This window comes from Oryctolagus cuniculus, chromosome 13 (genome assembly GCF_964237555.1).
Source record: "Oryctolagus cuniculus chromosome 13, mOryCun1.1, whole genome shotgun sequence".
NCBI lineage: Eukaryota > Metazoa > Chordata > Mammalia > Lagomorpha > Leporidae > Oryctolagus > Oryctolagus cuniculus.
The window spans coordinates 49,945,687-50,088,143 of record NC_091444.1 but is presented as its reverse complement, the minus strand read 5'-3'; the positions used below and the strand labels follow the sequence as shown (position 1 = coordinate 50,088,143).

Here is a 142,457-nt window from a genome sequence, read left to right as displayed (position 1 = left end):
AACCAACAGTTTGCAGATATGTCTGCTAGGTCTTTCAAAAATTAAATAAGGACCTGGTGCAGCAGGTTAAGCTGCAGCCTGCAACACCAGCAACCCATATCAGAGCACTGGTTTGAGTCCCAGCTGCCCTGCTTCCTATCCAGCTCCCTGCCAACACACCTGGGAAAGCAGCAGAAACTGTCTCAGGTGCTTGGGAGACCTGGATGGAGTTCCAGGCTCCTGGCTTTGGCCTGGTCCAGCCCTAGCCATTGCAGCCATTTGGGGAGTGAACCAGCAGATGGAAGATCTCTTTCTCTCTCTGTCTCTCCTTCTCTGTGTCTGTGTCACTCTGCCTTTCAAATACAATAAACAAATAAATAAATAATCTTCTTTTAGAGAGTTAAATAAGCATCTACCTTATTACACAGCAATTTCTTTCCTAAGTATTTTCCTAAAATAATGGAAACATAGTCTTAAAAAGGATCCTGATGAGGGGCCGGCGCCATGGCTCACTAGGTTAATCCTCCGCCTGTGGCTCCAGCATCCCATATGGGCACTGGGTTCTAATCCCGGTTGCTCCTCTTCCAGTCCAGCTCTCTGCTGTGGCCCGGGAGGGCAGTGGAGGATGGCCCAAGTGCTTGAGCCCCTGCACCCATATGGGAGACCGGGAAGAAGCACCTGGCTCCTGGCTTCGGATCGGCGCAGTGCCATCCGTAGCGGCCATTTGGAGAGTGAACCAACAGAAGGAAGACCTTTCTTTCTGTCTCTCTCTCTCTCTCACTGTCTATAACTCTGTCAAATAAATTTAAAAAAAAAGGGGGGGGGTCCTGATGAAAGGGTAGTAATTTTATCCCTAACTGCCAAAAACTGGAAAAAACCAAATGTCTATCAACAGGTAAGGGGATGGGTAAAGTGTGATACTTTCTTTATATGGACGAGAATTCAATAACAAAAAGGAATTAATTACTGATTCAAAAAGCAGTATACATGACTCTCAAAAGCTTATGTTGTACAAAAAAGGCAGACACAAAATGATACGTACTGTATGATTCTACTTTATGTGAGTCCAAAGACCAGCCAGAGCTAACACGTGGTGATTGGCATCAGAGCAGAGGTTACAACGGGTGCATGGGCATTGACTTGCAGGGCTACTGGGAGCTTCCTGGGTTATGGAAGTATTCTTTATTAGTTATGAGTGGTGGTCTTAGACATGGAAGCAAGGCAGAACTTAAGAAATGCATCATTTCAGGCCGGCGCCGTGGCTCACTAGGCTAATCCTCCGTCTTGCGGCACTGGCACACCGGGTTCTAGTCCCGGTCGGGGCGCCGGATTCTGTCCCGGTTGCCCCTCTTCCAGGCCAGCTCTCTGCTGTGGCCAGGGAGTGCAGTGGAGGATGGCCCAAGTGCTTGGGCCCTGCACCCCATGGGAGACCAGGATAAGTACCTGGCTCCTGCCTTTGGATCGGCGCGGTGCGCCGGCCATTTGAGGGGTGAACCAATGGCAAAGGAGGACCTTTCTCTCTGTCTCTCTCTCACTGTCCACCCTGCCTGTCAAAAAAAAATGCATCATTTCAGACATATGCATCTTTCTGTAAATAGACTGTAACTCCATTTTTGAAAAATCTGTTTTAAAAATGTTAACCAAGAAAATCTGGAGAATCCCTCTCCTCCCCACCTCTTTTCTTTCAGAAAGCCGTGTGAGCTAATGAAATAGAATATCATTTTCTAGCAAGGAAAACTTGTAACCTGTTACTTCATATGTTATTCAATAAATACAAGGCTTACCTAACAGAATTTTTGCCAGGATTAAGTAAGGTGAATACAATGGCTTGAATATGCTTTATCCCCTCCAAAGTCATGAAGAAGCTTCATCTCCAAAGTCATATGTTCATGGTAGTAAAAGAGTGGAAACTTGATCTGACAACAGGGTTTAGAGGTGGGGCTTAGATCAGGTCCCTTTAGGGTGCAGGCCCCACGAGTGTGACTCCGTGGCCTTGTAAAAAGAGGAACAGAGGCTGGCACCGTGGCTCAATAGGCTAATCCTCCGCCTTGCGGTGCCAGCATACCGGGTTCTAGTCCCAGTTGGGGCGCCGGATTCTGTCCCGGTTGCCCCTCTTCCAGGCCAGCTCTCTGCTGTGGCCCGGGAGTGCAGTGGAGGATGGCCCAAGTGCTTGGGCCCTGCACCCCATGGGAGACCAGGAGAAGCACCTGGCTCCTGCCTTCGGATCAGCGCGGTGCGCTGGCCATTTGAGGGGTGAACCAACGGCAAAGGAAGACCTTTCTCTCTGTCTCTTTCTCACTGTCCACTCTGTCTGTCAAAAAAAAAAAAGAGGAACAGAGACAGAGATCAGACACAGAGACCGATCGCAAGCCTGCCATTACCATGAGCCATGAGGTGTTGTTGAGGAGCATTTTCTCAGGCACTGGGGCAATGCTGCGTGGCCCTGCAGCAACCCCAAAACTGCGAGCGAAATACAGGTGGTTTTTTGTTTTTTTTTTTTTTTTGGTTTTTGTTTGTTTGTTTGGAAATTTAGCTGGCCTCGGGTATTTTGTTATAGTAACACAAAACTGACTGATATAATAAGGTATACGATCTGCTCAATATCCGGCACAAAATAAGTGTTTCATTAATGTTAATTCTCTGTCTTGCTATTATAGTAAAAGACAGTTTTAGATTTTGACTATCTCTTACACCCATTGGCACTTTTCTGCTCTTCAGTTATTATCAAAGTCATTCTATAAGACCACAGTGCTTTTGACCTTGAGCAAAGCAAAACTGGGTCAAATTGAATCAATGCAGGCAAAGGCAAAGTTAAAAAGCAGTTCTGAAATCTGTTCCCTGAACTTCAGAACTTTTATTTTTGAGTAGTGAATTATGGGAGTTACTCATTGGCAAAACCTCTAAGAAACTGTCATTTTAATTTTCAAGGTAAATGTCTGCTAAAGGTTATGAATTTGGTAGGCACTGTCACTCATTATCATAGAAAATGAAAGTAATTATCAGTTAATTTTGCATTATTGACCTGTGTAATGATTTCCATCACTCTAGACATGGCTGAGTTTGCTCCAGGGATTCTTTGTGATTGCTAGATCTTTCTTGTGCTGCCTGTAACTCATTTCCCTAAGGGACATCATGGCGCAGCCAGGTTGGCCAGTGTCAGTTCTAAGTCAAGCTGGGAGAGCAAGTCCTCCTGTCCTGCAGGAATTGCCATGGCTGACAGGGCTCTGGGGGGCGTGCCGGTCAGCCAGACTGCAGAACTTCAAGCCCGCATCTGAGCAGCTGAGGATGATACGAGGCAGGAGGGCCTGGTCCTCGCAGAATCTGAGACGTCCTGATTCCTTGGATTTTGAGGGTATAAGAGTGGCGACAAACACAATTCCATCCTCCAAGACTCCGATTCTCCCTACAGCTCTGCCCAGGAAGAGCTCATTCCTCGCGCCGAGAGTGGCTATCCATCTGGACAATGCACTAGCTCCCTCACATTTTCTCTGGGACCAGACTTCATCAGGGAATAGCCAGGCTGGGGATCAATTCTGGAACCTGTGAAAAGCATCTCAGGCTAACCTTCACCTGGTTCTATGATGTCTGCTTCGACCGCAGAGTCCCAGGAAACAACCAACCAAATTCTCAGGATCGGCCTTCTGCTGCCAGGTTTTCCTGGGGGCCTGGTATTGTGGGATCTTACTGGAATTAAAGAATAGGTATGGGATACTACTTTGTCTCCATTCCATCAAGGTCATGTGGGACACTTACAGATTAAGGTGAATATTTTAGAACCTTTGTGTAGCCTTGGGCAGGTTTTTCTTTCTAGGCCTTAACTCCCTCATCCATGAAAATGGGGGCTAATACCTACCTCATAGGGTTGTCCTGGGGATGAATTAAGAAACCAATGTAGTTCTTGGCACATTATTTTCAGAGTAAATGCTCAATGTAGGATAGCATTATGGTTCTAAATATTTTTATATTAACCTGCCACACAAGCTGGCTCTCTCCTATGGAGAGTTCCCATTAATATCTTTCCCAAGTGTCACCATAGCATTGGCCTCTCTCATCCATGCTGGCCCTCCCAGGAAGTTTTGCCCACTGGTCCTGGAGCCCACTCTATCACCAAAGCGCCCCCATTCTTAGATCTCATCTCCTCTCAAAGGGGATGGGCAAAAGGCCACAGCATTTAGGGAATTCTTAAATGCTGAAAAACCCGCATTTCTTCCCAGGACTCAGTTTCCTTGTATCACTAGCACACACGGATTGGCTTAAGACCTATCAATCTGGTGAGCAGAGATTTGGGAACTAACAGTTAATATCAGTAAAATCTTTCAAAGTCATGTGACAAAAACGTTCCAAGGTGGTACATGTGAGGTATGTCATGATTTCCCACTTTTGCATATGGTTAATTAGTACTGCAGCAGGATGAGAGCCCAAGGAATAAGCACAGACTGACAACTTAGAGCTAGAGGGGCCCACGGAGAACACCTAGTCTGCAGGGTGTTGGGAAGATATAATTAAGAGAAACAAAATCTCCCAACCCAGAAATCCTCTCCACATAGGTAATCAAGGCAGAAGGCAGTTTTATTATTAAACAAGCATTAAGCCAGATCAGGATGCACTGCACAGATAATGAATATGAAACAAAGGAAACTCATCCTGCTATGCAGCCAAGCAGGCACAATTTTTTCTTGCTTTTTTCTAAATTATATCATTATATCATTTATTGGAAAGGCAAGGAGACAGAGACATGGACAGAGAGATCTTCCATTTGCTGGTTCACTCCCCAAATGCCCACAATAGCCAGGGCTGGACCAGGCCGAAGCTGGGATCCAGGAGCACCATCAGGTCTTCTATGTGGGTGGCAGGAACCCAAGTACTTGAGCCATCACCTACTGCATCCCAGGGTGCACACTAGCAGAAAGCCAAAACAGAAGCAAAGCTGGGACTCCAACTCAGGGACTCCCATATGGGATGTGGGCAACCCGAGCAGTGATTTAACCACTGTGCCCAATGCCTGTTCTCACATGCAGATTTTCAAGATAAACAATGGCTACCCATCGAATAAGAGGATTTGGCAAAACTTTTTGTCAAGCTCCTTCTGACTCTACCGTGGTAATGGGAAGCCCACCTGTGTTGCCTTTGTCAAAGGACACAATTACAACAATTTAATGATCTCAACTGAATTTAGTTTCTATTCTAGAATTGAGCAACACTTCATTCCATAAAATAGGGTAAAAACTCGAACAAGCTGAACAGAAGAGTTGGTTTTTGGGTTTTTAAAAATATTTATTTATTTGAAAGGCAGAGTTACATAGAGAGAGGGAGGGAGTAGGGAGGGAGGAAGGGAAGGAGGCAGGGAGAGTGGAAAGATAGAGAGGGGCCGGCGCTGTAGCACAGCGGGTTAATGCCCTGGCCTGAAGCACTGGCATCCCATATGGGCACCGGTTCAAGACCCAGCTGCTCCACTTCTGATCCAGCTCTCTGCTATGGCCTGGGAAAGCAGCAGAAGATGGCCCAAGTCCTTGGGCCCCTGCACCCACATGGGAGACCTGGAAGAAGCTCCTGGCTCCTGGCTTCAGATCAGCGTAGCTCCAGCAGTTGCAGCCAACTGGGGAATGAACCATCAGATGGATGGACGACCTCTCTCTCTCTCTCTCTCTTTCTGCCTCTCCTCTCTCTGTGTAACCCTAACTTTCAAATTAATTAATTAATTAAAACAAGAAAGAGAGAGAGAGAGAATCGTGAGATCTTCCATCTTGTGGTTCACTCCCCAAATGGTTGCGACGACCAGGCCAAAGCCAGGAGCCAGGAGCTTCCCCTGGATCTCCCATGTTGGTACAGGGGCCCAAGGACTTGAGTGTTTTCTGCTGCTTTCCCAGGATCATTAGCAAGGAGCTGGATCAGAAGCACAGCAGCTAGGACTCCAACTGGCACCCATATAGGATGCTAGCATTGTAGGCATTGGCTTAACCCGTTATGCCACAACACCGGCCCCAAGGAGTTGGTTTTATAGATAAAAGCTAAAGGAAGCAAAAACAACAAGTTATTTTCTTTGCAATGTGAGGAAAGGAGACAGGATAATAGAAGGCATTGATTAGTTAGCCTCATATTATTGTATACTTCTTTTGTATAAAGATTAAAGCCAAGCGAAGTTTGTTTTAATGCTAATTGTCCTGTTTGGGAAATCAACTGTTCCTTTGGAAAATTCAGCTGCTAATCCTAATCTAGTCCTGATTTCTCAGAAGCTTATAGATACACAGCTTGGTTTGCACTGGGTGATGTGAAATGATAGTACGAGTGACTCCATTTTGATGTTTAGCCTGGTCTGTTGGGACCTGGCGCAGGAGCTTCATTCAAAACAGGGGCCTCTTTTCAATTTTTATTTAACAAAAAGAATAACTTTAGTATCAGCATGTTGTATATTTAAAATTTACAATTAAGCAGGCAACAATTTTTGGAGATAACAAAGTCAAAAGGCCAGGGACCTGAGCTGTAGCACACTGTTCTTGGGGTTCCCTTCTTTCTAACGAAGGCCTCACAGTTTGATGACAAAAGAATAATTATGACATGTTCTTAAGTTGATTAGGAGGGTTGCAGGACACAGAAAGGACCAGGTAAGGGTAAACCCTGGGAACAAAATCCCTAAGATACTGCTTCACATCCGTTGGAACCTCGATGTCAGTCCCACCATAGCTGACCACCAGGCTATCCAGCCCCATTACTGTATAAACTTTCCAGACTCTTAATGCCAACCAATCCCCAGAACCAACAATTATTTCTTGTGGACCACTCTCATTGCAAAGCTCCCCCTCCCCTTGGCGTTATCCTGGCCCTCTTACTACAGCCAGTGTAGTATCGGCATAGACAACTTACTGTGATACAAAAACTTTTAGCTCTAGGTCCAGTGGACATTCTTTCAACAGCCATGCAGAGTTGCTGCTAGAAGTTGTAGCAGCTTGTCCTAGGACCTGTACCCTTTTCTGGTTAGCATTCTATCACAGCCAAATAAACCCTTCTAATTTAAAGACCCCTTGGTCATAAGAGTTTTGTTTCAATGCAGGCTGGGATGAGCTCCCATGATATTTTGTAGTGAATTTAAAAAGAGTACTTCTTCCATAGGTAAAAACTGCAATTAGTAAATTATTTGTTTCTCAATAATAATTACCAAAATAAACTCAATCTATATAGATTTTTACAAATTAAATTACTGGACATAAAGTTATATAAAATGGAACTTTAATCACAATAATTAGAAACTCAATTAAAAATACAACAATAAGGCCGGCGCCGCGGCTCACTAGGCTAATGCTCCGCCTAGCGGCGCCGGCACACCGGGTTCTAGTCCCGGTCGGGGCGCCGGATTCTGTCCCGGTTGCCCCTCTTCCAGGCCAGCCCTCTGCTGTGGCCAGGGAGTGCAGTGGAGGATGGCCCAGGTGCTTGGGCCCTGCACCCCATGGGAGACCAGGAAAAGCACCTGGCTCCTGGCTCCTGCCATCGGATCAGCGCGGTGCGCCAGCCACAGCGCGCTGGCCGCGGCGGCCATTGGAGGGTGAACCAACGGCAAAGGAAGACCTTTCTCTCTGTCTCTCTCTCACTGTCCATTCTGCCTGTCAAAAAAAAAAAAAAAAAAAAAAAACAACAATAAGAAACTCAAGGTCACCGGACTATAAAAAATTATGCATCTGGGGCCAGTGTTGTGGTGAAGTGGGTTAATGCCCTGTCCTGAAGTGCCAGCATCCCATATTGGTGCCAGTTCGAGACCCGGCTGCTCCACTTCCCATCCAGCTCTCTGCTATGGCCTGGGAAAGTAGTAGAAGATGGCCCAAGTCCTTGGGCCCCTGTACCTGCGTGGGAGACCCGGAAGAAACTCCTGGCTCCTGGCTTCAGATCAGTGTAGTTCCAGCAGTTGCAGCCAACTGGGGAATGAACCAGCGGATGGAAGACCTCTCTCTCTCTCTCTCTCTCTCTCTCTCTCTCTGCCTCTCTTCTTTCTGTGTAACTCTCTCAAATAAATAAATCTTTTAAAAAATTATGCATCTTGCTTTCATGACAACAGCTTCATTGCTTGCTTGTCCCAATATCTCTGTTTTCTATAGAAATCATTGCTAGATTAGACTGTATTTTTTTTCTTTCTAACATTACAGGCCTGTTAAATAAAAATTATGGGAGGCCATTGTTTCAGTCTGGGCTCCTACATTAGGTCCCAACAGAAGAGGCTAAAAATCAAAATGAAGTTTCACGTCACCAGACCACTGCTTATCTGACCTTTCAATAAACCAGAAAGGAGCAGTAACAGGCCAGTGTCAATGGCATGATAATGAAGTTCCTTCTGCTTTAATCTTTACCAGAAAAGGCAACTGAGTAATCTGATGTTAGCCAATTAGTCACTTTTCCATTGCAGTGGACAAGACTAGCACACCATGCCTTAATCAAGTGATCAAATTACATCACCAAGGACCTGGATAAACTGAAACCCAAGGCCACATCTTAGCAGGCAGTGAGAAGAACAGAGTGTCTTGTCTGTGCTAGTCCTACCAGGGATGCAGAACCTGGATCTAATCATGAGGGGACAGGCAAACTCAGGCTAAGGAACATTCTAGAACCTAACTGTAATCTTCAAAAGCACCAAAGTTGTTAAGACACACAATGACTGAGGAGCTGTTCTAGACTGAAGGAGACTGAGACCAACAACTGCACCTACTGTGTGATGGGTTATCCAGACAACTGACAGAACATGGTCTGTGGTTAAATGGTAGCCATGTATGCATGTTTTTTTTTTTAAAGATTTATTTCATTTATAGAAAGATACAGTTACAGAGAGAGGTAGAGACAGAGAGAGGTCTTCCATCCATTGGTTCACTCTCCAGGTGGCCACAATGGCCGGAGCTGAGATGATCCGAAGCCAGGAGCCAGGAGCTTCTTCTGGGTCTCCCACATGGGTGCAGGGGCCCAAGGATTTGGGCCATCTGCTGCTGCTTTCCTGGGCCATAGCAGAGAGCTGGACTGGAAGAGGAGCAGCTGGGACTAGAACCAGTGCCCATATGGGATGCCGATGCTTCAGGCCAGAGCATTAACCTCTTGCACCACAGTGCCAGCCCCATGTATGCATGTTAATATCCTGATTTTGAGCCCGTATTGTGGTCCTGTGGAAGAAAATCCTCATTTGCAGGAAATATAGACTAAGTATTCAAGGGTAATGACATATCCAGGTTATCAACCAACTCTCAAATTGTTTAACTTTCTTATTATCTGGGTTTTAACTATTATAAAATAAAATATCAATAATATACAAGAGAAAGAGTACAGTGTTCTCCTATTTTATGTATCTTATTTTAATTTGTGGTGTCTTCCACGCACATTTGCAGCAGAATTGCTTTCTGGGCTCAAATTATTTTTTACTAGATTCACTCTTTGTGTTTTGTGGTATTGTAACTTAGAATTTGTAATACATATATAATATACATTATATATATTTGTAATACATATATAAAAGGGGTAGGTGTCATGGTGCAGTGAGGTAAGCTGCCGCTCGGGGTACCTGCATCCCATACCAGAGTATTCGTTCAAGTCCCAGGTACTCCATCATTGATCCAACTCCCTGCTAATGCACATGGGAAAGCAGCAGGTGATGGCTTAAATACTTGAGTTCCTGCTATCTATGAGAGTCCCAGATGGAGTTCCTGGCTCTTGGTTCAACCCAGTGCCGGCCATTGCAGCCATATGGAAAGTAAACCAGCAGATGGAAGATTTCTCTCGCTATCACTCTGCTTTCAAATAAATAAACTAATCTTTTTACAAAATAAAAGTAGGTAATTTATATACCAAAAAATCTCTATATCATTAAAAGTAATTACTATAATGGAATTAGTGCACTGTATTTGAGTAATTTCCAACTGAGGTATATAATACTATGTGGCTTACTAATAATAAATGAATATAACCTATTAAAATGATTTGAGCAGGGGCTGGCTCTGTGGCGTAGCAGGTAAAGCTGCCACCTGTAGTGCTAGCATCTACATGGGTGCTGTTTGGAGACCCAGCTGCTTCACTTCTGATCCATCTCTCTGCTATGGCCTAGGAAAGTAGTGGAAGATGGCCCAAGTCCTTGGGACTCTGCACTCACATGGGAGACGCAGAAGAAGATCCTGACTCCTGGCTTCTGATTGGATTAGCCCAACTCCGGCGGTAGCAGCCATCTGGGGAGTGAACTAGAGGATGGAAGACCTCTCTCTCTGCCTCTGCCTCTCTATAACTCTGCATTGAAATGAATAAATAAATTTTAAAAAATGATTTGTGCTATGTTGAAAAGAATTGTAGATTTAGATGGGGCACTAAAATTACAATACAGGTTTAGCAAATAAATAGCAGAATTTATGAACTGCAATTCAACTACAAAAGCTCAATTTTTGCCACAATGGCCAGGGCTGGGTCAGGTGAAAGCCAGGAGCCAGGAACTCTATCTGAGTCTCCCATGTGGGTGACAAGGGCCCAAGTATTTGAGCTATCATTTGCTGCATCCTAGGTATGCATTAGCAAGAAGCTGGAATCAGGAGCTCAACCAGGACTTGAATCCAGGCACTCCAAGAGGAATGTGGGCATCCCAAGTGCTATCTTAACTGCTGTGCCAAATGGTCACCCCTCCCAATGATTCCAAATGGGAAAATATATTAAAGATTATGTGACAACATAGAATCCTTAGCCACTTTACTAAGACAAACCAAAACACAGTGGAATGCTTAAATGCAAGTAAGATACCCTTGAAGAGACATAAAATGCTTAAAGTATTGCTTCTTGATCACCAATTAATACACTGCTAACCAACACTAGGTCTGTATTCCATAGCAGGTGGAGTTTGCATGCACCATTACGTTAGCAACACAGCATATCAAATAACACACAGCAATCAGCGAATCTACTAGAGAAAATGCATGTGAAGCTTACAATAAATTAAGACCGTTTTATATAATGCCACTCACTAAGTGGGGTAGACATTTGGAGCTGCCCAAACTTAAGAAGCCGCTGCTGCTGTAAGTGGAGCTCTGTGTACACTCTCGGCACTTCTGTGTGTAAATTTCTTTATATGGTGCTATCGAGGCATGAAACCATTCTGAAAAACAAGCCGTTTCATCCTGCGGCCTCATGTCAAGAGGAAGGACAGCACTGCTTACATTATTTTGAACCACTGGTGTCCAGGGGTTGATAAGATGCTCTTCCAGGTTTCCACTGAGGTGGAGATAATCCCCCAGCATGAGATTTTAGAGAGCTCTCTCAACCTCTTTTCCATTATCTCTTCCAAGCGCTCTCCCCTTGCAGGGGTCACAGCTTTGCCTGGGCATTACTGTCTCTTCAGAACGTTGTAAAACCAGCCACAACATTGGGTGCAGTCCTATATTAAAGAACTGGTTCTAGTCCTCGCTGCTCCACTTCTCAGCTAGCAACCAGTTAACGTGCCTGAGAAAGCAGCAGAAGATGGCCGAAGTGCTTGGGCCCCTGTCACCCACATGGGAGACTAGGATGGAGTTCCTGGCTCCTGGCTTCAGCCTGGCCCAGCCCTGGCTGCTGCAGCTATTTGGGGAGTGAACCAGTGAATGGAAGATCTGTCTCTTTCTCTCCGTGTGTCACTCTGCCTTTTGAACAAATAAAATAAATCTTAAAAAAAAAAAAAAAACCAGCTACAAATTGCAAGGTGAATTTTTTCTAGAACCATATTTTATTTATAGAAAAGCTGTTTTTTATGTCTTCTCAATGAAAGCAAAGTTTTCCTCTGCAACCTGAACCAGGTTTGGGAATGTTTTCCACGTAAACTAAAATCTTTGTATGAGAAATATGTCCATCCTACAAAAAATGGGTTTTAATTTTTTTTTTTTTGACAGGTAGAGTGGACAGTGAGAGAGAGAGAGACAGAGAGAAAGGTCTTCCTTTGCCGTTGGTTCACCCTCCAATGGCCGCCACGGCTGGCGCGCTGCGGCCGGCGCACTGCGCTGATCCGATGGCAGGAGCCAGGAGCCAGGTGCTTTTCCTGGTCTCCCATGGGGTGCAGGGCCCAAGCACCTGGACCATCCTCCACTGCACTCCCTGGCCACAGCAGAGGGCTGGCCTGGAAGAGGGGCAACCGGGACAGAATCCGGCGCCCCAACCGGGACTAGAACCCGGTGTGCCGGCGCCGCTAGGCAGAGGATTAGCCTAGTGAGCCGCGGCGCTGGCTGGGTTTTAATTTTTTAAAAAAGATTTGTTTACTTAATTGAATGGTAAAGTTACAGAGAGGGAATAAAGGAGGGAGTTGGGGAGGAGGCAGGGAGAGATGGAGAGAGAGAGATCTCCCATCTGTAGGTTTGCTCCCCAAATGGCCATAAAGTCCAGGACTGTGCTGGACTAAAGCCAGAAGCCAGGAGCATTTCCCAGGTCTCCCACATGAGTAGCAGGGATTCAAGTACTTGGATCATCTTCCACTGCTTTCCCAGGCACATTAGCAGCGCGGTGGATTGGAAGTGGAACAGCTGGGACTAGAGCCCACACTCATGTGGGATGGTTGTGTTGCAGGCTGCAGCTTAACTTGCTATGCTACAACACTGGCCCCAAAAGTTGAGTTTAAAATATATATATAGATAGATAGATAGATAGATCAGGGCCAGTAAAGCTGCTGCCTGCTGTGTTGGCATCCCATATGAGCACCAGTTCAAGTCCTGCCTGCTCCACTTCCCATCCAGCTCTCTGCTATGGCCTGGGTAGAAGATGGCCCAGGTCCTTGGGCCCCTGCACCCACGTGGGAGACCTGGAAGAAGCTCCTGGTTCCTGGCTTCAGAGCAGATCAGCTCTGGCCATTGTGGCCATTTGGGGAGTGAGCCAGTGGGTGGTTCACTCTCTCTCTCTCTGCCTCTGCCTTTCTGTAACTCTGCCTTTCAAATAATAAAAATAAATAAATCTTTTTTAAAAAATAAGGATCTACTGTGGAACCAATATTTGGAGTATTCCTGTGTGCTGGCCCTGCTGGAAGAGGCACTTTATTTCCACCTTTCAAAAAAATCACTATAGCATATTGACTTTAATAATAGTGATGATCATAATTAAGAAGACAGTTTTAGGCCATTTGTCAAAAACAGTTCCCAAGAAAATCAATCAATTACCCATCTTTGGAATCAAAAAGGTAATAATATTTAAAACATTTTTTTCAGAGTCATAAAGATGTCTGCCTAATTAAGGGCATTCCCCTAGTTGTGCAGCATCACACCTTTCATATCTGAATAATTGTTCCTGGCACCAGGAATCAGACTCATGGAATCCATTGGGCATTCTATTAAGAGAACACTGCATGTGGCAGATATTCCTGTAAGCGCTGACAACATGGCAGGATGCTGGCTGCAAAGCCCGCCCCCTTGATGACTTAAGGTATCCAAGTATCTTCCTAACCAGTCATTAACTCAATGGCAGTGTGCTATGGTCTGCATGTGTCCCCCTGAATTTCTTTATTGAACATTTAATCCCCAATGCTACAGTGTTGATAGGTGGGATTCCAGCTGGTCTCTTAATAGTTACAGGCTCTTGGGAAGGTTGTATGATTTCTCAACAAGACTTAGGGCACAGCTTAACATACTCACTCCATGAACTGCAGTGAGTATATGAGACAGTTATGGTCAGGTGCTCAACAGCCCTCACTTGAGTCAATCTTCATAGTAGCTATTGATATTGTGGTTATTGTCACTCATAATAGGGAATGCAGGGGGCCGGCATTGTGGCGTAGCAGGTTAAGCCTCTGCATGAGATGCTGGCATCCAATATGGGCATTGGTTTTAGACCTGCATGCTCCACTTCAGATCCAGCTCTTAGGTGTTGCACCTGAGAAAGAAGCAGAGGCTGGCCCAAGTACTCGGGCTCCTGCACCCACATGGGAGACCTGGAAGAAGCTCCTGGCTCCTGGCTTTGGCCTGGCCCAGGCCTGGCCATTGTGGCCATTAGGGGAGTGAACTAGAGACTGGAAGATCTCTCTATTTATCTATCTCTCCTCTTCTCTCTATAACTCTGCCTTTCAAATACATAAAAAATAAATCTTTTAAAAAATATAGAACTCAGAATATGAATCATATTATTACTCATAATGTGGAATGAAAGCCAATTTTCTATCCATGATTAGCTTGTTTTAGAATGAATTCTGTTCTGTGAAAAATGGTTCCACCAGTTGCCAGGGGGTTTCTTCAGAATCCCTTTCTGAAGTTTCAGGATCCTCCCTGGAGAAAAGTTTCCATGGGAGACAAATGGTGAAATGTTCTCTCTTCAAGGGAAGTGCAGGGATGGTTACTTTTGGTCATTAATAGTGCCTTGGACATAGAAGATACTCAGTAAAAGCCATTTGTTAGATATATTATGGATTCTGAATGAAGACTTTTATATCTAAAAAAAAAGCACACTGAGTTCAATAATATGTAATTAACCTCATCTCTGTTCAATGGAGCCAACAGCTTAATTAGGTTTGGACAACTGAGTAGAGCATGATTAAAAACAAACACCAACGAGATGCCCAAGCACTCATTTCCCCTTCCTGTTAATTTTCTAGTAGAACAAAAGAAAATCTCTGGGTAGGTTTCTGTTGCCACTGAACAGAAGGTGGCCAAATCACCAATTAGGAAGTTTTGGGCTTTGTTTTGATTATGGATGTATAGAATTATATGAAAGCACTGCTTCATCCCAAAGGATATTTCACTGTAAGGCTGGAAATATCAGTTTACCTACTAAGGTGTACAAAAATGTAATTTTAGCTTTTAAAATAAACTTCAGGGGCCTGAGCTATGGCACAGCATACTAAGTTGCACCTGCGACACTGGCATCCCATATCAGCACAAGTCTGAGTCCCACCTGCTCAGCTTCCAGCTCCCTGCTAATGCACCTGGAAAAGCAGTAGAAGATGGTCCAAGCACTTGAGTCTCTGCACCCACATGGGAGATCTGAATAGAGTTCTAGGGTCCTGGTTTTGGCCTCGCCCAGCTCTGGGCCATTGTGTCCATTTGAGGAATGAACCAGCAGATGGAATATCTCTCTCTCTCTCTCTCCCCCTTTCCCTCTCCCTCTCCCTCTCTCTCTTTTTCTGTGTGTGTGTGTGTGTGTATGTGTGTGTGTGGTGTAACTCTGCCTTTCAGATAAATAAAATAAATCTTATCTGAAAGGCAGAGTTACACACAGGCAGAGAGAGAGAGAGAGAGAAAGAGAATCTTCCATCCGCTGGTTTACTCCCCAGATGGATGCAATGGTCGGAGCTGGGCTGATCCGATCAGAAATCAGGAGCCAGGAGCTTCTTCTGAGGCTCTCACATGGGTTCAGGGATCCAAGGACTTGGGCCATCTTCCACTGCTTTCCCAGGTCATAGCAGAGAGCTGGATCAGAAGTGGAGCGGCCGGGACTCAAACTAGCGCCCATATGGGATGCCGGCACTTCAGGTGGTAGCTTTACCTGCTGTGTCACAGTGCTGGCCCCAATAATCTTTTAAAAAATAAAATAATCTCTAAATTTTTATTTTAAATGTAATTTTACCTGTTAAAGGCTAAATTGGATTCCCCTCAAATTCAGTTTTTGAAGCCCTAACTCCCAGTGTCTCAGAATATGACTGCATTGGGACGTAGGAGATTCATAAACAGCCCTCCTTTACCTTAAGTTTCTATTTCAGTCTGGCGGTTTTGAGTGGTGCTTGTGGGTCAGGGCAGGAGCTCACAACCCCATAAAACCAGTTCACTGTTCAGCTGTCTATGGTGCTAGCTACAGAATTAGCAGTCTCGGTACAAAATGAAGATATGGAACTCTTTGTTCAAAAGTAATGAAAAAAGTACTGTTAACAGAACTAAAATATTACTCTTTCCTTTCTTCCATGATCTCTCACTCAACTTATCAAGATATGTTGGGATTTTTTAAAGATTCATTTACTTATTGAAGGACAGAATAAGAGAGTGAGAGCGAGAGCGAGGCTGATCTATCCATCTGCTGGTTCTGTGCCTAAATGCCTTCAACAACCAGGGTTGGGAAAGGCCAAAGCTAGGAACCAGGAACTCTATGCAGGTCTCCCACAAAGTAACAGGAATCCAAGTACTTGGGCCACCATGCACTGTCTCCAGGTACATTTACAGGAAGTTGAGTGGGAAATTTGAAGTAGGCAGGACTCAAACCAGAAACTTCGTTATGGGATGTGAGTTTCCCGAATGGTGGCTTAACTTGTTGTACTATAATACCTACTCCTATAATGTTTTTATTTGCTATTTAAAGTAATTTTATATAAAAATACAAATTATTAATATGAATTTGACTGTTCACCTTTATATTGTGCAATGCCATTTTTTAATATTTCATACATGGATGCACTATAACTACACAATTCAGTTTTGCAGCTGGGACTGCCTATATGCTTTTTGTTCTTATCAGAATAGTGGAAACCCTGCACAAAACTACCTGAACACATTCTAACACTCACAAATTCTACTAACTCTCCTACTGCTGGCCGATGATGAGTAAAACTGGAAGGATGAGGAACCTCTCTCCTGTCTGTCCCTTTTCCTTTTGTGTTCCCATTGTCAGCATAAGTGGTTGGCTTACACAGGGAGGTACCATAGTCCCTTCTTAACCACAGTGTATACAGTCTAAGACTCCCAGTGGATGCCACAAATTGTAGACTAACAACAATAACTAATAATCACATCAACAATGATAACAGCCTACTGCTAGGGTTTCGGTATGGTTTGAGTGTCCTCCAAGGCTTCCTGTGTTAGCATTTAACTCCCATTGTGAGGTAGTAGGGCAGTAGAAACTTAATTCAACAATAGTGTTTAGAGGTGAGACCTTCGCTATGATTAGGAAGTCAGTAGTGGGGAGCCCTCATGCTGGACCTAGTACGAGAGAGGCTGGACAGACAGACACATAGACATGTAAGCAACCTGTCTCTTGCCATGGACTTATCTGTGCCAATTCAGAACCCAGCCACAAGAAAGCCATCACCTGATAAAGTCTCTAGACCTTGCACCGCTACAACAATGAGCCAAAATAAACCTCTTTTCTTTATATAAAGTATCCGGCCTCAGGTATTTCATTATAATAGTGAAAAGTGAACTAATATGCTAGGATAAAATTTATGTGAATGTGATATCTCTCTCCCTCTCTCTCTCTCTCTCTCCAAAATATTTTTCCTGTAGATCTTAGCAACCTCAGCATATGACTTTTTCTTGTCTTTCTTTGTTTAAATTAAATCATGAACTTTTCACTTAAAGGAAGCACTTTATAATAGCTTCTCTTTGATACATTTGATCTGGCAGCATCACTGCTCTTGAATTTGGGGGCTATAATTAAGTGTAATTCAGACTACTTGAACACAGACATTGCCATACAGTGACTGGCAAACTTATAGCCAAGATGGCTACTAAGTGACTAACAGGTAAAGACACTGAACAGAGAGATGAGTCACTCCTGGGCAGGAAGAAGCGGGAATGGAAGGGTGAAACCTTTGTGGTAGAAAAGCATTTTACTCAGGATGTTTCATGAATGATTCTGCACTAGCAAGATCTTATAAAATAGCTCAAGGTTGGCCATTCAATCCAGGGGGCTGGATCATTTTGTGAATTTCTGCACAAACCTACCCTCTTCAACAGCTCAGCGGGGTAGACCTGCACCTTTAGATACATACACATACACATATTAAATTTATTTATATATTTATGGACATATATATCTTTATATCTAAATTTGTTATTTTATTTATGGATATTAAATATAAATATTATTAAAAACCCTGATTTCTGGGGCCAGCTCTGTGGCGCAGTGGGTTAAAGCCCTGGCCTAAAGCGCTGGCATCCCATGTGGGCGCTGGTTCTGGTCCCAGCTGCTCCTCTTCCGATGGAGCTACGGCCTGGGAAAGCAGTGGAAGATGACCCAAGTCCTTGGGCCCCTGCACCCATGTGGGAGACCCGGAGGAAGTTCTTGGCTCCTGGCTTTGGATCAGACCAGCTCCGGCTGTTGCGGCCATCTGGGGAGTGGACCAGCGGATGGAAGACCTCTCTCTCTGTCTCTACCTCTCTTTGTAATTCTTTCAAATAAATAAAATATAAAAACACTGATTTTGCCCCTTACTTTGGCAAGATGGAACACATAGTATTACAGACACATGGCAGGGCAGGTGTCAGGTCACAGTAAGCTAAGCTGCTGCTTGGGATGTCCACATTTCATATTGGAATCTCTGGTTTGAGTCCTGGCTACTTCGAGCTTTTTTTTTTTTTTAAGATTTTATTTATTTATTTTAGAGGCAGAGTTACATATAGTGAGAGGGGGAGAGGGAGAGAAAGGTCTTCCATCCACTGCCTTACTCCCCTGTTGGCCGCAAAAGCCAGAACTGAGCTGATCTGAAGCCAGGAGCCAGGAGCCAGGAGCCTCCTCTGGGTCACCCACACGGGTGCAGGGGCCCAAGCACTTGGGCCCTCTTCTACTGAGCCACAGTGCTGGCCCTATACTTCAAGCTTTTAATCCAGCCTCTTACTAATGGAGCTTGGGAGGCAGTGAATCATGGCTCAAGTACCTGGGTCCCTGCTTACCCACACAGGAGACCTGAATGGAACTCATGACTCCTGGCTTTGGCCTGGTCTTCTCTGGCTGTTGCATGCATTTGGGCAGTGAATCAGCAGATGGAAAATCTCTCTTTGTCTCACCCCTTCTCTCTGTCACTCTGCCTTTCAAATACATGAACAAATCTTAAGGAACAAAGAAAACCCCACTCTGCAATTTCAATGTAACATTTTCTCTGGTCTTTGACTTCATTCAGTCTAGTAGCCCAGATTCTCAGGAAATGACCCAACTGATACATTCTAACTGCAGAATTATAGCAAGTGGGATAACATGTTGATCCATCTTGGGAGTTTCTTATTTCATTAATTTGAGAAGCAGAGAGACAGACAGGCAGAGATCTCCCATGTACTAGTTCAATGTCCAAATGCCCACAATGGCTGGGGCTGGGTCAGACCAAAGCTGGGAATCAGTATTTCAGTTAAGTTTCCCATGTGGGTGGCAACTATCTGAGTTAGCACCGGATGCCTCCAAGGGTGTACATTAGCAGGAAACTGAATAGGGAGTGAAGCCAAGACTTGAACCCAGACACTCTGATGGGGGATGCAGGTGTCCCAAGCAGTATCTTAACCACTACACCAACACCTGGCTCGCATTCTGGCAGCTTTTGATTATTATGAGAGGGCCAGTAACTTTAAGGCATTTCATATATTTCAGGTACCAGCAGAATACCTACTAGTGATATAATAACTGGTAATCATTATTGGTACAGAAATATTTCTCATGGTTCCTCTTTTTTAAAAAATATTTTATTTATTTATTTGATAGGTATAAGTGCTGACAGTGAGAGGGAGAGACAGAGAGAAAGGTCTTCCATCTGCTGGTTCACCCCCAAAACAGCCTCAATGGCTGGAGCCAGATAGATCCAGAGCCAGAAGCCAGGAGCTTCTTCTGGGTCTCCCATGTGGGTGCAGGGGCCCAAGAGCCTGGGCCATCTTCTACTGCTTTCCCAGGCCATAGCAGAGAGCTGGATCAGAAGTAGAGCAGCTGGGACTAGAACTGGTGCGTATATGGGATGCCAGTGCCTCAGTCAGAGAATTAACCTACTGTGCCACAGCGCCAGCCCTCTTGTGGTTCCTCTTAACATCCCTTCATTCCTCCTTCTGTGTCCGAGTAAATACTATGCTGTTTCAGATTTCTGAAAGAAATCTGGATGACATAGTAAACTGTGTATGACCCCTGCAGCTTAATTTGTCCCTGAACAACAGTGAATACTGATGGTTTGAAGAATGGATTATTTCCTGGGCAGAGCAAAGAGCTGAGACAGAACATGTGAGGTGTCCTTTCCACCCTGGGTATAAATAATTAAAGTCAGCAGTCTCCCCTCGTGCACAGCTCCTGTGGTTTAGGTACTGTGGATTGTCCCTAGATGGGACTGGAGTGGGAAGCAGGTGACAGCCAGAAAAGTACAACATGAGACCAGTCTGGAATTAGAATGCCTGAGGTTTTTTTTTTTTTTTTTTTTTTTTTTTTTTTTGACAGGCAGAGTGGACAGAGAGAGAGACAGAGAGAAAGGTCTTCCTTTGCCGTTGGTTCACCCTCCAATGGCCGCTGCGGCAGCGCTGTGGCTGGCGCACCGTGCTGATCCGATGGCAGGAGCCAGGTGCTTCTCCTGGTCTCCCATGGGGTGTAGGGCCCAAGCACTTGGGCCATCCTCCACTGCACTCCCTGGCCCCAGCAGAGAGCTGGCTGGAAGAGGGGCAACCGGGACAGAATCTGGCACCCCGACAGGGACTAGAACCCGGTGTGCTGGTGCCACAAGGCGGAGGATTAGCCTGGTGAGCCACAGTGCCGACCTCCATAAGTTTTGTCATCCACAAAATGGGGCTCCTGAGAACACTAATCTCACTGGGTCTGCTGTGAGGATTCAATTAGATACTCCACGTACACCATTCAGCACAGTTCCTAAAACACATAAAAGCTGGCTATCACTTTTATGGGAACTTGATTTTTAAGTCTTTTATAAAGAACTAAAAGGAGTTTATAAAATATAACCAGGCATTTGGAATGTTACAAGAAAGAGATATCTGTGTTGATTTATTAGAATGAAGTAGAAAATTCATTCTGTTTAAGTTGAAAATTTTCTAATCTTAGTAGTTAGCAATTCTGCTTTTGCAATTAGACTGAACATTAGAGACCAGCGCTTTTTTCTGATGGGAGAATTGCTCTTTATAACCAAGGGCATTATTAATTCCAACATTAATGCTTATAAAAAATGATCATACAGGAAGACAGAGAAGCGGTCAGAGGTTGCATGAAATTGGATGAAATCTGGTGAGTGTTTCTTCTTAGGGTTCTCTTCTCTTTCCCTTACAGTGAGGGTACACATGGCATTCTACCTAGGTGATGGTTCGAGTTTGCTACATGGTTCTTGTTGGCATATGGCTGTTCACCAACAAGCTTGTCAAAAATATCCTTTATCATTCCCACAGTAAGAAACCTGAAGGGCAGATGTTGCTTCAATACTAAGTCTGCAATAATTTCTCAATTCAGTATTTTAGGTAGAATTTGACCCTGAAGCTCCAAGTTATATCTTAAATTACATCTGTACTAACTACAGGTTTATGAATTCAGGAATGTTGACAAGGGCTCCTAGCTATCAGGCAGCATCTCTCCCTGCTTCTTCTATACTTACATATTTATTTTTGACTTATTTATTTTATTTATTTGAAAGGCAGAGTGATAAAGAGGAGGAGAAAGAAGGGGGGGAAAAAAGAGAGAGAGATCTTCTATCCACTAGTTCAACCCCTCAAATGGCCACAATAGCCAGGTGTGGGGCAGGCCAAAGCCAGGAGCCTGGAATTCCATCCAGGTCTCCCATGTGGATGGCAGGGGCCAAACACCTCCACTGCCTTCCCAGGTGCATTAGAAGGGTGCTAGACTGGAAGCAGAACAGCTAGGACTGGAAAAGCAGCCGGGACTGGAACTGACACTGTCATATGGGATGCCAGTATCACAGGCAGTATCTTAACTCACCATGGCACAACACTGGCCCCCTGATCCCTGGCTCTTAGAATACCGGAGATTCTGCCACTAAGCACTTGCTTCATTTGTAGGAAACACCAATCTCCTCCTGCAGTTTCTGCTGTAAGGGAAAAAGAACTTCAGGAGTAGCTGCTGACCAGATCCCTTCCTTTTGTCGGGGAACGAGTGGAGTGGGGGTTGAGAGTTTGAAGAGGAAAGCTGTCTCCAAGGGTGCCGGAGAGGACATACATGACAAATCCAGCAAACCCAGAGTCAGTACTGCCTCTCTAAATGATCCCATTACCTGAAAATGTGAAAATCTCACTTCTAATATGTATTTTTTCTTCATTCTAAACATCTCCTAGTGCTCACTTGTTGAAAAAAATTGATTTCAAACCCTACAGGAGAAGGTAGGTTGAAGCATTAATCAGGGTTGTTTGTGCTGCTCTGCAGGAGTCCGGCTGCCCTGAATTACTTCATGGACACATTAATTACCTAAGCAACTCAGGAGAGGAAAAAATATTCCTAGGACAGGAATCCTTTTTTAATATTCTTGAATCCTTTCCCAGAATTCTCACTTGCCTCCGTCACAGCAAAGATTCCAGGTCCATTATTCTTATCACTCTCTCCCCACATCAGATGCATGTGTCAAAATCCCACTTTGGCAAAACCCACACTCCTGTCAGCACTGCTCTGCTCCTGGCAATTGAATGTAGTGGGAGAAAGACACAACCATGATGGCATATTTCACATTAAATGCTTTTTTATAAAAAATTGTTTTATTTATTTGAAAGGAAGAATGACAAAGAGACAGAGGGAGAGACAGAGAGAGAGAAGAGGTCTTGCATCTGCTGTTTCACTCCCCAATTGATTGCAACCATCAGCGCCGGACCAGGCCAAAGCTAGGAGCCTAGAACTTCATTCTGGTCTCCCATGTGGGTGGCAGGGGTCCAAACACTTGGGCCATCATCCACTGCCTTCCCAGCTGCATTACCAGGAGCTGGATCAGAACCAGAGCAGCTAGGACTCAAAATGGCACTTCGATATGGGGTCAGTGTTGCAAGAAGTGGCTTAACCCATTGTACCACAATGCAGGCCCCTCACATTAAGTTAAATTCACAAATCCAAATATATTTCTGTAGTCAGCCAAGTCTCCCACACCCCTATTATGACTGTTACACACCATCTTTCTTCACAATCCTAGACCAGTGCTCATCAGCCGTGAATGTAACTTTTTTTTTTAAGATTTATTTATTTGAAAGGCAGAGTGACAGAAAGAAAAATAGGGAGAGGGAGAGAAGAGTGAGCAAGAGAGAGAATCTTCTATCTGCTGATTCATTCTCCAAATTCCTGCAAGAGTCAGAGCTGAATCAGGCTAAAGTCAGGAGTCTAGAACTCTATCTTTTTTTTTTTTATTTATTTTTTTTTTATTTTTTTTTTATTTTTATTTTTTATCTTTTATTTAATGAATATAAATTTCCAAAGTACGACTCATGGGTTACAATGGCTTCCCCCCCCATACCGTCCCTCCCACCAACAACCCTCCCCTTTCCCACTCCCTCTCCCCTTCCATTCACATCAAGATTCATTTTCGATTATCTTAATATACAGAAGATCAGCTTAGTATACCTTAAGTAAGTATTTCAACAGTTTGCTCCCACACAGAGACATAAAGTGAAAAATAATAGATGATTTTTTTAAAATGATGATGAAATCAGATCAGACCTATTGTCATGTTTAATCCCAGTGAGAGTCAAGTTGGGAATTGAAAATTTCTTTTTTTTTTTTTTTTTTTTTTTTTTTTTTACAGAAGATCAGTTTAGTGTACATTAAGTAAAGATTTCAGTCGTTTGCACCCCCATAGAAACACAAAGTGAAATATACTGTTTGAGTACTCGTTATAGCATTAAGCCTCAGTGTACAGCACGTTAAGGACCGAGATCCTACATGAGGAGTAAGTGCACAGTGACTCCTGTTGTTGACTTTACCAATTGACACTCCTGTTTATGGCATCAGTAATCTCCCTATGCACCAGTTATGAGTTTCCAAGGCTATGGAAGCCCCTTGAGTAGAACTCTATCTTGATCTCCCATGTGGGTGGGCAGGGACCCATTGCCTTCCGAGGCACATTAGCAGGAAGCTGGATCAGAAGCAGATTAGCTGGGACTCAAACTTGCACTGTGGTATGGGATACCAGCATTACAAGTCATAACCTTAACTCAGTGCACCACGATGCCTACCTGTTGAACCACCTGGACACCTGTAAAACACACCAATGCCTGGTCTTATCTTCAGAGAATCTGATTTAGTTGGGGTGGATATGAGTATGCTTTTGAAACTCTCTAGGCAATTCCAATGTACTGTCCGTGTTGGAAGTAGGAAACTTTGTCCACCTTCCCTAGGTACAGCTGATGACCTTGCTTCCGACTTCACAGAGAACATCGAATCGCTACATCTATGAACGTGCCTGCATGGGGTCTTTACTCCACTCCCTTCTGAGAGAAGACCAAACCTTCCACTCCACATTCAAGCAATGGCTCACCTGCCCTATGAGTCCCAGGTTAACAAGACAGGTTAACAAGAGAAAAGCTCAGAGATATACTTAATCAAAGTTTCAGGTGACACAGAGGAGACATTCTGCAAGACCTGTCTGTTCAAATTCTTCTTGGCGCTGTGGTGCAGTGGGTTAACACTCTGGCCTGAAGCACCGGCATCCCACATGGGCACCGGTTCGAGACCCGGCTGCTCCACTTCCGATCCAGCTCTCTGCTATGGCCTGGGAAAACAGTAGAAGATGGCCCAAGTCTATGGCCCCACGTGGGAGACCCAGAAAAAAGCTCCTGGCTCCTGGCTTTGGATTAGCACAGTTCTCGGCTCTCTATGCGGCATTTGTTTCTCCCAAGTGTGGATGTGGCTCTCTCTGGAGTAAGGATCTTAAGATCCACCACCAGACAAGTAACTCAAGAGAATTCCTTTATGGCCAACTCTTATACAGAAAGGTTTTATGTCTGTCTTTTGGGGAGAGGGGTTGTGGTTTCTATGACCCGGCTTGGGGTACAAGGGGGAACAGGAAAAAGAAAGGCAGGAGAATCTGCAGCCTGGACCTGGTGCTGGAACTCTGGGCTCATGTCTTCAGATGCATTAAAATCAAATGTCCTAAACTACGCTCTAGTTCTTCCTCCCTGATCCTGCTGCTCTTGTTGTAGATCAGGCAAAAAACTGTGGTCTCAGTCTCAACTCATCTCTTCCTCACTGCTCACGTTCAATGTCTTCACAAAAGCTGTGGATTCTGCCCTCAAGATATATTCTGATCTGACCAGTTCTCACCATATCAATCGCTGCCAGTGTGGTCCCAAACACCCACTTCTATGGGCTGGATTGAGGTAATTGTATCTGCTCTTGCTGATTCTGCTTTTCTTTGCTTCCCTCTATTTTCCATTAAGAGGCTAAACTGAGGCCCTTCAAATTCAAGTCAGGGGGCTAGCTTGTGGTGCAACAGGTTAAGCCACTGCCTGCAAAGCTGCCATCCTATGTCAAAGTGCCAGTTTGAGCCCAGCTGCTCTGCTTCTGATCCAGCTCCCTGCTAATGTGCCAGAGAAGGCAATGGAAGATGGCCTCTGCTGCGCATGTGGGAGTTCCAGCCTCCTGGCTTCTGCCTGGCCCAGCCTTGGCCTTTATAGCCAATTGGAGGGTGAATCAGCCGATGGAAGATTTTCTCTCTCTCCCCTCTCTCTCTTTCTCTCCCCGGCCTCCTGTAACTCTGCCTTTTAAATGAATAAAATAAATATTTTATAAAAACAAAAATAAATTCAAATCGGATCTCACTTCTCTAGAGCTCTAAGCTCTGCAGTGCTTGCTCATTTCCAACAAAATAAAATCCAAAGTCTTACAAAATTGAACACCCAACTTCCAGGGCAAGTATTAAACCTGGCAATCACGACAAATGCTTCCCACACTGGAGTGCCTCTGTTAAGTTCCTGGTTCTAGCACTTGATTCCAACTTCCTGTTAATGCAAACTGTGGGAGGCAGAGGTGATAGCTCAAGTGATTGGGTGTTGCCACGCATGTGGGAGACCTGCATTGAATTCCTGGCTCCCTGGTCCAGCCCTGGTAGTTGTAGGCATTCAGGGAGTGATCCGATGGATGGGCACTCTCATTCTCGCTCTCCCTCTCTGACTCTCAAATAAAATAAATAACACTCAAATCAAATTCTTCTCCAATTTCATCTGTAATTTTTCTCTCAGCCTCTGCAGCTTTAGCTTCATTGGCCTCCTTGGCGTTTATCAGGAACAGTGTGCTTCTGCCTGGGGCTATGGCACTTGCTCCCTTTTCCTGGAATGCACGTGACTTGTTCCTTGCTCTGGTGTGGGGACAGTTTGTCCCCAGGGCTTCGTGTGTTTAAGGCTTGGTCCTCAGGGTGGTGATGTTTGGAGGCAGTGAGACCTCAGTGGAAGGTTTCCATGTTATTTGGAACATGCCTCCTGTATCAGTTCTCAAGGGAGATTGTTACAAAAAGAACAAACCTGGCCATACCCCAGCCTCTTTGGCTTCCTGGTTGGTGATTGTGATCTCTTGCTCCTGCACTTGCTAGTACCAGGATGCCATCCACTATGAAGTTCTCATCAGAGAAAAGTTGATACCAGCATCACACACTTAAACCTCCAGAACTGTGAGTTAAATAAACCTCTTTGCTATAGCTATGCAGCTTCAAGTATTTCATTATAGTAATGGAGAACTGACTAATGTACTCTCCTAATCCATTTAAGATCTGACCAAATGCTACCCTAGCAGATTAAATTTCTCCCAACCAATTTATATAAACACACACATACAAATGCACACACACAACAATTACCACCATCACAATCACCATCAATCTCTGTCCCTCTATTTTTTAGCTCTTATCAATAACTGATGTATAGGGGCTGGCGCTGTGGCATAGTGGGTAAAGCTGCTGCCTGCAGTGCCGGTTCGAGTCTGGCTGCTCCACTTATGATCCAGCTCTTTTCTATGGCCTGAGAAAGCAGTAGAAGATGGCTCAAGTCCTTGGGCCCCTGCACCTGCATGGCAGACCTGGAAGAAGCTCCTGGCTCCTGGCTTCAGATTGGTCCAGCTCCAGATGTTGCAGCCACTTTTCTCTTTCTCTCTTTCTCTCTCTCTCTCTGCCTCTGCCTCTCTGTAACTCTGCCTTTCAAAAATAAATAAATCTTTAAAAAATAACTGACATATACACACTAATTGGTTTATTTATTTATTTATTTTGGTCTCTTCTCTCCCTATGCAGTAGAATGTGTGATGAAAGGAATCATTTCCATTCTTCTTTGATTTATTCCCAGTGCCTAGAAGAGGACCTGACATGTAATAAGTACTCAATACATATTTGATAAATTAGTGATTAAACTAATGAATCAGTTAATGGCAAAGTCATAGCATCCCAGTCACAAGAGGGATTTTTCCAGAGACTTTTCCTTAGTTTTGCCATTTTCTTTCTCTCTGCCTCTCTGCGCTGGGTCCTAGACAACTTCGCCATTTAAAAGCATGTGGGAAGGTTGGGTCCTCAGGTTCCTGAGTCAGACACAATTCCAAATGCCACCCTGTGTTCTGCAGATTTACCTCCAACCTCCTCCCTCACATGCTGGCCATGGTTTAGCAGCTACGTTCTTTTTCTTCCTCCCTCCTCTGAATTCTAGAACTTCTCCTTGGCTCTAGCCTCTGTCCTTTATGGCAAGAAGGCAGTGTGGGGAGAAGTAGCAGTTGGACTGACCCTACCTCTGCCCTCTCTATTCACAGTGACAGAGAGACACACAGCCTTCCCAAGCCTCATCTGTCCTGTGCAGCCAGGACATTCTCTGCCAACTTAGAATCTTTGTTCTCTTCTTTTTCCTGCAGCAGCCTGGCCATTTACAAAACCAAGTATCAGGCCGGCGCCGTGGCTCAATAGGCTAATCCTCCACCTTGCGGCGCCGGCACACCGGGTTCTAGTCCCGGTTGGGGCGCCGGATTCTGTCCCGGTTGCCCCTCTTCCAGGCCAGCTCTCTGCTATGGCCAGGGAGTGCAGTGGAGGATGGCCCAGGTGCTTGGGCCCTGCACCCCATGGGAGACCAGGAAAAGCACCTGGATCCTGGCTCCTGCCATCGGATCAGCCCGGTGCGCCGGCTGCAGCGGCGGCCATTGGAGGGTGAACCAACGGCAAAAGGAAGACCTTTCTCTCTCTGTCTCTCTCTCTCACTGTCCACTCTGCCTGTCAAAAATAAAAAAAAAAAAAAAAAAACAAAAAAAAAAACAAAAAAAAAAACCAAGTATCATAAAAGTACCCACAGGAAACAACATACTGTATTTGACTGATTCTAAGATGCCCCATCCCCTTTGTGTACATTTCACATCTCCAACATTAAGAATCATCTTACAGCAGGTATAAGTCCCTAAGCAGTAACCATAGCCTGAGCCCAGGCCAACTCAATTGCTATTCCTAGAGTGTGCCTGGCCTCATACACCCTTCAGCATGTCAGGCCACAGGCCTTCTAAGACCTGTTTGAATGGGGCCAGTGCTGTGGCATAGTGGATAAAGCCATCGCCTGCAGTGCCAGCATCCCACTGGGGCACCGGTTCAAGTCCTAGCTGCTCCACTTCCGATCCAGCTCTCTGCTATGGCCCGGGAAAGCAGTGGAAGATGGCCCAAAGTCCTTGGGCCCCTGCACCCATGTGGGAGACCTGGAAGAAGCTCTTGGCTCCTGCATTCAGACTGGCGCAGCTCCAGCTGTTGAGGCCATCTGGGGAGTGAACCAGTGGATAGAAGACCTCTCTTTCTCTCTCTGCTTCTGCCTCTCTGTAACTGCCTTTCAAATAAATAAATAAATTAATTAATTAAAAAAAACACTGGATATGATAAAACAAAATAAGCAAAATATCAGCATCAAACCATGCAGAGCGGGGGCCAGCAGTCTGGATGTTGGGGGAACACTTCTATAAGAAATGCAGTGGGGTGGGTGTCGTGGCACAGCAGGTTCAGTTGCTACTGAGACACCTGTATCCTCTATCAGAGGGCCTGGTTCGAGTCTTGGCTACTCAACAGTTCTGATGCAACTTACTGCTAACGTGCCTGGGAGGCAGCAGATGATGGTCTGATTCCCAAGTTCCTGTCACCCATGTGGAGGACCCTGATGGAGTTCCTGGCTCAAGGCTTGGGCCTGGCCTAGCTCTGGCCATTACAGCCATTTGGGGTGAACCAGCAGATGGAAGATCTCTCTCTCTCCCTCTGTCTCCCCCTGCCCATTACTGCCTTTTAAATACATAATATATAAATCTTTTTGAAAAAAGTAGCATCACACAGGCTCTGAGTGGCTCAGAGGAGCACATTGTGGAGAGAAACCTGAGAATCGACAACTCTTGAGTTAGAAAGTACGTAAGGCGGCTGGGGTTGTGGTGGAGTGGGCAGAGCCATTGCTGTGATGCCAGCATCCCATAGGGGCACAAGCTCATCTCCTGGCTGTTCCACTTCTGGCCCAGTTCCCTGCTAACTGACTGGGAAAAGCAGAGGAAGATGACCCAAGTGTTTGAGCCCTTGCACCCATGTGGGAGACCTGAATGAAGCTCTTGGCTCCTGGCTTCACCCTGGCTGAGTGCAGGTCATTGTGGCCATCTGGAGAGTGAACCAGTAGCTGGAAGGTACCTCTCTCTCTCTTTCATTCTCTCTCTCTGAAACTCTTGACTTTCAAATAAATAATTTTTTTTAAAAAACAGAAAGCAAATAAGGACAGCAAGAGTATTGTTTTCTCTTTCTCTCTCTCTCTCTTTCTCTCTTTTTAAGAGGTAGAAATTCAGAGTGAGAGAGAGACAGAGAGAGCTCCTATCCACTTGTTCACTCTTCAAATACTGGTAATGGTTTGGTCTTTGGGCTAGGACCCAAGACAAGAGCTGGGAAGATAATCCAGGTCTCCCACATGGGTGGCAGGAACCCAGTGACTGGAGTCATCTCCACGACCTTCCGGGAGCCAGAGGCTGGTATTAAACCCCAGTACTGCAATGTGAGGCATGGGTGCCTTAATAGGCATTTTAATCACTAGGATAAATGCCTGACCTATTTTTTCCCTCTTCTGATAGTGAGATTCTGAAATTTGGAAAAATTGAACCAGTTGCTTTAGTTGTTATCTATATTTATGCATTAAAGTGATACATGACAATTACCTATCCAAATAATTATCAAAGAGCTTTTAAAATAAACTCAAATAAAAATCAAAAGTGAATTTGTATCATAGTTTTCCCTGACATCCTTTTCTCTCTCAGTATTGTATCATAGCTTTCCCTGACATCCTTTTCTCTCTCAGTCATACACAAAACAATTGTGCACTATCACATGTAAGGAGGTTTAGAATCAATGAAAAATAGCTCCAGTTGGAGAAAAACACAATGGTTGGCTTAACAAAACCTAAGGAATCTACTACACAAGTGGATTGCTTTTACCACCTGGTGCTCTCGGGAAAACCATAACCAAAAGCTCCATATTAGTCTAAAATTAATTATATTTCAAAGTTAAATTATTTGGAAGATGTTTTCAAATGACTTACAGTTAAATATTTCAGTGTGATATTGATCCTGTAATTACCATCACAAACAACATTACCAATAGAAGTTAATGATGTAGAATCACAATGGTAGCATCAAGCAGGAGAAATCCAGGAGATGAGAAATGTCTTTGTTTCCCAGTAGTTTTGTATCCTCTCCACTCCTCTCTTCACAGTGAGATGTGCTCACCTGTCTTCGAAGGTTAGAATATTTTTACTTTTCTTGTTTGGACACATTTGGTTAACATGCAAACACTTGACTCTGAGCTGAAACAGTCATTTAATTTTTATTTGACAAGCTTTAGGGTAATAATTTGACCTCTCAATCTGTTTCTTTGGTGGCCAATTAACAACCCCCTTCCCAATGTTGTATGCTGGATGAACTGCAAGCACTTTTAAGCTTAGGAAGCAGGATACAGGGTTTCCTTGGAATTATCACCATACAAATGCAAATTAGGGGCAAAGCAAGACTCTGTCCATCCTTGTAATTGTTACTGCTTTGTACTAAGCTTCCAATAAGTAGCAAAACAACCCACTGGGTTTTTTTTTCTCTTTTGTTTTTAAAGATTTATTTATTTATTTGAAAGTCAGAATTATGGGCAGGGGGGACAGAGAGAGCGAGAGAAAGAGAGAGAGAGAGAGAGAGAGAGAGAGAGATCTTCCATCCATTGGTTCACTCCTCAGATGGCTATAATGTCTGGGGCTGGGTCATGCTGAAGCCAGAAGCAGGAGCTTCTAGTTCTCCCATGTGGTTAGCCAGGCCATTAGCAGGGAGTGGTATTGGAAGTAGAGCAGCCAGGACATGAACCAGCACCCACACGGGATGTTGGTGTTGCAGGCAGTAGCTTTACCTGCTATGCCACAACCCTGGCCCTAATCCGCTGTTTTTAAAACACACGCCTTAGCTGCAGACTTTTTCCTTGGCTCACTGAAGAAGAGAAGAAACTGTTTTCTATGAATTTTTACCCCTCTGGATCCCACTTAATTATGATTTTTTAAAAAAATTTATTTTTTTTGAAAGGTAGAGCAAGAGAGCAGGGAGAGAGAGAAAGAGAATGAATCTTTCATCCACTAGTTCATTCTCCAAATGGCCACTACAGCTAAGGCTGAAGTCAGGAGGCCAGAACTCTATCAGGGTCTCCCACATGGGTGGCAGGGGCCCAAGAAATTAGGCCATCATTTGCTACTTCCAAAGTGCATCAGCAGGAAGCTGGATCAGAAACAGAGGAGCCAGGACTCAAATGGGCACTCCGATAATGGGATGCTGGCATTGCAAGTGGTGGCTTGACCTGCTGTGCCACAACATTTACCCATTTATTCAAGTATTTTCTTGGATAACGTGAAATCTTGCAGGAGTTTTACAAAATGTTTTATTTATTTTTGGAAGTCAGCATTTCAGAGAGAAAGGGAGAGACACAAAGGGAGAGATCTTCCATCCACTGGCCCATTCCCCAGATGGCTGTAACAGCCAGCGCTGGGCCAAGATGAAGACAGGAGCCAAGACGTTCATCCTGGTCTCCAGCTGGATCGGAAGTGGAGCAGCCTGGACAGGAACCAGTGCCCATCTGGGATGCTGGTGTCGCAGGTGGCAGCTTTACCTGCTACAGCACAACACTGGCCCCAAAGTCTTACAAATTTTTTAACTGCAGAATTTGAACTTGAGCTAGAGTCTCAGCTTGCTCCTTGTATCTTCATCCCATGCTTCGGCATGACCCTTCCAGGGAAGTCTGACCAACTGTGCTCTCTTTGAAATCTTTGGTCTGGTTAACACCACATAGAGACATGCTGGAAACCAGCCCTTTTCTGTGGCACTGCTCTTGCAAGGGAGTGGAAATCCTTTGTAAACACTTGATCATGTATCAGCCAGCCGATCCATATAGCAAGCAATGTTAGGTGAATCCTTTCCTTTTTATATATTGTGTTAGTGGTCATCACAAACTGATGCCTGTACAGAGCCTCTGGTTTGGGTGGAGGACACACAGGGGCTGGGGAAGGAAGGAGGCTGACTCAGGAGGTAGAACTGACCTCACTAATGGCCTCATCTCCATCCTTTATGTGCGCTCAGAAATAGCAGCACGTCTTTCTGTTTTGTGTAATTATTATTTAGTTACTCCCAGTAGGATTTGTAAGCCCTTTACATCTCCGTGGATTTATTTTATTTCTGAGTGAAAGTGATTTGACGATCCACTTACCATTAATGTGACTTATTGCACGGTTTGTGTGCGAGGGATGGCGGGGAGGGGGCTCGTAGAAGGGGCATTCAGGAAGACAAGACAGTCTGAATATATGATCGCCATCCCCAGGAAGACGGCTGCACACCCTTGCCCCAGGAAAACGGGCAGATGCAGCCTTCCCGTTCTATTGTTTATCGGAGCGCTGGTGACGGGGTCACATTTTCAAAGATGAGTGTGTCAAATGCATGTGCGTAGCAGAGGTTAAAAGACAGAGTCGGGTACTCAGGATTTTGGAAGTAATGAATATTTTGAGTCCAAAAGGTATCGAACGGCAAAGATGATGAGGAATGACTATCCACCTAACTCCACTGCCGTCACCCTAAAATTGCAGGAACACTGAAGCAAGGCTGAGTTAGCATCGGACCCCAGAAATGGGCAGGCGAGACGAGGCTCCTCGTTAGGGTGAGGTTCCAGCCCTGTGTGTTTCGCGGTGACCTACGACTCGCAGCAGCCGCCGCCGCCGCCGCCGCCGCGGCGAGTGTCGACCCCTCGGGGCCGGCCGCCTACCTGGAGCGTTACCGCAGCGCCTGGTTCAGAACCACTGGGGCGAACAGCTCCCTGGAGCCGGGCGCGGACTGCGAAACCCGACCGCGAGCCGGGGGCTCGGCGCCGCGTCCTCAGTCTCCCGCGAGCGGGACAGCTCGCTGGGCCGCCACCCTCCGCGGGGACAGCAGCGGGGCCTGCGGGAGGCCGCCCGCGGCGGTGCATCCCGGCCTGAGAGGACTGGTCCGAGCCACTGGCCCGCAGTCTTCCTCCTCGGCTCCCGCCCCGGCCGCTCGCCGAGCCCCGCCCGGCTAAGGGGGCGGGGGCATCCCCGGCGCAAGGCCCGCCCCGCTCTCCCTGACCGCGCCCGGGCTGGGCTTCCCATTGGCCGGCAGGCTGAAGGTGCGAGGAGGCGGGGCCCGGCGCCGGCAGCTCGCGCCCGGGAAGGTCGGCCGCGGTGCGCCGGGTGCCGCGGGGAGGGCGCACCGGGACGCGGCGGGCCGGGCGGCGGCGAGCGACTGAGACACGGCAGCGGCGCCGGCGTCTGGTGTCGCCTGCAGCCCCTGCCTTCCCGGCGCGCAGCTCGCCTCCTGCCGCGGCCGCAACCTGCGGCGCCCGAGCTCCGAGGGCGCATCCCCGGGCGCTGGGCCCGAGGCGGCCAAGACGGCGGGCCGGCCGGGCACGGGGCGGCGGACGCTGTGCTGCGGGCTGCGCTGGTGGGGGGCGGCGGGCCGCGGCGCGGGCCCGGGGCCCGGCGCGTGCGGCTGGGAGGCGCTGTGGGGAGCGGGCGCTCGGGCGGCGGCTGGGGCCATGGCCGAGGGCGGCGGGGGCGCGCGGAGGAAGGCGCCGGCGCTGCTCGAGGCCGCCCGCGCGCGCTACGAGAGCCTGCACATCTCGGACGATGTGTTCGGCGAGTCAGGCCCGGACAGCGGCGGGAACCCCTTCTACAGCACCTCGGCCGCCTCGCGCTCCTCCTCGGCCGCCTCCTCGGACGACGAGCGCGAGCGCCCGGGCCTCCCGGGGACTCCAGCCGGCCCGCCGCCGCCGCCCGGCGCCCAGGACGCGCAGGATCCTGAGGAGGACGAGGCCGGCGCGGGCTGGAGCACCGCGCTGCGGGACCGCCCGCCCCCGCGCTTCGAGGACACCGGCGGTAAGGGGCGGCTGGCGGGCAGGGGTGTGGGGGCGCGGCGCGCGGATCCTGGCCTGGGAGAGTGCCGGAGCACGTACCTTGCAGATGCCCCGTGGGCGGTTTCGTCAGTGGCAGCTGTGCGTTCCAGGAAACAAATGAGGTTGCGGGAGCAGGGGATTTGAAGTGCGAGATCCCTACACTCCTGGGGGGCTCCAGATTCCTCTTGGGTGGGGGCTCTGGCAGGCGCTCTGGCCGAGGACGCGGGCGTCCAGGGACTGTCTTCACTGGATGGGCGTGTCCCAGCGTTCTACCCCGGAAACCGGTCACACCTGTAGGGGTCGGACCTCCGGAATGGGTTCAAGTTGGACTTTCCTAGGATTATTGACCAATAATGAGGCGTGATGGGGTTGGGGAGGGCGGGGGTCTTTCGGCTCTGAGGGCCGCAGAGCTGTCGTCACCCAGGGGGTGCCAGGGGTGAGGCAGGTAGTGATTGGAGCCAGACCCAGGGAGTGGTTTAATCGGTTTAGTTTTCGCTTTAATCTGAGAAACTTTCCCTGTCCGCGCCCCTGGGAATCTTGTTGAGAACGGAGACTGAAGGGACCGGTTCAGCAGCGTTCAGGTGCCTGGTGCCTCTAGTAGGCGCGCTCAGGTGTGTTCCGCTTACCATTGCCGTGGACAAGCTGGGGGCGCCTGGAGAAGGTGGCCGGAGGGCTGGCCGCTCCGCCTGCTGTAGTTCTTCTGACTGCTTGCTTTCGCGGGAGTTGGGTTTTAAACTATCACCACGTAGCCTGCAGAAGCTCAGCGACCTTGCCCTTCGGAGAACCAGCCTCCCTTCCTGCTGCTCTTCCTCATTGCACCACCCACCAGCCAGGATCCTAAACGCCATGTTCATCTGCACCAGTGTGCGCAGCCCGTGTTGATGAGGGCCAGGGAGTGGCTACCCTGGACACCATGCGGCTTTTCTTGTGGCTTTTTCTGGTTCTTGTTCACCGAGTCGGGAACATGGTGTATAGGAGGGCAGGCCCAAGGAACCTCTGGCAGGTGCCTGCAGCCTGCCAGGAGGCTGGTAGGGTTGGCCTGCCCCTCTCTGAAAGGAGTGGGCTGCAAATCCCTGGCAGGTTGCAGGGTGGAGGTGCTGCGCTCCAGCTGGGCTTGCAAGGTCCGGGCTCCCTGTGCAGTGTTTTGGGGCTGGAATTAAGAGTTTGAGAATTTTCAGAATCACTCAGCACAGTAATTTTATACGGCCCTGCATTTTCCAGGCTGTCATTAAGGTCTTCCTGCTGTGGACAGCTGTTTTCTGTATTGGCTCTTTAAGAATTGTACCATCGCGGAGTCCTGAGTAGACAGACTTGTGCTGTGAGCATCTGTGATCCAGTTTGCAGCTTGGAACAGCTGAGATACAAATCCACCTGGGAGATTGCAGCAAGTCTGTATCCCAGGCCAAAATAAAGAATTGTGCCAGGTTAGGCCTAGTTATGGCCCGAGTGTGCTGGTGTGAGAAGGCTGAGCACACTGTGATAGATTTTAAAGCAATCTTGTATTTCTTAGTAGCTTGTAAATGGGAACAATTCTGCAGCAGTCATTTAATCTAGCCACTGCAGCACTTACGCTCATGTAGCGCAGTATCGTGTGTCATTTGGCATTAGGTTCAAATTCTGCCTCCTGAAGATGCCCGTGAAGTCCCCACCTGGACCTAAAAATTACAGCCAAGCCCCTTAACCAAAGACATTAGTAGGTGGTTGTTGGCATTTAGACTGGCTTTGTTTTCCTTTTTTGTGTGACATCTTTAAAACCCTTTTAAATCCACATCTAATTTAGAATTTCCTCTCTGCAACACCCTCCCCCAGAGGGAAATTGGAGGTGGAGATTGGGGAGATGAGACTGGTGTCTTGTTAAGCTTGAGGTCAGATTTTCCTGAAACAATGGAATATGATTTATGGAAGCTGAAAATAGATGTAGGAATATACAGGGGTAGTCAGAGAAGGTCCTTATACTTAGCGGTGTGGAGAGAGATGGATCTGTTTATTAAGAGGGCAGGAGCACAGCCCAGCCACTATGAGAGGTATAGCCTGCTGGATTTACGAAGTGTATCTAAGACACTCTCAAAAGCGTGTGTTCCTCACTTGCAAGGAATGTAGCCTGGAGCTCTCTCTCCGGTCTTTGTCCCCCAGTTTGTTAAGGAGTGAGTGGGGTGGGGTTGGGAGAAGAGCTAGCAGGTGACACATCCATCTGTAATCAGGCTTCATAATAGGAACTTTGTCACCGAAATTGCTGTCACTGCTGTCACTGTCACTGTCAACAAGGAAAGCCCAGAATTCTAGATTCACAAGGCTTTCTGCCTTGCTCCCATTGTAAAAACAGGTGTGCATACAGGTAAATCAAGGTGTGTCATATGTGAGCGCACAGATGTGGAAATGTGTAACTGTACTGTGTGTGAATGTGTTTTGCTCAACGCTAGTTTGCACCGAGTAGGGTTCCTTCTATCAGAAAGAGGTTACAACTGCTACTTCTGAGCCTTCTGATGCTCTAGAAACCTTTTCTGGGAGTCCCTGTACCCGAGGGAGGTAGACACCAAGACCACTGTACATGTGGCCCCTGCAGTGGGGGTGCTCACAGTAAGGAGATGCCTGGTATCCAGCTGAGAGGAGGAGGCAGCAGAGCTAGATCTGGGGCCAACCCTAACAGCAGCATTTCTGTAGCTGAGGATACCAACCAGTCTTCAAGCTGTTCTAGTCCTCCCAGCCCCTTCCTTCTGTTTTCAGCATAGTTAGTGTCCTGGTGTAGGCTCTTGGGGTTGCAGCCAGCAATTACAGGTGGAGAGGGTCCTCTCGCCACCCCCTTGTCTTCTGTCACCTCTGCCAGGTTCTGGCTATGATTTCAGGTGTGGAATCCCTGCCGGATGCTTTAAATGTAAACACTGCTTGCAGGGCTGCCGACGGGCTCTTCACCCCTGCCAGGATGGAGGGTCAGTCTGGGAGCTGCACTGCTCCCTGGAAGCTCAGGGCCCAGGACCCTCTCTTACTGGGCCTTGGCAGCAGATGTCCCTGAAACAGTCCCCTCAAGCTGTCAGCCTTGCCTGCTCACTGCACAAATAACCAACACAGCATGCGAGCTCACTCTCTGGAAACAACATGAAATTCAGGCCCGTCTGCCCTTTGGTTTTTTTAATTCCAAGCAGTCCTGTGATCCGTTCCCTCTGAAGAGGCAAAGGAACAGGCAGATTCACACATGCTACAGGGTCCCGGTCTGCTTGGCTTTGTCGGGTCCTTTGTCATTGCGGACTGGGATCTGAGCCATTGGCTCTTTCTGTTAGAGGCTGGACTTCATCAAAGAGGTTTTCTCTGCCCATGGACAGCAGCCCTCTCATCACTCACTAGGGAGGCATGACCTTGGGAAGGGGGAGAGACACATATGGCCTTGACAATTAATGAATCTTATCTTCACAGTTTGTCCTTGGTTTATTTGGTTTAAAGCCTTTTTGACTAGCAAGTAACAAGAGAGAATTTTTTTTCCTCTGAAAATCAGATTTAAACCAAGACTGTCTGCTTTGAAGCTGTTTGTGAGCTCAGATATCTGGATCTGTCTCTATAATGTTCTGGGAAGACGCTTGCTCCACCTTTAGTGCTACCTCCGATTCTGCAACTGCAGGAGGAACTTCGAACCTTGGTGGACTACAAGAGAAACTTTGGGCAACACTCCCTAAGAAATCCAGTGCCAGACTACCATGTGCCCTCATGCCATGGCCTCACCGTTGGGCTCCTTTCCCGGTGTCTGTCTGTGTGCTAGGTGAACCAGGCACCTGGAGAGAACCAGTAGTTCTCTTTGTAGCTTGCTTTGTCATGCATTATCACACTTACTCTTCACGAGCACACTGGCAGAACAATTGCCATGTCTGCTTTAAGGAGAATACATGTGTGTCTATGAGCCACTGTCTGATGGGGGTGAGGTTACCTGGTTAAGTAATCACTATCCAACTATTCAGACTTGATTATTTGGGAAAAGTAAAACTTTTTTTTTACTAGAACTTTTTTTTTTAATAACTATTTTACTTATTTATTTGAGAGGTAGAGTTACAGACAGAGGGAGCGAGAGACAGAGATGGGTCTTCTATCTGCTGGTTCACTCTCCAAATGGCCGCAATAGTTGGAGTTGAGCCGATCCAGAGCCAGGAGCTTATTCCAGGTCTTCCATGTGAGTTCAGGGGCCCAAGCATTTGGGCCATCTTCCGTTGCTTTCCCAGACCATTAGCAGGGAGCTGGATGGAAAGAGCAGCAGCTGGGACTAGGACTGCCACCCACTAGAACATTTTTGAGTCAAAATATAAATATTTTGAGACAAATGTTGATTATGGTACATGGGATTGCATTTAACTTTGTTGGGGGGTGGTTTACAGTTCTTTGAGTTTTAACACATGAATAGATTTGTGTCATCAGCACCACAGTCCCCATATGGAAGAGAGGAACCTAGAATTTTTCTGGTTCCTTATTTGATCCTTGCTCTCCCTGTGTCCTGTCATGGGGGCTTGTAGTGTTTTGCAGGAGGTAGGCTTTGACACACTGCAGCAAGTTTTGAAATCTAAATCCCACCTTCCTTTTTAAGAGCGTGACTGTATATTTTTTCTTATTAGCACGTAATATGTATTCATTTTGGAAAGCAAATAAAAATGAGAAAAATGATTAAAAGCTCTTTAGAATCCCATTGCCTTTAATTAATAAGCAATAACTACAGTTGACATATTGAACCTATACTTCAGAGATTTTAGATTACATATTGTGAGGGAGACTTTTTTTTTTAAAGACTTACTTATTTATTTGAAAGAGTTATAGAGAGAGGGAGAGAGAGACACACAGAGAGATATCTTCCATCTGCTGGTTCACTCTCCAGATGGGTGGGCTATGCTGAAGCCACGAGCCAGGATCTTTGTCTGGGAGACCTGATTTTTAAATGTAATTAATATATGTGAACATTTTCCCATTTCCATTTTTAAAAGATATTTTAGTGAATCCGTAATATTCTATGGTTCCCTTTGGTTAGCACTGAGGTGTTTCTTTGTTTTGGTTTTGGTGTTTTTTTTTTTTTTTTTTTTTTTTTTTTTTTGCTGTTATATTGATGTTATGATGAATAGTCTTGAAGTGTAAGTTTGTGGGCACATCCTTAATGTATATCTTAGTATAAAATGATGGAAAAGAGTTTATCCACTTTTTAAGGTTTCAATAGCTGTTGTGAAAGAACCTTCCAGAGATGTACCTACTTAAACTCATGCCAGCAGTATGCCAGAGAGTCCATTAGAACCTATGCTAGCTGACAGGGCAGCACACCAGTGTCTGATTCCCTTGGGTAGGGTGGCTCTTAGGGTACTGTTTGATTTAGTAAAAGTCACTGGGATGTGATACACCTGTAGTGCATGAGTCATTCGTGCACAGATCAGTGAATTCTTACATGTGTACACCCATGTACCTACCACCAGATCAAGGTAAAGAACAGGCCCAGCACCCCAAGAGCTCCATCCTGCCTTTCTCCTGGAGGCAGCCACCGTTCTCGTCTTTTTTAAAAGATGTATTTATTTTATTTGAAAGGCAGAGTGATAGAGAGTGTCGAGTGCAAGATCTTCCATCTACTGATTTACTCCCCAAATGGCCACAACAGCTGGAGCTGAGCAGCCACAGGAAATCCACCTAGGATCTCCTGTGTGAACGGCAGGGGACCCTGGCTCGTGAGCCATCTGCTGCTTTTCCAGGCCATTATTAGGAAGGCAGATCGGAAGCAGAGCAGCTGGGACTTGAAGTGGCACTTGGGTGTGGGCTGTGGGCATCCTAAATGATGACTGTGCCACACTTGCTCTGGTAGCTGCTATTCTGAGTTCCATCACCGTAGGTCAAAATTGCCTATTATATGGTTTTATCTTTAAGAATCATCCATGTTATTGAATGTAGCAGCCTCAGTTTTGTATTGCTGGGTATACTCTATTATCCAAACATGCTACAGTTAATCCATTTTTCTACCTGTGGGCATTGGGGTTCTTCCAAGTTGGGGGGCTTTTATAAATGAAGCTGTGACAAGCATTCTTGCATGTAGTTTTTTAAAAAGTATTTATCTGAGAGAGAGCACAATACTCCCATTGCTTGGTTCACTTCCTGAAAGCCCACCAAGCCCCCAGTTCTACTGGCTGGGGCCAAAGCCAGGAGCCTGGAACTCCACCCAGGTCTCCCACATGGATGGCAGTAACCCAGTTACTTGAGCCATCACTGCTGCCTTCCAGGGGCTGCAATAACAGGAAGCTGGAGTCCGGAGGCAGAGGCGGAGGCAGGTGTTACACACAGATACTCTAATGGGGATATAGGCGTCTTAGCTAACCAGCATCTTAACCCCTAGGCCAAACATCTTATCCCTTGCATGTGTTTTTTTGATGGACATGGACATCATCTGTCTTTGACATATATACCTAGGAGTGGGATTGCTGGGTCATAGGGTAGGTATATGTTTACCTTCAGAATAAGGTCTTTCATCCTGGGCATATTGACATTTTACAGTAGGTAATCATTTGTGGGGCTCTTCTGTGCATGGTAGGACAGCTAGCAGCATTCCAGGCCTCTACTCACTAAATGCCCTCTTCCCAGTTGAGTCAATCAAATGTGTCTCCAGATATTTCCAAGTGTCCCCTTGGGGCAAAATCACTAGTCACTGAAAACCTCTGCTTCAGTAGTTGCTGTCAGATGGTTTTCCAATTTACACTGCCACCAACAATGAATGAGATACCTGTGCATTAATTGAGCAGGCACGTTGATCCCTGCTGGGATAAAATGATAAGGAAGACATCTCCCCTGGGGTCCAGTAGGAGAGACAAAGTGAGGAACAAGAGGTAAGTGTCTCTGGTGAGTGGTGTGATCAAGGTGAACAGGAACGTGTGTGGGATTCCCAAGGTGTGGGGCGGGAATAGCTGGTGCTTTTGGCAGAGATGGCCCCAATGCTGCATCTTCAACAAAACAGAATTAGCCAGGTGAAGAGGAAGGAGAAGTGACTGTCGCAGGAGAGCAGTTGGGGCAAAGGCAGACAGGTGAGAGAACAGATGCCATTTTAACCCTAGGCAGGCAACGCTACATGCCCCAAAACTCAGCTGCCTTAAAGTGAGTACTTAGAGTAGGATCTATGGAGAAGTGCCAGGGTATTTAAGGAAGGAAAAGGGAAAATGATAACAATAGGTAATGTAATAAAGTCATTATTGGTGTGTAGAAGCACAAAGTACTTCAAAAAGTTCATGGAAGATGAAATTAAAAGAGGAGTTCATTTTGGTGCAGAATTTTTCTGTTGAATTTTAGTTCTTAATTTAGATATAAATTCTTTATCAAATAGATGACTTCTGTTTCCTCCCATTCTGTGGTTATCCTTTTGACCTTTAAAAAATGTATTTAAAGATAGAGTCAGAAGAGGTCCTCTATCTGTTAGTTCACTCTCCAAATGCCTGTAACCGTCTTGACTGGGCCAAGGCCAAAGCCAGGAGCCAGGAACACTCTCGGGGTCTCCCATGCAGGTGGCAGGGACCAAAGCACTGAAGCCATCACCTGTTTTCTCCTGGGGTGTGCATCAGCAGGAAGCTGGACTGGAGAGTAGAGCTGGGTCTCGAACTTGGGCTCTCCAATATGGGCTGCAGGAAACTCAAGTAGCAGCCTAACTGTTACACTATATCTGCCAAGGATATTTTGGTCCATGCATAGTTTTTCATAATGCATGTTTTCATGAACTTTTTGAAGACCCTTGGCATGGATTTCAAAAGTTTTCTGCACCAAAATAAACTTGCCTTTTAATCTCATTTCCCATAAACCTTTTTGAAGTCTCTGTTAGTCAGCTTTTCGTGTCTTTGACTAAAATACCTGAGAGGAGCTTCTTAGGAAGGAGGATTTATTTCAGCTTGCAGTTTGGAGCTTCACAGTCTGAAATCAGGCAGTCTGTTGGCGCAGGCATCTGATGAGGCTGAAGGGTGCCGGAGGGATGATCACGTGGTAAGCCATGAAACAGAGAGGATGTGGGCTGATCTTGGCTTAATTAACCAGCCCTCTGATAAGAACTACCTGCCAGGGTACACCCTCTGTGTCCTAAGACCTCTTCCTGAGTCCACCTCCTGGACAATAGTTAGATCAAGTCTCCATCCTTAGTCCATTCATCATTTAACCCAAGGCCTCTGCTCAAGTTTGGAGGGCCAAATCCTGTTCAATCCACGATGATATCCTTGTGTGATCTGGGGGTGGAGATGTCAGGCTAGAAGGAATAACACCTGCAATATCTTATTGTGGAAGGCGGTGCTTGGCACATGGCAGAAAGAGCTTTTCTTCCTTCTTGTTTGTGAGCTCTAGGGAGGATTGCTACAAAAGCAGGAACAGCTGGGCACTCTTGAATTATATTTAAGAAATCACTTTCATTAAAACCGTTAGGAGCCCAGATCTTCCACTTCTGCTGTCCCTGCCATTGTTGCCAACTTTACCTGGGGACAGCATCCCTCCTTTGCAGGGTGCTGGAGCTTTTTCTACTTGGATTTCCAGTTCCACTCTTGTCTATGGTGTAAAAGTGATATTTTATAAACATAAGCGTTATCTACTTACTTCTCTGCTGCAAACCATCCTGTTGGCTTCTCATGCAAGCTGGAAGGAACTCTGGATTCCTTACTGTAGCTTCCAGGTTCACAGGCCACCCTGCATGTCCTCTCCAGTATCACCTTGTCTTACTTTCAAGTCTGTTGCCACTTAATCTTCTGTCCATCCGGGAGACTCTGTCTTCCTGACCCTTACCTGGCAGATGCTTCCTCCTGTGTTTGAATGGAACCCTCGCTTGTTGGCCGGCTCCTCATGCAGATAACTCCATCTCCAAGAAACCTAAATCACCACTGTTCCTTGGGTGGCTCCAAGCACCAGTTGCCATCCTGCATAAGCTAATTCATTTCCCACATATGCAGAGGCCTTGTATGCTTTTGGTCACAGAACAGAAGTACTTACTTTTTGTTGAATGATTAACATGAACAAAAGAATAGATGGCTGAAGAAGTAGATTTTTGTAAAAAAAAAATTATTTATTTGAAAGCAATGACAGAGAGGGAGGGAGAGACACAGATCTTCCATTTGCTTGATCATTCTCCAAATGACTGTGCCAGGTAGAAACCAGGAGCCTATAAATCCATCAGGGTCTCCCACATAGGTGGCAAGGGCCCAGACATACTTGGGCCAGCTTCCATTGTTCTCCCAGGCCCAGTAGCAGGGAGCTGAATCAGAACTAGAGCAGCTGGGACTTTAACCAGCATTCTGATATGGGGATGCTGACATCAAAATCACCAGCTTAACCCACTGTGCCACAATGCCAGACCCCGAAGTAGATATGTTTTCTAAGATTTATTTTATTATTTGAGAGTTATAGAGAGAGGCAGAGGAATAGATCTCCCCCTCTGCTGGGTCATACCCCAAAAAACCACAACATCTGGGGCTGTGCCAGGCTGAAGCCAGGAGCCTGGAACTTCATCATGATCTTCCATGTGGGTGCCAGGGACCCAAGTATTTGGGCCATCTTCTGCTTTCCAAGGCTTATTACAGGCAGATAAGTAGCTGAGATCAAGCTGGCACTCTAGGGCTAGTCACAGGTAGTTGCTTAACCTACTGTGGCCACAATTCTCCCCCAACCCCATACATTTTATTTAATTTTTTAAAAATTTTTTAAAATTTTTTGACAGGCAGAGTGGACAGTGAGAAAGAGAGGAGATACAGAGAGAAAGGTCCTTCCCTTTGCCATTGGTTCACCCTCCAATGGCTGCGGCGGCCCGTGTGCTGCGGCCGACACACTGTGCTGATCCGAAGGCAGGAGCCAGGTGCTTCTCCTGGTCTCCCATGCGGGTGCAAGGCCCAAGGACTTGGGCCATCCTCCACTGCATTCCCGGGCCTGGAAGAGGGGCAACCGGGACAGAAACCGGCGCCCTGACCGGGACTAGAACCCCATATGCTGGCGCTGCAGGTGGAGGATTAGCCTATTGAGCCGCGGCGTCGGCCACATTTGACTTTGATGTTTCAAAGCGTCCAACAGGCCTCCATGGCAAAGGCAACAGAAAATGGAATCACCTTAGAGGTGACAAAGAGATGAAATTTCTCTAATTTGGGCAACAGCGTTACAAAGAGAACATAGATTAGGGCAACGGATGAATTGTGCAGAGTGGGTACCGAGAGTCCTGAGCCTTTACACAGCTGGGGAATGTGACATCTTCCACCAGCGCTACCTTTAATACGTGTTCCTGGAACTCCCATGCTGGGTGGACCACAAGAGGCTTTGAGGTTTTCTGAGAGTACAGTTCGCATCAGAATGCATGGGGAAAGCAGTCTGCATCGCCTTCCTCCTCTGCCTGGAGTGAGGCTGGCTTTGCTCAGGTCCCAGCACTGGAGGTAACTGGAAATGTCCTGTCTGGGTTGCTCCTCAGCACTGGGATTTCAGCAGCATTTCCCATCTGTTGTCCTTGGCTGTGTTTCCTTTGGCTGGCTAGGGCACTGGACCACAACCAATGGCATTTAGGGGATGGGCCTTCAGAGTGCCAGGAGGGTCTCGGGACAGAACCTAATTGGAAACTGTGGACCACAACTGCTTTTCTTTAAGGTTGACAGGGTGAATTTTAGGTAAATAACAGCCAGTACATATTCACACTGTGTGGGGGAGGCCTTGTGAAACAGCAGTTAAACTGTCCCTGGGATACCTGTGTCCCATGTTGGAGGATTTGGATTGAGGCCTGGCTCTGCTTCTGATCTAACATCCTGCTAATGCACGCCTTGAAAAGGAAAGGTTTTGAGTGTGCACTTTATATCCTCCTTTAACTACATTGTATTATTTTGATATATATTTATAGAATATCTAGTGTGCACCAAACCCTAAACCAGCCTAGGTCCTAAGGATGAAGACAGACAGATGGCCCATGAGTAATTGTGGGGCAGTGTAATACTGTATGATACAGTGTGATACAGGTGCATCTAGGAGGAGCCTGCTTGCAGATGTCTTTAGAGCCACAGAAAACTTGATGGATACAGGTGCACCAAGCAGAAGGGATTGTGTGCGCAAAACCCTGCTCCTTAACAGCTCCAAAGAGTCTCCCCCAGAGAAAGCACATGGAGGTTGGCAGGCCTGGAGTCTGGCTATGAGTAGGGGTGTGGGTGTCTGTGCCCAGACTCTGACCTGCAGCCAATAATGTGATTCAAATTCCATTAAAGAGTACAGCTGAGTGGCCAGCGTTGTGGCACAGCAGGTTAAGCTGCCACCTGTGATGCCGGATTCCCTTATCAGAACACCAGTTCAGTTCCCAGCTGCTCAGCTCCCTGTTAATGCACCTTGGAAAGCAGCAGAAGATGGCCCAAGTGCTTGGGCCCCTGCCACCCACGTGGGAGACCCAGGTAAAGTTCCAGGATCCTGGCTTTGGCCTGGCCCAGCCCTGGCCTTTGTGGCCATTTGGGGTGTGGGGAGCAACTCGGACTAGACTAAGTTACTGGAATTAAGACTTATTCTATGCATCTGCTCTCCCACAATATGGTGCTGAGAAGGGAGTAAACAACTTCTACGCAGCTGCCTCTCGCCAACTTGAGTGATAACCTGCAGGAGCTGATCCTGCTCCTGATTGGAGGAGAGCAGCATGCTTGGCGTGTGGGTAGCAGAGTTGGGATTGGTGGAAGAGGACTATAAAGGAGGAGAGAGACAACATGCACCAGGAACATCTAAGGGGAACACCTGAAAGAACACCTGAGTAGCCCCCGAGAGAGCCGGCCGGCGGCGTGCCGCTCCCCTGTGGAAGTGGGGAAAGTGGCAGGGGGCACCGCCCTTCCACGGAGGTGGAAGGACGGCAGCCAACCCGGGAAGAACCAGCAGCAAACCCAGGAAGGGCCGAGCAGACAAAAGAACAGCGCAGGGTCCTGTGTCGTTCCTCCGAGAAGAGGGGGAGTGACATTGGGGAATGAACCAGGTGGAAGATCTTTCTTGATCTCGATCTATACACTACCCCCCCCACCCACCCATCTCATCTCTTTCTGTCACTCTGCCTTTCAAATAGATACATCTTTTTTAAAAAATGGATATAGGGGCCAGCATTGTGGCATGATAGGTAAACCTGCTTCCTGGGATGCCAGCATCCCATATGGTGCCAGTTCATGTCTTGGCTGCTCCACTTATGATCCAGCTCCCTGCTGGTGGTCCAAGAAAGCAGTAAAGGATGGCCCAAGCACCCACTTGAGAGACCAGGATGAAGCTCCTAGCTCCTGGCTTCAGCCTGGCTCATCTGGCTCAGCGTGGGCCATTGCAGCCATCTGAGGCGTGAACCAGCAGATGGAAGCTCTCTCTCTCTCTTTCTCTCTCTCTCTCTCTGTATATAACTCTGCCTTTAAAAAATTGAGTACAGTTAAAGACAGTAGTTAAATTATATTACCCTGAAAGTTGTACTGGGAATCCAAGTGGTGCTTGTGGAGTTAAAGGAAAAGTAGTACATTTTTTCTTGATAGTTTTAGCATTGTGTCTAATCTTTTAAAAAATATACATGTAAAATTTTATTTAGATGCATTGGTAAAATATCATACATGGCTTTGAACTAAAGTCCCTTTTTACCTTTTTCCCACTATTTTTTTTATTGTAACCCCCTTCCCCTTCCCTCCTGAATCTACACAAATGCACAAGCACATTTGTAAATGTGTAGAGTTATTTTGCAATTGGGAGGTAGTTATTGAATAACAAATATTTTCTCTTTTTTAGATTTATTTGTTTGAAAAACAGAGTGACAAAGAAAGGGGGGCAAGGGCCAAAGTTCCTGAGCCGTCCTCTTCTGCCTCCCAGGCACATTAGCAGGAAGTTGGATCAGAGGCAGAGCAGCCGACACGCAAACTGGCAGTCTGATATGGGATTCTGGCATTGAAACTAGAGGCTTAATATGCGGTGCCACAACATTAGCCCCTATTATCTCATTTTATAACCATTTTAAAATCAAGCTCTTATTTAGTTTTAATTTTTCTAAGGAATGGCTGCTTAACTTTTGTCAAATACCTTTTTAGCATTTATTGCTATTATTTTTTTTCTACATTTAAGTTTTGAAAAAATGTATTCATTTTATTTGAAATGCAGAGAGAGAAAGAGAAGAGACAGAGATGCTTGCAACAGCCAGGGCCGGGCCAGGGTGAAGCCAGGAGCTGGGAACTCAATACAGGTCTCCCACATGGGTGGCAGGTAATAAGCGCTTGGCCCATCATCTGCTGCCTCCCAGGGAGCATATTAGCAGGACACTGGAATCAGGAGCAGAGTTAGGACTTGAACCCAGGTGCTCTGATATGGGATGTGGTTGTCAATAACCTGTGTCTTAACTGCTGTGCCAAATATGTGCCCCCATATGTAATTTCCTGGGGAAATGATTTTGTTGATATCCTGGTATTGAGCTACCCTTACATGCCTGGAATAAAGCCAGGTTGGTCTTGTCCATAGCTCTTTACTGGACAGTTGAATTTGTTGTTTGCTAATACAAGAGTACTTCAAAAGGTTCATGGAAAATGGAGTGAAAAGATAAGTTTATTTTGGTGAAATAAAATTGAAATCCTTGCATAATTTTTTTCATAATGCATATTTCCCATGAATTTTTTTGAAGATCCCTTGTATTACTTCAGAGTTTCTGTAACTAATCAATCATAAGCCAGATTTGTTAATAGGCTCTCATCTTATTTCTCAGGTTTGGTTATGAAAATTATGCTTGGCTTCATAAAATTAATTGGCTTATTATTTTTAATTGCCTCCTGCCATTTAACAATAGAGTTATAGATTAGATAAAACTCAACTGTGAACCTGTCTGGCTTGGGAGCCTTTTTCTGAACATTTCTACACTTCTACTGTTGGATGATTTGTGTTTTCCTAGGAAGTCATCATTGCTTCCAAGGTTTTCACATTTATCAATGTAAAAAGTTCCGTGTGTTCCTGATGCTCATTTTGTCTTTTTTGCACACCTCTTTCTTCACCCAAGCCCCTTTATTCTCTCTTCTCCACATGCTTATTCCTTATCTTCTCCTTATGTGGGCATGTGTGATGTTTTCTGTTTTATTGTTCTCTTTAAAGAACCAGTTTGAGTTTATTGGCCCCTCTTACATATTTTTATTACTTCCAAGTTTCATCTTTATTATAACTTCCTTCCTTTGATTTATTAAACTACCCTAGTTGCTGTAGATAAGTATAAAGATCCTTTTGAATTTTAAAGTATTTTCTCCCATATTAAAGAGAGTTAACACTGAAATTGCATCAAATTATAACTTTTAATGTATTTTCTAAGTTTTGAAATGAAATTTTCGCTTTTCCATTACTTTCAAGATTTCCTTCAGTCTTCATTTTTTTGTTTCCTCTTTGACATAGTATGTTAACATAATGTATATAGCAGTTTTACTGAAGTGTGATCAAAAAGTATCCTTTAGGGCCAGCATTGTGGCATAGCAGGTAAAGCTGACACCCATGATGCCAGCAAGCCACATGGGTGCCAGTTCGCATGCCATCTGCTCCACTTCCAATCCAGCTCCCTGCTAATGCACATGGGAAAGTGGCAGAAGATGACCATTGTGCTCCTGCACCCACGTGGGATACCCAGAAAAAGCTCCTGGCTTCAGACTGAGCCCTGCTCTTGCTTTGCAGTTAGTTGGAGAGTGAACCAGCAGCTGAAGATATCTCTGTCTCTTTCTGTCTCTTCCTCCTCTTTCTTTCTTTTTTTTTTCTTTCTTTTTTTTTTTTTTTTTTTTTTTTTGGACAGGCAGAGTAGACCGTGAGAGAGAGAGAGAGAGACAGAGAGAAAGGTCTTCCATTGGTTCACCTCACAATGGTGCAGCCAGCGCACCATGCTGATCCGAAGCCAGGAGCCAGGTGCTTCTCCTGGTCTCCCATGTGGGTGCAGGGCCCAAGCACTTGGGTCATCTTCCACTGCACTCCCAGGCCACAGCAGAGAGCTGGACTGGAAGAGGAGCAACTGGGACAAAATCCGGCGCCCTGACCGGGACTAGAACCTGGGGTGCCGGCGCCGCAGGCAGAGGATTAGCCTATCGAGCCACGGCACCGGCTGTACCTCTGCCTTTCAAATAAACATACATTTTTTAAAAAACTTAAAGTATCCTTTATATTTTTAGTTGGAAATATTTGTGAAGGTTTTCTTTGTTGTCAAGTACACAATTACTCTTAATAAATGTGGAAGTTTAAAAATTGGGTCTGTGGAAAGTAAGGGTACCTATCTTCTTTTTGTCTTTACTTTTTTTTTTCTTGCTCTAGAGATATTGTCATTTGAAAAGCTAATTTTTTACCATGTTCTTCCTTTTTTAAAGCTTCTAGCTGCTATATTGTTTGGCACACACATACTTATATATTTTATATGCTTTCCTCCAGAATTATGCCTTTAATAATGTCCTTCTTTATCCTGCTTGCACCTTTATTATGTTTATAGAAAAATTTTATTTAATAAATATAAATTTTGGAAGTACAACTTTTGGATTATTGCGGTTCTTCCCCCCATAACCCCCTTCCCACCTGCAAACCATCCCATCTCCTACTCTCTCTCCCACCCCATTCTTCATTAAGATTTATTTTTAATTATCTTTATATACAGAAGATCAACTTAGTATATACTAAGTAAACATTTGAACAGTTTGCACCCACACAGACACACAAAGTATAAAGTACTGAAGTTTGAAGGCTAATTTTACCATTAATTCTCATAGTACATCACATTGAGGACAGAGGTCCTATATGGAGAGCAAGTGCACAGTGACTCCCGTTGTTGATTTAACAATTGACACTCTTATTTATGATGTCAGTAATCACCCGAGGCTCTTGTCATGAGCTGCCAAAGCTATGGAAGCCTCTTGAGTTCACAAACTCTGAACTTATTTAGATACGGCCATAATCAAAGTGGAAGTTCATTCCTCCCTTCAGAGAAAGATACCTCCTTCTTTGATGACCCTTTCTTTCCACCAGGATCTCACTCACAGAGATCTTTCATTTAGGTCAATTTTTTTTTTTTTTTTTTTTTTTTTTTTTTTTTTTTTTTTTTTTGCCACAGTGTCTTATCTTTCCATGCCTGAGAAACTCTCATGGGCTTTTTAGCCAGATCTGAATGCCTTCAGGGCTGATTCTGAGGCCAGAATTTTGTTTGGGGCATTTGTCATTCTAAGAGTCTTCTGTATATCTCGCTTCCCATGTTGGATTGTTCTCTCCTTTTTAATTCTACCAGTTATTATTAGCAGACACTGGTCTTATGTCTTATTTATGTGATCCCTTTGACACGTAATCCTATCTTTATGATCAGTTATGAACTTAAACTGATCATTTTAACTAGTAAGATTGGTACCTGCCAACTTAATGGGATTTGGAGTCCCATGGCAAGTTTTTAGCTTTACCCTTAGGGGTAAGTCTGAGGGAGCATGTGCCGAACTGCACATCTCCTTCTCTTATTTCCATTCTTATTTTTAACAGTGATCAATTTTCAATTGGATTTAAACACCTAATAATAATTCTGTGTTAATTAAAGAGTAGAAAAAGAAAATACTAAAAAGAATAACATAGTAAGCTGTTCCTTGACAGTCAGGACAAGGGCTGATCAAGTCATTGTTCTCATAGTGTCAGTTTCACTTCTACAGGTTTCCTTTTAGGTGCTCAGTTAGTTGTCACAGATCAGGGAGAACATGTATTTGTCCCTTTGGAACTGGCTTATTTCACTCAGCATGATGTTTTCCAGATTCCTCCATTTTGTTGCAAATGACCAGATTTCTTTCTTTCTTTTTTTTTTATTCCTGCTTAGTATTCCATAGAATACATATCCTATAATTTCTTTATCCAGTCTTCTGTTGATGGCATTTAGGTTGATTCCATGTCTTAGCTATTGTGAATCTCTGCTTGCACCTTTAACCTCAAGTCCAGCTTGTCTGCCTTGAATGTCTCCACACTTGCTTTCTCCTTTGCATTTGCCTAGTCTTACTCTCCTGGTATATTTTTCCAACCTTATTTGTCATTATGTTTTTTGAACAGCATATGGATACACACACACACACACACACACACATCATTCTCTCTTTGAGAAGCACAGTGACAGAGAGGCAGAGGGAGGGAGGAAAGGGAAAGGAAGAAGAGTTTTTTTTTTTTTTTCCATCTGCTGGTACACTCCCCAAATGGCCACAACAGCCAGCATTAGGCTTGCCTGAAGCCAAGAGCCAGGAACTCCATCTGAGTCGCATGTGGGTAGCAGGGGGCCCAAACCTTGGGCTAGCCAGCGTAGCAGGAAGCAGAGTGGCTGGGGCTTAAACTAGCACTCTGATATGAGATACCAGGGTCACAGCAGAGGCTTAATCTACTGCTCCACAATGCTGGCACCAGTGGTTATATATTTTTAATACAACACTAATAGGCTTGTTAATGTTGGATAAATCAACATATTTAAAATAATGCCAATGTGATTTTATTCTTTTCATCTTATTTTACTAGATGTATTTTTCTTTTTTTCCTTGTTTTTTTTGATATCTTGATCAAGTTCATCTTTTTTAACTTTAAGAAATTCTTATTTTTTAAAAAAACTTACTCATTTATTGGTGTTGGGGGAGACTGATTCTGTGTGATGACTTGCTCCCCAAATGCCTACAGCTCATGTAGATTGCAGGAACCCAATCACTTGAGCCATCACCACTGGGTCACTCACAGGGTCAGCATTAGCAGGAAACAGAGTCAGGAGCTGAGAATTGCACCCAGGCATCTAGTGCAGGATATGGGCATCTTAAACAGTTGGCTAACTGTCCACTCCGCATCTTTCCTTTTTTTTTTTTTTTTTTTTTTTTATGACTGGCAGAGTGGACAGTGAGAGAGAGAGACAGAGAGAAAGGTCTTCCTTCTTTTGCCGTTGGTTTACCCTCCAATGGCCGCCGCGGCCGGCGCGCTGCGGCCGGCGCACCACGCTGATCCAATGGCAGGAGCCAGGAGCCAGGTGCTTTTCCTGGTCTCCCATGGGGTGCAGGGCCCAAGCACCTGGGCCATCCTCCACTGCACTCCCTGGCCACAGCAGAGAGCTGGCCTGGAAGAGGGGCAACCGGGACAGAATCCGGCGCCCCGACCGGGACTAGAACGCGGTGTGCCGGCGCCGCAAGGCGGAGGATTAGCCTAGTGAGCCGCGGTGCCGGCCCGCATCTTTACATTTTTAAAGTAGCAGCTTTGAGATATATAGTAGGTTCCTTTATGTACAGGGGTATAGATTCCAAGACCCCCAGTAGATGCCTGAAACCACAGATAGTACCAAATCCTATATATACTATGCTTTTTTCCTGTACATACATACCTGTGATAAAATTTAATTTAGAAATTGGGTACAATAAGAGATTAGGGATAATTGATGATAAAACAGTCAAAGCATTGTGTCGCTCCCCCTCTTCGTGGAGGAACGACACAAGACCCTGCGCTGTTCTTTTGTCTGCTCGGCCCTCCCCGGGTTTGCTGCTGGTTCTTCCCGGGTTGGCTACTATCCCTTCCACCTCCGTGGAAGGGCAGTTCCCCCTGGCCGCATTCCCCACTTCCGCAGGGGAGCGGCACACCGCCGGCCGGCTTTCTCGGGGGCTGCACGGGTTCCCTTAGATGTTCCCCATAGATGTTCCCGGTGCATGCCGTCTCTCTCCTCCTTTATAGTCCTCCTCCGCCAATCCTAACTCGGCTGCCCACACGCCGAGTACGCTGCTCTCCAATCAGGAGCAAGTCCTACAGTTTATTAGTTGAACTGGAGGCAGCTGTGCGGAAGCTGTTTACTTCTCTCCCAGCGCCATATTGTGGGAGAGCAGATGCATAGAATAAGTCTTAATTCGAGTAACTTAGTCTAGTCCGGTTGCTCCCCACAGCATTGTACTCTAATAAAAGTGTATGAATGTGATTCCTCACTCTTTGTCTCTCAAAATATCTTATTATGCGTTTACCTTTTCACTTAACGTAAGTACTTCGTAGCTTCCTAGCTTCTCTTTGGGATGTCTAAGTTGCCAGCATAGCTATGTCTGAGCACTGTGATCATTATTAAGTAAAATAAGGGTCATTTGAACACAAGTCCTGTGATACTGTGGCAGCCTATCTGAGAACCTGCATGGCTGCTAAGTGAGTGACAGGCAGGTAGTATATGCAGGATGGATACACATGACAGAGAGATGATTCATGTCCCAGACTGATGAAGCAAAATTTTCATCACAATACTCAAAACTGAGTGCAAGTGAAAACTTGTGAATTGATTATTTTGGACTTCGACTGTGAAACCACAGAAAGCCAAAGTGCAGATACAGAGGGTCTACCGTCATTCACGTGCCATACAATTCACCTATTTATTATGTATAATTCAGTGGCCTTTATTATGTATTCACAGTTTGTGCAGTCGTCAGCACAGATTTAGAACATTCTTTCACCCTCAAAAGAAACTTAAGCCATTGTCCCCTGTCCTAAGCAACCACTAATTTATTTTCTTCTCTATAGAGTTGCCTGTTCCAGACATTTCATACAAGTGGAAATCATAATATGTGATCTTTTCTGATTGGCTTCTTTCAATTAGCATAATGTTTTCAAGGTTGACCTATGTGGTTGCATATATAGGTACTGCATTCTTTTTTGTTGTTGAATAATATCCCAATGAATTTTATTTATCCACTCATCAATTGATAAGTGTTTGAATTATTTTTATGGTGATAGCCAGAACCTTCATGTACAAATTTCCTTTTTTTTTCTTTTAAGTTTTTTTATTTGAAAAGCAGAGTGACAGGGAGAGAGAGGGAGAGGCAGAAAGAGAGAGCTTTTCCATCCACTGGTTCACTCCCCAGTTATAGCTGGGTCACAGTGAAGCCCTGACCAGGAACTCCATCCAGGTCTCTTGTGTAGGTGTCAGGGACTCAAGTACTTGGACCATCTTTTGCTGCCTTCCCAGATACGTTAGCAGGAAACTGGATCAAGAGTGGAGCTCAAACCAGAACTCTGTATGGGATGCTGGTGCACTACAATGCCAGCCTCCTGTATGAGTTTTCACGTGGACATACTTTTTATTTTCCTTGAGTATGTGCCTAGGAGGTCGAGTTTCTGGATTGCATGGTAACTGTATGTTCACCATTTTGAGAAACTAGCAGACTGTTTTCCAAAATGTATCTACTATTTTATAGTCCTACCAGCAGTATGTGAGTGTTCCCATTTGTTCACCTCGCCTGTACTAGTTACTATCTTTGGGTCTGATTCTGGCCATTGGGTGGGTGTACAGTGGGATCACCCAGAAGTCTTGATCGGTATTTCTCTCATGATTAGTGCTCATGTTAAATTGGATTATTTATCTGTTTATTATTTAGTTATAAATGTTCTTTATATATTCTGGATATATATGTTCTTTACCAGATATAGAATTTACAAATTTATCGTTCCATTTGGTGAATACATGTTTTGATGAATTTCCATTTATCTATTTATTTCTTAGCCTACTGCTTTTTAAAAAAAGATATATTTATTTGACAGGCGGAATGACAGAGGGAGGGTGAGGGGAGGGAATGAATCTTCCATTTGCTAGTTCACTTCCCAGATAGTCACCAACAGTGAGGCTGGGCCTGGCTGAAGCCATCTGGGTCTCCCACATGGCAGCGGGAAGTCAAGTACTTGAGCCATCCTCCTCTGCTTTCTAGGTGCATTTGCAGGGAGCTGGACTGGAAGTGGAGTAGCTGGGATTCCTACCAGCACTCCGATAGACCACAATGCGTGCCCCATTCTTTTCTTTTTCTTCTTTTGCTTCTAGTGTCGTAACTCAGAAACCATTGACAAGTTCAAGATCACTAAAGTTTATTTGTGTATTTTCTTCTAAGAGCTTTATATTTTCACTGTCACTTTCATGTCCTCCATCTATTTTGGGTGCCCTCTGTGTATGGTGTAAGGTAAGGTTCTTGTTTTATCCATTTGCATGTAGCATTCAGTTGCTTCAGGACCATCTGTTGGAAAGACCATTCTTTCCCCATTGAGTTGTTTTGGTGCCCTTATCAAAAATCAATTGTCGGTAATTTATTTTTCATTATGGTAATATTTTTCTCCCTCTGTCATCTTCTACCTCATAATTAAATGCATATTTGTTTAGTGATTTGAGAATAACATGCTATTTCCCCAGTTAAAAGTGTTTTCCCTAGAGCAAGACCTTCTTTATCAAGAATCTGTGTTCAACTTTTTTATTATACACACACAATCCCTTATAGTTACCACTATACTTTTTTAGATTACACACACACAAACAATACACCAAATGTCCAAATGGCTAAATGCTTGCTGAAGTCAATACTGAAGCCAATTATAGAGTGAACTTCCAGGAATCAGGAACACTATCTCCAGTTTTAAAGTTACCTTTTATTAATGTTTTAAGGAGTCAAAATTCAAAGGCTAACAATGTGGTACAGGAATGATAATTTTTTGTGCGGTCAGTGGTCTGGGTATAGCTGAAGTCACTCTACTGCACACCTGGGAAAGTGCAGAGGTGTTCAGGTTTCCTGAGGTTGGGGAAGGGGCAGGGCCTGCTTGGCTGTGTCTGCTAGCACAGGGTCCTCTGCCAGTGATGTTTCTGTTTTCCTGTCTAATAGCCACCTTTGATGGTAAGGGCTCACTCCTAGGCTTGAGGATTTGGTCAGTCCTTGTATGCTGCAATTTCATTGACATAAATAAACCCATGAACTAAAGCCTTGACTCACTATTTTTTTTTAATTTATTATTTTTTTGACAGGCAGAGTGGACAGTGAGAGAGAGAGAGACAGAGAGAAAGGTCTTCCTTTTTGCCGTAGGTTCACCCTCCATGGCCACCGCGGCCGGCGTGCTGCGGCCGGCGCACCGCGCTGATCCGACGGCAGGAGCCAGATGCTTCTCTTGGTCTCCCATGGGGTGCAGGGCCCAAGCACTTGGGCCATCCTCCACTGCCTTCCCGGGCCACAGCAGAGAGCTGGCCTGGAAGAGGGGCAACCGGGACAGAATCTGGCACCCCGACCAGGACTAGAACCTGGTGTGCCGGTGCCGCAAGGCGGAGGATTAACCATTATGCTGCAATTTCATTGACATAAATAAACCCATGAACTAAAGCCTTTACTCACTATTAAGGTGTTCTCTGGATATTTTCAGGGGTAAATGTCAGGTATTGCCATCACTTACAATTTTCATTGCTAATATCTCTGCATGCAGTTGCTACTTCCCACCATCACTTGAGAAAAAGTAAACATATAGCAATGGAACAGTAATGTTTTCTGGGATAACAGAATCACTTCTGAATTTCTGCCTGCGTCTCAGATTTCAGTATATAAATGCCAGCTTTGGTGTCCTCCCTGAGAATACAGTAGATGTCGTATAAAGAACACCTGTACTCTTGTGACCCTCAGCTTGGTTACCCAGAGTGCCCTGAGCCAGCGAGCAAGGCAGAAACAGGGCTGAATTCCTCATTCATCCAGCAGGCTGTCAGACCTGAAAGGTGGGGATGTGTTTGCATGTCCGAATGTCTGCTGTACAAGATGCCGAAGGAACACACTCATTTGGGTTAAAAAAAAAAAAAATCAGTCACACACTTTAAGGAGGAGTTTACAACCAGGATGCATTGTTTGGGTCCATCTTGGCAATTCCTTGTCTTCTTACTGCTGAAAATGTAGTCTGTCTACAGTGATCATTTCAACATCCATTTATTGCTGCTCTCAGCCTTGGGTCCTGGAGGAACAGACTCTGACTCCTCTTCAGATTTCTTCTGTCTTGAGAGCCGAGTATACATTGTCTCAGGTTCCCCCAGTGCCCAGAAGTTGCCAGTATCCAGCGCACCTCTGACACTGTTCGTGGCCAGCCTGTACCTCTTTTCTTTTTTCTTTTCTTTTCTTTTCTTTTCTTTTCTTTTCTTTTCTTTTCTTTTCTTTTCTTTTCTTTTCTTTTCTTTTCTTTTCTTTTCTTTTCTTTTCTTTTCTTTTCTTTTCTTTTCTTTTCTTTTCTTTTTCCTTCCTTCCTTCCTTCCTTCCTTCCTTCCTTCCTTCCTTCCTTCCTTCCTTCCTTCCTTCCTTCCTTCCTTCCTTTCTTTCTTTCTTTCTTTCTTTCTTTCTTTCTTTCTTTCTGACAGGCAGAGTGGACAGTGAGAGAGAGAGAGAGACAGAGAGAAAGGTCTTCCTTTGCCGTTGGTTCACCCTCCAATGGCCGACGCGGCTGGTGCGCTGCAGCTGGCGCACTGCGCTAATCCGAAGGCAGGAGCCAGGTGCTTCTCCTGGTCTCCCATGGGGTGCAGGGCCCAAGCACTTGGGCCATCCTCCACTGCACTCCCTGGCCACAGCAGAGGGCTGGCCTGGAAGAGGGGCAACCGGGACAGGATCCGGCGCCCCGACTGGGACTAGAACCTGGTGTGCCTGCGCCGCAAGGGGGAGGATTAGCCTAGTGAGCCGCGGTGCCGGCCCTATTTCTTTTTTAGGCCCCAGCTCGTGCTGCCCAAGCGGTTGTCTGTCTTTATTCTTGGGTTTGTGAACTTTAGCATCTACCTTCGTATGTCTTTTCCTTTTTTTAAAAAAAAATTATTTATTTGAAAGGCAGAGTTACAGAGAGATTGAGGTAGAGAGAGAGAGGGAGAAAGATCTTCCATCCACTGGTTCATACTCCATATGGCCAGAATGGCGAGAGCTGGGCCCATCTGAAGCCAGGAGCCAGGAGCTTCCTCCAGGATGCCCACACCAGTGCAGGGGCCCAAGGACCTGGGGCATCTTCTACCACTTTCCCAGGCCATAGAAGAGAGCTGGATCAGAAGTGGAGCAGCCGGAACTCGAACTGGCGCCCATATGGGATGCTGGTACTGCAGGTAGAGGCTTTACCTGCTATGCCACAGCACCGGCCCTTGTCTGTCTTGTCACTTATTTCCAGAAGTTGGTGCCTGTTCCTGCCCCTCCTTCATCTGCCCCTTCTCTCCCTGGGTCTCAGAATGTGACCTCACAGTGTCATATCTTGTCCTTTCTGCTGTCCATTTCCTCTGCTTGGTTATTTCTTGGCTGTGATGATCTGAGTCAGTAACTCACAAGCATGTATAGCTACCTACACCTTCTTTGTTTAGTTGGGAAACTGGTTTTTTTTAGCGACAGGGACCCTTGTCTTGCCCTGTGTGTGCTGTGGTGGAATCCCATTGAGTGCTGTAATTCTTTTAGTTAAAATTCAAGTTGTCACCTGTGTCCTCAGCAGCTCCCTCTTCCTGGGTGTGTGTTCTGTTTGTTCCGGGCAGTCTTCCTGCCTCTACTGCTGAGACCCTAGGAAGGAGGTGACCCTCTGTGTGAGCTCACGGGGTCTGGATCTGGAGGAGTAACCGCAGCTCGCCCTCCCACCCCTGCCCCGGCAGCAGCTTTGGTCCTGCTCTCTTACACAGTAAAGCAGTTGTGGAGCTTTTGCCAGCCACCCCAGGCTCACATTCACATTCGGCTACCAAAGCCCAGCAGATTTGCTTCTCCAGGTCTTGTGTGGACCTGGCGGGTGTGAGTGCTGTGCACTGCCTGTGTGCCACCGGGAGTGCAGTGTGGGTCAAGTGAGCTGAGCACCTGCACGTGTCGCCAGGGGCCTCCACACAGACAAGCTGATGGCCAGGTGAAAACCCAGGCCCATGCAAGAGAGGCAGGTGGCTGGAGGTCAGCCCATGTGGCTGGAAGCCTGAGATCCCTAATGTGGAAGAGGCCTAGACAGCAGAAATCCTAGAAGGCTAGGAAGTGTGTAACCTCTTTTCTTAGTTATGCCAAGGTTGTTGTCAGTGCTTCTACAACCCTCTGGAGGTCAGTGAAAATTTCAAACAAACATTTTTATTTCCTTCTAGGCCTTGCTGTTTTTTGAACTTAGCCCAGGACAAGGCTCTGCTCCCAGGTCGTCTCTCTAAACTCATCCCAGTGCCCTTTGCTGTTTGTGTTTCGCTCTTGCCCCCAGCAATAAGCAGCTGGGCCCAACATCAGGACAATGTGACAAGTCAAGAGTTGCCCGTGGGGGCTGGCGCTGTGGAGTAGTGGGTAAAGCTGCTGCCTGCAGCGCTGGCATACCATATGGGCACTGGTTTGAGTCCTGGCTGCTCTACTTCTGATCCAGCTCTCTGTTATGGCCTGGAAAAGCAGTAGAGGCTGGCCCAAGTCCTTGGGCCCTTGCACCCATGTGGGAGACCCAGAAGAAGCTCCTGGCTCCTGGCTTCAGATTGACATAGCTCCCGCTGTTGGAGCCACTTGGGGAGTGAACCATCGGATGGAAGACCTCTCTCTCTGGGTCTCTTTCTCTGTCTGTATAACTCTGACTTTCAAATAAATAAATAAATCTTTTTTTAAAAAAAGTAGATAAGATAGACTCTTGGTTTAAAAAAAGAGAGAGACAGGCAGGCTTGGCACAGCAGTTAAGTAGCCGCCTAGTAAACCTGCCTCCCATATTGGAGTCCCTGGCTCGAATCCCGGCTATTCCATTTCTAATCCAGCTTCCTGCCAGTGCATACCGGGGGAGGCGGAAGATAATGGCTCATGTACTTGGGTCCCTGCCATTCACGTGGGAGACCTGGATGGCATTCCTAGCTCCTGGCTTCAGTCTGGCCCATCCATGGCTGTTGCACACATTTGGAGAGTGAACCAACAGATTGTGTGTGTGTGTGTGTGTGTGTGTGAGTTTGCCTCTCTGTCTTCAAAGAAAATTTTAAAAAAGGAGTTTCCTGTGAGAAGAGCCACCTCAATGAGAAGGAGCACTCATTGGGTGCTGGGGTGTAGCTCATGTGTGTAATGCACCCCAACCAGCCGTGAGTATTACCTGTGTCTTTTGTGTATTGACCATAGTGGGTAAGGGGCGGAGCCAGGACCCAGGAGCCAAGGCTGGTATCCTTTCTTCAGGCCATGCAACCTTCCTAATGGTGACCATGGCCTCGTCCCTGTCCTGATACTCTGTACAGGGCTATCCCTACTGGAAAAGTTAGTTGTCCTGTGGGAGATGCTTCCTGGGTCACTGTGCACACCAACATGCTTCTCATGGTGGCAGTACCTGGGTCAGGATCCTGACTTGTCAGTTTGTATCCAGTTCCCAGCTACTGCACTTCCCATCCAGCTTTCTGTAACCTGCCAGGGAAGGCAGCAAATGGTGATCCACGTGGGAGACTCGGGTGGAGTTCCTGACTCCTGGATTCATCCTGGCCCAGTGTTCTTGCTAGCTGCACCTGAGATGTGGCTTGCCACATTAGTAACCTGTCAGTGTTGCCAGGTAACAGGACTTGACTTTAAAAGGATTTAATTTTGTGGGGAAAATGTTCTGCTGGGTTCCTGTGTCTTTTTTTCCCTCTTGTCTCTTCTGCAAGTCTGAACATGGTCTTGGCTGCTGTGGGCATTTGGGGAATGAACCAGTGGATGGAAAATCTGTTGCTCTCTGCCTTTCCTTCATTCTTTAAATAAATAAATAAATAAATAAATATAAAATAAATCTTTTTTAAAAATAAATAAAGAGATATGTTGGTGCTGGATTGAAAGTAGACCATAGAGAGGTCAGTAACCCGGCTACTGCGGCAACCTGGGGAGAGGTGGTGGAGTGGTGGTGGCAGTGGGAAGTGTTCAGATTCTGGGTGGCTTTTGGACCGGAGGCAGCTGGGTACCCTGAGGGATTGGCAGACTCAACCTTGGGAACTGAGTGTTGGAGGAATCTATAGCAGTGCAGGCAGAAGAAATAGGCATCGTTCTGGCAAATCTGGTGTGAAGAGGCCGTCTGCAGCACCTTGCTGAGACCCTGCAGTCACTGGACCCTCTGCCTGCAGCATTCTGTCATTCCCACTGTCATTACTGGTGCTAGTGATAACAGAATTTGTAATAGCTGTCTGAAGACCAGAGCAGAAGGCCTGGGGTAGGAGGGCTCTTAAAAATGTCCATGGACAAGAATTAAATGGGCTGTGTTTTGCTGTAAAAATTTGAAATCCATGCATGCTTTTTTTCCTAATATTTTCTTTGAACGTGAAGACCCCTTGCACATTGTCCATGATGGCTCCACCATGGGGCACAGCAGTTTTCATCTGCAAAGTGAACACGTGCCAGGGCCGTGGCACCCACGGGAGGGCTCGTAGCTGGGATGGGGCCCAGGCAAGGGGTGTGCTGTGCTGCTGGGCCCCTCCTGCGAGGACCAGCTCCCTGGGGTGTCTCTGGGCAGGACCTCCTGCTCTGAGTAGCTGGCTCCTGTGGGGAAACAGGCTGCCTGAGAAGATGCCAGATGTGCACCCACAGGCTGGGGAAGCGGCATCCTGGGGGAGGGTGGATAGCCAGAGCCCAGCAGCCCAGTCACACCTTAATTCCAGATAAACAGTGCTAACTCAGTCCAAGTTTGTCCCAGATAGTGCACAGCATACGTAAGCACTGAAAGGTTATCTGTCGTTTATCTGAAATGCAAATTGAACAGGGTGTCCAGTATTTTAATTTGCTCCATCTGCCCACCCTGTCTTGATGACATGCTCTTGCTAGTTGCACCCGAGACTTAGCTTGCCACCTTAGTAACCTGTCAGCATTGTCAAGTGACAGAACTTGACCTTGAAAGAACCGTTGCATTTGGTGGGGAAAATGTTCTTCTGGGCTCCTGTGTCTTTTTCTCCCTGTCTGCACAGCAAGTCAGAGCCTGGCCCCGAGCGCTCATCAGAGTGTTCCCTGCTTCCTGTCCTTCTGCCTCTCTTTCTCCCGGATGGATCTGCTGAGTCCTGCCCACTGCTTGTGGCTAGGTGGATTTGTTTGTTGGCTTTTGTAATACTTGAGATTCAGAGGTGGGAGGCAGAGAAGGGCAGAGAGCTCCCTACACTGGTTCACACCCCAAATGCCTGCAATGGTTCAGACTGGGACAGGTTGAAGCCAAGAGCTGGGAACTCAATTTGGGTCTCCCACATGGTTGGCAGAGACCCAAGTATGTGAGCCACCATGTGCTGCCTCCTAGGGTCTGACTTGAGAGCTAGAGCTGGGGATTGAACCCACATCTTAACCACTAGGCTGAACATCCACCCCTGCAGCTGGCTAAATCAGTGCAGGCCCTATGGGATGCGGTACTGAGGACTGAGAACAGTGCCCTGAGGCTGAAGGTCTTTAGCCCCTGAAAACCCAATTCTGGGAACTTCAAGGGTGGGTTCCAGGCTAGGTGTGAGCTTTGGGTGAGCTCTACTTGGAAGCTTTGGTTTGTTCTGCTGGGGAGAAGGCCCGACACCTCTGCTGCTAGTTCTGCCCTAAGCATCACCTCCTATCTGTTGCAGACTGAATGGTGTCCCCTAGAATTCCTCCACTGGAGTCCTCACCTTAGCCCCTCAGGATGTGATCTTGTTTGAGACAGGGTCTTTTCAGGAAGGCTGTCGAAATAAAATGAGGCCATTAGAGTGGGCCTCAATTCAGTGTGACTGGTATCCTTATAAGAAGAGATTAATGGGGCCAGCATTGTGGCACAGCAGGTTAAGCCACCGGCTGCTATGCCACCAGCACATATTGGAGTTTGTGTCCCAGCTTCTCCACTTATTACCCAGCTCCCTGCTAATGGCCTGGGAAAATGGCCTGGGAAAAGCAGCAGAGGATGGCCCAAGTACTTGGACCCCTGCTACCCATGTGGGAGGCCTGAATGAAGCTTTTGGCTCCTTGCTTTGGCCTGGCTCAGCCCTGGCTGTTGCAGCCATTTGGGAAGTGAACCAACAGATGAAAGATCTCTCTCTGGCTTTCAAGTAAATAAACAGATCTTAGAAAGAGGAGATCAGAACACAGACAGGGAAGACCTCATACAAATACATGAAGAAGGTGGCATTGACATACAAATACATGAAGAAGGTGGCATTGACATACAAATACATGAAGAAGGTGACATTGACAGACCAAGGAGAGGTCTCAGAAGAAACCAACCCTGCTGATGTCTCCATTTCAGCCTCCAGAACTGTGAGAAAGGTTGTTTATTTTTATTTTTTTATTTTTATTATTTTTTTTTATTTTTTAACAGGCAGAGTGGACAGTGAGAGAGAGAGACAGAGAGGAAGGTCTTCCTTTGCCGTTGGTTCACCCTCCAATGGCCGACGCGGCCGGTGCGCTGCGGCCGGCGCACCGCGCTGATCCGATGGCAGGACCCAGGAGCCAGGTGCTTTTCCTGGTCTCCCATGGGGTGCAGGGCCCAAGCACCTGGGCCATCCTCCACTGAACTCCCTGGCCACAGCAGAGAGCTGGCCTGGAAGAGGGGCAACCGGGACAGAATCCGGCGCCCCGACTGGGACTAGAACCCGGTGTGCCGGCGCCGCTAGGCAGAGGATTAGCCTAGTGAGCCTCGGCGCTGGCCGATGTTCTATTGTTTAAACCACTCTGTAGTACTCTGCTTTAAAAAAAAATGTTTATTTTCATCTATGAGAGAGAGAGAGAGGAGAGAGAGAGAATCTTCTATCCGCCAGTTCACTCTACAAATGCCTGCAGTAGCCAGTGCCAGGTAAGTCTGAAGCCAGGGGCTTTGGTCTCCCATGCGAGTGGCAGGGACCCAAGCACTTGAGCCATCACCTGCTGCCTCCCAGGTGCATTAGCAGGAAGCTGAATTGGAAGTGTAGTAGCCAGGACTCAAACCAGCACTCTGATATGGGATGTCAGCATTCCAAGCAGCAGCTTAGCCCACTGCGCCACAGTGCCCACCCCATGTGGTGCTTTGTTATGGTGGCTTAGGCAATTAAAGCACCATTCTGCAACAGATATGCAAGACCAGACAAGAAAGCCAGACAGGACCCTAGGGGTTTCTGATGAGGTAGGCTCAGCTGTGTGCCACTCAGCCCTTTGCCAGCTGGGACGATTTCCGGGGCCTGTGGGAATCTGCAGGACCACATGTGCTGTTTCAGACTTGAAGGTGATCCATTAGAGCTGGCCTTGCCGATCCATGGAGGGGGGCAGCTCCTCCAGGGCACAGCCCCTGGCCTGGGAAGAGCTGTTGGGCGGTGATGGCTCCTGAGCCAAGGTGTCCTTGCACGTGTTCACAGCCGTCGAGCTGGCGTCTTCCTGGCTGCATCTTGTGCTTGGGCTCTGCAGAAGGCGGAGTCACGGGAGGAAAATGTCATTCAGCTCATGAGCTGTGAGACGCCTGATCTTCCTGGAGGCGGGCTGACTTCCTTATGCTTTTTGAGCTGTGATACGTCTACAGAAGAACATGCAGCCTAAGTCACAGTGCCATGAATTGTTGCATAAGTGTATACCCGTGTGTTCTTTGAGGTCTGGGGAAAAATACTGTCCTAGATCTATTTTTATGGCAGTGAAGTCTCTGGGTAATTAAGATTATTTTTATATCATTGTGCTTAGGGATGAACATGATAAATCTTCTTAAATCTCCTCTGTTGCTTGGATTAGTTTGCCCTTTAGAGATTTGTCTTCCTTCATAAAAATGTCACCTCAAATGTCAAAAATAGAATTAGAAGGCTGGTTATGTTAGAGGAGTAGAAGCAAAAGTTGATTCTGGATTGTTGGTTTTGTTAAGCTTTGGAACTTCATTCAACATTATACAGTTTCCCTTTTTCTATTTTAATGCAATTGTGAAATTTTTGCTTTAAACCTGGACCTACATTGGAAAATTTAGCTGGTGAGATTTGCAAAGCCAGATGGTGACTCCATGTGATGAATCTGTGCCGCTTGCCAGGTGGGCTTTCCTGCCCTCACAGGTGCCTGAGATGCGATATGGGAAGAAATTTCATCAGCAGTGGCTGGGTTGGAGGCCTGGTGTGAGTGTGCAAGCGTGTATATGTTTGCCATGTGCAAGTAGGGGGTGTGGGCCTTGTACAAGCATGTATGTGCTTTGTACATTTGCGTGGAGGAGCGGGTATAGATCTCAGGGGAGCATGATGTCCAGCTCCTGGAGTCCAACCACACAGAGCTGAGGATTTGGCGTAAACCAAAATAGAACTCTGTTAGTACACCTCATGACCTGTCCTTAGAGAGGGTCCCTGGCTGTGGCTCCAGCCCTCTAGTGAGGACTCAAGTGTGTGACACTTCAAGGAGCCCTTCTGATGTACAGATTTGTTAAAACATTTTTTATTAAAATTAAGAAAGAAAGAGACAGACAGGGAGGAGATCCTTCATCTAATGATTCACTTCCCAAATGCTTGCCATAGCCAGAGCTGGGACAGGCTGGTGGTCGGAGCCCAGAACTCAGTCTGGGTCTGATGATGTGTCTCATGGGTGGCAGGGACCCAGATACTTGAGCCATCATCTTCTAGCTCCCAGCGTGCACATTAGCAAGAATCTGGAATTGGGAGTGGAGCTGTGACTGGAACCCAGGCTCTCTGATATGGGCTGTGGGCATCCCAAGTGGTATCTTACCTACTGTGCCACACACTTGCTCTCAGAATGGCTTTCAAACATGAGTGACTTCTTCATATGGCACCTCCTGAACAGGCTTGTATGGTAATTGAGCTTATCTTCACAACAGTCCATGGGTAGGGTGTCTCTCCATTAGGTACAAGGCTACTTCAGAAAGGTCATAGAAAAATGAAATTATGGAGCTGGTGCTGTGGTGTAGCAGGTAAAGCCACTGCCTGCAGTGCCATCATCCCATATGGGCACTCAGCTGCTCTACTTCTGATCTGGCTCTCTGCTGATGGCCTGGGAAAAAAAAAAAGCAGAAGCTGGCCCAAGTGCCTGGACCCCTGCAACCCACATGGGACACTGGAAGAGGCTCCTGGATCTTGGCTTCAGCTTGGCCCAGCCCTGACCATTGTGGCCATTTGGGGAGTAAATCAACGTATGGAAAACTTCTCTCTCTCTGCCTCTGCCTCTCCCATTCTGTAACTTCACTTTTCAAATAAATCTATTTAAAAAAATCACCTGCCTGTGGTCTCATGTCTGTCCATGGGCAACCCAAGTGGACCCTGGGGTTCATTACTGTGAAGCCCAGGGCCATCCAGTGATGCCGTCCATTGGGAAGGAGCACCTCTGGGTAGGTATGAAAGGTTACTGACCCAAGATGAGTGGGGAGGGGCAGTAACCTTATGTACTCCTGTGGGTGTCACAAACACGCCTCAACTGTGAAAGCTCACTGGCACCTGCAGCAACAGGTGGCCAGGCCCCTAGAACAGAATACCTGACAGGTGCAGTATGGTGAGTGGAGGAGGATCCTGGGGAGCCATGGAAGGGAGGGGCGGTGGGAGGAGTTGGGAAGAAGAGGGGATGTGAGAGGAGTGGGAGTGGGAGGAGCATCATCAGGGTGATGGAGAATGCCCTGTCCCTGAGCAGGCTGCTCCCCTCCTCCCCTGCCCCTGGAGAGCAGAGGAAGGCAGGGCCGGTCCCTGTGGAAGCTGAAGGGAAAGGGGAATGGGGGTGGACCCGGCAGACAGAGCTGGTTGAGCACTTTGTCCTGGTTGGCAGGTATGAGATGGGAGCTAGCACCCATGCCCTCCACACTGCTGTGGCAATAATCCCCATGCAGGGGTCCTGGACTCCAGGGAGATAAAAAGACAGCTGTGTTTTGTTGAAGAAAACCTGGGAACAGCATGTGGGCCGTGTTCTTTGAGGAGCCATAGGTCGAATTTGAAGTTCAGTTTTCTCGAAGGTCCACATGGCCCAGCCAGAGATGGGGATGAGCCAGAGAGAAAGAGGGCGCTAGGTAGGTGAATGAGAGCTCTGGGAGAGGCACTCTCGGGGAGAACCTGGAAAGCCTCCAGTGTCTCCAGTCTCCAAGGCCTTGTTTCCTGAGCTGGTTCTGAAGCCCGCATAGCAGACCCTGGGAGCAGCTGTGTCCCCCACGAGTCCTCGGAACCTCCTCAAAGGTTGGGGGTCAGGGTCCCGGAGTGCCCTGCTAATGTGTGCCATCTCCTTCCTCTTCACCTGATCATCTCCTGTGTCTCCAGTGTTGTAGACACAGACGGGGTCTCCTTGGCCCCAGACCACAAAGCCACCCCTGCCTCCAGCCCTGCTGGCTTTCCTCCCTCTGTTCTAGGCTCTTTGGCCAGGCCACACTTCATGCCAGTTGAGTGACTTTGCTCTGTAGCTCTGTGCAGAGCCCTGTGGAGCTCTTCATAGGGTGGGCCATCAGTGCTTTGTGGGGCATTTCCAGAGATGACCTGTTGAGTACTAAGCAGAGGTGTAGGGGAGGGGACAGAAGCTACTGAGGAGCCAGGCACACACTGGGGACGTGGTCCAGTCTGGGTCATGTGGGCTGTGTGGACCCAGTAGGAATGGGGTGGGTGGTGGAGGCAGTTTGGTGGTGGGGAATCCAGGCAGTATCTTGACAAGGAACACATCTCCAAGGAGCTCGGAAAGGAGGACAGACAGGTGGATCAAAGGGCGGAGCCAACTCCAAGTTCTAAAGGCAGCTGCCCTCCTGGGGCACCTGTGAGCCGGAGATAAAAATGACACTCTGGGTGCTTTGTAACTGAGCTTTGCAGGTGGCAGGAGCTGCCTGGAATACAGCGACATTTGAAGCTTTCCTAGGGCTTCCTCTGCTGATCCCCAGGTGACACCTGACTTTGCCCCCTACCTCTCGTGTGGCCTCAGGTGGGATGGGACTGGTAAGTGCCAAGGCCAACGGTAGGCAGTGCCAGCAGGGGCTGAGCACCACGGTGGCAGCTTGCAAAAGCACTTTCAAAGGAAGAAAAATCAAAGGAAGTCAGATTTTCGTTTGAAGAGCTGGTCGCGAAGCTTCATAGTGCTCCTAAGCCTGCAGCCTGCCGTTTCCTGTGTAAAGTTCATTTCATCCTCGGTTCCTTTCTAGCCACATTGTTGAAATGAGTGGATGCCTAGCAGGACTGCCATGTCTGGCTCCCCGTGGAGGAGAGGGGCAGCATGGCCTCCTGCCTGGGGCAGGCAGCGGCTTGTGGCTCGTTTGTGTCCAGTGTTGAAAGGATCGGCATCAGGCATTGGGGCTCTTTATCATGGCAGAGCCTGCTTGATTTATTGCCTATTGGGAATGGTGAGGAGGAGATTTACTTCTCTGGAAATACTACACGCTCTTAATTGTGCCAAAAATACAGCAGGACCTCTGTTTCATGGATACCAAATCCAACTCTTTGTCCTCACAGCATCTCATAGTTTCGTCGTGGAAACTGTCTTACAGCCAGAACCCAAATCTTGTTGCCGCTTAGCCCATGAGTCCTTAGCGTGTCAGGCTCCTCACGCACACCCCCTGTCACACGTGGGGTGTGCATCTCTCTGTTAGGATTCGATCTGAGAAGTCAAATCTGTTGCATCCCTGTGGGGAAGCAGAGCACAAACTCCTATTTGTTCCCAGGGGAGAAATTGAGGGGGTAAAATTGGAAAATTGCTGAGCTGGAGTCCCCTGTGCCGTTTCTGAATCCTTCCTCAATGTTTTGATGGCTCAGTGAGAGAGGGACCAGAGCCGGCCGTGCATCCTCACTTTGAGGAGCTGCATGTGAGCTCCCAACTGCTTTGCTCCAGATATTGGCTGTCAGTGACTGCGAAAGATGGGCAGCAGCTCTCACCAGCCCCGCCCCCCAGGCCCTTTCCACACCCAGGCAGGCTGTCCTTGGTGATCTGCCCTGGTGATTTCCTGATGGCCTGAGCCCAGTCCCCGTGACCAGGCAGTGTGAAATGAGATGGGGAAACTGGCATGGAGCCCCTGCTGAAACCCATATCCACTGAGTTGTCCCCATAAGATGTCACCGGCAGGCCCTGGCCTGGGAACGCTGAGCTGGGGTGCAAGGTGCAAGCCAGGCTCCCTGGAGTGGGCAGGCAGGGGTGGGTGGAGGTTGGAAATTCCAGGTGATTCTAACACCGTACCCACACTCCAGGTGAGGTCCCCAACCTCAGAGTTGGGTTTGCCATCATCCATTTTGAAGCCTGCTGAAAAACAAATGCAGGTTGATTGAGTTTGTTGTAGCAGAGAGGGCACAGTGACCAGAGGAGCAGTGCCAGGTCCTGGGGCGAGGGGTAGGCGGAGCCTAGCACAGGTTTGGACTTCTGGGTGATGCAAAGGAGGGTGAGAGAGCGAGCTGAGGCCAGTTCTGGTGGAAGCATGTGCAGATATAGGAGCTTCAGTGGGTGACAGAGTGACTGGGTTTTATCTGGAAGGTGGAGGCATACCATGGCGCTGGATTGGTAGCAGTGTGAAAGCAGCAGTCACGGAGCCGTGTGACAGAGTTGAGGGATGTTTGGCTTTGATCGCTGCAGAGCGCCCCTCTCTGTGTCCGTCCACACCACGGACAGCCTCATCCCTCATCCAGTGATTGTGACCTTCTGGGACAGGCTTTATGTTCATTTGGGGCTCACTGGGCCTGGCTGGCGGCTCATTTCATTCTCTCACCCTCTTGCCTCCTGGCTGTGTGTTTGGGCTCCTCTGGGCCTTGGTTTCCCCCTTTTGGAGAGAGAGGGGGGTGGGGCGATTCCTTCTCTGCCACAGATGCTGTCACTTCGGGACAGGGTAATATTCTCCGGTCCCCCTCAAGTTGTTGCAAAATGATTGCTTTCTTCCATGTCCCATGCTGCTGAGAATTTCTGAAGACCATATAAATTGGGTGGCTGTTGACCAGTTGGTATAAGGCTGAACTTTTTTATGTTTTAATTAAATGTTTATTAAATGAATTTTTCAATCTTTTTAAAGATTTATTTATTTATTTGAATAGATAAATAAATTTATTTATTTATTTGAAAGAATTACAGAGAGAGGGAGAGACACAAGGAGAAGAGAGAGATTTTCCATCTGCTGGTTCACTCCCCAAATGGCCACAGTGGGCAAGCTGAGCCAGGCCGAAGCCAGGATTGAGGAGCTTCCTCCATGTCTCCCACATGGGTGCAGGGGCACAGGCACTTGGGCTGTCTTCCCCTGTTTTTCCCAGGCCATTAACATGGAGCTGGATGGGAAGTGGAGCAGCCAGGACACGAACCAGTGCCCACTTGGTATGCGGACGCCACAGGTGCAGCTTTATCTGCTATGCCACGTGCCAGCCCCTAAGTCTGTTTCCTGTATTGTGGAGTCAGTGAAACCTTTGTCAGGGCCTGAGTGTTTCTGCAGGCCCTTTTCCAACTTTAGTCCTGGGCCCTGTATCCACAGTGCCTGATGAACAGAAAGGTGCCATTCCCCTGCCCATGGACACCCTGAAGACCAGGAGCTCCCACAATACCAGGAAAGGGTCTGGGGAACGCTGGGAGCCCTTCAGAGTCTATGGGGCATTTCTGTCTACGCGTGCACGTGCTCTTAGGAGGAGAACGCCATTGCCTTTGTAGACTCTAAGGGTTTGGCATGGCGTAGAAGTTTGCGTGATGCCTTGTGAAGTATGCAGCATGAAGGAAGATGTTAAACTGGAAGGCCAGCCCTGCAGCAGCAGCCGAAGCACAAGGCAGCATCCTCCCAGTCTTCCCAGGACCACGGGGCTGAGATGGGAGTGGGAGAGGACCGACCCAACAGGAGTCTGTCCCTAGGGGCCCCCTGGCTCCTGCCCTTAAAGTCTCCAGCCCAGGAGGCACCTTCTTTTCCATTGCCGTGGCCTGTTTCAACCAGAGGTATCAGTAGTAGCAGCTCCTCTGTGACCACAGAGATTGTGGTCACCTTGAGAGGTGACATAGGTGGCGACCCAGGGGAGTGACCTCTCAGCCTGCCCTCTGAAGCTTTTTAAATGTGGTCAACAAAGGAAGGTGACAGTGGTTCTCGCCTGCTTCCCAGGGGATGATGTGGTGTGTTGTCCCTTGATTGGGATTTCGTGAGGGGTGTTGCTGGCCTCAGATCCCGCTGTGGCCACTTGGTCTGCAGGAGGCCAGGGTCCTCAGCTTTGGCAGAAGTCCACGCACCCTTCCTGGAAAGGTATGTCTGCTCTGGTAGGTCCCTGCCTAGCTCTCAGTGTAAGTCTCCCTGGTCTCTGGCCTTCCGTATGCACGGAGAGACCATCTTGCCCATCCTGAGTCACAGCCCTTCAGCAGCTGTGCCCTGTGGAAGAGCAGCGGTGCTATGTTCCAGCTTTTGGGCCAACACAAATTGGTCCGCAGGGGCTGCTGGGATCTGTAGAAAGCCCAGTGTGGTGGGCAGTGGGGGCAGCAGCCTCAGTGGCCCCCTTTTTGCTCTCAGAAGATCCAGCCCCTCCTGACCACATCCCTTCCTTCTTGTAACTTCTCCAGTTACACAAACTTCACTGCCAGTCCCTGAAGACATTCTTCCCCACCTGACCTGCTCAAGCCAGTACTTTGGTATCCTCCAGGAATGCAATTGCAGACCTGAGCCCCACGCCAAGAACTCTCAGGAGGGCACTGCTGGTCAGTTCAGGCTTACAAGTAACCATAGAGGTGCTCTTGATGTGGTGACTGTCCCACTTTGTTCCCTGGGGTCATGGGCCTCCCTAGCCCCAATGGTCACCCCTCTACAAGCTTAGGCATGCCTGAACAGACAGAACACATTGCTGAGGGCAGACAGACACTGGCCACACACTTGCCAAGAAGAAAAATGGGAGCCTTTTTCTTCCCATCTGACATAAAGGCCTGCCACACCTCCCACCAGCACAGCCTTCTGGTTGTCTTGCGTGCACACCAATGGCTCCGTGAAGTCCAAGTTGCTTCCCCAAAGTCCTCGGGCCATTCAGGGCCATCCTGTACTCTGCCCATTTTGTCCTTCATTCTAATGCTAAATCCAACCTACCCTGACTCCCTCATAAGTAATTGAATCAGGGTCAAGAGAGAAAGGTACCATTAGTAAGCCTAATTTATTGTTGGCTCAGAAATAAGGCATCTTTTGGAATTGAGGTTATAAGTAAAGCCATTTAGAAATCAGAAGGCCTTTAAAGCACATTTCTTGTCTGTGTCTCTGCCTGCTTGCCACTTAGAAAGTTTAAAATTTTGTCCAAAGGACACTCTGTCTACTACTACCTAAATGCTAGACTATGAGGTTTCTTTAAAAAAATAAAATGAAAAGTACTTCTACCTCTATTCTTCAAAAAAAAGAATCCAGCATCTAAAAATAGAAGGCAGTGGGAAATGTTCCTTTCCAGAGTTCACTGAGGGTTTTCTGGGCCCTAAAATAGCAGGGAGCGATGGCTTTGGGTTGGAGTTGTTAGGTCAGAACCTTGAACTCATGTCTCTGACAAACGGTGGTTTTTATGTTGGGTTAGGGAGGAAAGCCTTGATCGTGATGTTAAACATTTTCTTCCAATTCACATTTCTTTTCCAAAATTCCTTCCTGACCTTGCAACATAGTCCAGTGCTGGGAAAATACCACATTTGAAATATGTGCTATATTTATAATGTGGTTCAAAGAGATAATATCTAAATATAAGAAGATTTCCTACTAAATAAAGAAGAAAATTACAAGGGAAAACCCAACAAAAACCTGAGCAATTAAAATATGAGTGTACTGCACCAAGTTCATGGAAAAATTGAATCAAAACAAAATTGAAATCCAAATATAATTTTTTGAAGACCCATCAGATAATCAAAACAAAAGACCAGTAGGCATATGGACTTACGTTTAACCACACTAGTAATCAGATGATGAATTAACCATCGTTGATGAGGCTCCATTTATTTCCATAAAACCACCAAAAATTTATAAAAAAGAGAAATAGCTAGAATTAGCAGGGGAAACAGGCCCTCATGCTATGGATGGGAGTGAAATTTGGCAACTTCCATCACCTCTCACAACAGGGCCATTCTCTTCTACTCATGTGCCCTATGTAGCTAAAGACAGGGAGACAAAGACGTTTGGTGTAAGGATCCCAGTACTGATTATAAAAGTAGAAACTTGGGTCCTGCGCTGTGGCATAGTAGGCTAAGCCTTCGTCTGCGGTGCCAGCATCCCATATGGGTGCCAGTTTAAGTTCCGGATGTTCTTCCGATCCAGCCCTCTACCTATGGCCTGGGAAAACAGTGGAAGATGGCCCAAGTGCTCGGGCCTCTGAACCCTCGTGGGAGACCCAGAATAAGCTCCTGGATACTGGTTTTAGATTGGCCTGGCTCCAGCCATTGTGGCCATTTGGGGAGTGAACCAACAGATGAAAGACCTTTGTCTCTGTCTCTCTCTCTCTCTGTAGCTCTCTCTCTCAAATAAATAAAATATCTTTTTAAAAAGTGAAAACTTGTATAAAATCTAAATATTCGTGGCTGGCGCCAGCTCACTAGGCTAATCCTCTGCCTGCGGCGCGGGTACCCCAGGTTCTAGTCCCGCTTGGGGCGCCGGATTCTGTCCCGGTTGCTCCTCTTCCAGTCCAGCTCTCTGCTGTGGCCCGGGAAGGCAGTGGAGGATGGCCCAGGTCCTTGGGTCCTGCACCCGCATGGTAGACCAGCAGGAAGCACCTGACTCCTGGCTTCAGATTGGCGCACGCGCCAGCTGCAACGTGCCGGCCATAGTGTCCACTTCAGGGGTGAGTCAACGAAAAAAGGAAGACCTTTCTGTCTGTCGCTCTCTCACTGTCTAATTCTGCCTGTCAAAAAAAAAAATCTATTCAGATAATCAGAGATTAGAGATCTAAATTACAGCACACACACGCAGCATGGAGTATCAGGAAACCACTTAAAAGGACGTAGTTCAGTACTCCTTAAACTCCAGTGCATAAAAACCACTGGGAGCTTGTTAAAATGCTTGTTCTGACTCAGCGTGTCTGGGTGGCGCCTGAGCGTCTACATTTCCAACAACCCTCGGTGCAGATGAAGCTTCCGGTTCAAGGAATGAACTTTGAGTAGTCAGGATGTAGGTATGTGTTTGCTAACAAAATGCTTGTTGCCTGTGTGGTAGTAAGTGAGGGTAAACTCAGGTGACAAGAGTACCAGGGGCCAGCACTGTGACATAACGGGTAAAGCTGCCTCCTGCAGTGCCGGCATCCCATATGGACACCGGTTTGAGTCCTGGCTGTGCCTCTTCTGATCCAGCTGTCTGCTATGGCCTGGGAAAGCAGTAGAAGATGGCCCAAGTCCTTGGGACCCTGCACCCGCATGGGAGGCCCGGAAGAAGCTCCTGGCTCCTGGCTTCAGATTGGCACAGCTCCGGCTGTTGTGGCCATCTGGGAAGTGAACCAGCGGATAGAAGACTCACTCTCTCTCTCTCTCTCTCTCTCTCTGCCTCTCCTTCTCTCTCTGTGTAACTCTGACTTTCAAATAAATAAATAAATCTTTAAAAAAAATAATACCAGCTTATCTGTTAAAATGCACACACACTCTTAGACCCAGCTGTCTGGAAATACATTTACCAAAATGCAAACAGTACGTAGCTCAGAATGATGAGAATGTGGGGTATTTATTTTTGCTTATTTGTATTTTCTGATTTTCCCTACAATAAAATGTCCCCCCCCCCCCCCCCCGAAGCGTATGGAGGCAGGAGGTAGCACTGCCCAGGCACAGAACAGCTGTGACCCTGGATGCCCCTGGCTACAGGTTCTCCCAGCCCCTCTGGCCTTTCTCACCCTGCCCTGCGACTCCAACGACCTCTCAGCCATGCTTGCTTTTCCAAAATCCCTTTAGCATCAGGAAGGGAAGAAGAAGTGGTTGAAGGATCCATTTCTAAAGGCTGTGGGTCTGGCTCTTTAAAATACTGCTTAAACCACAAAGCGATTACTTGCCAATCCCCTGCCGTCGGAAGGAAACCTTGCAATTACCAAGCATCTGTCTCTCAAGTCAAACTCAAGGCCCCACAGCCAGCAGACGCCGTGATTCAGCAAACAAGCGGTCGGAGGGCGCTATGGGAACATCTGTATCAAAATCCTGAATTCTCGCTTGTGTGAGACTGAACTTTCAGCCCAAGGCTAGGCAGGAGTATATGATGGGAAAAAATAGCCTCTTCATTCAGCGTGCTGCACTGACTGGCAAAATGAAAGGCGGCAGTTTTAACTGTCACCTTTGATAAAAGCAGAGTTGAGTTCAATGACAACAAACATATTTACTCAAATATAGTCCATTAACTATTGTGGTAGCTCAAGAAAATGAATAAGCCACAACAGCTAGGAAGGTAGCAAGCCCTTGGCCAATGCCAGTGTTCTTGGAAACAGTGTTCTAGAGCAATGGTCAGGCACTAAAATGGAGAAAGGAGTTGAAGAAGGGAACTAATATTTAATCATCAAGCATTTAGTACTCACCCAAAAAACTCGTGTTACAGATGGGGAAACTGAGGTAGAGAACAGCATGGCATCATGGGAGAATCAAGCCCACCTGGGGTCTTTGTTCCACCCCCTTCAACTTGCATCACCTCGGATGAGTTATTTCTACCCCCGACTCTCTGCTTCTTTGTGAAATGTGGATGCTAAAATGATCCCCAGTGTTTCAGAAGCTGAATTGAGGACACTCAGGACAGTTCTCCTGCAGGGCGCCTGTTGAGCAGTTGGAAAGCACAGTTAGGAGGGACTGCACCTTGCCTGAGGACCCCAAGGGTGGGCTTTGATCCGGGGAAGCTCTGTATCCAATGTCCCTGCACAGCCTCACTTCCCCATGCCCTACCCAGCCAGGTTTCCAAAGCATAATTCCTCGGAAGCACTCCCACCCTCTGCAGTCGAAACCTGCCTTTCACCAAGTGATCCGAAATCAAAACATCAGAAGTACTAGCGTGCATTCCCTCTTTCTGTAACTCTGGTTTCCTGGTACTCTGAATGCCTGATGATCCAATACTTTCTGCTTTGCCATGTCCCAGCTTCGCCAGCCCTCTTTCAGAAGTATCTTGTCTCCTCCCAATCAGGAGTCTTTCTGTCTGCACAGCAAAGCAGCTTAATCAGGAAGGTTTTCAGCTGTGCTTGGCAGACAGGAAGTCCCACCACCTCTGGAGCTAATGGCCAAACCTGACCTGCCGGTCTTCATCTTGACTTCTGTCACCCCTGACATCCGTTCTTTTGTCCACCCGCCCCGCCAGCCCATGCAACCTGCCAGTCCACAGCGCATGAGTGCAGAGTGCCATCGTCCGGAACAGGTTTTGCTTATGAAGGCAGAAGCCAAGTGAAGCCAGCTGATGGCCAGGCTGGAGACCAGGGCACTCAGGCAGCTGCAGAGCCCAAGCTTCTTCTAAGGTGCATTGGCCCCAGCCGCTGCCTCTCTGTTGCTCTCAAGCTTTCAGACATTGTGAATGCCTCAAGAGATGGTGGTGAGATGGCACAGAGCCGTTGGCCAGACCGCCTCACTGCCAAACTCCAGTCAGAAGAAGTTTAAGAGACTGGCATCCTTGCAGTGCAATAGCAATACCGAGTGATGTTTGAACCTTGGTCTGTCGCTCCTCCGCTCACAGAGGAGCAGTACCGGACCAGACGCTGTTATTCCCTTGCTGTCGGTTTTTTCTAAAATAGAGCAAGCACAAGTAAAGAGAAGAACGAAATAACGAGCTCCCCCCCCCGAACTCTCCACCAGCCCGGAGACAGCGGTTGTCCCAGAAAGTGCAGTTGAGTCTCCTTTTATAGTCTTCTTCCACCAATCTGTGCTCCACTGCCCGTGTGCTGAGCACACTGCTTTCTTCCAATCAGAGGTTGGGTCAGCTCCTGCAGCTCATTAGTCAAATTGATGAAGCAGCCGAAGCCGCTGTGTAGGACTTGTTTACTCCCTCTCAGCGCTATGTTGTGGGGGCTGGGCCCTGCTTCCCACATTGGTCACCTTGCACGAGCTTTCATAACAGACCCGTGTCTCACACTCCCATGACCAACCTTCCCAGTGTACCCAGGGTTGCCCTGCTTCAGAGCTGAAAGGTCCTGGATCCATGGAACCCTTCAGTCCTGTGCAAGTCTGGACAGCTATCACCCCCTAACACCCTCACAGTGGTGGATGAATGAGCCCGTTCTAGGAGATCAGTCTACAAAACCAGTACTTCCCCTGCCCACCATCAGGGTGCCCTCTCTGTCTAGTCCAGCCCAGTTTTTATTGTGTCTGCGCCATGCACTCACAGCTCTGCTCTTACATGACGTGGAAAATTCCCTACTAGTGGACATTTCTGAAATTCCGTCAGTAGGATTTTATTCTCTTGGTTCTAGACCCTTGTGTCTTATTAAAAGTTAAGATATTTCAAAATCCGCCAGCCGAGGAACAGAGCGTTGGTTAGCACCTGCTTTAGTAACCACAGTGAAGCGCTCCAGAGGACATGGTGACCTGCTGGGCTGCTGCTGGTGAGGGCACTGCAGGAGAAGTGACGCCGTGGGCTCACAAGGAAGCGTGGAGCAGGACTAGAGCTTACAGTGTCAGGGCAAATAGCTGTAGTCCACTTTGGAGGGTTTAAACTCCCTATGAGAACGATAAGTGCTTCAGAGCCCATGGAAGGAGAGTGCTTTCATAAAGAGGTCACAACTGAGTTTGGTGTTACAAGCTCTGTAGAAAATGGATGCACGGGATAGGAGGAGGGCAGGCGGGTGCTCCCTAGTCCAGCATACGGCAGGCTCATGGGTGATTGTTCATCACCCTGGGCCCCCGTGGGGGCTGGGGAGGTGAAGGGAAGGATGGGAGATGAGAGGTGGGGTGGGAAGAGGCCACTCACATCCAGGCTGGATGCCCGGCTGCAGAGCTGGGAGCAGGGGAGGTGACTGCCCTGTCCCCACAGTCTGCTTAGAAGTACGAACTCTTTCCTCTCACTCAGCCTAGTGCCCTGCAGCAGGCTCCATCCAGGCTGGTGAGATTCTGCTTAGGTAGCGACGGGGGATGCCCAGGCTGGCGGAGGGTGTGTTCTCTGCCCAGGATTGGGTTGCCCAGCCAGACCTCTGCAGCGGGAGACATCCAGTTCCTGTCCCCCCGGCCATGATGCTGAGACTGTGGTGGGCCACTGGGGAAGGAGGCAGCAGGAACTGGCACCGTTCCAGAATCTACCCAGGAGCAGCAGGTGCCCTTCCCCAGGGATGCTCAGAGCGGAGGCTGGGGGCGTCTGCCCAGGAGCCCAGTCTTCAGGCCCCACCTGCGCCCAAGCACTTCAGAGTGCAGGCTTATTCTCTGGCTGGGCTCACAGCCTCACGTTGAGAAAGAACTGTGCTCTCAGCTTGGAGACAGAAAGCTCGGTTTAGCGCCGGCTCAGACTTTGTAGTCCAGGTAAATTCCCCAACCTTGTTTGGCCACCAGGTTCCTTATCCAAAGCCTGGTATTTCAGAGAGTGGTTGTGACAATGGCAGGAAGGAACAGCGGGAGACAGTGTGTGACAAAGTTTACAAAGTGTAGGGTGCTGTGCGGGTGGAAGTGTTTGCCTCATTTTCCCTCCTGACTATGGAGAACCTGGAGCAGACACCCACTCAATCCGTGCATGTCCACAGGGGCCCAGTGCTCCTCCTGACCGTCCTCTCTCCCGTATCTGGATTGATTTGACTCCTTGATCTCTCTGGGGCCACTTGAGCTGTTCTTTCTTACCTTTATTCCACTTAAGCTCTCTCTTCTTCTGAATGGCTTAGCCCTTTGGTGGACGGGCCTGCACAAGCTGCAATTGAGCTCGAGACTTGTGGTCTTGAAAACAGGTTGGCGGGCCCAGGCAGCGTAGCTCCCCTCTGTGCACATGTCCCCTGGGAGTGCCTTTACTTAAAGGAGCTTCTCTGGGAACTCCCAAGCCATCCCCCGTGCTTTCTCCTTTCCACAGATGCACTGGTTCTTGACAGTAAAGACTGAGGGACTTTTGCTTGGACTTGGAGAGTAGGGAGGGAAGGGGTCACTGGGCGGAGCTGTCAGTTTCTCCCAAAAGACCAGCCCAGGGAGGCGGAGCCTCTGGCGGTTGCCAGTGACACAGATGGGGTGTCTGAATTAGGAATTTGCAGCAGGGTTGATTTTCCTGTGTAATTAGGTGAAGGAAAAGGGCCTGCAAGTGCTACCTGTCTTTTCCATGTGGTATGTTCCCATGTGAGGCTTTGTTTTCTATTCTGCAATGAAAGCACTGAGCCGACCCCCTGTCCTGGGCTGGCCTCCTCTCTGCACCTGGGCAGGTGCTCCTTAAGCTGTCACCAGGTTTGTGTCACCCGCTGGGCTCTGGGTCTGCAATGTGCTATTCTCCCCTGCTCTGCAGAGCTGCCCAGCCATGTGCAGCCCGTACGCATGACGGCAGTGATGACAATCAAGTGTGCCGGGGGCAGTAATTGAGACCTTACATGCAGGGCTCGGCCTTCCTGAGTTCACATCCTGCACTTGGGCAGGTCACTGAATCTCTGGCTTCGGTTTCCTTTGTTTATAAAACGGGAACAATAATCAGATCTCAAGGGGAGGATGGAGATTAAATGAGCTAACAGGTCTCTGTACTGTTGACTCCGTATGTGGTGCTGTGCAGGGCGTGCTCCATAGCTGGTGGCTCTGTGTATCATGGTAGAGGGGGTGGATAGATCGCTGTGGGCGTGCAGAAGGAGGAGTACCTAACTCTAGGGTGCTGATGGGCTGCTCGGGCTGGGTGTTGGAAGAGGAACAAATGTGTGGTAGATGGAAGTTTGCAGTGTAAGAGCAAGGAGGCCTGAAGCCATGGCCTTGAGTGGGTTAGTGTGGCAGAAAGCTTGGAGTAACGATGTAGAAGCAACTGAAGGTACTACTGTAAGAGGCAGCAGGAGAGCAGTCCTGGAGAGCCTTAGAAATGAAGGGCCCTGCCAGTGCCGCGGCTCACTAGACTAATCCTCCGCCTGCAGCACCGGCACACCGGGTTCTAGTCCCAGTCAGGGCACCGGATTCTGTCCCGGTTGCCCCTCTTCCATTCCAGCTCTCTGCTGTGGCCAGGGAGTGCAGTGGAGGATGGCCCAAGTCCTTGGGCCCTGCACCCACATAGGAGACCAGGAGGAAGCACCTGGCTCCTGGCTTCGGATCAGCGCTATGCGCCGGCCACAGCGGCCATTAGGGGGTGAACCAACGGCAAAGGAAGACCTTTCTCTCTCTCTCTCTCTCTCACTGTCCACTCTGCCTGTAAAAAAAAAAAAAAAAAAAAAAAAAAAAAAAAAAAAAGAAGAAGAAGAAAAAAGAAATGAAGGGCCTTGACCTCATGCTGTGGGCAGCAAGGAGCCCATGGGACATGTCAGGTAGGGGGTATGGCGTGATGAGGAACCTGCGTTTGAAAATGAACTCCAGCCATGAGGGTGGAGATGGGGCAGCCCACCAGCAGGCTGCAGAGTCAGTGTGTGGGGACACAGAGCAGGCCCGGTGGGGCTTGGAGAGAGGATTCTGACGTGGTGCAGCAAGGACACAGAGGCAGAGGTGAAGCAGATGCAGAGGCAGAGACGAGGGAGAAGAAAGACCCCAGGGTTGTGTCTTGAATGACTAAGTGGATGGGACACCATGCTGGTCACAGATCACAGATGGAGAGAGATTAGGGATGCAAGCAGGTTGGGCGGGTAGCAGCAGGGGGTGGTCTGGCGTGCAAGGTGTGGGGTCTCTCTCTACTTCGTGGGTGCCCTCCGGGTGGCTTGGCAATCATATCCTTCCAGTTTGATACCTCAAGGTGTCAGACAATGGCTGCTGTCTTTGGTTTGACTCCTGAGTGTATTAAAAAGGAGGATGATGGCACCCCTATCTGCAGGGTCCTAGAGAAGCGTGAGGAATGAAGGCCTGGGAGTGGGCGAGTCGCTGCATGTGGACATGATGGTCTTTGCCCAGTTTATTGGCTGTGCCGAGGTCTGGTGGGCTGCAGGGGCGCCTCCATGAGTGGCAGCTCAGAGCAAGAGCCTTTCTTGATGGGGGCATTTTTCCTTGCAGTGCTGTGCAGAACAGACAGGAAGCAGGTGGGTGGTCAGACAGAGGTGGAGAGAGAGGAGGCATCTTTGTATGGAGAACCACACACAAGCAGGAGAAACCCCAGGCTGTGCTCCAGTGCCTTTCCTTGCAGAGCCTAAGGCACTCTCAGATATGTGAGATGAGCACATGTGAGCCAGCCAAGAGACTGCAGGGGACAGGAAGATTCCTGAATGCAGAGAGGACAGGGATAGCAGGTATGACCTCGGGGGATGGGTGAAGGGGAGGGACTATCTTGTGTCTTTTCCACTCAGCATCAGCTTGACAGCTAACCCTCCTTGTGAAGGAAGCACCTGATGGCCAGGTCCTTATAACCCTGCAAAGATGATGATGTCATTCGTTAGTGTTGAGTGCGGTCCTGTCTCTAACAGAGAAGCAGTGGCAGGTGGAGCAGGAGCGGCCCAATACCATTTCCAGGTGGTGCTTGAAGACCATAATCAGAAACAGGAAGGACATGATCAACATCCCCAACATAACTTCTGCCGCTCAGGATTTCAGAAGTGGAAATGTGCTTGGTGTTTGTTGCCTGTGATGCCCTCTCCTGCTGAGCTCTCCATACTTGGACTCTCAACAAGGAGTCTACAGGTTTTTTGCTTTGTTTTTAAGATTTATCATTTGCTTATTTGAAAGGCAGAGCTTCAGAGAGAGAGGGAGAGATCCAGAGAGAGATCTTACACCTGTTGATTTACTCCCTAAATGATCACAACAGCCAGGACCAGGTCTGACTGAAGGCAGGAGCTCCATCCTGGTCTCTCACTTGGGTGCCAGGGACCCATGTCCTTGGGTCGTCTTCTGCTGCTTTCCCAAGCAAGGAGCTGGATTGGAAGTGGAACAGGACTCAACCTGGCACTTTGATCTGGGGATGTCAGTGTTGCAGGCAGTGGCTTAACCCAATAAACCACAACACCAGCCCCACAGATTTTTATTAGTCTCTGTAAGGATCCCATCTGTCTTTGGAGACAGAATCAAGCCAGAGGTGCACCTTACTTGGCCTCATTGATCTATCAAGAAAGAGCCTTAAATCTAATTACCGTGTCTGCACTAGAAGACCCAAGCTCCAAGTGCTTGCATCTAGGCAGACAGCATTAATAACAATAGCCAGTGCTTATTCCAAGTGTAGTGTGTACCAGACATAGCCCTGTGCTTTATGCAGAGTTTTGTTTTATTCCCATGACTACTGTTTGAGGTGGATACTCTAATCATCCCCATCTCACAGATGGGGTTGGATACTCTGTCCAAGGCACCTGTTTGGTGCACCAGATCTGCCTGCCTATAGAAGCCAGCCACTCTACTTGTCCAGCGTTCTTGGAGACAGCAGGAGCCCCAGGTGCTCAGTTTGGGCAGGCTTTGCAGGCAAGAGATGCATTTGTAGGCCAAGCTATCTCAGTGAGGCCATGCCTGCTGTGGGTCCCAGGTGGTCTTCATCATTGTGTCATCATCACAGCTTCCCCCTTTGTGAACCGCTTGTTCCAGTGTCAGCATTTCACCCAGACTGTCGTTTCCTTATCCCTCTCTGCTATTGGAGATAAGCCACCATTTCCCCTTCTGTCTAAGAATTTGTTTCAAGGGAGTCAAAAGCCTGCTCCTCAGACCTGTGCATTCAGGATCTCATGCTTCTGAGGCCTCTGTGCACCTGGAGTCAGGGAGGGCCATTTCCTGGACCCAGGAGCACTGAGCTCAGGCTGTGTCCTGGAGTGGGCAGCTCTGCCTAGGTGACTGGGCCCTTCCCTGACCATAATTGTAGCTGCTACTTTTGAGCACTTGGTCTGTACTGGACACAATGCTAAGCACTCCACAAATACCCTCAAAGCTCTCTTTCCAACAGTCTTGTGAGCAAGGAAGTGGGGTGGAGGTAGGGAAAGCGTCCTCCCCTTACAGCAGGAGCAATGCATTTAGGGCCTGTTGCTTGGTTGGGAAAAACATTTTGTAAAGAGCCAGAATGAACTTTAGATATTCTTAGTCCACGGGTTTTTTTCTGTAGAGAAGGAAGCAGAGTTGTTCGCCTGGCACCTTGCAGCTCCTCAGCGGTAAGGCCGGACCTAGTGCCATCTGTCTCCATCTGCCCTTTTGCTCTGCACTTCCCCTGTGTGTCTGGGCACACACTTCCAGCACCCAGCCCAGCCCGCTGGCCTTGGGCAAGGAGCTCAGGTTCTCACTCGGAAGCTGTGCATTACAGGGACCCTGGGGGTTAGAATGAGAATTCTATACCAGGTGATATGAGCAGACCTATAAACAATGGCCCAAAGCTGGGATAGTGCCCGCAAGGTGGGTAGGGCCCAGGGAGATGGGGCTACTCTGGGGCACGTTAGATGATCTCTCAATTTGATGGAAGTAGGATGTAGCCTCACTCAGCTTGGAATTCTCTCCCTTAGTGAAGTGTGCTAATAGAGTTATATAAAACTTCTCCTCTCTCAAAATGTTCCTTCGGGGGCCAGTGTTGTGGCACAGTGGTGAAACCACCACTTGTGATGCTGCATCTCATATAGGTGCTGGTTTGAATCCTTGATGCTGCGTTTCTTTAAAAAAAAAAAAAAGAAAGAAAACTTTTATTTAGTAAATATAAATTTTGAAAGTACAACTTTTGGATTGTAGAGGTTTTTCCTCCCATAACCACCCTCTCACCCGCAAACCATCCTATCTCCTACTCCCTCTCCCATCCCATTCTTCATTAAGATTCATTTTTTATTATCTTTATATACAGAAGATCAACTTAATATATTCTAAGTAAAAATTTCAACAGTTTGCACCCACACAGACACACAAAGTATAAAGTACTCTTTGAATACTAGTTTTACCATTAATTGGTATAGTACAACATGTTAAGGACAGAGGTCCTATATGGGGAGTAAGTGCACAGTGACTCCCATTGTTGATTTAACAATTGACACTCATTTATGACGTTAGTAATCACCCGAGGCTCTTGTCATGAGCTGTCAAGGCTATGGAAGCCTCCTGAGTTCACAAACTCCGACCTTATTTAGACAAGGCCATAGTCAAAGTGGAAGTTTTCTCCTCCCTTTAGAGAAAGGTACCTCCTTCTTTGACGGCCCATTCTTTCCACTGGGATCTCACTCACAGAGATCTTTCATTTAGGTCATTTTTTTTGCCACAATGTCTTGGTTTTCCATACCTGAGAAATTCTCATGGGCTTTTTAGCCAGATCCAAATGCCTTAAGGGCTGACTCTGAGGCCAGAGTGATGCTGCATTTCTGATCCAGCTCCCACTAATGCACCTGGGAAATCAGTGGAAGATGACCCAACTGCTTGGGCCCCTGACACCCATATGGGAGACCCAAATGGAGTTTCAGGTTCCTGGCCTCAGTCTGGCCCAGCTCTGGATGTCACAGCCATTTGTAAAGTAAACCATTGGATAGAAGATCTCGTTCCCTGTCACTGTCCCTTTCCCTTTCTCTTCCCCTGCCTCTCTCTATCTCCCTTGTAAATCTGCCTTTAAAATAAATAAATAAAATCATTCAAAAAAAAAGTATTCCTTTGAAAATGCACCTATATAGAAAGGGATGAATCAGTGCATCCCAACTTGGACACCCCATGGTGCTCTGCCCACACTCTGCTGTCTGTTGACTCCATGCAAACCATGAGGCTGTGGGATGACAATGAAAATCACAATGGCAGCAGCAGTAGGGAGAGCTGGTATTTCCTGAGCACATCCTGTTTTGCCTTCATTCACTGAATCCTTACAACAGTTCTACAAGATCGTGGACTGAGTCATCAAGCCCCAGGTCAACAGCTAGCTCGAGAAGTGGCAGATTCCAGCCAGGCCGTTGGTGCTGGGCTCTGCACTTTTAGCCGCCCCGGTTCTTGACAGCAGATGGGAAGGTTAACGTGAAGCTTTCTGCAGTAGTGCTCGTGACAGCTGCCCAGCCGCCTGCACAGGACTGTGCTCGGAGAAGGAAAGAGAGAAGCGGTCTCTGGCTGGCTGCCTGTGTCCTCCTGCACATTTTGCTACTTCATCGTGAGATTCTTCCATCTATTCAAATCAAAGAAAAGTGGGAGGGTAGGCTGGGGTGAGCTCTGTCTTTGAAAAGGCAGTATCCAACCTGACCAGATGTTTCTGCATGTAAAGGATTAGGAGGGTGGAGAGTTCGTTCTTTGCTCAACGGGGGCATCCAGTGCTGAAGTTTCACCTCGCATTGGGGGGTTTAGGACCCACTCACAGCTAATAGGAAGAGGAGAGTGTGGGGGCACTATCCTGCATCTCTGGCATTAGCTGTCTCCCTGCCTCCAACATTCGCTCATTAATATACACGCCCCTCCTGCTGGGCCCTTGCTGGCACGCTGCTAACATCTGCCAACAGCTGCTTTTCCTTCTCAGTCTTGACAAACAATACCCTTGGTCACAAAGAGGACTATTTATAACCAATGGAAAGTACAAACCAGTATTGGCCCACCCTATTCACATTTCTGGGATTCTTTTATTTTTTTCCAACCTCATTAAAATTCATCTCTCGAGATCTCTGTCTATAGCTTTCAGTCTGCACAAGTTTGAGTGTTTTTGCTTGTCTGTTTTCTCACTCCTTGGAAACTTAGATCTGACAGCAGAAATGGGGACATTCTGATGAGATCTCACCCCCAAAGAAGGGGGAGGCTGTGAGCTGCTTTGGGTTGGGGGAGATGCTGTAGAAGGAGACCCAACGGCAAACCTCACACCTGCTGTCTTCTCTGGGCCCTCCTGGCCTCTGATTTGAGTAATGCAAGTGAATGCGGAGGCAGGTGGGCCCCAGTGCACAGAGCATCCGTGCTGGCAGCGAAAGAAATCTAATCCTGCTTGCTGGCTTTGCAAATGAAACCAGCCCTTTACCCAGAAGGAAGGTTAGAAGAATTACTAGGCCTGCTGGTACTCCATGTTGATAATGCCATTTGCTCTTCTTTTTCTCCTTATGAAAGCCAGATATTTAATGAGGTCGGTTCAGAAAAGTATGAAGAACAAAAAAGCACACCATGCAGAGGGGATGGTGGCAGGCCCCATGCCTTGTGTCCTTTCAGTCATTTTATCTTTATAAAGATTTATTTATTTATTTCAGAGGCGGGGTGGGGGGTCTTCTATCCACTAGTTTGCTCCCCAAATGGCCACAATGCCCAGAGCTGTACCTATCTGCAGCCAGGAGCTTCTTCTGAGTCTCCCACAAGGGTGGTGGGGCCCAAGGACTTGGGCCATCTTCTACTGGTTTCCTAGGCCATAGCAGAGAGCTGAATTGGAAGTGGAGCAGCTGGGACTTGAACTGGTGCCCATATGGGATGCTGGCACTGCAGGTGGTGGCTTTACCCACTAGGCCACAGCGCTGGCCCTGTCAGTCATTTTCATTTCAATGGCACACTTTTTAAAAGTAAGTTTAGGGCCAGCGCCGCAGCTCAACAGGCTAATCCTCCGCCTAGCGACAGTGGCACACCGGGTTCTAGTCCCGGTCGGGGCGCCAGATTCTGTCCCGGTTGCCCCTCTTCCAGGCCAGCTCTCTGCTGTGGCCAGGGAGGGCAGTGGAGGATGGCCCAGGTGCTTGGGCCCTGCACCCCATGGGAGACCAGGAAAAGCACCTGGCTCCTGCCTTCAGCTCAGCGCAGGGTGTCGGCCGCAGCGCGCCGGCCGCAGCGGCCATTGGAGGGTGAACCAACGGCAAAAGGAAGACCTTTCTCTCTGTCTCTCTCACTGTCCACTCTGTCAAAAAAAAAAAAAAAAAGTAAGTTTAGATCATGCCATGCCTATTGCTTGATACTACTTTTTTTTAAGATTTATTTTATTTGAAACGCAGATTACAGAGAGAGAGCGAGAGTGATCTTCTGTTTGCTAGTTCACTCCCCAAATGGATGGCTGGGGATGGGCCAGACCAAAGCCAGGAGCCAGGAGCTTCTTCTGGGTCTCCCACGTGAGTGTGGGGGCCCAAGTACTTGGGCCATCCTCCTGCTGCTTTCCCAGGCACATTAGCAGGAAGCTGGATCAGAAGTGGAGCAACGGGGACTCAAACTGGCACCCATATGGGAGGCTGGCACTACAGGCAGAGGCTTTACCCACTATGTCACAGAGCCAGCCCCTATAATATTTTTATTAATTTATTTAATTTCTATTTATTTGAAAAAGAGAAGAGGTTCAGGCCTGAACCAGACTAAAGCCAGGAGCCAGGAACTCCATCTGGGTGTCCGAAGATTTGGGCCATCTTCTGCTGTCCCAGGCCGGGACTCAGTCTGGCACTCAGATGCCAGCATCAAAAGTGGTGGCTTCATTCATTGTACCACAGCAACCCTGTGTAATCTAAAGGTGTTCTCATGAAAGCTTTTTTAAAAACATATTCTTACACAGGCCTCAAGAATACTCACTGTAATATATAGAAAATTACAGAGCATTCCAGGCTACAGTCTACTAGCTCCCTTTTTGGGAACTTTTTTTTTTTGTACTGATTTTCTAATATAAAACACATGAATGTCTCTGATTATTTCCTTAGCCTAACTTTGATGCTTATGAACATTGTGCAGTCATGTTTCGCTTCAGAAATGTTGACACTGTTTATTCTTTTTTCTTCTTCTTTTTTTTTTTTTTTTTTTTTTTTGACAGGCAGAGTGGACAGTGAGAGAGAGAGAGAGAGAGAAAGGTCTTCCTTTTGCCGTTGGTTCACCCTCCAATGGTTGCCGCAGCTGGCGCGCTGTGGCTGGCGCACCGCGCTGATCCGAAGCCAGGAGCCAGGTGCTTCTCCTGGTCTCCCATGTGGGTGCAGGGCCCAAGCACTTGGGCCATCCTCCACTGCACTCCTGGGCCACAGCAGAGAGCTGGCCTGGAAGAGGGGCAACCGGGACAGAATCTGGCGCCCTGACCGGGACTAGAACGCGGTGTGCCGGCGCTGCTAGGCGGAGGATTAGCCTATTGAGCTATGGCACCGGCCTACTGTTTATTCTTAAAGAGGACAAAATATGTTGGTGGTGCTCTGGGTGCAACCAGAGCTGGTCAGTGTTTGGGGAGAAGCCCTGACTTCCTTTCTTGCCCATCCCTACCAGACATGACAGATATGGGGGCCCACACCAGCTGCAGCAGGTGGTGCTCAATGGTTACCAGACGCTTCCTGGGTCCCGGATGGGGCTTCAGAATCCTCCTCAGTAGCCAGTGTAGGCAGCCACTGGCTATTCAGGCTGACATGTGACCAGGGATTGACATTGTATTTGGCAGTGGTGTGCAAAGTCCTGTTTTATTCACGCCTGAAGAGGTGTGTGTGTGTTTGTGTGTGTGTGTGTGTGTGTGTGTTTGGGGGGTGGTGAAGGGGCATGAGAACAGGGGAAGCAGAGGTGGCACCTGCACAGAATGGGATTGATTTTGTAGGCACCAGGATAAAGCGCCCAGGTTCACACTTCGTGGCCCCACTCATTGCCATGCTCCATGCCCAGGAGCCACGCCATCCTCACCCTGCCACGAGGGTGATGTAGGAAGTTGAAGGCTTTATTGAAATTAAAACTCCCTTGGGGGAGGATTGTGTCTTTATCCACTGGCATTCCGTTATCTGTCAAAATCTTGCAGAGCTGCAGAGTTTGAGTGACAGAGATGTGTGGGGAGGGAGATGCACCCTGGAGTAAGACTGGGCCAGGGGAGGAGGCAGGAGGACCTAGGCCACCTGGCACGGGGCTCAGGAACTTTGCTGCCCAGCACCTCGGTTGACTGCAGGGAGGATCATTTATGCGATGAGCTTCCGCAGGGAGATGAATCTGCCAATGGAAGGGAGTGAGGGGAGTAAAGAACTTCTGTCTCCATCGCCATCTAGCTGTCAGTCTTTCAGAGACTGTGTGTCTCTCCAAGAAAGGTGTGGGTGGTGAGGACCTTACACTGCAATGTGTCAGCCTCTCTTGTTGTACCTGCTTTGGTTTGGAGGGTTTCAGCTGGAGAAGTGTGTTCTGTGTGGTCCTGTGGGGTCCCTCTCCAGGAGCAAGCTAAACAACAAAAGAACACGAGTGGGATGACAGTGGGGAAGGTGTTCAACTTGCACTTGCCAGGTGCGTCTTCCAGCATTCTGCATCTCCCAACAGCCATCACTTTTTTTTTAAAGATTTTATTTATTTATTTGAAAGGCAGAGTTAAAAAGTGATAGAAAGGGAGAGACAGAGAGAAAGATCTTCCATCTGCTGGTTCACTCTCCAAACAGCTGCAATGGCTGGAGCCAGGCTGATCCAAAGCCAGGAGCCAGGAGCTTCCTCAGGGTCCCCCACACAGGTGCAGGGGCCCAAGCACTTGGGCCATCCTCCACTGCCTTCAGGTCACAAGCAGAGAGCTGGACCAGAAAAGGAGCAGCTGGGACTAGAACCAGTGCCCATATGGGATGCCAGTGCTGCAGGAAGAAGCCCAGGCCACTGCACCACAGCGCCAGCCCTGAGCTCTCACTTGTAATTATTCCATCTAGGTTGTTTTGTTGTGCATGGAGATCGAAGATGGTTGTGTGTGCACTTTGCAATTGACCTCCCTAGTGTGGATCAGCTCTCACAGGAAGAGGATCTAGAAACACCCAACAGCAATGAAACTGCTTCCTAACCATGCTCACAGTGCAGGCTCACCTGGGTAATTTGATTTGTCAGAGAGTGAATGCTGCACTGCGGAGCACCCGGCCCCGTCAATCATGAACGCCTTCAGCTTGCTCTTTTCTGGGCTTACAGCAGGAGAAATGCGGCTGCTGTGTGTGGCATGGGCAGTTCTCTCAGGCACTGCTTGGAAGGCCTGCCTGGTTAGGGAACTCTTCAGTGCTGTGCGTCGCTGTGTGTTGGTTGGTATGGCTTCCTGTTCAGGGGTACTTTTACCTGCCCACCCGCCTCTCCCAGACACCCATCCTCTGGGCCAGGTAGCTTGTTCACAGCTCTTATTAGCACTTGGGACACCCCTGCAAGGAGGTGCTATGCTTCCCTCATGACAGAAAGACCAACTTGGGTGCAGCTGCGGGCCTTGTCACTCAGCTGGTGACGTTGTCCTAACTCTGTGCCTGTCTCCTCATCTGGAAATTCCTATAATCATGTGTGTCAACCTACAGTGGCCTCCTGGCCCATCATCAACCCTGAAGAAAGGTTAGTGTCCTGGATACTGGATACTGCAAAGTTGAATTCCTTTGGAACTGAAGACTGTCTGAGCTTCTGGAAGGAGTCGTCGGACTCTTGTCTAACTTGAACACTAGGAATGAAGCAGTAAAATGCCTGTGGCCAGGGACCTGGTGGTGGTCACCTTTGTGTCTCTGGTTCCTCACAGAGTGTTTCTCACTGATTTAGAATCCAGGCTCCAGCTGCTGGCCCTGGCTCAGGAAGCTGCCCCTCCTGCCGCAGAACTGGGCTTCATTCAAGGGCACCTTGTACTTTTGCTGCCCTCATTTTTGTGAGAAACCCATCCTTGAACTGTGCAATTCAATGCTCAGGGAGAAGTAATGTTGCCACGAGATACAGTGAGAAGAGCTGGTGTGTCAGAGGGTTAAGTTGCATTTAAAGGAATGTGCAGTCGAAGCCTGGGCTTTTCGCCTCTTTCTTTCCATGACCAAACAGCTGTGGACCTGCTTCATTTCCTTCCTGGTGTCTGCTTCTGTCCCAGCCCCCGGGTCTTATCTCTTCCCTTTTCATTCACTCTCCTTAGTCTCTCCCAGTAACAGGGATCCAGCTAAGCACCAGGGAAAAGCAGTTCCAGCCTCTTTTGTTTTCCTTGGACCAGTTGTGCAGAGACGGGGCCAGTTCCACCTGTCCATGAGATGCTGTGGGTTTCCCAGGGGTTGTGGAAAGAGGGATGCGGACCCCACCTGTGTACTCTCTCTACTGCGTGCAACCCCAACTATCCTGCAACCCTGCCTTCCCTGTCCCCAGCACCTACACAGACACTCCGAGGAAGCACAGAGGTGTGGGCTCAGCAGAGCTGGCTGTGTAATTCTGGCGAGTGACTGGCAGATCTGTCAGGAACTCAGGAATTATTCCGGTGATTCCAACCTCATGGAGTGTATGTTGGGGAGCAGAAGGGGCATTTTCATGGCGGCATCAACTGGAAAGGCCTCCACCACTGTCCTACTGGCTCCTTTTGGGGAGGGGCTACCAGTGCCTTCCACACCCTGCACTTGCACTGGGCAGGCAGAGCCAGTTGTCCCTGCCTGGGAGCCAGCCTGTGCCAGGTCATAGAGGGTTGTCCCCACCCATCCCTGTGTCATCAACACGCTCCACACCGTGTTCATGGATGTCATTTTCTCCATTGTCCTCAAGATCATCACGTCAACACGTGACCTGCCTTGATCATGCTGCAATGGGGCTCCTGTTACGCAGGATCATGGTCCTGGGGTGGAAACCTTTGGTTTCGCCCTCCCACGTCCGTGGTCTGGGTTCTGGCTGTCATGTGACCTTTGCCCTTTCCTCTAAGGCCCTGCAGTGCCTTCCGGCTTGTCTGAGGACTCTCTTCTCTCATTCTCTCTGGCCTATGGCTAGGTCCTTCCAGAGGGCAAGATGGGCCTGTGCCACTTCCTTTTTGTTTTTGCTGCTTTGGGTTTCCAGTGTTCTTTATCAAATGCTATTGGTGCTACAGTTACAAAACAATATTGGCCTAGGGGCCTGTGTTGTGGCATAGCCAGTAAAGCTGCCTCCTGCAGTGCCGGCATCCCCTGTAGGCACCCGTTCAAGACATTGCAGCTCCACTTCCAGTCCAGCTCTCTGCTATGGCCTGGGAACACACTGGAAAATGGCCCATAATCCTTGGGCCCCATCCTACCCGCATGGGAGACCGGAAGAAGCTCCAGGCTCCTATCTTCAAATTGGTATAGCTCCAGCCATTGCGGCCATTTGGAGATTGAACCAACAGATGGAAGACCTCTCTCTCTCTCTCTCTCTCTGCCTCTGCCTCTTTTTAACTCTGCCTTTCAGTAAATAAATCAATAAATAAAAATTTTAAAAAATGTTTATGATGGTACAAAAACTTTTTAAAATAAATAAATAAGTAAAAACGAAATGGTAGTGGTCTGTATATCATGTCTAACCCATTCTGTGTGTCCCTGTGGCTGTGTGTTTAATCACATTTGTATCTGAGAGCAAAGATCTCGGAGGCCCCGGCTCTGCACACATGGGCTTGTGTGTGTGCACCTTCACCAGGGTGGGCCTGCCTGGGCCTCAGGCTGCCCAGACGTAGCGCAGCCATCATGGGCTCTGCCCTCTTTTCTTCTCCCCCCGCTCGTCGTTTTCCAGGGAGCACCTCACTGCTTTGACCTCTGTGAACCGCAGCCGTGCTGCTGCCGCCCTCAGATCCTGAACCATCATGCTTGCATTTAATTTCATTTCCTCCCCTTTTCATTCATTCATCCACTTGCTCACTCACTCTGAACAGGGTATCTGCTAAGTGCCGCCTCTGGGCCAGACACTGTTCTGAGCCCTGAAGATACAGCCAGGAGCAAAGCAGACAAAAATCCCCACTCGTGTGGGCCCTTTGTGCATCCTTTCTTTCAGCCTCTCCCTAGGAATTCACTGGTGACCAAATCCCTACCGACCTCCTCTAAAAATACCCACGCTTTTGTGTTTGAGCCTCAGTAACCAGTCCGCCTTGGCCCTGCTCTGCTGGGCCCCACCCCACGCTGGCTTGCTTTTGAGGGAGGAGTCCTGTCGCCTCGGCAGCATGGATTTCTTTCTCAGAATTTATTTTAGTCGTGAAAAACAACCCCAAGTCATCTGCATTTAAGCGATCGCCTTTCTTCCCATCTCTCCAAAGCCTCGTGGTCAGGACTTCAACCCATAACTTGGAAAATCACAAAGCTAGAAGGATTCAGCCATCTGGGGAGGCCTTGTTCCCCGCGTGCGTGGGATGCAGCGTGGTGGGGGGAAGAAAACTTCCAGCTCCCTTGATTACCAGCTGCTGTGACCTTGAGCCACTTCTCCATGAACCTCTGCTTCCACGCCTACAGAGTGAGTGTCCCAGTAGCTCTGTGTGGCAGTTGTGAGGACCAAATTGGGTCAGTGAAGAGCTCTGTGTTTGATACGAAAGAGACCCTCCATGGTCCCCCGGGGTGTTTGTTTTCTGTTGAGCGCATACGTGGAGCGCACTCCTGGAAGCCTCGACGACTGGCTTCTCCTTACCACTTGGATTTTTCCTGCATGACCAGCCACGCGGTCCATTTCTCTGATGCCTTTCTTGTAGGAAAGATGAGGGTGGTGCATGGTTTGGTGTGCTGGGAACAGCGGTGATCTCGGCTGGGGTCCAGCTAACAGGCAGAGGAAGGAACTTGGGGAATAAAGTGCATCCCAGGTAGGTCGAAAATGGAGACAGTCCAAAAAATTTGATTGGGGTGGAACAGCTATAGCCAGTGTGGTTAGAGCAGTAAGTGGGAAGGAGAAAGCTATGAAGTTGGGCAAGAAATTAGCCAATTACCCGGCTGCCCCATCCAATCTGGCCACTGTGTGTGCAGCCAGGCCTCTTGATGGGGGCCGGGCTCCACCTCTGCATCTCTTTCTGCCCAGTCCCACAGAAGTGGGGAGAAGACTTCCAGCTTCCTTCCTGTACCCCGGGTATCCCACCAGAGTTTTAAAAGTGCAGGCAGACAACAGTGTCTAGATGAAGCCTAAGCTGTGGCAGCTAAGGCTGCTGCTGCATAGCCGCCAACGTATAGATGGGACAGGAACCTTTGAGTTCGACAGATGCTGTTGTGGGTGTGATCAGGGACTGCTCGTTGGGTGTGGCTTCAAATCAGGCACCTCAGGTCTTGACATGCATCATCCCACCAAGTGAGTCCTCGCACCGAGTCTGTGCGTTCCATGCCACTGTTATCCTCATGTTTCCAACAAGGAGCCTGGTGCTCGAAGAGGTTGAACTCCTGGTCATGGAGCTGAAGCCATGGACAGCAGCTATTTCAGGATAATAAGCAGAGGCTTTTATATACTAATTTACATTCCTCAAAGCACTTACACCAGTGCCGCCTCATTTAATGAATCTTGGAAGGTGAATAAGGCAAGACGGATAAGGCAAGTTAACGGTGAAAACCCCAGAGAAGCCACGGCTCCTTGGAGGGTGAGAGGGATGGTGAAAGAACCGGGAACGGAAACCAGCCTGTGCCCTGTTTCAGTGCCCGCAGTGGCGACTCCATCTCTCATGCCTCTGGACACCTCTCTTGCACATCTTAGCTTAGAACTGAGGAAAAGTGAAGTCTGTAATTTGGGCAGCAAAGTAGCTTAATGGATGAATTTCATCAAGGGGAGAGGGCAGAAGCTAGGTCAAAGGCAGAGTTTTCTCACAGGCGGCATGGACTGAAGGAGGCCACGGCACAGACACGTGGCTGAGCTTGCAAACTCTCATAGGATAGGTGTTGTCACCTCCCGGCTGCTCAGGGAGGCAGGTCCCTGTGAGGTTTTATGTTGGAGATGTGGTTCCATTTGATTGACATATGAGGTTTTGCTCTGGAGCCATTTCTGAACTGGGCATGATGTTTATGACCCTTCTGGTGTTATTATCTTGCTAATAACATTGAGCCCCAGCTCTGGCTGCAGCTGTAAAATCCTTTGTTGGAGCTGCATAAGCATGCATGACCTAATCCCTGTTCACTAACAAAAACCAAAGACTCATTTGTCCATGTGACCCAGAACATCAAATGCCGCTGCTCCAGGTAGAGTTGGGGCTGCCATAGGAGGAAGGATATGTGTTGGGGGTGAGGGGAGGAAGTCCTCAGCCCAGGTGCGTGGTAGCGCAGTGCTTTGTTGGAGAGGACTCTGCCGGAGGTAGTCAGGGCCACCTCTGCTAAGCAGAGCTCTCCCCAAGAGATGTTTGTCAATAGGTTATGTGCTGTTTGCAGGCACGTGAGCTGGCCATCACACAGAAGCAAAATCTTTTGGGTGGGAGTGGCTTTCTCTTAAACTCACATGCATATATCTGCCTTGCATAGTGGATGGTTTTGAAGGAGAGCCACCTTTAAATGTTTGATACCTTGAGCTTGGGGACATGCCACCCCTTGTCGGCACTAGCTCTTTGTTATGGGACACCTAGTCGAACTTAGGGATTTAGCATCTATATTAGCCAGTCGATTCACTTGTTTTCTGTTCTGTAGGGACTACATACAAATGTTCAATGGTCTGTGTTTCCTGTGAAAAATTTCAGCTCAGATGCCTGATTCTAAAATTGTTTTATTAGCAACTTCTTTACAAGCTACTGTACTGTGTGCACATGTGTCCTTCCAGGTCTTTTAGTTAGTTTCAGGGACCCAAGCACTTGGCCATTTTCTGCTGCTTTCCCAGGCACATTAACAGGAAGCTGGATCAGGAACAGAGCAGGAAGAATGGTACCAGGGCTCTGATAGGAGATGCAGTGTCATAAGCAGTAACTTAACCCGCTGGCCAGGCTAACAGCATGGAGCTGGGCAGAGCTATGGACACTCCATTTTCCACCATTCTCTGTTCCGGGTGTTGCTGGCTGACCTAACCTTGTCACCGGCATTCACACAGGGGCTGTTCCCACAGATCTGACCCTTCTCATTGAATTTGGAAAGGATGCCCCTTGTCCAGGGTGGGGCACAGCATCTATTTCCCCCTTCATGACTCTTCATCTATCCATTAAACAGGGCCAGGCATTGACCATGCTATGAGTTAGGCTCTGAGCATGCAGAGAGAACACAGCAGCCCGGACCTGTGCCCTCACACTTTGGTTGGGGTCAGAGGGCGGGCGGCACAGGCAGACAAAAACCGAGTCCGAGTGGCTGATAAAACAGATGTGAGCTGTGTTCAGGGTGGGAGGGAAGCCGGGTGTTCGGGATGGTGAAGGTCAGCACGGGGGTGTCTGCTCACAGGCCAGCGGTCAGGAGAGCCTTGAGGGCACCGATGCTTGGCGAAGCTGGAGGCTGGGAGGGCGTCGCCCCAGCAGGTGGTCAGGCCTCCAGGTGGGAAGGAGCTTGCCACCGCCTCGGCCTGCAACCAGTTTCATCCACACAAGGCGTGGGACAGTGGCCCAGGGGTGATTCTGGAGGGGGCTTCACAGAGCCTGGCCACACAAGCCCAGGAAGTTGTGGACATGTTCGAAATGGGAAGGTGTTGTGATCCGATTTCCATTGTTTTACAAAGTATTCTTGTCGTCACTTTCCAGGGGTGGTGCGCGATCGGTGAGAATGCCTGTTCTTGTCTCCCAGGCCAGAGGCGGCTGTGGTGCGTGGGCCGTGGTGTGATTTGCCGGGAGAGGCAGTAGGATCTGCCGATGGGTCTGTGTGGGCCAGGGGAGGAAGAGCAAGGCCCCAGGTGGTCCTTGGGGGGCCTCAAGGAGAAAGGGAGCAGGGAATGAGGACAGTTTCACTGCACACACGTGTGATTTCAGATCCCACTTTTTTTTTCCTCCTGTCCTGGTTCAGAGGAAGATGAGATATAAATGGATGAGACCACTGTAGATGGAGTGGCTCACCTGTAATCCACTCCTGGTGCCATATGCACCTGTAGGGAAACAGCACAGTACGGGGAAGCAAGGGAGCCAGCCAAAGAAGCTGCCCTGACCACCCACTTGGTTGAGTCTCCTGCCAGGTCTCAGCTGACCTCAGGAGCGGCTGGCATGTGGCAGAGCAACCTGCTGAAACCATATGGGGTGGCTGCGCTGCACTCACGGTCCTTCTGAGCACCTCACCATCTCCAGCAAGTTCTAGCCCTGGGGCAGCATCCAGACTCGGCCCCTGCAGTGCCTCCAGCATCTCCCTTCCCTTGCTGTCTCCTCTGCACGTCACACTAAACACAGGGCTTTCTCTCTGACCACAAGGCCTTCCCACGAGATGTTCCCGCTGCCTGAAGTACCGTGCCACTCCCTAACACCCTTTAAGTCCAGCTCAGGGGGCCTCTGGGGAGCCGCCCACATCCTGCCTCCTCCTTGGGGTCCCTGGACTGGGCACAGTCCTCCTCCTAGCCTGAGTCCTTACCTGCTCAGCTCCTGGGGAGGGAGTAGGGGGGTCTCATACCTTTGTTTCCAAGATCAACTTGATGTTCACATGTCCACTGATAAGTGATTTCCCTCACTGCTCTGGGTCACCACCCCATATCTAAGTGGACCCTCTGCTTTTCTAGTCACTGTTAATGTGAGGGGTGTGTCTCCTGGCCTGGTGGTGGGGACAAGGGGACTCCCTTGGGGGGACTGGTGCTCCCTGAGCCACTGTGACACTGCCCCCATCCCTGGGTCCTGCTGTGGTGCCTGGGTTTGAGGACACCAGGTGGGTGGTGGCCTGGCTGGAGAGGATGCTGTGAGTTCTTTCCTGGCATGCGTTTTAGTACCTGCAGCCCGGAACCAGATACCCACCTGGGTAGTACCTCCTCTTCCTCTTCAAGGTCCTCCCCACTGCCTGCCTGCCTGCCCCTAGGTCCCCTAGGCAGTGGCTAAACTGGCTGAGCCATAACGCTGACCCCAGCCTCAACATCTTGAATTAGGTATCCCTCTGCCCATTTTACAAACAACTAGAACTAGAAGATGCTAGGTAATGTATCTAAGATTGGGCAGTTATTTAGAAGTAAATTTGGGATGCCAGCTCCCCAAACCTGTGCTGTGTACATTTCCTAGACGGTCTTGCTGGAGAAAGCTTGTTTTTCAGACTGTGTAAATCAGTAGTAAAGGAAGGCAAGGGGGAGCAGTGGTTACAATGTGGAAGGATGCTTTCACTAGAGATCGTCACATGGATGCGACAGATGCAAAGCCTCTCTCCTCCCAGAGTCTGTGTGCTGTTGGCCCACCTTAGGTAACCACCTGGAGCTGAAAGCCACAGCTCTTTGAGAGTTATGATGGTGTGAAAGTGAGGTGCGTTCAGCAGAAACCATGCTTCAAGGTCTGAATTTTGATCTTTTCCTGGGCTAGCGATGCCCGATGTGATCCTTTCTTTGGTCAGCCCCGTGACGGCGAGACTGAACCACTGCAATTCGATGGTACACCAAGTGGCCAGGCGAGGGTGTTGGCAGGATGGGTGTTTCAATGCATTTTCAACTTGCAGCATGTTCAACTGACAGCGGACTCATCAGGAGTATGATTCCTTCTCACGTCCAGGGGTGTCTCTGTGTGTATGTATTCAAAGGGACCACATTTGTCAGAATCCGTGAGCTTTTTCTCGCATGCCTGATATTAACCAAGCCCCTTCAGATTTACCCACCAAGAAATTTAAAGTCACCCTATAGGTGCTTCATAAAAGTCTATCCTGCATGGACTTTTTTGAGGCCCCAAGAGGTAAAAGTGTTTTCTTCACAAAATCACCTTACAAGAAAATGAAGGCTGGAAGACCACACAGCCAAGCCCCCGTGTTAAGGACTTGGTGCTGCCCTGCCTTGCCCTCCCCACATACCCATCCTGGCCACATCTCTCAGCTTGGTCCTCACTGGATGTGCCACCTTGGCCGGAACTTGCATTCTGCCGGGTGCAGAGAGCATGGGTGCCATGTGCTTCCAGGAGTGGTAGGTGTGTTGGGGACGGTGTGGGAGCCCTGGGTGTGGGTACAGAGGGGTCAGTGCAGGGAGGGACAGGAGGGACCTGGCCTCTGTCTGGGGCAGCCTCCTGGGTGCAGCATTGGAGGCTCCTTCTTGAGGGACAGAGGGAGGGTGGCCTTCCAGGCAGCCAGGGCACTGGGAATGTGGCTGCTCCTGCATTGAGCCGGGATCCTGGGGGCTGCCATAAGCACTCAGCCTGCCTCTGGGTTTCAGGTCCGACACGGAAGATGCCGTCCAGTGCCAGCGCCGTGGACTTCTTCCAGCTGTTTGTCCCAGACAACGTCCTCAAGAACATGGTGGTGCAGACGAACATGTACGCCAAGAAGTTCCAGGAGCGGTTCGGGAGCGACGGGGCCTGGGCGGAGGTGACGCTGACGGAGATGAAGGCATTCCTGGGCTACATGATCTCCACCAGCATCTCCCACTGCGAGTCCGTCCTCAGCATCTGGAGCGGCGGCTTCTACAGCAACCGGAGTCTCGCCCTGGTCATGAGCCAGGCCCGCTTCGAGAAGATCCTCAAGTACTTCCACGTCGTGGCCTTCCGCTCCAGCCAGACCACGCACGGCCTCTACAAGGTCCAGCCCTTCCTCGACTCCCTGCAGAATGGCTTTGATGCTGCCTTCAGGCCTTCCCAAACCCAGGTGAGGCTGGGCGGAGGGCAAGGGCCCCCTGGGCCTCACCTTGGCTGGTCCTTCCCGCCATGCCTGTCTGCTGAGGTCACTTCGAGGTGCCCCCTGTGAGCCTTCCATTCCCTTCTGTTAACCTGCGTAATCTACAGCAGATCGGAGAGGGGAATAGCAATGATGGCTTCCACTCAGAGGCGAGTCAGAAGGGGGCCTTTTGCTCCAATGTGAAATCTCCCCGCTGTGTTCTGCCTGGTCTTTCTCCCCTTCTGATAACACTTTTGTTCCTACTTATGTGTTGCTGGTGAAAAGGGGCTCAAAGGCTCTGGCTCTCTGGCAGGCAGGGAGTGAGCCTGGAATTTAACCCTCAGGTAATCGGGGTCACTTAGGTTCTGGGGACCCACCTGGCCACACAAAGCAGATCCATGATGCTCTGGCTAAGGGTTGGGGGCAGCCCGGGCCTCCCTGTCCCCGCTCCCTATGCCTGCCCCAGCCTCGGTCACTGGTTCCAGAAGGCAGCAGTTCTGGGAGCTCCTCGGCCCCTCCCTGCCTCCCCAGGGAGGCCACCTGTGCCTGCTACACCTGTCTGCAGCAAGACAGAATTTCCTCAGAATTGCATTCAAGCAAACCGAGGAGGTGGCTGTTTTCTAGAGGTTTCTCTATCCAGACCCTAGAAGGATTTGGCCTTCTATGTGAGCCCGGTTCCCTTTAATTTGTCCCATGTGGAGAAAGAAGTTCAGTTTGCTTGTATTTATATGTTTAGAGCCCCACCAACCTGGCTATTCTTGTGCTTTCCCTCTGATGATCTTCTAAATAAACCTCTAATTCTTTTTGATGTTCCTCTAGAACTTTTCCCTAACTCAACACTGTGCCTTTTTCCTGCACAGCTGAAGACCACACAAGGTTTTTATTGTTTAGTTGAAAGTGGACCCAATTGGGGCCAGCACTGTGGCCTAGCGGGTAAAGCTGCCTCCTGTGACAGTGGCATCCTATATGGGTGCTGGTTTGAGTCCCGGCTGTACTACTTTCGATCCAGCTCTCTGCTAATGCTCCTGGGAAAAGCAGTAGAAGGTGGCCCAAGTTCTTGGGCCCCTGTACCCACAGGAGCCAGATGAGGCTCCCGGCTTCTGGCTTCAGTCTGGCCCAGCCTTGGTTATTGGCAGCCATCTGGGGAGTGAACTAGAGGATAGATAGAGGATTATCTTTCTCTCTCCCACCCCACCCCATAACTCTGCCTTTCAAATAAATAAAACAATAAAACAATTTTTTTTTAAAAAAAGAACATGTAGAAGCAAGGGAAACAAAACCACACTCTGACTATGCTTGGAGTCAATTGAGTGAAGATCTGTGAGCTCACTATGCCTAAGAAGCTGTCAGAAATCCAGCAACCGGATGTGAGCGTTCTAGCCTAGTGACTAAGACACCTGTGTCCAATGTCACAGTTCCTGGGTTCAGTCCTCGGCTCTGGCTCCTGATCCCAGCTTCCTGCCAGTGCAGACCCTGGGTGAAATGGCTCAAGTTCTCGGGTCCCTGCCACCCATGTCGGAGGCCTGGGTTGAACTCCTAGTTCCTGGCTTCATCCCAGCCCAATCCTGGCAATTTGTGAGAATTTGGGGAGTTAACCAGCAGATGAGAGCTCTCTGCCTATTTCTCCCTGTCTCTGGAATAAAAAAAAAAAAAAAAAAAAAAGGAGGGGGGGTAAAGGGAAGGAGGGATGAAAAAGGAAGGATGGACCTGACATCCGGCTGCCTGGATGTCTGGATGGTTGACAGTTAACAGCCGAAAGACAGGGCTGCGGGGGTTCCTTCCAGCTCCTGCCAGACGGGCCTGATCCATACTTCCACTTCCACCTGTTGTGTGCGCCTGCTCTGTGCCAGCCCTGTGCTGTCTTTGCATCCTAAAACTGCAGTATCAGATGGTTGCGGTGCCTCTTTGGCACACTGATGCGTCCCCTGGGAATCCGGAGATGTGTGGGCTCATCCCTTGGGTGCCCTCAAAGGAGGCCCCACAGCCTTCCTGAGCCATGCTTGGCAGGCAGTAAGCTCGGCCGCAGCCCTGTGGGTGGGCAGGTGTCAGAGGAAACAGCTCTGGGCTCCCCGGTGGTGCAGCTGCACTGGGCAGTGCTGGGGGCCACAGGGACAGAGAGGACCTAGAGGAATGGTGGGTTTCTTGTTTTTTCTGCAGCTCACATCATTTCACTGTCAGCTGAGGCTCGGGGAAGGGGAGCCTGAGATGAGGCTCATGCTTTTTTATCATTTTCACTCCACATCGGATTCTTTTGCCTTTACATTCGCGAAGCTGCGTTTTGTCTCTGCTGCTGTTTTCTAGCAGTACCCTGGTGTCGGCCAGGATCCCCGCAGACTGTGGAAGAGCAGTGCAGACAGGGACGGCTGCCGTGGGTGTGATGAGGGGCGAGGGAAGTTGGGAGGTGCTAGTGCGCCTGGGGCCAGCTGCAGCCACACGCGGACACCCCATGCACCCCACCCTTCAGCCTGGGGCAGGAAGCGAGGCAGAGTCCTGTCTGAAGGCCAGCTGTGTCAGCACATGGGGAACAAGATTAATCCAAGGAAGCGAAACCCTAACTGCAGAATGTGGTGCCTGTGCATCACGAAGGGGCCCTCCGTGCTCCCTGGGGCTTCCGACAGATCCTCTGTGCCCCTCCCACACCCTTTCTCCTCCAGGGCGGCAACCGCGCCTTTGCAGCTGCCGGGCAGGCTTAGCTCCACCTTATGCTCTTCCACCTCTTAGAGAAGAAAGAGGGCACTCGTCCCCATCCTTGGCTGGAGGAGCCGAGAGTGAAGTGCTCTGCTTTCCCGGCTTCTCCCCTCTGTGAATGACCCTGCTCCACTGGAGTCAGGCTCATTCGAGGAATATTCTCCAGGAGAGGTTGTGCAAGGAAATGAGTGGACGTCCTGACCTTCCCCTGCCCTAACCTGCCGCCCGGCACACCCTGGAATGAGCTCGTCCTACAGAAGGGGACCCCGCAGGTGCACCTGGGGAGCAGAGGCGTGCTAAGCAGTCTGCAGTCTGGAGGAGGGAGGCTAGGAAGAAGCCAGGAGGAGCTGGCTTTCCTGGCAGCCATGGTTTTCAGAGCTCTGGGGAACGCACTACACTTTACTGCATTTAGTAATGACTTTTTCATAATTCATTTAATGATGATAGAAGGGAAAAAATCATCAAGGTCAGAAAATCCTTCTGGCCTTTTTGCTTTGATGTGATTAAATATAAATTTGCCACTGATGATACATTCAATGCAAGCAGAGTACAGGAATGCTTCCTTACGGAGGAGGAGAAGGAGAGAGGGCAGTTTTGTTGTGTGGCCACAGAAGGGGGAGTGGGATGCATGTCCTGGGCAAGCAAGGACAGGCAGTATGAAGGCTTCTGTGAGCCCTGCTTTGTCTTTCCCACCGTTACTCCACTGTACGTGGGACTTGTGCGTTTCACTAGAGTGGGTCCAAATGGGGCTTTGAATGTTTTATGAGTTGCAGAGAGCCAGAGAGTGCAAAAAGCCAGGCAGGATGACCCAAGGAGGCAGCCAGGACAGCTACTCCAGGCTTCTCCTTCATGAACATAAGACAGGGGAGGCCAGGTTTAATGTCCCAAGCTTCTCCTGATGAAAAAACCGTATGTACAACTAAACCTGAACAATATAAGGCTGTTATTTTTAAAACATGGAAAACAGACTCTCATAATAGAAGAATGGAAAGGTGCTGTCCAAACCCTACATGGTATCACCCCTGCATCCTGGCATCTCTGGGGAGTTTGTTAGAAATGCACAATCTCTCCTCCGCCTTGCAGCGCCGGCACCCCGGGTTCTAGTCCCGGTCGGGGCGCTGGATTCTGTCCCAGTTGCCCCTCTTCCAGGCCAGCTCTCTGCTGTGGCCAGGGAGTGCAGTGGAGGATGGCCCAAGTGCTTGGGCCCTGCACCCCATGGGAGACCAGGAGAAGTACCTGGCTCCTGCCATCAGATCAGCATGGTGAGCCGGCTGCGGCGGCCATTGGAGGGTGAACCAACGGCAAAGGAAGACCTTTCTCTCTGTCTCTCTCACTGTCCACTCTGCCTGTCAAAAAAAAAAAAAAAAAGAAAAAAGAAAAGAAAAGAAAAGACAAAAAAGAAATGTACAATCTCAGTCTACTGAAACAAAGTGGGTATTTTGGCAAGATCTGTAGGTGCTTTGTTAGACTGTTTCTGTAAATGACCATATAATGAGAATTAATTTTTTAAATGTTTCATTTATTTTCATTTTATTTGAATGGCAGAGAGACAGAGACAAACAGAAAGATTGATCTCCTGTCTGCTGGTTCACTCCACAAATGCCTGCAACAGCTGTGCCTAGGCCAGACTGAAGCCAGGAGCCGAGAACTCAATCTGAATTTCCCACGTGGCTCAAACACACGTACTTGAGTCATCACTTACTGCTTCCCAGGGTGCACATTAGCAGGAAGCTGGGTGAGAAGTGGAAGAGCTGGGACTGGAGCCACTCTGATGGAATGCAAGAATCCCAAACAGTGTCTGAAATGCAGCACCAAATGATGCCTGCCCCAGACTTTTTCTTTGTTTGAGAGGCAGAGCTGCCACCCACTGGTTCACTTCCCAAATGCCTGCAGTAGTGGGGATGGAGAAGGGGAGCATGGCGCCAGGAGATGGTCAGCGCTGGTCTTTGACGTAGATGGCAGGAACCCAATTACCAGAGCCATCACCACTGCCACACTAGCAGGAAGCTGGAATGAGAATCCAGAGCTGGGTATTGAACCCAGGCACTCCGATGTGGAACACAGGTGTTCTAACTGTTGATTTAATCACTAGGCCAAACACCCCCATATTTGAGTATTTTAGACTTTGTCTGGGCCATATGATCTCTGTCACATCTTGTCTATTCTGCCATGGTAGCCCCAAAGCAGCCAATGACAGCAGTGTTCTGATGAACACAGGCATTGGGCCTGATTAAGTATGATCTGTGATCTGGAGCAGTGTGTGCGGCTCCTGGAATCTGATTACTGCCTACGTGGACTTGAATTTATAATTAAGCCTGAAATAAGATTGGGAAGAAAGTGTAGCACTGACCTGAAATTCACCTGAAACACTCCCCAGCACGCCTTAGGTTAAAGACCAAATGGCCTCTCCTTGGAGTCTATTTTTACTGTGCCATTTCTTTTCCCTTTAGTATCTTCTCATTGCAAAAGTCGCATAACCGTGTTATCAGGAAGTTGACACAGGGTGAAATAAGTTTAAAATTTGCCTCGGGGATTCTGCCATTAGCAGGGACACAGACCTGGAGGAGAGCCAGAGGGCAGCTGGGGCGCTGGGGCAGGGTTTCTGTAAAGGAGACATCCCACCTGGAAAGAGGAGTCAAGGGCTGATGGTGAGAGCTGTCTGGAAGCCCCCTCAAGACATAGGATGTTTTTCATCTTCATTTCATGGGGCACACATCACATCATAGATTTAAATTAGGCCGGCGCCGTGGTTCACTTGGCTAATCCTCCACCTGCTGCACCGGCACCCTGGGTTCTAGTCCTGGTTGGGGCGCCGGATTCTGTCCCAGTTGCTCCTCTTCCTGTCCAGCTCTCTGCTGTGGCCCGGGAAGGCAGTGGAGGATGGCCCAGGTCCTTGGGCCCTGCACCTGCATGAGAGACCAGGAGGAAGCACCTGGCTCCTGGCTTCGGGTGGGTGCAGTGCCGGCCGTGGCAGCCATTTAGGGGGTGAACCAAAGGAAAAAGGAAGACCTTTCTCTCTGTCTTTCTCTCTCTCACTGTCTAACTGCCTGTCAAAAAAAAATTTTAAATTAACTGGATGTATATGTTGAATAATCAAGGGAAAGAATGTTTTAGCCATTGGAGCTGTCCGTCAGCGGAAGGAGCCTCCGTGAAAGGGAGTGGGTGCCCACCAGCAGGTGTGTCCGGCCAGCGGCCAAGGACCCCTCTCCCGGCAGTAAGTGGTAGTTTCCACCTACAGAACAGCTGCTGTCCGTCAGGGCCTGTGGGGGTTGTGTGCACACACCTTACTCAGTGCTCCCTGGAGCTGGTGCGGATCCGGACGTTACCCTTGGTGGATAAGGAGACTCAGGATCTGAGAAGTCCTGTCCCTTAGCCACCATCACCCATGGCCACACACAGAAACTGACTTTGCACTCAAATCTGGTGAACCCCTGAACTCGCACTGCCTGCCGTGAGAATCTTTGCTTCTGTCCTTCCTGGCAGGTGCTACACGAACCCCTGATCGACGAGGACCCCGTGTTCATTGCCACGTGCACGGAGCGGGAGCTGCGGAAGAGGAAAAAGCGGAAATTCAGCCTCTGGGTCAGGCAGTGCTCCTCCACTGGCTTCATCATCCAGGTGAGCCCCGTGCTGGCCCAGGCAGGGCCGGGGAGGACCGGCCAGGGACCTCAGGCACCGCTGGTGTTGGAGAACATGGCTTATCCTTTTCCCGCGTGTCAGACTCCACCTGGTGATAGCCACCAGGCTGCTCCCACACCTCGCCCACCGCGGCAGTGGGATAGCCCGCCCTTGAGGAGGTCACTGCCATACCCAGCTCTGTGCCCTGCACATTCTCACTCCCCACCCCCACCGCCTCTGGGGAAACAAGTCATCAAGGCACAGGCCTTGGCAGTATCAGCTGGTGGGCCACGAGAGGTGACCCCCTAACTCCCTGGAGGCTTGGGGACTTCTGACTGCTCCAGGACACCCCTCTAGTCCAGGTCTCTGCCCTACCCTCCCATCCCCAGCACACCTTCTTCACAAGCCACCAACAACCAGCTGGTGAAATTAGCCTTCGTCAGGAGCATGCGCTGGCATCACTGGCATGCGTTCTTGGAAGACATGATCGAGCTCTGCTCCAGGAAAAACATCAGATATTGAGCTGCCAGGAGCAGTGGGGGCCACAGAGGGGGAATCTGGGGCAGGTGCACACTGGCACGTGGCACCCGGTGACAGCTCCTGGGCTGGGCCAGTTTCTCATCTATGCTGTGCAGTGACACTGGGTCAGGCAGGCCAGCTTGGTGGTGACTGCTGACGCCACACTCACTGCCCTCTGTTGGCTGCAGCCCCAGGCAGGGTCCTTGCACTTCCTTCTTTCCCCGAGCTGGAGAAGGAGTCACAGGAAAACTGGGCCGAGCGTTTCCTCACCGTGTCCGCTCCGGAGCCACAGCAAGGAAGGTGCTTGTGGCCCAGCAAAAGGTCTGCCACCTCCATAGTGTCCTTGTTCTGGAATCTATAAATTCCATGTGCGACCTGAGAGGCTTGGGTTGGGCCTGGAAGTTTTCCTTTTATTTGTAAAACTCTGAGGCCGTGCAGCTCAGGAGGGTTTGTTACTAGAGGCCAGGAGGGAGGCGAGCAAGCAGCCTCCAGGCAGAAGGAATTGCATTTCCCCCTCACCAGAGGCAGCCCCAGAAGCACTGCATGAAGGGGAGCCCCCTCCAGGTGTAGGCGGCCCCAGGACAGAGCTGAAGCCAGAACTTTCGCAGCCTCCCCAGTCTGTCCCATTGTTCCTTGGTCCAATTGAGGGTGCCTATGGCAGGAAAGAGATGTCTCTGCCTGGTGCGAGAGCCAGAGATACAGGAGGAGCCACAGGAGTGGCCTGGGGGATGATTGTCTTTCTAGTGTCCCCTCCCCCTTTTATGTTTGTTCTCCAAGAGCTAATGCTAGTTTGACAGCTCTTGGAGGGGCCCCTGGGCAGGTGCAGCCATGGGGCTGAACACCCACATCTCTCACCTTAGCCTGGCAAGGCATGGAGAACAGGCAGTACTGGGCCCATTTCTCAGATAACATGGCTGAGGCTGGCACAGGCGACCCAGTATTTAATGGTGCTTCTCCCCTAGAGCCCCAGACTGCCTCTCACCTCCTCTGGTCTCAAGGACATCAGCAGGGCAAGCATCCTGTGTGAGCCCAGCAGGCTGTCTTTGCTCTGGATTTTGGGATCCTCCTGTAGAGACTACAGGGCTGGGACTAGGTCATCGGGGAGGTCCTCTCTGTTGCAAGGGTCTGCACCTGTCTTCTTTGCCAAGGTCATGTGTTGGGCTGTATACACCGGGATATTTGCTCCATGGAGTGTCTCAATGACATTGTCCTCTTCTGAATGACTTTTCCCCGGGGAAGCCAGCTGCCGAGCCTCAGGGAAGCTGTGGCCAGCTGGCTGCGGTGATGGCCCTTTGCCACACTGCAGTGCTTCTCGCCACGGGCGGTGTCTGCCCTACGCCCTTGCCGTGCCGAGGCTGGCTGGTGGGACACAGGCGACCATGGTGCATGCTGAGATCGGAAGGGGCGTGTACGTGGTGCCTTGGCCACGAGAAGATGCCCAGGCCCTGTCACCTGAGTTCTGGAAACCTGTGAGCTTGGTAAGAGTGTGTTGTGTGGCACAGTTGACCCTGGGGTGACCAGATAGCTTTCTTGCAGTTGGTGCTACCCTGAAGACAGTGTGCGTGTACAGGCGTCCCCTGGCAGAGACCAGCGTCTTGCTTCGGCTTTGAGCTTTTCATCCTGATGAGGCTGTAGCTTGGAGCTGATCGGACTGCGTTCGTGGGAAGTAGGGTTGTGTAAGGATTAGCTCCACTTAGAAGATTCTAGATCCAGGGGTAAGTGAGAAACAGAGATGCAAAAGTGGCCTGGGATTTCTTAAGGACCCCAGAAAATGACCAGTGGAAAAGCCGTGGAGCTCACTGCTGCCAGTTCCTCTCACCACGCCTCGTGTGTAAGTTTATCCTGCAAGCAACTGTGCAAGAAGCAGGCAAACCATCACTTGCATAAAAAAACAGTAACAGTGATGATGTTTAGAGCAGCTCCAATGTTGTTCAATACAAGTTGAATGCTCCCCATTTCGTTTGAAGGGAAATGTTAGAATCAGATGAAAGTGGGGGCCGGGGTCATGGCACAGTGGGTTAAGCCACCACTTGCGAGACCGCCATCCCATATCAGAGTGCCAGTTTGAGTCCCAGCTGCTGAGCTTCCAGTTCAGCTTCCTGTTAATGCACCTGACAAGGCAGCAGAAGATGGCTCAAGCACTGGGGCCCCTGCCACCTGTTTGGGAGACCAGGGTGGCTCGATTCCCACAACCTGGTGTTGCAGCCATCTGGGGAGTGGGCTGCTCTCCCACTTGGGCATGCACACGACTGTTCCATAGAGTTGATGACTTTAAAAGTCCCTGGATCCTGGGAGGGTGTTGGGCTCAGTGGTTAAGATGCTGCTTGGGACACCTCCATCCCCCATCAGAGCACCTTTGCTCAGGTGCCAAGTCCTTCTTCCTGCTAATGTCCACCGTGGGAGGCAGCAGGGTCGTGGCTCAAATACTTAGGTCACTGCCACCCTCTTGGGAGACCTGGATTGAGTTCCAGGCTCTTGGCTTCAGTCTGGCCCAGTCCAGGCTGTTGTGGGCATTTGGGGAATGAACAAGTGGATGGAAGATCTCTCTGTTTCTCTCTGCTTCTCTGCCTTTAAAATAACATGAAAATAAATTGTAAAAAATTTTAATGACTTATTTAAAAAAAATGCCTTTGGACTAAAAATATTTACCTTGGTGTTTCACCAAACACTTCAGAATGAAACCGTGTGTGAAGATACCATCCGGCAATGCTTGCGACCGCCGGGAACTGTCAGATGAGGCCGCCCACACTGCTCTAGGAAGCGACTTACTGTGTGTTATGACTGGGGCCTTGAATTTTTGGTAATCTGGTCGACTTTAATATGAGGAACACTGAGGAATAAAATATATGTGTTGCATACTGTGGGGAATAAAGTGAGAGTCATGGTCCCATCCTCAAGGAGAATGGCTTTTATTTATGTATTTGGTGGTAAAATCCGCATAACATCCAATGTCCCCTTTTAACCCCGTGAGGTGTTTGATGCGGCGGCACTGAGTACTTTCATGCTGTGGTGCAGCCGACAACACCATCCATCATCTCCAGAACGTTTTCATCGTCCCAACACCTGGGAATGCATCCTTAGCTGTGGGCTGATATGCTAACCCTAGAAACAGGGTTAGAGTTAGGGTTAGGGTTAGGGTTAGGGTGAGTCTCCCTGAGCCACGGCCCCTCGCGGGTACCCCAGAGGAGCGCCCAGGAGGACTGCTCTGCAGTCTTGGTCTCTGAATGCTCTCTGTGTCTTCCCTCTAGGGTCGGTGTGGCCGTGGTCTCCAGCCACTTCACGTGTAGAGAGAGATGGGCAGTCAGGACAGTGCGTACGCTCCAGGCCGTCAGTGCCACGGGGTCTGCTGCCTCCTGCAGGAGCAGCGCTTGGACGCACTCCCGGTGTCCTTGAGCCCGTCTGTGACCAGGTGGCTCCGCAGGACATGGGGTCCCTGTGAACCCTCATCCTTTACTTCCTGCCTGACTGGGCTTCCTGCCTTTACCTCCTGATAGCTGCAGGGCTTGGAGGGTGTGATGGTGGATTTTATGGGACGTGATACTCAGCTGCTTGCCAGACACTAGTCTAGAAATGAAAGCATTGTTCAGATGAGATTAACACTGAAATTGGTGGATTCTGAGTAAAGCAGATTAGCCTCTGTACTGTGGGTGGGCTTCAGCCTTCTTGGAGAAGGTGGAACTCTGCCCACAGGGGGCCCTCAGACTCAAGGGGCCGCTTCCCTGGGTCCCTGGCCTACTGGCCTGCCCTGCGGATTTGGGGCTGTCCAACCTCCACAATTGCTTGAGCCAATTCTCTAAAATAAATAACTTCTTCTCTGGCTTCCCCTCCCAGATGCAGACTCTGCTCTCTCAAGTGAATAAAATAAATTTTCTCTTTTTTTAAAGATTTATTTATTTATTTGAAAGGCAGAGTTACAGAGAGGCAGAGAGAGGGAGAGGTCTTCCATCCACTGGTTCACTCCCCAGATGGCCACAACAGCCAGAGCTAAGCTGATCCAAAGCCAGGAGCCAGGAGCTTCTTCCAGGCCTCCTGTGTGGGTGCATGGGCCCAGGAACCTAGGCCATCATCCACTCTCCTCCCAGGCCACAGCAGAGAGCTGGATGGGAAGTGGAGCAGCCAGGACTCGAGCCGGCACCCATGTGGCATGTCAGCACTACAGGCGGTGGCTTTACCTGCTACCCCACAGCACCGGCCCCATAAAATAAATTTTCAAAAAATGTCAGAACACCTACAGAAATGACACGCCTTTCTGGGATTGCCATTGTGCTTGGCACTGAAGACCAGACACTTCTGGAGCCCTTACCGCCTCTCTACAAAAACAATTTTATTTTGTACAAAAGATTTTTTGGGTGTGCAAAAAATCTTCATGAACCGTATGATGAGTGCACTGCTGGAACTGTGGAAGGACAGTCCAAGGTTCTAGGAGAGTAGCTGTAGGGCTTAGGAAGTCTCCCTGGACTTAGAGAACAGGGTGTGTGGGGTGCCAGAGGAGAATACGCCCAGGAACCTGTGTCACAGAGCTCTCGCCACAGGCCAGGCACCAAGGCATCTCCTCCACGTGACTCAGCCCTGAGAGACGAGTGCTGTTGGCCTTATGTTACACACAAGGAGAACCACAGAGCACAGAGGTGAAGCGATCCATCCCCAATCTCGAAGCTGACAGGCACTGAGCCAAGGGCCAGCTCCTCACCCACAGTCCTCTGCCCAGCCCCTGTGCCTGTCACCAAGGATGTCCCACGCCACCCCCACCAGGAGGGAGAAGAAAACAGCCAGCTCCATGGCTCTGTGGGCTTCTGGCACACAGATGCATGGATGCCTAAGTAGAAAGTCTCAGGACCAGTGCTGTGGTGCATAGCGGGTAAAGCCACTGCTTGCAGTGCCGGCATCCCATATGGGCAACGGTTCGAGTCCTGGCTGCTTCTCTTCTGATCCGTCTTTCTGCAATCCCACTCTCTTGACAAACCACGTGATGCCTTCTGCCAGGTGTTGATGCAGCAAGAAGGTCCCCACCAGTGCAGCTTCTTAATCTTGAACTTTTCAGCTGGCAGAACCATGAGCCAAGTACATGTCTGTTCTTCATTATTGTAAATGACCCAGTCTCGGGTGTTCTGTTAAGTGGCGAGAAAGGAAACTAAGACAGGTACGAATTCCTGTATGCCTTCTCTTTTGACATTACCATTGCCATTTTCTGATTACATGCTCATGGTGCACTCCAAAGAGTGTCCTTGTCCTCTGTCACAGGCTGCTGCAGACTGCCCCCAGCTGCGACACGCCCTCCTGCCCTTAGCCCTGTTTGCAGAGGGTGTGTGAGGAGGGGACCTGGCTCAGGTTTTCCTCCTGCCTCCCCCTCTGCAGGCTCTCTGTGAGCTGAGGAGGAGCAGACGGAGAGATGGATACAGAAAAGGAATCTTCCAGTGACTGGGGAAAGTTGTGTGATGGGAAGGCTGGAGACAATAGGATTGCTCATCGTGGAGGGCGGTTGGCACAGCTGTGGGGCAGAAAGGAAAGTGGCTCTGGAGAGACTTTTGTTCAAGCTCTTTTTGGTCAAAAAGTTTGGGAATCCAGTGGGAAGAACTGACCATGTTAATTTCTGTTGATCTTTGGTGATCAAATGGAGCCCTAAGAGAATGGTCTAATAAATAATAATAGCCCTGATTTAGTCCAAAAGAGCAGATTTCTCTATTTAGATATGCTGAAGTAGATCTCCCATCCCCACAGTATGAGACCCAGGGTTCCCAGCCAGGGACATCGGTCGGTGGACCAACACTGGGCAGCAGTGGCAGAGCAGCAGCTGCATGGGGAGTGCCTTGTGCAGGGCCTGAGGGAAGCGGGGCCACATTGCCTGAAGAAGGCAGGGCAGACTGTCTGCAGAGAACTGGGAGGGACAATAACGTGCATGACAAGCCATCGCCCCCTGCCCGGTGGAGCCTGGGCTTGGGCTCACAGTGTGAATTGACTGGGAGTGGGTGCACTGCAGATGCCAGAACTGAAGATGGAAACTCCCGAGCTGGGGAACATGCCCAGCCAGAGCCGTGATGGCATCTCTGGGGACACTGTGCCCTGCGTGGCTGGACTGGCGCACCTGTGGTTTACGGTAGTTTCTTCTGATGTTCAGGGAGGAGTGATGGGCGTTCACAGAGTGTGTGCTATGTGCCGGGTTCCACGCTTACAGCATTTCACATGCATTGGTCCTTTTCTCCCCATGACAGCCGTATGAGCCAGGTGATGAATTGATCAGCAAGGAGACTTACCGCCTCACCCAGGTCACATCTACGAAGTGGTAAAGCTGAGAGTAAACCATTCGGACCCCAGAGCTCACCCTCTTAACCCCCCAGCCATGTTGTCTCCACAAGGAAAGAACGTTTTCCAGTTGAGACAAAACCAAGCCTCTATTTCTTCTGCAACTTGGTTATCGGTCGGCGAGTCTTCTAGGGTCAATTGCCATCAGGTGGTTTCTCTCACTGTGGACACATCATAGTGTGTGGCTCTGTGGGGCACCACGCGGTGCTCGGGTCCAGCATATGTTGTGTAAAGTTCAAATCAGGGTAAGCATATCTATGATTTGAAATTCTTTCTTTAGCTTTTTTGGACCATGCAATACGTTATTGTTGTCTGTGGTCAGCCTACTTTGTACAACAGAACAGCAGACATTCCCCCACCCCCAACCCCGACCCAACTGTAACTTAGCTCCCACTCACCATTGTTTCCCCACCCTTCAGTCACCTCCACTCTTCCTGGGCTCTGGGAACCGTTGTTCTTACTCTCAACTCCAAGTTTGTAAGAATCCACATGAGTGCTGTTGTGGTTCAACGATTTTTCTCTGGTGCTGTGTTTGGATTCCTTGCTCTTTACTTTTGGTGTTTGTTATAGGTTTTTGCTTTGTGGTTATGCAAAATGAGGCTTACTTAAAAATATCTTTTAGTTAGAGCTAGTTAATTTGAACTGACAGTAGCTTAACTTTGATCATAAAGCTAAGAAACCAAAAAAAGAAGAATATTTTAAATTTAAAAATTCTACACATAACGCTCTTGTCCTCGCATTTTAAATTTCTTTTGTTTAGTTATTAGATGGACTGATTGATTTCCAGTCTGATGGTGCATTCCCCAAATGCCCGAAAATGTGGGGTGCGAGGGTGAAAGCCAGAAACCGAGAACTCAGTCAGGGCTCCCATGATCTTGAGCTGTCGCCACTGTTCCCACATTCTGCATTAGCAGGAAGCTGGGATCAGGACCTGGAGCCAGGAACTGAACTCACACTCCAATATGGAACATGGGTGTTCTACAGCCTTCCAAAGCCAGTGCAGCACAGGAGGAGGATCAAGGCTACAGCTTGCCTGCCTCTGTGGTCCCTGCGAGACCTCAGGCTGCTGCAGCTGGTCAGAGGTGATGCTGCCAGGACACAGTCTATCTCTACATCTCTCTGGGGCAGGTACAGAGGAGCCATCCTGGGCTGCTGAGTGCTGCTCGGGATTGGGTTTCTCTCCTGTGGGCCCAGTGCTTCCTGTCCTGTCCTGTGACCCCACACTGTGTTGTCTGAGGTTGGGGGAGGCGTGGAGGAGGCAGCCCGGGGATTGCCTTGGAATTGCAGTGAGGGTGACACAGCAGTGTCTTTTCTTATGCTAAAAGCAGGTGCTGTGGTCTCTCAGTTTCCTTAGCTCTTTTGAAGGTATCTTCACGCGTGGATAGTTGCTCAAATCGGTGTTTCTGTGTGGGCAATCACTGGAAGAAATCAGTCACTATCCAGCTCAGCCCTTCCCCTCTCTTATTTTGAAAGATACTTTTTATGTTAGAAGAATCTAAGGAGATAGTCCTAAAGTTTTTTTCTTACTTAATTGAATTTTAATTGTTTTTATATACTAGAAGAAGGAAATCTTTGGCTTCTGACTTATAACTAACTAGATTAGCTCTGATGGTGGGGCCCAGGGGCTGGCTGTATGCTGTAGCCACCTTCTGGGATGGCAGCATCCCATATGAGAGTTGCATCCAGTCCTGGCTGCTCCACTTCTGACCCAGCTCCCTGCTAATGAGCCGGGGAAAGCAGCATGAGATGGCTTAAGTTCTAGGGCCCCTGCCACCCATGTGGGAGACCAGGATGGAGTTCCAGGCTCCTAGCTTTGGCTTGGCCCATCCTTGCAGCCATTTGGGGAGTGTACCAGCAGGTGGAAGATCAATTCTGTGTGTGTATGTGTGTTTATGTTTGTGTTTCCCCTCACCCCTGTCACTCTGCCTTTCAAGCAAATAACTAAATCTTAAAAAACAAAACCAGCTGGAATCAGAGTGAAATTAATTGGCTCAAGTGAACATTGCCCCTGAGTCAGGGGCTGGGCAGGGCAGGACATTTGTCCATTGGCAGAGCTGTGCAGGGCTGAGGATGCATCCCATCCAGGCTGGATGTAGTTATGTTCCAGGGTGGGGCTGGCAGTGGGAGACATCACTGTAGACCTCTCTGTGTGCCTTGAGCTAATGGCTGGGAATGACCTTCTTTCCTGATCTTTTTAATTGGATTCATTGTCCCAGGTCTCCTTGCCATACAAGGGTACAAAGAAGGCCATAAAGTGTTTATGAAGTACCCAGATGTGTGCACCAGATTAAACCCTGGCCCTTTCCCTAGGGAACTTGTGACCTGGAAATGAGTGGGCACAGAGACCCCACAGGGTGCTCTGACACTGTCCCTCCTCCAAGCCATTTTTAAGGAACCTCCTCAGGCTTTGAATGTTGGGATGAGTCACAAGCACGGTTCTCAGAGGTGTCAGCAATGCTGCAGGTGCAGCTGGAGAGGAGAAGGGCCAATGTTAGGCTCCGTGCATGAGCTCCTCCTGGTCACAGGTGTGGCAAGAGGCAACAGAGAGAAAAATGGGGCATGAGAAGTAAAAGTCATCAGGGTAGTGGTAGCTTCTAGACTTTGCTGGAAACCCTGCATTGTGAGCAAGAATGGCATCTACAGCATTGCCCAGTAGGACTCCTGTGATAATGGGATGGTCTGTATCTGTGTTCTCCATCATGGCAGCCGCTAGCCATGTGTAACTTGACTACTTGAGATGTGCCCAGTGTGATTGAGGAGCTGACTTTGCCTCTTTAGTTCCTTTAATTGCCAACTACAACAGCTATGCGTGTCTAGGGGCAGCCACGCTGGACAGCGTAGCTGTAGCACGTTCCTACACAGTAGTTCCCCTCCACCTGTGGTCTCGCTTCCCTATGGTCGACTGCGATCCGGGAATACTGAATGGAAAATTCCAGAAAGAAGCAATTCATAAGTTTTAAAGTGTGTGCATTTCCCACGCAACAGTCAGTTAGCAGTGGTCTTGATTGTCAGAGTGATGTGTGGTGTTTGTGGTGCCTGCGTTCAGGTAACCTTGATTTTACTTAATAATGGCCCCCAAGAGAAAGAGTAGCAATGCTGGCAGTTTGGAAATGCTGAAGAGAGTGTGTGAAGTGCTTTCTTTAATGAAGAGGTGAAAGTTTCCAACTTAAGGAAAGAAAAAAAAAATAGTTGTGGCCTGAGATTGCTGATGTTTACGCTGAGAACAAATCTCTCCATGAAAGGAAAAAGAAGCCAGTGCTAGTGTTGCTGTCTCACCCCAGACGGTGAGAGCTGGGGCCACAGTGCCTGCTGTGAGAGAGCATTTGGTGCGCTCTGCAGTTTCAGGCATACCCTGGGGGTATTGGAATGTGTGCTCCAACAGACAGTGGGGGACATCGTAGTGAAGCAGGTTGTTTCTGTGTGCATGACTCTCCCCTCTAGACAGTGGTCCTCTGGGTACATACAGCATCTTAGCCTGACACACAGGGAAATCAAGGCTCAGAGCAACAGGTCGCTTATCCAGAATCGCACAAGTCAGTAGATAACAGAGCCCATGCCCATTAAGTCCGGCACTTATACCCTCCCCAGCTGCAGTCCCTCTCGTGGGCTGTGAACACCATTTAAATCCATGACTCCTGAGTGGCCGTCCCATGCAGGCGTCCCAGTGACAGCCATACACACATCCGTGATTCAGTGAATGCAGATTGCGCACTCTTGTGCCCGTTCCCCGCAACCGGGTTACTAACACACTCCACCAGCACCTTGCACGGCTACAGTAATGGGTTCAAAGAATCATCAGTCCCTAATGAGTGACTTCTGTGTGACCAAATATGCTCTGAACCAGCAGTGGAGACACCTGATTCTCCTCTCTTCTGAAAGAGACGCAGTAGGGCAGATAGTCAAGACCAGCAGAACTGAACAAGGCTTTTTCTGATTCTTTATTTTAGAGGTAAGAGAACACCCAGATTCTAGCAACAGCTTTGTAGAAATACCAGCCAGTACAAAACCAATTGCTTTTCAGTCCATCGGTTACTGCCATTGTCCCCAGTGTTCTTTGGAGAAGTCGAGAACAGATGAACTGGGTCTTGCTTTTGCAGGTTTCAGAGTGCTGCCCAAGAAGGGCTGAGATAAATGGCGCACGTTGTCCATGCCCCGTAAGGGATGACTCCTGAATCCGTACTTCCCAAGACACTCCCTGTTGCAATGTCATGCAACCAGTGTCACATCCCAGGGCAAAGCTAACACCCAGCATCATGCACCTCCTACTTCCTGTCATCCACTCGCTCTCATCTGCCTCGAGAACACCAGACACGTGTGTTTTGTAAGGGATGCTGGAGTATTTGCTGGGATGGTTACTGAAGTGGCTGGGCTGGGTTCTCCGTGTGGTCTGTCTTAGTGCTTCTCAGATGGAACATCAATAGCATTTTGCATGCAACAGCCCCTCGCTTAGCAGTTCTGTGCCTCTGAACAGTTAGGGCTCTCCTGTTGCCCCCCAAGTGTCAGTGTGCTTCTCAGGTAAGCACAATTAGCTCACGAACGGCTGCCCAGCTCAGGCACCCAGGAGCTCCTCTCCCTAAAGGAGGACATCATTGCTACTGTGTGGCTCACCCTTCGTGGCTCTCAGCCACAGGGAGGACTGTGTTTTCTTGTATCCATCCACTTTTCCGTATCTCCTCTTTGATGATGTTCATGCCAGCACCGTGGAACACAGGGTTTAAAATTTGCTTACTATAGCTGTTGCCTGCAATGCCGGCATCCCACATGGGCACTGGTTCAAGTCTCGGCTGCTCCACTTCCGATCTGGCTTCCTGCTAGTGTGCCTGGGAAGGCATTGGAAGATGGCCCTAGTGCTTGGGCCCCTGTCACCCACATAGGAGATCTGGATAGAATTCCAGGTTCCTGGCTTCAGCCTGGACCAGCCTGGCTGTTGTGGCCATTGGTGCATTGGGGAGTGAACCAAAGGATGGAAGATTGCCACCACCCTCTCCTTCCCACTCACCCACTCTCTCCATAAATATAACATTGCCTTTCAAATTTAAAAATTGCTTACTTAGTCCTGCACCTCTTCTGCTGGTCCTGGATCCCCATTCCCATTTTCTGTCCTGTGCCGTGAGGCAAAGCATATACACACCAATTCACCCACCACATGGGAGTTACCATGAAGAACGAATGCAAGTCCTTGTGAATGTACTTCATACATTAGAAAGGTGTACCCAATGAGCATGTTCCTAATGGGTGAGGGAGGCTTCACTTTTATCGATGGTAACCCTAAGTCTCTCTTGGGTTTCAGAACTGGGGCATATATTTGCATGACTCAATTGTCAAGTTCGTTACCTGTAACTGCCTGTCTCTCTCCTTCTCTACCTTGACCTTTCCAAACAGAAGTCTCCAGGGCTGAGTCTGCAGTGGCCTGGGGTCCCTGAGGGCAGAAGAGATGATGGGAGACCCCTGCCTTGCAAGCCTTTGGGTTCCCGGCCCGATACCACTGCGAGTGCACTGACCGCTGTGTGCTTCTGCTACAGATTTACGTCCACCTGAAGGAAGGTGGGGGCCCGGACGGCCTGGACACACTGAAGAACAAGCCACAGCTCCATGGCATGGTGGCCCGGAGTCTATGTCGGAACGCAGCGGGCAGGAACTACATCATCTTCACGGGGCCCAGCATCACCAGCCTGACCCTGTTTGAGGAGTTTGAGAAGCAAGGTTTGTCAAGGAGGGAAGCCAGGACACGCACTGGCCCCACCTCCACGAGGCTGTAGCAGGACAGGTTGGGGTGCATAGCGGCAGCACAGACCACAGGAGGCCAGGCAAGGAGACCCATCCTTGAGGGTGCCTTGTCCCTGCTGGACGCTGAGATCTCCTGGTGTCAGTCATGGGCCAGTGGTCTGGGGACATGGTGGCACAAAGCTCCACCCTGCTCCAGGGTATTCTTTGTGTGGGCATCGAAGACACTCAGCAGTCTGGCTCCTAGGAAGGCACTAGAAAGTTCCCCGTGCTGATTCGGCATCAGTGATGTGGCCCCATCCCTGCTGGCAAGTGTGAATCTTGGGAAGCTGGGAAACAACACAAGGGGCTTAGAGAGATCAGAGGCGCCCTGGGTGCTTGACTAGTCGCTCATTGCAAAGACTGGGCGTGCCTTCCGTGGCTCTCCAGACATAGGGGACGAGGCCAGGGAGCACCGTGGAAGAAGCGGCATGTGGCGTGTTTCGCCCTGGGTTTGAGGATGTTAATCTACACTCAAGCACAGCCTGTGCCTGTGGGCTATGGCAGCCACCAGAACTGGTAGACCTCTTGTGGCTCAGCCACAGATCAGACATTTGGCCTTAGAGCAAGGCCCTTGTAGGCAAAGAGAAGCAGGGAGCTTACGTGCTGGGACCTCCACAAGCACAAGGAGGAAGCAGCCCCAGGCTCTATGCCGCTTGCTAGCCTGCGAAGCAGCTCACTCCCCTGCAGAGCCCCGGTGAGTAAATGGACTGTAGAGAGGATCTGACCTTGTGAAGAGGGGCCGCAGAAGGAAAGTTAGAGAAAACTGGCCCTGTTGCACTTCCAGCAGCCACTGTGGAAGAAGACAGGGTCTTGGTGAGCGCACAGGCTGCCGCCCACACCCGCTGGCTGGGTACTGCGTGTACAGTGATACAGCTGCTGGTGGTTGTATGCGTCACAGAGCCTCCCCCCTGCCTTGCACTGTCAACCTAGACCGAGGGTCAAGCAGTAAATTCAAGGCCAGCTCAGAGCGTGTGTTTCAGGTGGGCTCATGCCGTGCAGACAGAGCTCCCGGGAGGACAGTGGAAGCCGGGGGATGGCGCCAGGCTGTCGGGGCTGCTCCTGTGATTCTGAGAACAAGTGCTTCATGGCTTAGGGACTTAGCAGGAGAATGGGAAGAGACAGTTCTATCTGGATGAAAATTACTAGAAATGGAATTAGACTTTTTTCAAGGGAAGGTGAGGTAGTGCACCAATGAGAGCGCATTGCCTGTTTTTGGAAGCAGTTAGAGTTACTGAGCTCTTCACACGGGTGGCGTCCTGTGCTTCCTGGGCGGAGGTTCTCCACTGTGCCCACACAGCAGGTCACTAGTGGCTGTGCCCACCCCAAGACTTGGATGACATTTCTCTGGGTTAGTGGCCCTCACACAGAACCTGAGTCTGGCAGGAAAGGGGTCATTCGCTGCCAGGTCACACACAGACTACTTTGCAAAACAGAAGCCACAAAGGACATTCCTGGAGCAGCCCCTACTCGTCATAAAGGGATAGATTGGTGGAAATGGGAGTAGTGCTTTCTTTTCTTCTTTCCTTCTGTGAAAATGCAGGTGCTGACTGGCTGCTGCTGTACACAGAGCCGCAGATAAGTGACAAACACCCTCAGCCTTATTTGTGTGATCTCCCCCACCCCCCCACCGCCCGTTTCGAGAAACAGGTTCTTCTTAAATCTCGAGACTCGAGTAGCTTGGGTGGCTCCATCCCATGGCTGGGAGTGCAGCTGTGGGCAGCAGGGAGCCTCCTCTTTATAAATGCAGCCTCCCTTACCCCCCAGCGCTTCTTCCTCTGCACCTGCTGCTGCTGGCGAGGGCAGTGGGCAGCAAGGAGAGGGACGCAGAAGAGAGAAGAAGGCGTCAGGGTGTCCTCCTTCCAGTGCAGGGTGCCGATGAGGAGGAACCATGCACATGAAACACGGAACACGTCCCAGGGCCTGGTGGTGCCGTATCTAGCCTCAGTGCGCTGAGAGGAGAGGGAAGGGCTTCCTCGCCCTCTCCAGGGGCTTAGTCTGAGGAGGAGCGGCTGGGATGGAGCAGGCCCCCAAAGAGGAAGGACTGCAGAGGCCTGCAATCTAGGCTGGAATTTGGCGAGGCCTCAGTGGACGTTTGTTCACGCTGCCCTCTGCTCCGGCTCCGAGAGGCTGTGTGCAGGGCCCTGCTGTCCACCGCTCGCTGAAGGACACTGGGTTTAGTCTGTATTCGTTGATGACTCTTGCTTGCCTTTGCCTGTAACTTAGCTCCCCCAGGAGGTGGTGGCTGTGGCTCACACAGCTGCCTGGGGAGCTGTGGGCACTGGTACAACACTGGCCATAGCTGGCCGAGTCTCAGTGAGACCACTGGGAACATGGAGCTCCAGCTGGATTGGCCTGTCTCCTAGACTTGAACTTCCTGCCTGTCTTTGAGCAGGAGGAGTCATGCCTTCACCCAGCCTCATTTCCTCTTCTCTGACATGCGTATGATGACTGAGTGCACAAGTGGCTGGCAGTAGCTGGGGTGATGGGTGCTTGTAGCACTGTGCCAGGCACCTGCTGAGCCCTCTTGATGGTACGGGCTCCATCGTTCCTGTTGATCCGTTGCTGTACCACTGCCTTGCCTTCGATCTTAGTATATATTCTTGTGAAGGCACTGGAGGAGACACCAGAGGGATCAGAGGCCCTGAGCTGTACCTTTGGAAGGCCTTCTAGAAGGTTTATCTCAGGAATCCTCGTGAGAACAGGGCAGCGCCATCTTTTCCTTGGGTGTGCACAGGGCCCCGGGAGCTGCCTGCAATGGCGTGTGTGTGATTTTGGGCTCTCCTCACCACCAGGGATCTACTGCTGTGGCCTGCTCAGCGCCAGGAAGAGCGACTGCACTGGCCTCCCGCTGTCCATGCTGACCAACCCGGCCACCCCCCCAGCCCGGGGCCAGTACCAAATCAAGACCAAGGGCAACATGTCCCTGATCTGCTGGTACAACAAAGGGCATTTCCGCTTCCTGACCAACGCCTACTCCCCAGTGCAGCAAGGTGAGTGCAGACCCCTGTCCATACCAGGGGTGTCCGAGGCACTAGAAGGGGGTGGGGGGAAGTGAGACAGGGGACGGGGTGAATTTGGAGCCCCTCTCAGCCATGCCAGTCACTGCTGCTTCCACATCTGTCTAGGAGATAGGGCGGCAGGTGAGGAAGGGGCTTCCTGAACCACTAGAGTCCTGTGACTGTCAGAGAAGTCGGGATGATGGGGCTGGCAAGGTGACTTCAGCAGCTTCCGTAAGCACCCCCAGGTTGCACATAGGATATGGTAATTGGTTATGTTTGAACCTTGGGTTCCATGACAGATCCATTCTTATCTTTCACTGTCTCTTGGCTGTTTAGCACCTGAACTGTCTGGTTTGCGGATGTTCATTAATTTCTTCATTAACTTTCTCTGGGATTTAAAATCCGTTGATAACCAAGGCACTTACTTAGGAGTCTATATTTGAAACAGCCTCCAGTAAAAACATTATTACACAGCAGAAAAGAAAATCGAGAGAACAGAAGGGTGGTTTACAAGAAAATTTACATGGTACCATATACAGGAACAGTATCTTGTATTCTTTTACGTTTAGATACCTTTTTCTTTTGGCGTTTGAAGGAACAAGGAGCTCAGTTGAGGGGTGTGTGTGTGTGTGTGTGTATCTTTGTGTCTGTGAGGTATGGTGTGTGTGCCGGTATTGGGTCTGTGTGTGTGTGTGTGTGTGTTATATCTGTTCCTGTGTTGTGACATATGCATGCATATTTAATGCATGTTGCGTACTTACTCCCATCCTGCATCCTCCACTCCTTCGCTGAGTTAATTTCCGTTGCGATCATAATCAAGGTACTCGAGCAGGTAGTGGCATTGCCCCGTGTCTGTTTAGAGGGCTTCGGGAAGCTGGCACTCTGAGTGCTGTGTTCAGGGATGTTTGAAGAAAAGCTTGGAGTTGGCCTTGTAGGCTGGAGGCCGGGGCTTGGATTAGACTTCTAGACTGCAGTGCTGAGGGCCTTGGTACAGGCAAGGACATTCCCAGGGAGCACGGTCGGAAGATGATTGCAGGAGCTTCTTCCGCCAAGTTCTTTTAAACTCTGGCCTCTGTAAGGGATCCCAAAGCAGCATGGTGTGTTGTTGGAGCTTCATGAGTTAATGAAGAGGAGGAAGGCAAGAGGGGAATGGCATAGGACGTAAGCTGACAATCCTGAAAATCTTTCAGCCCAGTTTTTAGGGTTGGGGCCCTCAGATCAAACACCAAGGGAACTAGTAAGGAGAGCCTTGATGGAGGAAGAAAGAGAGCTCATAGACTTGACTTTTAAATCTACTGAAATTGGGGCAGGCATCTGGCAGAATAGTTACGATACTGGCTCGGCTGGCGCCAAGGCTCAGTAGGCTGATCCTCCGCCTGCGACGCCGGCACACCGGATTGTGGTCCCGGTTAGGGCACCGGATTCTGTCCCGGTTGCTCCTTTTCTAGTCCAGCTCTCTGCTGTGGCCCGGGAAGGCAGTGGAGGATGGCCCAAGTGCTTGGCCCTTGCACCTGCATGGGAGACCAGGAGGAAGCATCTGGCTCCTGGCTTCGGCCGTAGCAGCCACTTGGGGGGGTGAACCAACGGAAAAAGGAAGACCTTTCTCTCTCTCTCTCTCTCTCACTGTCTAACTCTGCCTGTCAAAAAAAAAAAAAAAAAAAAGGAAGACACTGGCTGGGACGCCAGCATCCCGTAACCTAGTGCCTGGGTTTGAGTCCCGGCTCTGGTCCCAATGCGAGCTTCCTGCTAATGTGCACCCCGGGGTGCAGCAGGTGATGGCCCAGGTAGTTGAGTCCCTGCCACCACATGGGGATGGATGGGGATGGATGGAGCTCTGAGCTTCTCTTTGCCCTAGCCCAGGCCCAGCTATTGTGGGTATTTAGGGAGTGAACCAGTCAAGGGGAGATTCCTTTTTCTGTTTCTTTCAGATTTGAAAAGAAAAAATGTACTGAAATTTAGTGTTTGTGTTTTATCTGGTTATGATTTCTGGTTTCAAAATACTCTGTCTTACATGATAAAGCCTCACATCCTGACCATGACCCCACATACCTGCAGGTTTATTCCTTACCTCCAGGGATCCTGTCCCTTCCCCCTGTGCCCCTAGAAAGCAGCAGGGGACGCGTTGCGGGTACACACAGGCCTGGGTGCAGCGTGCATGAGGCAGGACAGGTGCAGATCACTGGTGGACAGCCTGGGCTGGGGCCAGCTGCTCTTTCCCACTGGAAATCCTCTTTCTAGATCACATCTTTGACTTCCTTTTCTCTTTTTTAACAAAGAGAAATAGTTTTCTTCTTCATGTAGTTCAAAAAGCGTAATTTAAAAAAAAATCCTTATATTCCATCCTTTTAGCCTTACTGTGATTCCTTTACCCCCTGCCCCGTTGGTGAATTTTTTTACCATATGAATGAGGATGTAGCGAGTGTTTTCACATGTAAGTACTTGGGTACAGCTTCGATCATTTCCTCACGTTACATGTGAAAGTGGGTGTGCTGGGTCCCCGGGAGGACGGACCCTGCCAGCGTTGGGAGGGGCTGTGTGCTCCAGGCTGCACGTCTGTGCCAGTCCGAGGTTGCTTCCAGGGGACCCGTGTTCCTCCAGCTTTACCAACACTGTTCTCTCTCCTTTTTCAAGTTGTCAGTCTGACGGTGAAAGTGCTTCCACATTTTACGTATAAACTGCTGTTACCAATGGTAAGGTTGAACGTCTCTCCACGTGTTTACGGCTCATCTCTAGTGGGGTTTCTCCATGTTCTTTTCAGTGGTTCTTTAGAAGAATTTGAGGGTTGTTTTCTCATTCATCTGAAATGCTCTTCCTGTAGCAGATTTCTCTCCGCATTTCTTTTTCTGGTGCTATCATTTATGCTTAGGACTTTGTTAACAGAAAAGTTTTTCCTTTCTAGGTAGGCAAATCTGTCGATCGTGTTCTCTGCACTCATGCTTTCAGAGTCCCTCCTGTGTCCCAGGGCCAAGGAAGCAAGAGCTCAGGCTGTTATTTACTGGAGTGGCTTCGTGGTCTGTACTGTGATTCACTCTAACTTACTGTGGTGCCTGCCATCAAGGGGGCCTCCAGTGTTTTGCTGTTGTTGGTTGATGGCAAGGGTTGGTAGACCAGTAGCCCCACTTGTGTGCCTGAAACATTTATCAAATAATTCATCCTTTCCTACTTACTTTGAATGGCACCCAGATGATAGGCTAAAGGCCCATATATTCTAAAAACTGCTTCTCAGTTTTATGTTATATTTTATCCTATTATAACCATACATACTCTTCTTGAAATTGAGCAGGATTTCCAATTATAGAAAAAAATAGAACTAGGTATGAACATTTTAGGAAAGGGTTTATCATCCTCTCGAGTCTAAGGAAACATGAACCTTCTGTCACAGTGTGAGCTTATGCACAAGAGGACTTTTTAAAAAAAACTGTATTTATTTGAGAGGTAGAGATAGACAGACTGACAGAAAGATCTCCCATCTGTTAGTTCACTTCCCAGATGCTTATAACAACCAGGGCTGGGCCAGGGCCAGAGCCAAAGCCAGGAGCCAGGAACTCAATCCTGGTCTCCCATATGGGCAGCAGGGACCCACTACCTGAGCCTCACCTGCTGCCTCCCTGGGTCTACATTAGCAAAATATGATCTCCTATCAGGAGCTGGAGCCAGGACTCAAACCAGACACTCCAACAGGGGACACAGGCGTCTTAACCAGTGTTTTAACCACCATGCCAAACACCTGCCCCCCTAGACTTTGCAAAGCTTAAATACTATCCCATGTCAAGCGACGTCACCATGGAGAGCCCAACCCTTCGGATTTTCTGAAATCCATGTTGAGTCTGTCATCTCCCTGCCAAAACCCTTGCCCATTGAAGATGCAGATTTACCAAGCCTTGTTTGTAAGAAGGCAGAATGCATGTACGTGTGAGCCGGGTCTTGCCTCATTCATTCAAACCTGCAAAATGGTGGCATGCGTGCCAGCCAGGGGAGGTGCAGAGAGCTGCTGCTGGAGAGTGAAGACACGGGGCTCTCCACCAGGGCCCTGCAGCTCTGCAGGTCACAGAGACAGACATGTGGTAGGCAGGCGTGCATCCGCGAGCAGCGTCCCCCCAGTGAGCTGGTGGACCACACGCACATAGTTCTTGGTTATGTCTCAGAGCTTGTCAGCAAAGATGATAAGTAGCCCATGACTTCCTGTTAACATTCGCATGTCGGAAGCTCAGAAAAAGATGTACTGGGGAAGCTGCTTTACCTTTGCCAGCTGTAATAATATCTCAAAATCCAAAATATCCTGGGGGAAGGATGGTGATCTGGCTTAGAATGAAGGAAATGCTCACAGAGGCCGGTGCAGGTCTTGAGTCGGTAGGGTTCCAAGCTGAAATCCCATGGTAATGAACAATTACAAAAAAGATGAGAAGGAAATTAGGAGTTTAAAAAGGACTCCCGGAGCTAGGACTATTGAGATAGTGACAGCGCAGGCGCCCCTGCCCTGGTTGGCCTGACACCAGCTGCAGACTCCAGGGAGCTCCGGAGACCTGGGAGATGTGGGGCTCCATGGAGAGTGGCCCTGACTCTTCATGAGACACTCACCTCGGGGTGGGTGGCATCCGGAAATCACTAGGGGGACTTCTGTGTCTGTGGAGATGGTCTAACCTGCTCACGTCCACGGGGACTTGGTGTACTCCCCAACAGAGGAGCCAGGCCTCTTAAGAGCCAGAGAATGTTGCAATTCAAAGTCAGACACTCTGAAACAGAGCTGAAGATAGGAAACCTGCGACCCACTCCGTCTTGGACTGGGCTGGGATGGCTGAGATGAAGCACCAGGACCAGGGCTCCTCAGGTAGGGCGTGGGAGATGGGGCTGCAGCACGTGCCCTCCCCCTGGGTGCTGGGGAGCCAAGCCCTGGAGAACACGAGTAGCCCCAGATCCACCCACGCTGGAGCATCTCTCTGAGGGCAGAGAGAATCTAGACACATAGAGCCCATAACCTCTGGCCAGGAGGAAGCATCTAGCCTGGTCCTCGGGCACTGGGAGAGCCTGGGCACTGCACTGCCTCGACGGCACCTGAGCCTGCTCTCTGGGCCCTGATGCCTCAGTTTCTCCCCTGTTATCCAGGTGCTTCCTCCCTGCCAGTGCTTCCTGGGGGAAGAAAGGGGATGATTCCAGCTTGGACTCTGCAGGTGGATCTGAGCCACCCTGGTCACCTCGCCCACCCCTCGGGGACAGCCAGGGTTCTGTGTGGGCCTGCAGGGGACAGGCCGATTGTACTATGACTCGGCCCAGTTAAATACTGCCAAAATCTCACAATTTTGTGAACCAGTGCCTTTGAAAATCACGCACAAACTAGCACCACTCCCATAATTGCTCTGTGCTGAGAGGGAAGGCCGGACGGAGGAAGAGGTAGGTGAACCCCAGTAGCTCTGGGACTCTCGCTCCTGGACCCTCATTCCTGGACCATCTTCACTGCCTGCGGGGTGTGGTGTCAGCACACGGGCAAGTCCTGGGCACCCAGGTTGTGGGCCGTGGCACGGGCAGCTGTGCGAAGAGGGCTCATTGGTCCCCATTTGTGTCTCAGGCCCTGCCGGGCCCCCGTGCAGTGTTCCCATCCATGGGGGCGCATCTGTGTGGGGGAGCCTAAGCAGTGCTGGGTGCAAAGAGGGGCCTTCCAGCTCCCAGCCCATGGGGCCCAGAACTCCTGCAGACCTGAGGGGGCAGAGCCAGAGGAGCATCCCTGTGTTCCTCACAGCCTCCCATGTGATGGAGGCAGAAATGGCGCCACGGGGCCCCTGACCTCAGCCACCTCCTTCTCCTTCCAGAATGCTTGTCCCCACTCAGCCTGACGGAAGGGTCAGGAGCCAGGGGGGCAGGGGCGGGGGGAGGTTGAGTCCTGTGTCCCCGTTTTGCTCTCTCAAGACCCAGCCGGGTGTAGCACTCTGCACCCTGCCCCTTGGAGCCACCTTTGGGTCCCTGTCACTTGGAGCACCAGTCTCCACCACAGCTGCCTGTGCACTCAGCTCCCTTGATGTTTCCTTCAACTTCTTGGAAGCATCCTCCCCCTTCCCTCCTCCTCCTCTTCCTCCTCTGCCTCCTGCTCCCCCCACCTCCCCCTCCACTCATTGGTCAGGGCAGCCGGGCTGGGCGAGGCCCAGCACCACTGGGAATCCGTACTTGGAGAAGGCAGTTCAGGAACGGCCCTGACCTCCTCTCCTCCTCGCAGGAGTCATCATCAAGAGGAAGAGTGTGGAGATCCCCTGCCCCTTGGCCGTGGAGGCGTTCGCTGCTCACCTTAGCTACATCTGCAGATACGATGACAAGTACAGCAAGTAAGTGGATGGGCAGCACCGAGAGAGATCGGCAGGGGGCCTTTCTTTCCCTGGCTGGAGACACACCCCTGAGCCCCCCTCCTGGCCTTCCAGGCTCCACCCACCCCGTCCTCACCTCCGGGAGCCCCTGCCCAGCTCCCACTGCTCGCAGGCCTCCTTCCCTTTGCCCCAAAGCACCCTGCCCTCCACTTCCCCATACTGTTTCTCTCAGCCGTCAGCTCAGACCCTCGCCTCCTGTGGCCCTTGCGCAGACCACCCTCCTCGCCCACACCCACAGCGCCTAAGACACCAGCCCAGATGTTTTCCCCCGAGCCATGTGTGTTTCAGTGCTGGGTGCTGGATCTCTTCAAATATGGATGCCTGTGAAGATCACCGGATGTGGTCTCCTGTTCCATGTACCCGTGGTGTGTACAGAGCATACCCAGAGTACACAGGGTACACACGCTGATGTGCACACACCCGTGACGCCTACCCCTGCCGGCATCACAGCGGCCAGGACAGGAGCTCAGATGATCGCTACTGAACATGTTCAATCTCTAGGACTGGGCCTTGCCACCTAAACCTGGGTTGGACTAATTCCAAAGGCAGTTGAGCGTTGACTTAGGAGATGCAGGTCACCTGTGTCTTTTGGCTTTTTTCTTGGTAAGGAGGACAGGCAAAGACCTGGTTCTCTCTGGAAACGTGTCCCCCTCCATGTGTGCCAGGAGGCCCCACTCCTGAGGGACCCACCAAGCTGGTTTTTAATCAGCACCTACTATGTGCTTGGCACCTTGCTGAGTTCCATGAGGCTGCTACAAGGAAACCTGCACTTGTTGCATGGACATTCCTGGGTGCCTGGGTGCCTGCTCCGTGCTGGGTGTTTTGGTGGAATGCTTTGTGGTCAGGGTACACACACACACACACACACACACACGCACACGTGCGGCCAGAGCATACGAGTCCATCCTGAGCTGGGTTGCCTGGGAGAGGCAGTGTCCTCTGGTCAGTGGCCAGGTGCACTGGGCAGGCTTCCCTGAGGGGTGACCTGTGAACCCTGACCTGAAGGGAAGGGGAAGGTGGCAAAGGTGCACTCATGAGGGAGGAGCACCTCGCTGGCCCTGGAGCTGAGGAGGGTGTGGCCAGAGCGCGGAGGCGGCAGCTGGACAGCCAGAGCGCAGCCTTGGGAAGGGTCTTTGGGGCAGAGGGCGGGGCCTGCACCCTCCAGGCACACAGCACCTGGCACCTGCTTCTCAGGTCCCCAGCAGCAACCCATGCCATCCCTGTGGGTCCTTCCGAAGGAGTTGCTTTCATTTTCTGTTTGTCTTGGGCTAAGTTCACTGTGACAAGGCCCCAAGCTGCAGCCCAGCTCTCTCAGCCTCTCGCTGGCTGTCATAGGCGGGCCTTCTGGGCAGCTCTTTCCTGGATGGTTGGGTACCATTGAGCCACCAGGGTCAACCTTTTCATTCTCTCTACCCTCAGGTATTTCATTTCTCATAAACCAAACAAGACCTGGCAACAGGTGTTCTGGTTTGCCATCAGCATCGCCATCAACAACGCCTACATCCTGTACAAGATGTCAGACGCCTACCACGTGAAGAGGTACAGCCGGGCACAGTTTGGTGAGAGACTCGTCAGAGAGCTGCTGGGGCTAGAGGACGCCTCGCCGGCCCCCTGATGCCAGCGTGGGGCCAGGCGTGGAAGGGGACACAGTCGAGGGAGGGGGAAGTGGAGGAAGAGGAGGAAGAGAGCCTGCCGCTTCCACCTGTCCAGCCAGAGATTCCCCAGATGCCCTGGGGTGTGGGCAGAGGACGGCTGCTCTCCCAGTTTCCATTGAACTGGAGTTGGTCCTCCCCGGGGCGGTGGCAGCTCCTGGCGGGGAGCACTCTGCAGGCACAGGAGCCACGCGCGGGGTCTCCAGAGCGTTCCCTCCTCACCACACCCCCACGGAGCTGGCAAGGCCGCATCAGCTCCGGGCACAGGGCACCAGGGAGTTCTCTGACAGCGGGAGGCACCCGTGATAGGATGAGCTGTAGTGTGTTCTGGGAGCGAAGCCTGCGTGCTGAAGATCGCGGCAGGGGGTGAGGAGGCACGCCTAGGTTGGCGCTGCTTGGTGAAGGTGGTTGAGGAAGCCCCGTGCACGAGCAGCTTAGAGAGGGCCCCTTGGAAGGAGAAACAGGCAGAGATGGTCCGTGACCAACGCACCCCTGCTCCTGTTCTTTCTGGCTGCTGGGGGGCAAGGAGGGAGGGAGGGAGACGCCGTGGAGGGTGATGCTATTTTTTATTTTTAAATATATCTTCAGGTTATTTTCTTACTGTTGCTTAGGATCTACTGTAAAAGGAAGGGGTCGTCCTTCCCCCCGCCCCTCTCCCTGCCACACTTCCTTGCATGATCAGGGCTCTGTGTCTGTGCCCATGATGGAGCCATGAGGGGCAGCTCGTGTCCAGAACCAATGCCCAGCGTGGACCTGGGGCGCATGTCCCAGACATTGTTGGCAGAAGCCCTTGTTTTGACAAATATGTAGCATTGCTGAAACAAACAACCAAGCCCTGCACAGGTGACCGTTTGCGGATTGTCTTTCCTCTGTGTGCAGCACCCCTGGCGGCGTCTACCGTCCCCAGAAGGGAGGGGTAGTCCTGGGAAAACCCTGGAACAGGACTGTGGCCACACCTGGGTTGGGTGCCACTTGACCCGAGGGCCAGAAGGACTGGTTCACGGCAGAAAGGAAAGAGCAGGGGGCTGGCAGGTAGCAGCGAGGGTGCCGTGGCTCTCCGGAGAGAGCTGGGCTCCTGCGTGTCCATGGGGCCCCTCAGCACCCAGGCAGTGGACGGGGCTGACCGTCCCCGTGGACCAGAAGTAAGTCATTTCTGGAATTGCTCAATCCCCCTGCAGCCCAGTCTGTGTCAACACCTCATTTTTACAAATGCAAAACCTATTCTACTCAGGCTTTGGGACGTTTCTCCGTGTTCACACTCAGTTCATTAAAGTGTCGCTGGCAGCATGCTCTCAAACCCCATGTCCTCTCTAGCCAAGTCCATGGTGATGACCCCCACCCTTCGATGCCACGGACTGGAGGCCAAATTTTCGATGGTGTCTCAAAAACACCTTTGCTGTGCCCTTGAATCGGATTGAAAGCACTTTTACCACATGGAGAAATATATTTTTAATTTGTGATGCTTTTCTACAAGGTCCACTATTTCTGAGTTTAATGTGTTTCCAACACTTAGGGAGACTCTAATGAAAGCTGATGAATTTTCTTTTGTGTCCAAACAAGTAAAATCAAAATAAAAGTCTATTTAGATGTTGATTCTTTGTTATTATGTGGATTTGTTTACAGTCAGAGACCCAAATACAAGCTCCTCCTTGAAGACTTAATTTCTCATTATGTCATCTAGCATATATGACCTTAGTTGTTCTTGGTACCATGAACTACTGCATGGTTTACAAAAGTAATCCAGTTAAGCCTTGATCAATAGAACTATGTATTGATACTGAAGTTCTGGGAGTGCAGTGGTTCTCCCTTTAGCTGCAAATTCTCCTTCCGCAGTTTTAGCCGCCCACAGTCAACACCAGTCCAAAAATGCAGGGTGAAAAATTCCAGAAGCAAACAATTCATACATTTTAAATAGCTTTCATTGTAGTCTATTGCTAGAATTTTTCTATCTTGTTATTAATTATCATTAATTTCTTGCTGTGCCTAATTTATAAATTAAACTTTATTGTGGATGTATATGTACAGGACAAAAAAACCTCCTATCTATAGGGTTTGGTACTCAGCGGTTTCAGGTACCCGTGGGGTCCTGGGACACACGCCCTGCAGATAAGGGGGGACTGCTGCATAGACTTGTTTTAGGTGCCTGTTCCCTTGCAGCAGCTACCGGGCCTGCCTTCCAACCTTGTGACTCCTCTTCCAGTTTGTGCCGTGTGTCGTTCTGAATTAGCGTAGAGAGGTATGGGTGAGTTGATTCTCGAGTAATTAGAGAGTAATTACAGCATCTCAGTGCTCTGTCTCTGACACGGCAGCCACCTGTGTTCTGATAACTGATGGAAACAGACAGCCGTTCAGCTGGGCATTTGGGGAGGCTGCTGTGACCACTCATGCCTTGCAAGTGGGGAGAGAGTGCTGCTTCCAGCAGGACAGAGTGGCCTGCCTGGCTGACTGGGAGAAGCATCAGGGCCCCGACCTTGCCTTATATGTGATTTGCAGCATCTGCCTGGGTTCCCTGGCCCTCAGACTGGTACCCGGGTGGCTCACTCAGTAACCGGCAGTGCTGGCTGGCTGGGAGAGGGACCGGGAAGTGGCTCTCGTGAGAGAGGGGCCAACGTGACCTGGCAGAGTGTCAGGGGGCCAGTAGTCACCTCCAGCCAGGGAGACCCCTTACTGCTTAGGTCCTGCCCCTGTGACACACTAGTCTCCCAAGGGATGTCTTAGCTGCAGGGTCTAGGAAAGGCAGAGGGGAAGTGAGCTTCCCAGTCCTGCAGAACAAGACACCATCAAAGGCGTCGGAGCTTCTCCAAGGAAAACCCCCCTTGGATTGTACCCACAGGGAGCTGAGCCCACACTGCGGTTCACGATGTAGTCCCGAGACTAGTCTTATTTGGAATTAGGTCAGGGCGTCCGTGGATGAACTGACCTTAAATGAGTGAATTTCTGATTGTATTTGCTGCCTTCTTTATTGTGCTCTGTATTTGACTCGTGTCATCTCTGGTCTCCAGAGAACCTCTATTATTTTGAGCATGGTACTGCAGTCAGTGGAGCGTACTAGGGTCGTCATTCACAACACAGCCAGGTCACACAGGGAAATCTTGGTGTCTGGGCCATTGTGAGCAAAGACATCTGGTTACTGAGTAAGTCAGACAGGGGCTCGCTGCCAGCGCTGAATTCACTGTGCAGTGTGCCAGAGGCCGGAAGGCATCCGACCTGTAAGGGGCTGGATCCTCTGTGGACAGTTGTGTGGACCCTCTGTGGACAGTTGCGTGGACCCCTGGACAGTTGCGTGGACTCTGTGGACAGTTGTGTGGACCCCCTGGACAGTTGTGTGGACTCTCTGTGGACAGTTGTGTGGATCCTCTGTGGACAGTTGTGTGGACCCTCTGTGGACAGTTGCGTGGACCCCTGGACAGTTGTGTGGATTCTCTGTGGACAGTTGCGTGGACTCTCTGTGGACAGTTGCGTGGACCCTCTGTGGACAGTTGCGTGGACCCTCTGTGGGCAGTTGCGTGGACCCTCTGTGGGCAGTTGCGTGGATCCTCTGTGGACAGTTGCGTGGATCCTCTGTGGACAGTTGCGTGGACCCTCTGTGGACAGTTGCGTGGACCCTCTGTGGGCAGTTGCGTGGACCCTCTGTGGACAGTCGCGTGGACCCTCTGTGGGCAGTTGCGTGGATCCTCTGTGGGCAGTTGCGTGGATCCTCTGTGGACAGTCGTGTGGACCCTCTGTGGACAGTTGTGTGGACCCTCTGTGGACAGTTGTGTGGACCCCCTGGACAGTTGTGTGGACTCTCTGTGGACAGTTGCGTGGATCCTCTGTGGACAGTTGCGTGGACCCTCTGTGGGCAGTTGCGTGGAACCTCTGTGGGCAGTTGTGTGGACCCTCTGTGGACAGTTGCGTGGATCCTCTGTGGACAGTTGCGTGGATCCTCTGTGGGCAGTTGCGTGGACCCTCTGTGGACAGTCGTGTGGACCCTCTGTGGACAGTTGTGTGGACCCTCTGTGGACAGTTGCGTGGACCCCTGGACAGTTGTGTGGACTCTCTGTGGACAGTTGTGTGGATCCTCTGTGGACAGTTGCGTGGACCCTCTGTGGGCAGTTGTGTGGACCCTCTGTGGACAGTTGTGTGGACCCTCTGTGGACAGTTGCGTGGACCCTCTGTGGACAGTTGTGTGGACCCCCTGGACAGTTGTGTGGACCCTCTGTGGACAGTTGCGTGGACCCCTGGACAGTTGCGTGGACTCTGTGGACAGTTGTGTGGACCCCCTGGACAGTTGTGTGGACTCTCTGTGGACAGTTGCGTGGATCCTCTGTGGACAGTTGTGTGGACCCTCTGTGGACAGTTGCGTGGACCCTTGGACAGTTGTGTGGATTCTCTGTGGACAGTTGTGTGGACTCTCTGTGGACAGTTGTGTGGATCCTCTGTGGACAGTTGCGTGGACCCTCTGTGGACAGTTGCGTGGACCCTCTGTGGGCAGTTGCGTGGATCCTCTGTGGACAGTTGCGTGGACCCTCTGTGGGCAGTTGCGTGGATCCTCTGTGGGCAGTTGCGTGGATCCTCTGTGGACAGTCGTGTGGACCCTCTGTGGACAGTTGTGTGGACCCTCTGTGGACAGTTGCGTGGACCCCTGGACAGTTGTGTGGACTCTCTGTGGACAGTTGCGTGGATCCTCTGTGGACAGTTGCGTGGACCCTCTGTGGACAGTTGTGTGGACCCTCTGTGGACAGTTGCGTGGATCCTCTGTGGACAGTTGTGTGGACCCTCTGTGGACAGTTGCGTGGACCCTCTGTGGACAGTTGTGTGGACCCCCTGGACAGTTGTGTGGACTCTCTGTGGACAGTTGCGTGGACCCTCTGTGGACAGTTGCGTGGACCCTCTGTGGACAGTTGTGTGGACCCTCTATGGACAGTTGTGTGGACCCTCTGTGGACAGTTGTGTGGACCCCCTGGACAGTTGTGTGGACTCTCTGTGGACAGTTGCGTGGATCCTCTGTGGACAGTTGTGTGGACCCCCTGGACAGTTGTGTGGACCCTCTGTGGACAGTTGCGTGGATCCTCTGTGGATAACTGGTGTGGATCTTCTGTATACAGTTGCATGCCGCCGCCATCCCTGGGGACCCAGCCTCTGTCCGGCAGTGAGGGAGGTTCTCTGAGCTTCAGGTGGTGGTAGGGAGCCAGGCACCCCCGCCATTACCAGTGAGAGACAGCCATGAGCAAGTGAAGTCTTCAAGCTTCATTGTTCTCCTCCAGTCTCCCCACAGTTCCTGGAAACCTGGATGAGAACGAGTCAGTGACATGCCGATAGGGGGTGGGAGGTGTTGTACCCCCAAGCCGTGGCCTCCACCCACACGGCTCGCTCTGCTGATCACTGTGTTTGCCAGGCCAGAGGCTGATATTCACAACACACTTCCCAATGGCTCAGAGAGTGCCCTCTGCACCAGCTGCCGCTCTTTGCTGGGAGCCCTGTGAGGTGGGCATGGACTGTTGTGGACCCCAGGTTGCAGGTGCATTCCAGCCAAGGGCTTGCCCAGGTAAACTAGCTTGGGGGATAGAGTCTTAGGCCCAGTCCTTCCGGACACAGGAGGCCACATCCCCTGCACTACAGGTCCTGGCTGTCCAGATTCATCAAGAGGGAGGGAGTTTGTTCCTGTTTTATTTAATGCCTTTGTGTAGAGTCTTTGCTCCTGTCCATAACCTTTCTAGGAAGGAACCCAAAACTCTTTGCAGATGACGATTGTGAGCATGGCAGCTCCCCACCCCCACCCCTGCCAAGACACTTGTGCATAGAAAACCGGAGCCTTGTGTAGTCACAGCACCAAAGAAGAGACCTTCCTACCCAACAGGGTCCCAACTAGGGACCAGGGCACAGGCTCCCCAGCCCGGCTCGCGGCCTCAGCAGCGCGCAGGAGAGTCCTGTCTGTGAAGAGATCCCTGTGTGGGCCCTGGCATCCGTCAGTGTGGCCACGGTCCTCTTCCCAGACACCTGCTGCCTTCACTCTGACTCCGTCATTCGATGTTTGTCTCCTTGCAGCTTCTTCTTTGTATGTGTCATCTTTGAAAAAACTTCTAAACCTTTCTGTCCAAATATCTCATCCTCTCCCAATAAAAAGTAAAAGCGTCAGGTACCAAAGTGGCCCCCGGAGCTGTTGCCATCGGCTCTCAGCAGAAAGTGAGGATGGCTGAGCTGCCCGCTGACGCTGGCCCTCTGGCTGTGTGTGCAGGTGCATGCTTGTTCGTGCATGTATACGTGTGTGTGCGAGCCCCTGCCTCGCTGTGCCTGGTCCATTTGTCCGCAGTCCAGTTGCCCTGGTGGCCTGGCAGCTTCTTTGGGTACAGCCTGGTGGTGCTGGCGTCAGTGGCTGCTCTGTGAGAACTGATCGCGCTCCTCATCGCCCATGGGAACGAAGCCCCTTGGCCCCTCCATGTGCAACCACATCCGGGCGTGAGAGACCCCTGTGAGGTATTTGTGCCCTCTCCTCGTCACAGTTGCTCTACACACAGGCACCGCTCTTACCTTCTTTTCCTTAGCCAAGCATCTTGGAAGCCTGGCCCCTTGAGTGGATATTTGGAGAAGCAGGGAGGGGAGGACCTTGCCTTCTAGGAGACCACTGGGGAGTGGACGGCCAGGGGCAGTGTGCATGGCCTGTGTTCAGATGTGAAGTCTATGGCTCCTTGGGGTGTCAGGGGCATGGTGTGGCCAGGGAAGTGCAGTGATTGGGGTGAGGGGCAAGGCTGAGCCCACCAGAGATCCACCTCCCCATCTCGCCCTGCACCAGGGGTATCACCTGGGCAGTGCAGCCACCCACCTGGGTGTGTCTCTGGAGTCCTCCGTCTTCTCTCCTGCTCCCTGTTTTGAGACGCCTTTCTCCGAGCCTAATGGTGATAAAAGAGTACCAGTTCACGTACACAGAGTCTTCGCGTTCCAGGCACGGCTTTGTCTCCACGCTGGGTTCTTTCACCCAGTCCTCAGGACAACCCTGGGAGGCGGGAACCCCAGCGCCCCTTCTGTGACCGGCCAGGCGATGTTTGCAGAACCACGGACCGGTCTACAGGGTGGTGGAGTGGGCCCTCAGCCCTTGGCCACTGTGGTTCAGGCGTGGTGCCAAGAGCCAGCACGTATTAGTGGACAGAGCGCGGCCTTTGCCCTGACGGTGTTAGGATTTCAGCATGCGGAGGGCACAGAGCAGGGCAGACAATCAAAAGAAAGGTTTCAGCGAGGGGCGGAGACCCCAAGCGGTGGCGGTACCCGTGGGCACCACTGCTGGCTCCAGCCGCACAGGTACCTCTGAGAGGCCTCTTTCCGGTGCGTGCCCGACACACCTGGCTCCGTGTGTCCCCAGGAACACAGCATCTAAGCCGCTGCAGCCAGCCCCATCAGCGCCAGCTTGACCGCAGCCCGAGGGCCGGTGATGCGCGTGTGTCTTTGAGGAGCAGGCCCCTGCCCCAGCTTCAGCTAGGAAGGAGGCCACAGCCGAGCCACAGGCACGTTTCCCGTCTCACGGATACTGACAGGCAGTCAGTACATTTTCTGTACCGTCCGTTTTCCCGATGGCTTCTGCTTGATTCTGCTTTCCTCCAAAGAACTGTGGACCCTTCCCCTTCCTCCTGGCTGAAGGTGGGCGTGAGCGACCCCTCGAGAGAGAGCGCAGCTTCGGAAAAGCAGGGAAAGCTAGGGAAAGGCAAAGCACTGGGCCCTGAGGGTTAGCTTTGGATCGGTTCTTTCCACAGACTTTGCTGTCTGTTAGAGGAGTCACCCGGCTCCCCCTAGCAGAGCGCGCAGGCTGCAGAGGGAATATGCGGGAGGCAGGGAGGGGGTCTCTGTCCTCTCAGGAGGGTAGAAAGGTGGACTCGGAAGGGCTGCACACACTTCAGGGGTAAACGGGAGATCTGGGGGCTGCACTGTCGTGGGACTTTTGCTTGAGGCACTTTTTGGTCACTCTGATCCGCCTCAACATAACGCAGTCATATAACGCGATTTTATGCACATCCGTAGAAGTGCATGTGTGTGCGTCTGTGGAAAATCGTACCAAGGACAGCTGCAAGGCTCTGCAGGATCCTCACCAGCCCGGTTGGCACAGACCTGTGGGGGTCGGTCCAGGAGGGCGAGGGCGGTGCGTCGGCATCACAGCCACGCGAAGACAGGGCAGGTGAAGAACCTGCAGGGCTCGGCTTGCGGAAGCACTGCCCTAAGCGGGGTTAGGCCCTGCACCCCGGCTTGTCCCGATCCCTTCCTGGATGCGGCTCCAGAGGCCGAGCGGGAAGGGATGGGTGCGCGTGGCTGGGAGGCAGCCTTCAGCTCGGTGGGGAGAGTGGCTTGCAAGTCCACAGCCGCGCAGCCTGGCATCCGGGCAGCTCAGAGGGCAGACTACGCTGCCTTTACTAAATGCCTTCCAACTGAGGCAGCTGGCCACGCCGGGAGCTCCCGGCCTAGGGCCTGCGGGCTTGGACACAACACTCCTGCTTCCAGTGCTGCTCTTAACAGAGGAGGGGCTGAGAACAGCCAGGAAGCTCAGAGCTGGCCGCTGGGCTCCTGGGCAGAGCCTGGGGGGGGTGGGGGATGGACATGAACACATGCGCATCTCTCTGGGGTGGCCTGGGGGAGAGTCTGCAGACCCATCCCCGCCCGCTGACACAGACGTTACACCGTTACACCGAGGCGTGCTTGCAATAACTTTCTACCAGTTTTGTAAACCATGAGCTAAATTCTGGGTTCTAAAATGTGAAGTGTGACCAAAAAAAAAAAAAAAAAAAAATTAAGATTTAATTCCCGTATGTTGTCATGTGATTTTTTTATTTCTTCCACCAAGTTTGTTTACAGTCAGAACTTTGAAATACAGTCAAACATGGCACCTTTGCTGCTGTCTGCTGGTTTTTCTTTGGGGTGGGGGTGAGGGCTGAGAAGGGAGGGAGGACAGCGGGAGAAATGCTACCGAGAGCTGTGGAAGCCGCTGTCGCCGAAAGGGATGGTGACCGGAGTCAGCTGAGCCTGGGAAGCCCACCCAGACACAGGGGGCCCGCCCAGGACCCAGCCTTCCTCCACCCTGCCACCCCACCAGGGGGAGCTAGGGAAGGGGCTTGTCCATTTGTCCGTGCACCTGTGCCAGCAGAGAGGGAACTGTGCAGCCCACAGCCCCTTACAAGCCTCTGCCATCCTCCTCTCCCTCCTCAGAAGGTGCTGGAAGCTGAGAGGAGCCCCTCCTTTGGAAGAGAGGGGCTGGTGTGGTGGTGCAGCAGGTTAACCTGCCACCTGTGACGCCGGCATCCCTTACCAGAAACCCCAGTTCCAGTCCTGGCTGCTCTGCTGATGCACCTGGGAAGGCAGCAGGTGCTTGGGCCCCTGCCACCCATGTGGGAGACCTGGATGCTTCGGCCTGGCCCAGCCCCAACCATTGCAGCCATTTAGAGAGTGAAGCAGCAGAGGGAAGATCTCTCTCTCTCTCTCTCTCTATCTCACTATCTCTTGCCCTCTCTCTCTCTCACTCTGCCTTTCAAATAAATAAAAAAATCTTGGGGCCAGAGCTGTGGCTTAGCAGGGAAAGCCACCACCTGCAGTGCCAGCATCCCATATGAGCTGTTCCACTTCCGATCCAGCTCTCTGCTGTGGCCCAGGAAAGTGGTGGAGGATGGCCCAAGTCCTTGGGCCCCTGCCACCCACGTGGGAGACCTGGAGGAGGCTCCTGGTTCCGGGCTTCAGATCAGTGCAGCTCCAGCTATTGTGGCCACCTAGGGAGTGAACCAGCAGATGGAAGACCTCTCTCTCTTTCTCTCTCTCTCTCTCTCTCTCTCCCCCTCCCTCCTTCCCTCTCCTCTCTCTGTATAACTCTGACTTTTAAGTAAAATAAATAAATCTTTAAAAAAAAATCTTAAGAAAAAAAGAAGCTGAAGAGATCCACAGGTGGGCCCTGCGATCAAAGGGAGAAGTGAGGCTGCCGCTGTGACCACACCCCCACCCACCCCCAGGGACCAGGAACTCCATCCGGGTCTCCCACATGAGTGACGAGGACCCAAGTACATGAGCCACTATATGCCACCTCCCAGGTGCCTTACAGGAAGCTGGATCAGAAGCAAAGGCTGGCCTCTATCCCAGACACGGATATGGGATGTAGGCATCCTGAGAGACGGCTTAGCCCACCGTGCCACAATGCCCACCCCTGAATAGTTTCTTTTTTTTTTTTTTTAATTTTTTTCCCCTGAATAGTTTTATTGAACTCTTCTGGAATCATGGAGCACTGTGCTAAGTACGGAAGATGTAAGACAATCTTGGCCTTCGACGACTGTCGAGTTGTGGGAGAGACACAGACACAAATATCTTGTGTGGTCAGAGTAATACTGTTATGTAAAAAATGGCCAAGGAGTCAGGACCACGTTTGGTTTTTTCAGCCACAATGGGGCCGCGGGCCCCAGCCATCCCTGGGCAGAGCATGGATGCCATTCCACAGAGTCAGCAAACTTTGGAGCACACCTATGGGACACTGGCTCACTTGGGATTTGCCAGGGGTGGGTCTTGGGCCAACAGATGTGAGCTTGATGATGCTGCCCCAGTCTAACCACCCCGATGCTACAGGACAAGAGGATGCGAAAGTCTGCACCTGTTCATTTCTGCTTAGCCTCGTGTGGCCAGTCTGCAGGGAGGAGGCCCTGGGCTGAAAAAGCCAGAGGTAACTGGGCCAGGATTCTGAGCCTAGCGTTTCCCAGCGAGAAGGCCATGGCCGACTTGCTCTCTCTGCCCCCTCACGTCCTTCTCCCCTGTCCCAGGAACTAGAGAAAGATGGAGGGAGATGGCCCTCAGTCCTAGTGGTGCTCTCACAGCCCCGGCTACACTTGGTAGTGGCAGTGGCTTTTTCTTCACAGACGCGCCGTCCAGAGAGCAGGAGGAGGGAGCAGTCCAGCCCCCAAATCAAATGCCCGGCCTGCAAGAGTAAGCGTATTCATGGAAACAACAGGTGAATGGTTGCCCTGGCACACACAGAAGAGCCGCGACCAGTAGGAAGGTGCCGGCAATTTTGAGCTCAACAGCTCAAACAACAGCACAACAACAGCAACCAAAGTGCTTAACTCCATCAGCTCACAAAACAAATGTCGGCCCCTCCCCTTTGCCCGAATCCTCCTGCAGCTTTGTGATGCGGGCCGCTCCCCAGTGTGACCAGCAGAGGGCAGCAGAGTGACACACTGAGCTTCCAGGAGCTGTGAGGGTCCCAGGTGCAGTAAGACAGGGTCTCCGGTGATCAGAGCGAGGAGGGTGGGCAATAACCCAGTCCTTGGGACCGCAGCGAAATGTGATGGCGGCAGGACTGGGAGGGGGCCTTGCTGAACCATCCAGCCAGTGTTTCCTTGTGAGGTGCCAGGTGCTTTTGGGGCTGGTTAACAAGACAGCAATCGGTGCCCTCCTGTGGTGTGCCTTCCAGTAAGCACCATAAACACCCAAAGCATTGGGTGGTCCTCTGCAGTACATCGGCTGTCACGGGACAGAGCCTGGAGAGTGGATCTGGGGAGCCCTGCGGAGTGAGGGGCAGCGGGAGGGTAGGCCAGGCCTGAGTGGTATGATTTGACCACAGCTCTAAGGGGAGGGACACAGCCAGGCAACCCCAGGAACCCATACGGCCTGGCTTCAGCCTTGCTGTGCTGGGACCACTGTGGGGATACCTGGGCTGCGCTCCCAGGCCAAGGTGAAGGACAGCCCCGGGTCTCACTCATCTCGCAGATGAGAGTGGTAGTGCTCAAACGGGCCCACGGCTTGCTAAGGAAACAACAGTCGCATTAAAACCCACAGGTGTCCTGACCCAGGCCCTAGCATCACCCCTGTGCCCGGGCCCCCCACCCTGCCCCGGCCTAGACCATGCGGTTCTTTCTCTCCCTACCTCAGAGGGTTGTTCCTTCCACTGCAGAAACATCTGGGGCGCCCCAGTCCTCGGTTAACTGCAGGGACTGGCTCGGCCTCCTCCCTGCGGCCGCCAGCAGGCAGCGGGGACAGCAGAGCGTGATCCAGACTCCCGAGGCCTCCCCTGAACAGGCTGCTCCTCCACACGGGCCCTCTGGCTTCCAACACGCGAGACCCGGAGGAGCTAAGGCAGAAATCTCCAGGAGAGACCTGGGCTTCAAAAATGATACGTGCAAGCCACTTCCAGCACAGGGCATCTTAGCAAGACAGCGTCTAAGTAACTTTTAACTTGGGGTGCAATCCTTTGGGTATGAAAATGTTAGAGAGCCTGGAAGATCAGCCCCAGGTGAGAACGTCTTCCACACCTCTTTTTCTTCCAAGCCGCCTGTCCCATTCCCAGGGGGCAGCAGGACCCAGGAAGTGGAATGTCTGGCAAGCCACAGGCTGGGGACAGCCAGGGACCTTAAGGCCTAAGGGTGTGTTCTCCACCTGGGTCCGAGGAATGTGCCCCTGTGTGTCCTGGGGGCAGCCGCTCTAGGATTCACTGCCAGCTCACCGTCCAGTGGGTGCATTTACATCGGCCGACTTTTTTTTTAAAAAGAAGGTATTTATTTTGTCCCCAGGGGAAGCTGAGTTCAGGGCAGGGCAGAGGGAATGTGAAGGCTTTGGCCGCGGGAGAACAGAGACGGCCATGGCCCAGGTGACTGACTACTCCCCCCTGCTCTGTCTGGAGCGCCGAGGCTCTGCCGCCACCTTGTGGGCACTCGGGCTGTGCTTTCTCCCTCCCGCCCTGCTTCTCTCTCACCAGGTCAGCGCCTGGCCGGGAAGGGGCAGCGTGTCCTGCCCAGCGGGTTGGATTGTCTTGATGCCTGGGCCAAGCGTGCTCAGCTTCGTGCTGGGTGCCTGTCATGGGAAAGCTGGGGTCTCCGGCGCAGGTGTCTTCCAGCTAGAAAGGTGGGGCGACCCGCAGGGCTCCCGCACACCCCAGAAGCTGCGAGTGAGGCCTCGGCAGCAGCTGGAGCAGAGACCTTTTTCTCAGCCTGATTCACTTGGAGATACTGCACCTGCTCCCTCCCTGGGGGGAGGAGTTCCTGAACAGGTACCTCTGGGACTCACCCCTGCAGGTCCACTCCCTCCAGCAGGAAATCTATACCTCCTGAAGCCCAGAGGCCAAGTGCTCCTCTTCCTCTCCAGAACAAGGCTCTGCCTGGAGTCCCCGGGAGTCCCTGTCCTAGTAGGGGTCTCCCATGCAGGGTCTCTCCTCCAGCCACGGTCAGCACTCGGCCCATTGGCTTTTGCTGCACTACCTCTCCCAGGCCCAGCCTCACTTTAGCAACTGCCCCCGAAGACTCGGAAGGCATGGTGGGCCGTGTCAAGACCTCCCCTGGGATGCCCGCCTCCTACTTCCTGGAACCGGACACTCTGTGTATTACCCAGCAGAGAGAAACTAAGGTAGCGGAGAGAGTTAGGGCTGTTCATCAGCTGGCGTATATGGGAGGATGAATCCGTGTGATTCCGGCAGGTGCCAGGGCAATATGAGGGTCCTTATGCAAAAGAGCCTCCCCCGGCTGAGTTCACGAAAGGTTTTGAGGATAGATGGGGCTATGAGCTGAGGACTAGGGACAGCCCACGGATGCTGAGAAAGCCACAGAGATGGAAGGAGCAGAGCCCGTGTCCCACTTGACCCCTGGGATTATAAGGTACCACACCCATATTATTGAAGCCAGCAGGTTCCAGGTGCTTTGTATAGCAGCAACAGGACACCAATATAAAGGGGACTCCAAGCCGCAGAGGGATGTGGAGGCCACTGGGACATTTGGGAGGGGCTCAGTAAAGGCAGCGCTGGCAGGTGCACAGCACATTGCTCTTTTTTTTTAAATTATTTTATTTATTTGAAAGACAGAGTTACAGAGAGAGGTCGAGCCAGAAAGAGAGAGGTCTTCCATTTCGCTGGTTCACTTCCCAGATGGCCACAATGGCTGGAGCTGTGCCAATCTGGAGCCAGGAGCCAGGAGCTTCTTCCGGGTCTCCCAAGCAGGTGCAGGGGCCCAAGGACTTGGACCGTCTTCTACTGCTTTCCCAGGCCATAGCAGAGAGCTGGATCAAAAGAGGAGCAACCGGGACTCAAACCGGCACCCATATGAGATGCTGGCATTGCAGGCCAGGGCGTTGACCCACTGCGCCACAGCACCGGCTTCAGCTCAT

The 142,457-nt window shown here is 49.9% G+C and overlaps 1 protein-coding gene and 1 long non-coding RNA gene across 2 annotated transcripts; both read left to right on the top strand.

The window, feature by feature from the left end:
* Positions 1-33,214: 33,214 nt before the first annotated feature.
* On the top strand, positions 33,215-129,971 carry PGBD5 (piggyBac transposable element derived 5). The gene is made up of 7 exons (XM_051820694.2): positions 33,215-33,938; positions 98,050-98,477; positions 104,658-104,792; positions 117,134-117,314; positions 120,170-120,367; positions 126,582-126,687; positions 128,146-129,971. The coding sequence occupies exons 1-7, from the start codon at positions 33,599-33,601 to the stop codon at positions 128,339-128,341; spliced, it is 1,584 nt and encodes a 527-aa protein (XP_051676654.1). The 5' UTR covers positions 33,215-33,598; the 3' UTR covers positions 128,342-129,971.
* Positions 49,952-79,679, top strand: LOC138844968 (uncharacterized). The gene is made up of 2 exons (XR_011381502.1): positions 49,952-62,673; positions 62,734-79,679. It is a non-coding gene; the product is annotated as an uncharacterized lncRNA (long non-coding RNA).
* Positions 129,972-142,457: the final 12,486 nt, after the last annotated feature.

Coding starts and splice junctions, on each gene's coding strand:
- PGBD5 (XM_051820694.2), top strand. CDS start 33,599: ATGGCCGAGGGCGGCGGGGGCGCGCGGAGGAAGGCGCCGGCGCTGCTC. Junction 117,315..120,169: donor TGAGGAGTTTGAGAAGCAAG/GTTTGTCAAGGA, acceptor CCTCACCACCAG/GGATCTACTGCTGTGGCCTG. Junction 120,368..126,581: donor CTACTCCCCAGTGCAGCAAG/GTGAGTGCAGAC, acceptor TCCTCCTCGCAG/GAGTCATCATCAAGAGGAAG.